At 44.6% G+C, this 144,179-nt stretch overlaps 6 protein-coding genes and 1 long non-coding RNA gene across 9 annotated transcripts in view; 3 read left to right on the forward strand and 4 right to left on the reverse strand.

The window, feature by feature from the left end:
* The first annotated feature begins 7,029 nt into the window (after positions 1 to 7,029).
* On the forward strand, positions 7,030 to 23,856 carry LOC143299602 (G-protein coupled receptor dmsr-1-like). The gene is made up of 5 exons (XM_076612890.1): positions 7,030 to 7,048; positions 11,400 to 12,560; positions 19,570 to 19,648; positions 20,082 to 20,145; positions 23,842 to 23,856. The coding sequence occupies exons 1-5, from the start codon at positions 7,030 to 7,032 to the stop codon at positions 23,854 to 23,856; spliced, it is 1,338 nt and encodes a 445-aa protein (XP_076469005.1).
* On the reverse strand, positions 22,492 to 48,514 carry LOC143299929 (OTU domain-containing protein 5-like). 2 transcript variants are annotated; one of them, XM_076613470.1, is made up of 10 exons: positions 47,819 to 48,514; positions 45,213 to 45,306; positions 44,523 to 44,587; positions 43,646 to 43,802; positions 43,135 to 43,283; positions 40,885 to 40,947; positions 35,990 to 36,121; positions 34,512 to 34,671; positions 27,192 to 27,335; positions 22,492 to 26,640 (listed from the first exon to the last, which is right to left on the reverse strand). In XM_076613470.1, the coding sequence occupies exons 1-10, from the start codon at positions 48,344 to 48,346 to the stop codon at positions 26,447 to 26,449; spliced, it is 1,686 nt and encodes a 561-aa protein (XP_076469585.1). In that variant the 5' UTR covers positions 48,347 to 48,514; the 3' UTR covers positions 22,492 to 26,446. The 2 variants fall into 2 exon arrangements, with proteins under 2 accessions (XP_076469585.1, XP_076469586.1); XM_076613471.1 differs by lacking the exon at positions 40,885 to 40,947.
* Positions 48,515 to 56,463: 7,949 nt separating this feature from the next.
* On the reverse strand, positions 56,464 to 68,371 carry LOC143299937 (ras-related protein Rab-7a-like). 2 transcript variants are annotated; one of them, XR_013057581.1, is made up of 6 exons: positions 68,269 to 68,371; positions 64,721 to 64,800; positions 64,207 to 64,333; positions 61,673 to 61,891; positions 57,687 to 59,281; positions 56,464 to 57,636 (listed from the first exon to the last, which is right to left on the reverse strand). XR_013057581.1 is itself a non-coding variant. In XM_076613480.1 (5 exons), the coding sequence occupies exons 2-5, from the start codon at positions 64,771 to 64,773 to the stop codon at positions 59,063 to 59,065; spliced, it is 618 nt and encodes a 205-aa protein (XP_076469595.1). In that variant the 5' UTR covers positions 64,774 to 64,800; positions 68,269 to 68,371; the 3' UTR covers positions 56,464 to 59,062. The 2 variants fall into 2 exon arrangements, 1 of the variants encoding a protein (XP_076469595.1); XM_076613480.1 differs by having other exon boundaries at positions 56,464 to 59,281.
* On the forward strand, positions 68,370 to 90,659 carry LOC143299935 (EEF1A lysine methyltransferase 2-like). Its single transcript, XM_076613477.1, has 6 exons — positions 68,370 to 68,468; positions 70,039 to 70,104; positions 71,847 to 71,964; positions 82,683 to 82,790; positions 85,399 to 85,636; positions 90,369 to 90,659. The coding sequence occupies exons 1-6, from the start codon at positions 68,410 to 68,412 to the stop codon at positions 90,461 to 90,463; spliced, it is 684 nt and encodes a 227-aa protein (XP_076469592.1). The 5' UTR covers positions 68,370 to 68,409; the 3' UTR covers positions 90,464 to 90,659.
* Positions 90,660 to 95,716: 5,057 nt separating this feature from the next.
* On the reverse strand, positions 95,717 to 101,339 carry LOC143299940 (uncharacterized). The gene is made up of 2 exons (XR_013057583.1): positions 98,834 to 101,339; positions 95,717 to 98,764 (listed from the first exon to the last, which is right to left on the reverse strand). It is a non-coding gene; the product is annotated as an uncharacterized LOC143299940 (long non-coding RNA).
* A 6,290-nt stretch (positions 101,340 to 107,629) lies between these two features.
* LOC143299928 (constitutive coactivator of PPAR-gamma-like protein 1 homolog) lies at positions 107,630 to 135,103 on the reverse strand. Its single transcript, XM_076613469.1, has 16 exons — positions 134,242 to 135,103; positions 132,404 to 132,474; positions 131,510 to 131,616; positions 130,837 to 130,955; positions 130,270 to 130,334; positions 129,172 to 129,199; positions 128,050 to 128,174; positions 127,312 to 127,468; positions 125,603 to 125,870; positions 124,103 to 124,211; positions 121,798 to 122,004; positions 119,913 to 120,150; positions 118,515 to 118,611; positions 114,098 to 114,173; positions 111,075 to 111,229; positions 107,630 to 107,802 (listed from the first exon to the last, which is right to left on the reverse strand). The coding sequence occupies exons 1-16, from the start codon at positions 134,960 to 134,962 to the stop codon at positions 107,673 to 107,675; spliced, it is 2,673 nt and encodes an 890-aa protein (XP_076469584.1). The 5' UTR covers positions 134,963 to 135,103; the 3' UTR covers positions 107,630 to 107,672.
* Positions 135,104 to 139,010: 3,907 nt separating this feature from the next.
* LOC143299930 (copine-8-like) overlaps positions 139,011 to 144,179 on the forward strand; it is a 44,654-nt gene continuing 39,485 nt past the window's right edge. The window contains exons 1-2 of the mRNA XM_076613472.1: positions 139,011 to 139,310; positions 142,790 to 142,830. Of these exons, the coding sequence (XP_076469587.1) occupies positions 139,234 to 139,310; positions 142,790 to 142,830 (118 nt within the window). The 5' untranslated portion in view covers positions 139,011 to 139,233. The remainder of the gene's footprint in view (positions 139,311 to 142,789; positions 142,831 to 144,179) is intronic.

The following is a 144,179-nucleotide window of genomic DNA, read 5'->3' on the forward strand; positions in this document are numbered from 1 at the left end:
TGTGTGTGTGTGTGTGTGTGTGTGTGTGTGTGTGTGTGTGTGTTTTGTGTTGTTTTGTGTGTGTGTTTATGCATGAATGACTGTGTATGCGTGTGTGTACCAACGTGTGTGTCTATGCGTGTGTGTGTGCGTTGATCAGTCAATAATTCAACGTCTATTCATTTAAGTGTGCGTGTGTGTACGCGAGCATGCATGCCTGTGTGCGTGTATGTTTCGCGATCGATATCCGCACTGTCAATTTACTGGGGTTAAAGGTTAAAGAAAAATAAAGGAATCTTTTTTAACGCTGCAGTTCCCAGCTGACTGACGTCCTGCAGATCTAATTATCACCTTCCATTGATCATCAACTGTCACACGTTCTCTGTCACTTGTCAAATGGCAGAAACAATACCATCACTGTTCCTCCGTTGCATCGAAGCAGGCAGGTATGAAGCCTTCAAAGAACAAATCCGCAAAATGAACTGGAAGATAACCAGCCTTCAAAGAACAAGTGCACCAAATGAACTGGAAGATAACAAACCACCCTTCAAAGAACAAGTGCACCAAATGAACTGGAAGATAACAAACCACCCTTCAAAGAACAAGTGCACCAAATGAACTGGAAGATAACAAACCACCCTTCAAAGAACAAATCCGCAAAATGAACTGGAAGATAACCACCCTTCAAAGAACAAGTGCACCAAATGGACTGGAAGATAACAACGAGCCTTCAAAGAACAAGTGCACCAAATGGACTGGAAGATAACAAACCAGCCTTCAAAGAACAAGTGCACCAAATGAACTGGAAGATAACAACCACCCTTCAAAGAACAAGTGCACCAAATGGACTGGAAGATAACAAACCACCCTTCAAAGAACAAGTGCACCAAATGGACTGGAAGATAACAACGAGCCTTCAAAGAACAAGTGCACCAAATGGACTGGAAGATAACAACGAGCCTTCAAAGAACAAGTGCACCAAATGGACTGGAAGATAACAAACCACCCTTCAAAGAACAAGTGCACCAAATGGACTGGAAGATAACAAACCACCCTTCAAAGAACAAGTGCACCAAATGGACTGGAAGATAACAACGAGCCTTCAAAGAACAAGTGCACCAAATGGACTGGAAGATAACCACCCTTCAAAGAACAAGTGCACCAAATGGACTGGAAGATAACAAACCAGCCTTCAAAGAACAAGTGCACCAAATGAACTGGAAGATAACAACCACCCTTCAAAGAACAAGTGCACCAAATGGACTGGAAGATAACAAACCACCCTTCAAAGAACAAGTGCACCAAATGGACTGGAAGATAACAAACCACCCTTCAAAGAACAAGTGCACCAAATGGACTGGAAGATAACAACCATCCTTCAAAGAACAAGTGCACCAATTGGACTGGAAGATAACAAACCACCCTTCAAAGAACAAGTGCACCAAATGGACTGGAAGATAACAACGAGCCTTCAAAGAACAAGTGCACCAAATGGACTGGAAGATAACAAACGAGCCTTCAAAGAACAAGTGCACCAAATGGACTGGAAGATAACAAACGAGCCTTCAAAGAACAGATGTACGAAAATGGCTGGAAAGATTACAACTAACGTAAACCATAAACGTCATTCTTGATTCAGAGCGTAAGCATCCTTCGTTGTCTTCAGTCGAGACAAAGCGCCGTTCTATATTTGTACAAGGAAACATCCTTCTTTGTTTTAACTGAACACACGGACATCAGCCCATTTCCATACACCAGAAGCGTCTGTTGTTGTTAGCAGAGGCACGAACGCAATTCATATTCGTAAAACGGTGTTTGCTATCAGAATCAGAATCAAATTTGATTGTCAATTTAATCTTATCAAGGTTTGCAGGACACAAATACACAGTCACACACACCACACGCATAGAACTACGAACAGATAAAACAAAACAAAACTAGAACAAAGAAATTGACGTAATTCTCCATGCGATGACGTTTCGGGCAGCAGCGAGAAACACATGTTCCAAACATTCCTACAAGTTTGTCTTCCAGCATCAGCTGATTGGCTTTAATTGTAGCTGGAAGGCATTTTTGTCGAATTTTGTCATAATGAATTTTTCACTAATTTATTTCTACAGTTCACAATATGGGTACTGTTGGGGATTAATTTCATTTTGTTTCAGAATGTCCCCAAAATACTGTAATACGAAATAAATTGATACCACATAAATATAAATCACATATGTCAATGTACGGTTTATGCAGTTTATTCAGAGCTGGGAAGAAAACACAACTTAATCTAAGTAAATTCATAAAACTTGGAAAGGTTGTGTAACTTTTGTCACATTTAAAACATACTTGTCAGTCAGTATGTTTAAGTTTGATTTGTTTTGTTGCAAATCATCATTAGCACGTGTGTGTGTTTGCTTGCGTGGGTGTGCGTTTTTGCGTGTTTCGGAGACATCGTTGGACTGAAGTTGTGATTCAGTGATTATGTATTGTTATTGAATCCTCCACACCCCAAAAGGATTAAATTTCTTTGAATCTTTGAATCGTTCCAACAGTTCCAACACGTCCCACAGTTCACAGTTATCTAAGATGAGATATTCATCCTCAGTTGTTTGACATAGAAGGCACAGTCTCGTTTCTTTAGGGATGTATTGTATGATTACGACACGATATTCTTAATGTTTTTGATTATGATTGAGAAGCGCCGTGTTGTTCCAAGACGCATCAGACGTCATTCCAAAGACAGAAACGTCATCGTCTGTGCAGCAGAAGTATTCATTCTATGTCGTTCCTGTTTTTGGACAAGCAGCCATCTTTGTTTTGTTGGATCACAAGTAAGTGTGCCATATTTTGTTTTTGTTGTGTAGACACACGTACAACAGTGTTCATTGCTAGTAGTAGTAGTAGTAGTGGTGGTGGTGGTGATGGTGGTAGTATTATCATTATCATTATTATTGTTGTTATTGAACATCTCGTTTGGGATTCAGAAACCGGCTTTTTGCAGATGACTGTATCGTGTACAGAGAGATCACATCCCAGGCTGACTGTATAAAGATCTCTGTCAGTTAGATGGCTGGGAGAAGACCTGGGGAGAGGGGGGGGGGGGGGTCCATACACAGAAATATATGATCCTCGGTATCAGCAGAGCTCGTTATCCCAGTGAGAAGCAATACAAAATGACACTCCTTGATCCAACAACATCAGCAGAGAGAACATCACACACACAGATTTTCGGGATATCATAGACAGAAAACAAGCACCTGCAAAATTCAAACTCCTGCAACGCTGCGTTATTCTTTAGGAAGACAATAATTTGTAGACACAGACTTGGTAATTTGTGAGATTTAATATATCTCAGAAAAGATCGATGAAGTAACAAAAACGTTACTCAAGACAACAACAAGAGAAGTAACTCCTAACCCTATCAACAGACAAGGAAGATAACTATCAAAGCAAACTCGAATGACGTAAGTTCCGCGAGTCGCTACACAACTCCCTTCCCAGCAGAGTACAACTACATAGCGAAATGCTTGACAATCTTGAAAACAACAAAACTGAATTCAGAGTCATTGAAATCTTGGTGGCAGGCGTGAAATGCGCCCTGAACGTGTTGAGACTGGAGGATGATCTCTGGTAGGAGATGATGATGGTTTGATGGATGGTTCTGCAGACTCTGCTGCAGAGGATGTTGTCTTTGGTGATGAGGGTGAAACGTCAGTACCAGGGGAAACCACAGTCTTGCGCTCTGAAGTGAAGGGTGACGTGACAAAAGCAGCTTTGAGACGGTCCACAGACACCTTCTCTTTACGGCCCTTGATGTCAAGGGTGTAGAACTTGTCATCAGTGTCTATGATGCGGTATGGGCCGTCATAGGGTCGTTGGAGTGGGTGGCAGTGGGCATCCTTGTCTGACATACACGAACCCAGTGGAGGCCAGGTTTGAAGGAACGTGGACAGGCTGCTTTCCATCGTACGTTGGAGCTGGTGGTAGCACAGTACGGTTTGTTGCAGATGTTTGACGAACATCGAGTCTGGTTCCATGGTGCGTGCATCCAATGGTTGAAGAAATTCACCTGGAAGGCGAAGAGTTGAGCCATAGACGAATTCAGCAGGGGAACATCCAGGGTCCACCTGCCATGAAGAACATATCCCCAAAAGGACCAAGGGCAGTTCATTAAACCAGTCAGGGGTGGTAGTACGTGCCTTGAGTGCTGCCTTCAGTTGACGGTGGAAACGTTCAACCATGCCATTTGCCTGTGGATGGTAGGCTGTGGTTGTGTGAACTTCAACGCCCAAAAGTTTGTTGCACTCAGCCCAGAGCACTGAGGTGAACTGCTTTCCTTGATCAGAGGTAATGTCCTCAGGAACACCAAACCTGGCAACCCAGGGGTGTACAAGAGCAGTAGCACAAGTAAAGGCATGGGCGTCAGGAAGAGGAATGGCTTCTGCCCACCTGGTGAAGTGGTCAATGATGGTGAACAAGTAGGTCATACCTTGACTGGCCGGCAGTGGTCCTACAAGGTCCACATGAAGACTGCAAAACCTGGCAGTTGGAGGTGGGCGTTCCACCAGTGGTGCCCGTGTGTGTCGATGAATCTTGGAGGACTGACAGGGATGGCATTCCTTGCACCATTTGCGGATGTCGCGCTTCATGCCATGCCACACAAAGCGTTGGGTGATGGCTTGTTTTTTGGGCGTGGAACTGCATGTGAGAGTCCATGGATTTGATCAAAAACTGGGCGAGTCCAGGAAGTTGGCAAAACTGGCCGTGTGACACCAGTGGATGTATCACACAGCACAGCTGATGTGCCAAACTGGATGTCTTGAAGTTTGAGGCCAGTGGTAGCTGCTCGATAGGAGTCCATCTCACCAGACTGGACTTGGTCTTGAGCAAGTTGACTGAAGCTGCTGATAGAGAAACAGCTCTGTTCCTCAGAGTTGGAGTTGATGCTGAAGCGTGAAGAGGCATCAGCCACGACATTGAACTTGCCAGTGATGTACTGGATGTCAGTGGTGAACTCAGCTGTGTAGGAGAGGTGTCTCGTTTGTCGAGGAGAGCGTTCAGTTTGACTCCTGAGTGCAGACACAAGTGGCTTGTGGTCAGTGTACAGTGAAAGGTTGTCCCTCCAGAAAGTGTCTGAAATGTTTGATCGCACTGTAGAAGTTCACGATAGAAGGCGTTGTATTTCTTCTCTGTTTCAGAAAGTTTTCAAGAGAAGAAAGTGAGAGGTACCCAGGACTGACCCTGTTTCTGTTCAAGCTGGGCACTCAAAGCTGTGTTGGAAGCGTCGACTGTGAGGCTTATTGGTGCATCTGGATGAGGATGATGTAGAAGCACAACTTCTTTCAGAGCTTCCTTGGCTTTTTCAAACACAGTTTGACAAGGCTCAAACCAATGAATAGTTTGTCCTTTACCACTTGCCTGAGCGTGGAGTGGGGCCAGAATGTCGGCAACATGTGGAATGAAACGATGATAGTAGTTCATCATTCCAAGGAACCTTTGAAGAGCTGAGCGATCAGTGGGGGGAGCGCAGTCTTGAAGAGCAGCCACTCGGTCTGGAAGTGGACGTATCCCCTGAGCAGTGACGCGGTGGCCAAGGAAATCCAGTTCACAAACACTGAAGATACACTTAACTTTGTTGATAACCAGTCCATTAGCAGAAAGTAGCTGGAAAAGTTGACTGAGGTGTTCAAGGTGTTCTTTGTGTGAGTGACTGGCCACAAAAATGTCATCAATGTAGACAAAGGTGAACGGTATGTCCCGAAGGATGCCATCCATCAGTCACTGGAATGCCTGAGCAGCATTCTTGAGGCCGATGGGCATGCAAATGAACTCCCAGTCTGAAAGGTGTGATGATGGCTGTTTTTGCAACAGAAGATGGCGCCACAGGAATTTGATGGTAGCCCCTGACCAAATCAATCTTGGAGAAGATTTTGCATCCTGTGAGGATATTGTTGAAATCTTGGAAATGAGGCAAGGGACAGTGATCATCTTTGGTAGCAGCATTCAGTTGTCTGTAGTCACCACAGGTCGCCATTGGCCCCCCGCTTTGAGAACCACATGGAGGGGTGAAGACCACGGTGAGTTTGACTGACGTATGATGCCCATCTGTTCCATCTTCAAGAATTCAGCTTTTGCAGTGGTCAGTTTTTCTGGACTCAGGCGTCGAGCACGAGCATGGACTGGCGGTCCATGTGTAATGATGTGATGTTCCACACCATGTTTATTGATGGTAGAGTCAAAACGTGGAGTGAGTAACTCTGGGAACTGATGGAGAAGGTCAGAGTACTCGTTGTGTGGATGAAGTGATAGACCTGCAAGGGTCATGGAGGAATCAGTGCTCTTGAGGAAAACAGAGGCATTGTCAAGGGACAGAAGGTGCTTGCCCTTAAGGTCGATGACAAGTTCATGAGCAATGAAGAAATCAGCACCAAGAATGGGGCGAGTAACATCAGCGAGATGAAACTCGTGTGTGTACACATGATTGGGCCTAATTTCCAAAGGGATGTTGCGTTTGCCCCAGGTTTTAATGGAAGTTCCAATAGCAGCAGAGAGTGGTATGGAAGGTGGATTGATAACTGTCAAAGCAAACTCGAATGACGTAAGTTCCGCGAGTCGCTACACTATCCCATTCCCAGCCTCTCTGTTGGGACTGATCCCGTCACCTGCAGTATCATTGATTTCGTTTCGCTCTGCACAAGTGTGTGCGTGAGTTCCACACCTTTGGTTTGCATTTTGGCTAGAATTTGACTAAATTCTATTTGTTATGTAAGCGACAATAAGGCTACAAAGGCATAATTCAGCCCTTCCAGTTTCATCTCTAAGGCTTTCTTCATGAGCATTATTCTACAGTGATATCTCCGACATGTCTTCGGGACTTCCGTTTCGATGTTTCATTTGCATTTTCCCCAGCCTTTCTGTCGTCTCAGTGCCAATCAAGTCATTCATGCCTCATGAATTCCATACACACAGCAACACCTAGCCCGCTTTTTACGCAGTCCCAGCGTCAGCAGTCTACAGCGGGCTGTCAACGCTAGGTTTCCAAGAATTGAGGCCGCCATGAGAGCAGGGCATGACAGTCAGATATTTTGTCAACATTTATCTGTATGTTTGTGATGATGCGGTAGAACTGATGATGTGGAAACTGTAGCAAGACACTCAAATGCACGTCAGTGAAGTGGATGACACTGAAAACTACAGTACCAATTTAGCTTTTAGACACAGCTTTTTGGGTAGGACTCTTTCGATTGTGCTTCTTTGATTCGGAAGATGAAATCATAAGGGTCCAAATCTATTGTCATGACACGTCTTAGGATCAGCACGTCCCACGTCCAGTACGTCCTACATCTGATACGTCCCTGGCCCAGTACATTCCACGTCCCACGTCCAATACGCTACACGTCCTGTATGTTCCACGTCCAATACATCCCACGTCCAGTATGCTCCACGTCCAATACGCTACACGTCCAGTATGTTCCACGTCCAATACATCCCACGTCCAGTATGTTCCACGTCCAATACATCCCACGTCCAGTATGTTCCACGTCCAATACGCTACACGTCCAGTATGTTCCACGTCCAATACATCCCACGTCCAGTATGTTCCACGTCCAATACATAACACGTCCAGTATGTTCCACGTCCAATACATAACACGTCCAGTATGTTCCACGTCCAATACATTCCACGTCCAGTATGTTCCACGTCCAATACATTCCACGTCCAGTATGTTCCACGTCCAATACATCCCACGTCCAGTATGTTCCACGTCCAATACATAACACGTCCAGTATGTTCCACGTCCAATACATCCCACGTCCAGTATGTTCCACGTCCAATACGCTACACGTCCAGTATGTTCCACGTCCAATACATCCCACGTCCAGTATGTTCCACGTCCAATACATAACACGTCCAGCATGTTCCACGTCCAATACGCTACACGTCCAGTATGTTCCACGTCCAGTACATCCCACGTCCAGTACATCCCACGTCCAGTATGTTCCACGTCCAATACGCCCCATATCCAGTATGTCCCACGTCCAGTATGTTCCACGTCCAATACGCCCCATGTCCAGTATGTTCCACGTCCAATACATCCCACGTCCAATACATCACACGACCCACACATCCCACGTCCAACACGTCCCACGTCCAGTACATCCCGTGTCCAAGACATCCTGCGTCCAATACTTCCCAGGGTCGAGAGGTTCTTTTGAGGGCAAATTGTGGACTCACTGTGTTACACACAAAGCAATATGTCTGTTGTGATTAGTAGGGGATTCTAATAAAAACGGTTAGCTTGAAAATACAGATATCGGTAGGCTACATCAAACAGAAAAATGTTTCCCTGGTTTAAATTGCTCGGTACGATAGAGCTGGAAAGCTAGCTGCCAATGCTCTGTCCAGCAACCAGCTGTACAGATACTATGTCCACCAATCAGCTGTACAGATACTATGTCCAACAATGTACTCTGTCCACCAATCAGCTGTACAGATACTATGTCTGTCCACCAACCAGCTGTACAGATATTATGTCTGTCCACCAACCAGCTGTACAGATACCCTGTTCACCAACCAGCTGTACAGATACTCTGTCCACCAATCAGCTGTACAGATACTATGTCCACCAACCAGCTGTACAGATACCCTGTCCACAAACCAGCTGTACAGATACTCTGTCCACAAACCAGCTGTACAGATACTCTGTCCACCAACCAGCTGTACAGATACCCTGTCCACCAACCAGCTGTACAGATACTCTGTCCACCAACCAGCTGTACAGATACCCTGTCCACCAACCAGCTGTACAGATACTCTGTCCACCAACCAGCTGTACAGATACCCTGTCCACCAACCAGCTGTACAGATACTCTGTCCACCAACCAGCTGTACAGATACTATGTCCACCAACCAGCTGTACAGATACCCTGTCCACCAACCAGCTGTACAGATACTATGTCCAGCAAACTACTCTGTCCACCAACCAGCTGTACAGATACTCTGTCCACCAACCAGCTGTACAGATACCCTGTCCACCAACCAGCTGTACAGATACTATGTCCACCAACCAGCTGTACAGATACTATGTCCACCAACCAGCTGTACAGATACTATGTCCACCAACCAGCTGTACAGATACTATGTCCAGCAAACTACTCTGTCCACCAACCAGCTGCACAGATATTATGTCTGTCCACCAACCAGCTCTACAGATATTATGTCTGTCCACCAACCAGCTGTACAGATACTATGTCCAACAATTTACAGCTGTACAGATTTTGTATTTGTATTTCTTTTTATCACAACAGATTTCTCTGTGTGAAATATCGGCTGCTCTTTCCAGGGAGAGCGCGTCGCTACACTACAGCCCCACCCTTTTTTTTCCTGCATGCAGTTTTATTTGTTTTTCTTATCGGAGTGGATTTGTCTACATAATTTTGCCAGGAACAACCCTTTTGTTGCCGTAGGTTCTTTTACGTGCGCTAAGTGCATGCTGCACACGGGACCTCGGTTTATCGTCTCATCCGAATGATTAGCGTCCATACCACCACTCAAGGTCTAGTGGAGCGGGAGAAAATACCGGCGGCTGAGCTGTGATTCGAACCAGCGCGCTCGGATTCTCTCACTTCCTAGGCGGACGCGTTACCTCCAGGCCATCACTCCACTATGTCCAACAATCTACTCTGTATCTCTCCTCTGTGCTGGAAACGTACGAACCATGTTGAACGCTAAGATCCAGTTCAGAACTGTTACTTAAAGTCCCAAGAACTAATTTAAAATGTGCAGGGAAAAGGTCTTTTAGGGCTCAAGTACCCCAAATTTGGAACCCTTTGCCATCGTCCCTCAGAAACGCTCCTGATCTCCAGACCTTCAAGTCAGATCTAAAAACGCACCTTTTCCGCAGACATTTCTGTACTCAGCACGATGGATAGTCCAAAGTCTGTTCGCCACATGGTGTTTTTTGCTAGAGATATTTATACTCACGGAGCCCTGTTTTAGTGCAGTTGATATATTTAATGTGTCTGGGCGCGCGTGCATGTGTGCGTGTGTGTTTGTGCGCGCGCGCGAGTGTGAGTGTGCGCGCGCATGTATGTGTGTGTCTAAAAAAATATGTCTTTTTAAGGAATGTATTTCTTTTTAATCTAAGCATTATGTACTTGATATTTTTATTGTTTGGTGGATTATGTTTTATTCATTCTGTGAACGCATTGGATTGAGCTGTTGTAATGTTTTATGTTATGTTCTTATCTGGCTCGATGATGTAAGGTGCTTTGAGCAGCATTAGTACTGGATATCGTGCAATAGAAAGGATATGAATTATTATCATTATTATTATTATTATCAACCAGCTGTACAGATACTCTGTCCACCAATCAGCTGTACAGATACTATGTCCAACAATCTACTCTGTCCACCAACCAGTTGTACAGATACTATGTCCAGCAACCAGTTGTACAGATACTATGTCCAGCAACCAGCTGTACAGATACTATGTCCACCAACCAGCTGTACAGATACTATGTCTACCAACCGGCTGTACAGATACTATGTCTACCAGTCAGCTGTACACATACTATGTATTACAATCTACTATGTCCACCAATCAGCTGTACAGATACTGTGTCTACCAACCGGCTGTACAGATACTATGTCCACCAACCAGCTGTACAGATACAATGTCTACCAGTCAGCTGTACACATACTATGTATTACAATCTACTATGTCCACCAATCAGCTGTACAGATACTGTGTCTACCAACCGGCTGTACAGATACTATGTCCACCAACCAGCTGTACAGATACAATGTCTACCAGTCAGCTGTACACATACTATGTATTACAATCTACTATGTCCACCAATCAACTGTACAGATACTATGTCTACCAACCGGCTGTACAGATACTATGTCCACCAACCAGCTGTACAGATACTATGTCCACCAACCAGCTGTACAGATACTATGTCCACCAGTCAGCTGTACAGATACTATGTATTACAATCTACTATGTCCACCAACCAGCTGTACAGATACTATGTCTACCAATCAGCTGTACAGATACTATGTCCACCAACCAGCTGTACAGATACTATGTCTACCAACCAACTGTACAGGTACTATGTCCAACAATCTACTCTGTCCACCAATCAGCTGTACAGTACTCTATCCAACAATCTACTCTGTCCACCAATCAGCTGTACAGATACTCTGTCCAACAATCTACTGTGTCCACCAATCAGCTGTACAGATACTCTGTCCAACAATCTACTGTGTCCACCAATCAGCTGTTCGGTACTCTGTCCAACAATCTACTCTGTCCACCAATCAGCTGTACAGATACTATGACAGATACTCTGTCCAACAATCTACTCTGTCCACCAATCAGCTGTACAGTACTCTGTCCACCAATCTACTCTATCCCACAGGATGTAGAGGACGGAGCAGCACCAAGCCAGCCCAAAGCATAGCCAACATCACAGCTCTGTACGCCACCCGCTCCGCCATGCACAGCGCCACCAGCTCCCTGGACAAGGACGCGATGCAGGCCGGGTTGACCACCGTCAGCACCACCAAGACGCTGTCCGCTATCGAGCAGTTCAGCCAGTCCTACCAGAAGATCCACGGCTACTTGTCTGTCTTCGTCTGCACCTTCGGCATGGTGTCCAACGTGTTCAATATCAGCGTGCTGACCAGCAGGCGCACGAAGAACCCCACCAACTTCATCCTGACCACTCTGGCCATCGCCGACTTGCTGACGTTGAGCACCTACCCCATCATGGCCATCTACCTGTACATCATCTCCAGCCCGGACTGTAACTCTACCCAGCACACACAGGGCTGGATGGTCTTCATCCTCATCCACTACTGCTTCCTCATCACCAGCCACACCTGGTCCATGTGGCTGACAGTGGTCTTGGCCGTCCACCGCTACATCTTTGTGTGCTGGCACAGCCTGGCGGCCCGGGTGTGCAATATGAAACACGCCAAGCTGATGGTGGCCGTCATGATGGTGTTGAACGTGCTGTCCTGTGTGCCCTATTACCTGGCCTACAGCGTGCACGACGTGGGGCCCGCGTTGGGGCGAAACGAGTCATGCTACTTTATCAGGGACAGCCAGCTGGCCCAGGACAACCCTGTCTTCCAGAAGACCGTCAGATATCTGTTCGGCATCATCATCAAGATCCTGCCCTGTGTGCTGATGGCCGTGCTGTCCACGCTGCTCATCTGGGCCATACAGAAGGCCAGGAGGCAACACATCTTCCTCATCAGCAGAATGCCCAGCACGGTGCACACCACGGACCACCACCACCACCACACGGAGCACACCCGGACCACCCTCATGCTGCTAGCCGTCGTCATCTGCTTCATCCTCACCGAGTTCCCACAGGGCGTGTTGGCCTGGATCTCCGCTCGGGACACGGACTTCTGGAACGACGTGTACATTCACCTGGGCGACCTGATGGATATCCTGGTGCTGGTCAACAGCGCCGTCAACTTCATGTTCTACTGCATCATGAGCCAGCAGTTCCGCAGCGACTTCAAGCACCTCGTCGTCTCCTCTTTCTTCACTACATCCTTCTCAAAATGTCCACTCCGTTATATCAGCAGGGTATTTTCCACGGTTACTACTACAGATTATAGCAACAAAAGAATAGGGGCATTGTAGGGGATTTGAGGGGACTTCAAATCACAAATTAGGGACAACGCACGTCACACTCATCAGAAAATAATTTGCCAGCTCATTTTCTCCTTGAGAGCCATTTCATTTCTCCCTCCATTGTAGCGCATTGTCCATTCCATTGCTGTTAACTGTTTTCAGTCTGCTTCACCTGAACGGAAAAAAATAGTGTAAGATTTCCTCTCCCTTCTTCTTGTGTAACATGTGACAATATGCAATGGGGGGAGTTTGTTTCACGATGGACATGTTGGTTTTGTGATTGTTCTTTATTCTGTATCTGTACAGTCATTTGTGGCTGAACAGGCCCATTCTAGAGTGGCAGCGGAGATTAGAAAAGAGAGATAAACCACTTGCAGAAATTGCTGAAGCCAGGCAGCCTGCGCCGCGAGACGCATTCATTATTCATGAGCTGCCTTTGCCCCGCCCAAACTAAGGGAAAGCGTCAGTCGAACGCTGTCTCCTGAGTGATTTTATAATTTGGATTACAACTTTTTTCCCTTTTCTGTTTGCTTCATCCCACGCAGATGTCAAACTCAATTTTGTTGTGAATAACATTCCTAAATATTTATATGTATTGGTTACTTTTATTTCCCTATCACCACAGCACCATTTTTCACGAGTCGAAAGATGACCTCCATTGCGGAAAACTATAATATTGGTCTTATCGAGATTCACTGTTTGTTGTAGTCTGTTTCTTGCTTAAGGGCACTTAATTGATTTTGTAACCCTATGGGTGTGTCAGACAAGAGAACATCATCATCAGCAAATAGCATTAAGAGCAAATCTGTTGCGCCAGGTATCATTTGTATTCCATGTCTCCCCTTCTTTGATAACTCCACTGCCAATTCACCGATGAAAAAGGAAAACAGCTGTGAGCTTAGCATACAACCTTGTTTAACCCCTCTTGGACACTGAAAAAAGTCTGAATAAATGGTGTGTCCATCGAGATCGATGATGACCATCGTTGTCATCCAGATGGGGGATGGGGGATGGGGGGAGGGTGGTGGTGGGTGGGGGGAAGGATGCTCATTAATCTATCTGTGAGTGCGTAGATGGCTGAACAGTCCAATCTGCGCACGAAATGTTCGCTGACAGTTGGGGCAGACAAGTCAGGGAGCTTGTTTGCCCGTGACTTTCTGGCCTGCCTCTTCTCAACAGCTGCAGCAGTCCTGTTGGCCTCGCACAACCTGGCGCCTTTGTGCACAGCAGCGCGCCATTTGTCACGGTCCACTGCAGATTCCTCCCAGGAGTCAGGGTTGATATCAAACGCTTTCAGAGAGACTTTCAGAGTATCTCTGAAGCGCTTCTTCTGACCTCCGTGTGATCTCTTCCCTTGTTGCAGCTCGCCATAGAAGAGCCTTTTGGGCAGCCGATGGTCTGGCATGCGCGCCACGTGTCCAGCCCAGCGAAGCTGGGACTGCATCAGGATGGTGAAGATGCTGGGAAGGGTGGCTTTTGCGAGCACCTCTGTGTCAGGGGTCTTGTCTTGCCACTTGATGTTCAGTAGCTTCCTGAGGCATGTTGTGTGGAAGTGGTTCAGCTTCTTGGCATGTCGTTGGTACACTGTCCAAGTTTCGCAGGCGTACAGTAGTGTGGGGAGAACTACTGCTCTGTAGACCTTTAGCTTGGTCTCAAGACTAATGCCTCTTCTGTTCCAGACATTTGCATTGAGTCTACCAAAAGCTGCGCTTGCTCTTGCAATCCTGACGTTCACTTCATCGTCGATTGTCACATTTCGTGACAGTGTGCTGCCAAGGTATGTGAACCGCTCCACCGCACTGAGTCTCTGACCGTTGACTGTGATGTTGGGCTCAACGTAGGGTTTCCCTGGGGCTGGCTGATGGAGAACTTCAGTTTTCCTCGTGCTGATGGTAAGGCCGAAGTTCCTGCTGGCAGTGGCAAACTTGTCGACGCTGAGTTGCATGTCAGCTTCAGATCCAGCGTTGAGGGCACAATCATCAGCAAACAAAAAGTCTCTGATGATGTCTGTCATGACCTTCGTTTTTGCTTGAAGCCTTCTGAGGTTAAACAGCTTGCCATCTGTTCGGTACTTTAGGCCGATTCCAACATCGCCATCTCTGAAGGCATCAGTAAGCATTGCAGAGAACATGAGGCTGAACAGCGTTGGAGCCAGGACGCAGCCTTGCTTGACACCATTTGTGACAGCAAAAGGAGCAGATGTTTCACCATTGTCCTGGACTCGAGCCTGCATGCCTTCATGGAATTGGCTGACCAAGGAAATAAATTTCCGAGGGCATCCGTACTTGGCCATGATCTTCCACAGTCCCTCTCTACTCACGGTGTCGAAGGCCTTAGTGAGGTCGACATAGGTGGAGAACAGATCAGCATTTTGCTCCTGACATTTCTCTTGCAGCTGCCTTGCAGCAAACACCATGTCAGTGGTTCCGCGCTCTTTCCGGAATCCACATTGGCTCTCAGGCAAATAACCTTGGTCAAGGTGTGCTGTGAGGCGGTTAAGTAGGATCCTGGCAAGTATCTTGCCTGCGATGGAGAGCAAGGAAATGCCCCGATGGTTATCACAGGCTTGCCGGTTCCCCTTTCGCTTGTACAAGTGAATGATAGATGCATCTTTGAAATCCTGGGGGATCGTCTCTTCTTTCCACATGAGTGAGTACAGCTGATGAAGCTTCTCAGTCAGCACAGTGCCTCCATCCTTGTAGACCTCTGCTGGTATGGAGTCTGAGCCAGGTGCTTTGCCACTGGATAGCAGACGGATTGCTTTCTGGGTCTCAAGAAGTGTTGGCGGATCATCCAGTGCTTCGTTGGTGGGGACTTGTGGGAGACGGTCTATGGCTTCATCATTTATGGAGGAAGGGCGATTTAAGACACTGTTGAAGTGCTCAGCCCATCGTTCAAGAATGTTCTCCTTCTCGGTGATCAAGGTATTCCCATCTGCACTGAGGAGGGGGGATGATCCTGAGGATGTGGGGCCGTAGACTTCTTTTAAGGCATCATAGAACCTCTTCATATCGTGCCTGTCAGCATATCCCTGGATCTCATCAGCTTTGTCACTCAGCCACTTATCTTGCATCTGGCGTAACTTTTGCTGAACAGTCCTGCGGATGTCATTGTATGCATCCTTTTTTGATGTGGACTTTGGGTTGCTCAGGTGGGCTTGATGCAGACGGCGTTTCTCATCCAGAAGCTGCTTGATTTCATCACAGTTTTCATCAAACCAGTCTTTGTGCTTTCTGGTCATGGGTCCCAGGGTCTCTGAAGCTGTACTATAGATCAGCTCACGCAGGGTCCTCCAGTCAGACTCCACATTCTGGTTGTCCAGAGAGGCGGATTCCAGACGATCTTCCAGCAGCTCCACAAATGACTGTTTGATGGTGATGCTTTTCAGCTTAGCGATGTTGAGCCGTTTTGGAGCCTTCTGGCCTTGGGGGCGTCTCTTGGGTTGGATTCGAATATTCAGCTTCGAGACTACAAGGCGATGGTCTGTCCAACACTCGGCGCCGCACATGGTCTTTGTTACACGTACATCTTGCCTATCCCTTTTCCTGACGATGACATAATCGATGAGATGCCAATGCTTTGAGCGAGGGTGCATCCATGACGTCCTGTTACGGGTAGGGAGGCAGAAAACTGTGTTGGTTATCAGCAGTTCGTGCTCTGCACAGGTCTGAAGCAAAAGCAATCCATTTGGGTTGCAGTGGCCCACACCGTGCTTTCCAATCACTCCATCCCAGGAGATGTAGTCAGAGCCAACTCTAGCATTGAAGTCCCCAAGAATGATGAGCTTGTCTGCTTTAGGGATGGCAGCAATGACAGAGTGAAGGTCCTCGTAGAACTTCGCCTTCACTTCATCCGGGTTGGTCATGGTTGGGGCGTAGGCACTGACAATGGTGAGGTGCTTCTGGCCAGATGCCAGTGGGAGTTTCATGGTCATAAGCCTATCGTTGACTCCCTTTGGGATTCCAGCTAGCTTGCTGACAAGTGCTGTTTTTACTGCAAAACCAACGCCAGCCTCACGTCGCTCTTCGCTTCCTCGTCCACTCCAGAAGAAGGTGTAACCAGATCCCCGTTCACAGAGCTCGCCTTCGCCTGCAAGCCGAGTCTCACTCAAGGCTGCGATGTCGATGTTGTATCTGGCGAGTTCGGATGCAACTAGTGCTGTTCTCCTTTGGGGTCTGTCCGTGTTATCTCTGTCCAGGAGAGTCCTTATGTTCCAAGCACCAATGGTGAGAGGAACGATCCTTGTTTTTTTCTTTTCTTTCTCTTTGTTTCGACCGCTGATGTAGGGTCCCCGCCAGCCGCGGTATGCTGGCCAGGGTGATATGGAGCAGGCAATTTTTAGGGCACCTTTTCTAGCCCCTTCCTCATGCCAGGGAGGTGAGCAGTGCATTCCTAAAGAGGGCTGCTCAGACGCTCAGACGGCTGCCGAGCTCCATCGCTGCTCCTGTCGACGAAGAACGACCCTATGGCCTGAGCCGCCTGCGTGCAGGTCTGCGGCTGCGACTGCCAGTGTACCCACACCTGTCGTTTCGTCGCTCGCCTGTCGCCACAGGACTTGGGGGTGATGAAATGATGAAGGATGAAAGGTCATTTTGGATGACTGATGACTTGCGCGATGAGTTTGTTTAAAGTGAAGAGGAGTTGCGCAACGTCGACCTCACTCTCTCGTCCGGGTCCACCAATTTCCAGTGGCAAGACTAAGTCGAGACGACTGGATGATGAGCACGGATGCAGTGGATGACCAAGATATCCTTTCAGTGTCTCATCTTGCTCTCTGCACTCCACAGTGCGTTGCTGTAACCGCCTTCCTCTCCGTTGAACCGATAGGTTTCTTCCGCAGATTCTGCCGGATCCAGATTTCGCATACATGGGTAGACACACCCCGGGGACCAACTGCGTGTGGCATGCACACAGCACAGTGGAGCTAGATGGCCGTCGGTGGCTCTCCTGAGCCGACGCCCTTTTATGGATCTCCATAAGGGTGTCTAGCCACCCGCCTCACCAGTCCCAGAAGGGAGCGGTGGAAGTGCCGGTTTAGTCGTCGGCAACCCGACCCTGAACAGGTTGTACTGGATTACAGGTTACCAGTAGCAGATCTAATGACCTGACCTGACATGAATAAATACCTTTGTCACGAACACATTCAAGTACAGAATCGTAGATGCTTTTAACAGCCATGTAAAACTCCAGAGAGAGAGAGAGAAAGAGACAGAGACAGAGACTTAGAGAGAGAGAAAGAGCACAATACAACGGTCTGCTCGGGCAACATGAAGCGTTCGTATATATATGAATTATATATATGATTATGTACATATAGATATAGATTTACATACTGATAGATCTATATGAAATTATGTATGTATGTATTCATGTATGTATGTATGTATGTATAGACAGATGTTAGAAGAGAGACAGAGCTGAATATGTGTTTTATGTTTTGATATATATATATATATATTTGTTGCTGAAGAAATGGTGATGTAAACCAGAAAGTGTGAAGAAAAAAGTAGCGTTACGAAAACGCAGTTCAATAATTTACAACTGTCTCTCTCATGTGCAACATTGCGCTGGGGGGCCCCAGGGGTGGGTGGGGGGGGGGGAGTTGGTGGTGGGGGGAGCTGCTTTATTTTCTTTTTATATTATCTACATTCAAGCAGATGCAAACGTGCTAAAAACCAAGCAAAAATGAATCGGTTTTCATTGTATACAGCGAATCTTACTACACGTGGGAAATTCCAGGCATAACTTAACTTTCGCTTTACTGCAGCTGAACCGTCAGAACCGACTAGTTTCCTTCGGGTGGGGAAGGAGAGGGTGATTTACCCCCACCCTTCCGCACTGCGTGTGTGTGCCCCAAAACGGCTTCAGCACTGTTATAGACAGTAAGAAGGGGCCTGCCGCGAGTGGTTTATCTCTCTTTTCTAATCTCCGGTGGCAGTCCAAGTCCGTTTGGCCACTGACTGTTGGGCAACTGTCTCTTCGAAGTTGGAGAGGTCTTTCTGCACTGTCTGCCTCCAGGATGATCGGTCGGAGCTTCCCAGGTGTCTGGGTTGATGCCCAGGGTCTTCAGGTCTTTTTTGCAGACGTTTTTTGTGGCGTAGTTGGGGTCTGCCTGTAGAGCGCTTTCCCTGAACTAAGTCTCCCTACAGAAGGTCCCTGGGTATTCGGCCGTCGTCCATTCGCACGTGTCCGAGCCAGTGCATGCGTCTCTGCTTCAGGAGGGTGTGCATGTTGGGGATCTCGGCCCTCTCGAGGCAGTGATATTGGAGACTTTTTTCAGATGTTTTGAATGCGACGGACGCAGGGTATGTGGAAGGCGCTGAGCTTTCATTCCTGTCTGGCATGCAGTGTCCAATGTTCACTGCCGTACAGAAGGGTGCTCACGATGCAAGCTGTGTTGACAAGGACCTTGGTGTGTTGTCAGTTTACTGCTGTTCTATACTCTCTTTGTCAGTCAGGACATGGTGGCAGCAACCTTGTCAATACGCTTGTCCAGCTCGGAGTCGAGAGAGAGGGAGTCTTGAGATCGTTGAACCCAATTGCACGTACATGTCCTAAACAATTTCCAGTTGGTGAGGAGAGTCTGATATTGGGAGGGCAGTCCACGTCCTATTCCACGAACTGTATTTTCTGGAGACTGATGGCGAGTCCGAAGTCGCGGCAAGTCTTGCTGAAGGAATTCATGAGCTGCTAAAGATCTTTGGCTGAGTGGTGGTAACTGCTGCGTCATCTGCAAATAGAAAATCGCACAGACATTTAATCTTAACAGTAGATCTTGCTCTTAGTCTGGAGAGTTTGAAGAGCTTTCCATCTGACCTTGTGCGAAAGTAAACACCATCTGTGGAAGATCAGAAGGCGTGCTTCATTAGAATTGTGAAGATCCCGAAGAGGGTGGGAGCGTGGACACAGCCTTGTTTTACTCCACTTGGATGTTGAAGGCGCCTGTTACTGGGCCATCAAAGACCACAGTGCCCTTCATGCCTTCAAGGAAGGACCTGATGATGCTAAGGAGCCTGGGTGGGCATCTCTTCTCTTCATTTCTGCAGAGTGCACTTCAAACCAATCTGCAGATTTGCTGCTCTTCTTGCCACGGGTGGACTTGGCAGCACTGTGGACACTAACTCTGAGCAGTGGACTTGGCAGCACTGTGGACACTATCTCTGAGCAGTGGACTTGGCAGCACTGTGGACACTATCTATGAGCAGTGGACTTGGCAGCACTGTGGACACTATCTCTGAGCAGTGGACTTGGCAGCACTGTGGACACTATCTCTGAGCAGTGGACTTGGCAGCACTGTGGACACTATCTCTGAGCAGTGGACTTGGCAGCACTGTGGACACTGTCTCTGAGCAGTGGACTTGGCAGCACTGTGGACACTATCTCTGAGCAGTGGACTTGGCAGCACTGTGGACACTATCTCTGAGCAGTGACGTCATCCTGTCTTTCACAGCCCCGAGGAGCGATTTCTCTATCACTACCTGACCTCACCATCCACACGTGGACCATTTACTCTGGTAACTCCACTTCACTTCACAAAATAGACTAGTATTCTGGAACGCTGGCACACAGAACGGAATACTATTTTCAAACAGCAATACAACAGCCAACAGGACACTGCCCCCCCATCACCACTCCCCCCACCAAAAACAATACAACAGCCAACAGGACACTGTCCCCCAATCATCACTCCCCCCCACCACCACTAACAGCAATACAACAGCCAACAGGACACTGCCCCCCCATCACCACTCCCCCCACCAAAAACAATACAACAGCCAACAGGACACTGTCCCCCAATCATCACTCCCCCCCACCACCACTAACAGCAATACAACAGCCAACAGGACACTGCCCCCCCATCATCACTCCCCACTACCACTAACAGCAATACAACAGCCAACAGGACACTGTCCCCCCATCAGCACTCCCCCCCCCCACCACCACTAACAGCAATACAACAGCCAACAGGACACTGCCCCCCCATCATCACTCCCCCACCACCACTAACAGCAATACAACAGCCAACAGGACACTGTCCCCCAATCACCATCACCCCCCACCACCACTAACAGCAATACAACAGCCAACAGGACACTGTCCCCCCATCATCACTCCCCCACCACCACTAACAGCAATACAACAGCCAACAGGACACTGTCCCCCCATCATCACTCCCCCACCATCACTAACAGCAATACAACAGCCAACAGGACACTGCCCCCCCATCATCACTCCCCCACCACCACTAACAGCAATACAACAGCCAACAGGACACTGTCCCCCCATCATCACTCCCCCACCATCACTAACAGCAATACAACAGCCAACAGGACACTGTCCCCCCATCATCACTCCCCCACCACCACTAACAGCAATACAACAGCCAACAGGACACTGTCCCCCCATCATCACTCCCCCACCACCACTAACAGCAATACAACAGCCAACAGGACACTGCCCCCCCATCATCACTCCCCCACCACCACTAACAGAAATACAACAGCCAACAGGACACTGTCCCCCCATCATCACTCCCCCACCACCACTAACAGCAATACAACAGCCAACAGGACACTGTCCCCCCATCATCACTCCCCACTACCACTAACAGCAATACAACAGCCAACAGGACACTGCCCCCCCCATCATCACTCCCCCACCACCACTAACAGCAATACAACAGCCAACAGGACACTGTCCCCCCATCATCACTCCCCCACCACCACTAACAGAAATACAACAGCCAACAGGACACTGTCCCCCCATCATCACTCCCCCACCACCACTAACAGCAATACAACAGCCAACAGGACACTGCCCCCCCATCATCACTCCCCCACCATCACTAACAGCAATACAACAGCCAACAGGACACTGTCCCCCCATCATCACTCCCCCCCACCACCACTAACAGCAATACAACAGCCAACAGGACACTGTCCCCCCATCATCACTCCCCACTACCACTAACAGCAATACAACAGCCAACAGGACACTGCCCCCCCATCATCACTCCCCCACCACCACTAACAGAAATACATCAGCCAACAGGACACTGTCCCCCCATCATCACTCCCCCACCATCACTAACAGCAGTACAACAGCCAACAGGACACTGCCCCCCCATCATCACTCCCCCACCACCACTAACAGCAATACAACAGCCAACAGGACACTGCCCCCCCATCATCACTCCCCCACCATCACTAACAGCAGTACAACAGCCAACAGGACACTGTCCCCCCATCATCACTCCCCCACCACCACTAACAGAAATACAACAGCCAACAGGACACTGTCCCCCCATCATCACTCCCCCACCACCACTAACAGCAATACAACAGCCAACAGGACACTGTCCCCCCATCATCACTCCCCCACCATCACTAACAGCAATACAACAGCCAACAGGACACTGTCCCCCCATCATCACTCCCCCACCACCACTAACAGCAATACAACAGCCAACAGGACACTGTCCCCCCATCACCACTCCCCACTACCACTAACAGCAATACAACAGCCAACAGGACACTCTAGCCACTGTCATAATAAATGAGGAAGTGTAACCCCCCCCCCCCCACCCACCCCTGCCTGGGGGTGCAGTGATAAATCTTTTTTTCTCCTAACATGCTGAAGCACTGATCGTTACTGTGCCGTTTTCTGCATTAATGTGTATGATCATCATCTGGGTGCTGGCTTGGCATGTCACCATAAATGATGTAAACTGTCATCAGCGTCATGTCAAAGCAACTGCTGCTGTCTGCAGTGTGGTCAATGCCAATGGGTTAAACAATGAGCATACACAAAAACGTTTATTTGTTTTCACTTTTCTTTTTTTAAAACAAGTAAGGGGTGGGTTGTTTTTTTTTATTGTCTGAAAAGAAGAGTTTCACAAATCAATCATATACTGAGTCTGCTTTTTATTCCAAACTTGTACAAATGGCTGATATCACACAGTCATTGTGGTCCTTCTGCACCACATTAAACCTGGACATCTATCCCTTTTTTCCCCTTTTTTTTTTTTTACAACATTCATTGTATCAAATATGGAAAGAACTTGTGATTCACTAATGCCAGAGTCTGCCAAATCCTTGCAGACTCCTAAATGTAAAAAAAATAATATATATATAAAAAAGCAACATCAGCAATAATGCTTCTTCCACTACTCTCGTGAAAAAACATTCTTTTTGTTTCGGGAAAAAAAGTGTGCCATGTCTCTCCACCAACGATACCTATATACACATTACATATTATATGGATCAGTTTGCATTAGCTTAGTGTATCAAAAACAAAACAGAAAAATATTCTTGATATTCTAATTTCTATTTATATAGAAATGATATTGATTCTTTAAAATGGATGAGTAACATCAGACACACTGTCATGACAGGGAGTGTGCATCTGTTCTGGTTCAGAAATGATGCACAGTTGACTCCCCCACCCCAGCACCAGTGTGCTAGATTATGCCAGCTGTGGACAGCACGTCATCTGTTGAAGTTCTTGTGTTGTGCAGTTTGAGACACACACACACACACACACACATCTATGTAATAAGGACAGCAAAGTATCATACCAGCACAAGCAACAAAATTAATCCTGCACACAAAGACCAGATTCAACAGAACACACACACACACACACACACATACACACACACATGATGCCATTCTGCACTTCTGCAACACAATGTTGATGATTTTATTCTGCAGTAAGACCAAGATAAAGGAAATAATTAGGGAGGATTTTCACATTCCAAGCAGACATGGTTCTTACACAGAAGGTGACTACATAGAGGAAGGGAAGTGATGGCTTCTGGCACAAAACGTTTTCTATGTTACAGTTTTTAACACTTTTTTTTACACAAGTTTACATCATCACATACAAGTTTTGAACCTTGGTTTCAATATATTTTAGGCTTCAGAATAATGGGTGTTATTTGTGGATTTTTTTTTTAACTCATCATTCACGCACTGATTGCACACTAACACATTCCCACTATAAAATGTAAGAGCCTCAAAACCATGTACACATGAATGTATGCCAGCAAGCATCTCCGATTTTCTCAAGTCTGGAAAAAAACCCAAAAAAACTCACTAATATTTGTGTTAATATTAGCTATTCATTTTAACTCTCCACCATTCTGCTATCCAGTTTACAGGAAATAAAGGATGCATTTCTGTGATGTCCCTTCCCCATTCTGATGACAGATGCTGATAGTGTGATCATTTTCTTCTCTGTTGTGGATTATCGTATCAGTATTTATTGTATTCTCTCTCTCTCTCTACAAACAAGTTATCATTAAGCATCTGACAAAATCATGTCAACTGGTCATTTACTGTATTTCTAACACTGATCCACTAAATATGTTTACATATTTCTTTTTGTAATGGTGATTGTACTGCCGACAATGATGCTCATCAGTTAGCAAACAAAATGCTGACCTGGTGTAGTTTACCCGTCTTTTGTTGACTAACATTTTTCGCTGTTTCTGTGTCAATGCATTCTTTATCTACTGTTGATCCCCCTTTGGCAAGAAAGCCAAATAGGCTACTGTCAATAACAAAACTTGTCACTGTCACTATCTCTCTCTCTCTCTACAACTGGTGATATAATATAAACTGCTTCATTTTATAAAAAAAAAAAAAAAAAGTAAAAAAGACGACAACAGAAGGTCAACTTCACCACACCACTGACTGTTCACATCCAATTCACACGGCATGATATCATTCACAAACATGACACACAGAAAAAGAAAGTAAAAGTAGATGGAGAAAACACCACCACCCTTAGTAAACAGATCCTTTTTTTTTCTTTTTCTTTTTCCCCCCCTTTGGTCACTTTGGGATCAGTGGTGAAGATGAGGGTATTACATTGTTCATGTCTGTAGACCTCTACCACAGGGTGTCTGATCCCACAGGATGTCTGGACATGGCTCACATCTTTGTCTTCCATAAAGTTAAAGGGTGGGGAAGGCTATTCCAAAAGGCAAAGGGTGATCAGCACCACCAACACTATGCAGACCCCACAGGACAGTCAGCATCACCAGCACACTGGGCAGACCCCAACCACAGTCAAACACCCACATGCTGCTCAACATAGATCCAGTGACCTCCTATTGTTGGGGCTCCAGGAACCAAGTTTTTTTTGGGGGGGAGAAACAAATCTGGCACATGGAAGAACCACCCCCTGGCCTGTCTACTTCCTCAGACAATAAGATTCCATGCCCCCTCCACCACCATCCCCCGCCCCACCAAAATGCTCTGGATATCCATGACAGTTTTAAAAAAAACCATCTAATAAAAAATGGCTCCTCTGATTTCAAACTTTAAAAAAAAGAAGAAATAATACAATTAAAATAATAAATAAATAAAACAAATAAGTAACACAATTCTTAGTAAAATCCAATGACCACAACAACCGATGCCAGGCAGCTAACAAAACAGATCCAGTGCAAGTTGATGAGGTGGGAGTCAGCACCCCAGTCCAGCAAAGGGTGGTCAATACTGATCCCTGGGCACTGCCAACCCCACACTGACCAACCATCTGCACCCCCCACCCCCACCCCCATCCCCATTCACTGGTTTCAGGGTCACACAATGGAACCCTTCAGTGGCTCACAAGCACTGCTGTCATTTTGTGAAAAATATGTGACCAGAAAAGACCTATCCATTAACAGATGAAAACTGCATGAAACTGCAATCTCCTGATTTTTTTCATGTGCCCAGAAAAGACCTATCCATTACCAGCTGAAAACTATCTGAAACCAGTATCTTTTTTTTTTCTTTTTGCTACACACACAAGCATACATACAAACACAGAAGAATACACAGGCACACAGACATTCAAGCACACTCACACATGTTTTAATCCCCCAATCGTTTCAATCCCTGTTCCCCTGATTCAATAAAACATCACACACACTCAAAAACACACATCAATTTAAAAGTTTCACATGAAAAGGTGCATGTAATTCAGAAAGAAAAAATATATCGTAAGCAGTTTTTTGCAATACCAATTCACTTTTAGCAGACTGAAATAAAATCCTTATCATTTTGAGTGGAAGCAATCATGTACACAACACCTAAAATGACAAATAAATGGCATTATTTTGCTGGGTATAAGACACTAAAGCCTCTGCCTGACTGTTGAATGCACTCAAAAAAGACCAGTCCCAGGCCTCACTCTGATGCTGCTCCTCTTTTCCTCAGGGTCTCAGACACCTATCACTGTGCTTTTCCTGCTGGGACAAACACTTCAGCTGGTCCACCAACACACATAACCAACACATGATCGTAGAACATGCTGAATGTGTTCACTTCAAATTTCACTTTAGTTTCCAACAGACATATGTTTGCTCTTTCTGTGGGCTGACCTCAGAAAGTGAGTGAGTTCAAGACATTTCTATTAAAACAAGCTGAGCACAATGCCAGCAGTCAAACAGGAAGGATGTCAGTTGAATCAATGTCCACAGAGCAGGCACACCACCAAGGACTTGATGTCAGTTGAATCAATGTCCACAGAGCAGGCACACCACCAAGGACTTGATGTCAGTTGAATCAATGTCCACAGAGCAGGCACACCACCAAGGACTTGATGTCAGTTGAATCAATGTCCACAGAGCAGGCACACCACCAAGGACTTGTTTTGGAGTGCACTCAACAAGTGGACACAGGCGCTGGGAACGTTGATAAAAACTGCACGTCATCATCACCAGTGTTCTCCACAGGAGTTGTGTATGGACAAACATGCACATCTATCTATACCATACCCCCCTCCCCAGCCCTGAAATGACGAGTCCAGCAGCACAGTGAACTAGCTGTCACAATAGGGAAACCCTGGGTCTGTGGTGCTGGTGCTGCAGCCAGCTTCCTCCAGCCTCGCATCACTGGTGGTGATGGTGGCTGAGGCTGAGGAGGAGGAGGGGGTGGCCTTGCGCTTCAGGCTGTCCAGGTACTCCTGGTGAGACAGCGCCATCACCTGGGCCATGATGTCATCCTCCTCCCAGTCTGCACACACACACACCCCATTCAGTGTCATTTCCTGTCACCCCTCTTGGGCTTTGGCGGCTACAAGCTAAACAACAAACATGAAAAATGTCTCATTATACTGACAACTAGCAACACTCATGTAGCTAATACAACATACAATCCTGAAAATCCATACACATGTTCAAAGCACAGCAAAACAAACTATAAGTGCTCATACACATGTGCACATACACCTCATCCTTAGCACTGCAGGGCCACTGTTCACAGGAAACAGTAAAACCAGCAGCCAGTGATAGTTTTTGTACACACTGGAACATTTGCCATACACAGTAATAAAAAACCAAGATACACCAAAACAGCTTACAAAACAAAAGGCACACCACCACAGTTAGAACACAGTGAAGAAGCCACTGTAACATACACACTATCACCTACAATCAAGGGCATTTCCCTTACACCTGTGCGGGCATTCAAAAAACAACACAAGGGAACATTAGCCATGGACAGCAGAAAGAATACAAGACACAATCAGAAGCAAAAGGGACACAGAAATCCAGCAGAGCACTCACCATACATAGGCAGGTGGTCCATGAGGGAGCTCGTTTCACTGAAGCCTCCCCCTACAGCCCCTATATCAGAGCTGCAAGCTGCCTGGGATGTGCTCTCGCTGGGGGGCTGCTGCTTGGGGCTGCACCGAGGGGACTTGGACGATCCTGCACACATGCACTGCTCTTCTTCATACACTGCCACTTCCACATGGCTGCAACCGTTATGAATGAAAGTCACATTTTGAAAGGCATCTGAAGGCCTCTCCTTCACGAAAACAACATGGTACTTGTTGAGTTTAATGAACTATCAACCGACGCACTTGTCAAACTGCTTGAGGGAGAACATGTGAAATTAAAGACTAATTATAGCATCTGAAATCTCCACTCTAAGATGTACACACAGTAATACACACAAACACACCCACACACACACCACTCAAACAAAGAATTAAGATCTGAATACAGCTTTATCTAATCTTCATGTTACACCAATTTCACACATTCCCCAAACACCAACTATAATATTGTGAAATCACACTTGCTGGATGGAGTTCAGGAACTTGCAGTGGACAGGTGACTGAAGGCATCATCTACTAGTACAGGTAAGTTTCATTTGACTGCAACGTTCTTGCAATATTTCAACCTGTTCAAAAACTGGCAGACTGGTGGAAGGTGACATCAACTAGTACAGTTCAGTTTTACTTGACAGCAGCATTCTTACAAGAAAGACTTACAAATCCCTGTTAAGTAAAATATCAGTCTAAGCAACTTATTCACACACAACCAGAACATAACGGAGTGAAAACACAGGCAGATGGAACATGACCAGGACACTGAACAGAGGCTCTTTCCACCCATTCTACACTCACACACTGCCCAGGTAAACCCTTTGACAGCTAAATTCACTATTCACTATTCATTTTACATGGACTTCACCATGATACATTTGTTCAATACATGTACGTGTGTAAGCAACAAGTGTGCATGCTTATTAGCATGCGTTAAGTGTGTGTTAGCATGAGTGTGTGTGTGTGTGCGCATGCGCACGTGTTCAAATAGTGGAAAGGTGTGGTTTTTACCAGGCTTGTGTTGATTTGACTCTGTGTGTGTGTGTGTGTGTGTGTGTGTGTGTGTGTGCTGGTTTTTTATGGATATGTCATATAGGAAATTTTCTTCCTAAAATTACATTTATGTAACATACTTACCATGACCCACTAGTGCAGACTCCAGCAGGGGTCTGATTCCTGTCCTGTGCAAACTACTACCCACCCATGTGGAGAAAACAAAAGTAGCTACGGCTGATAACCTCCCGAAGTAGGTTACCTCCCCTTTGCATCCCTGACTAGGCCCCGCTTTTGACGACAATTTGCCGCAACCAGCGTAGCGTGCAGGGAGAACGGAAAGCGGGGAGGAACAGGAGGGTCTTAAATGTGGGTCACGGTAAGTATGTTACTTAAACGTAATTTCAGGAAGAAAATTTCCTTTTAATTACACATACTTAACTGTGACCCACCAGCGCAGAATGGTACGACATGGTGGAGGGCTCACCTGTTCTATTGTATGTGTGCTGCGATGGCCTGTTGTGCTACCACCAGAGGGGATGCCTCTTGAGCCATCATCCCTAAAGCGATAGACGTCCCTCAAGTACAATTCAATGAAGGTACCAGGGTTTTTCCAGTAAGCAGCCCCCATGTCTTGTAGCCTTGGTGAGTGGGCAAAGACAAGGGAAGAAGACCATGCTCTGACTTCGTGAGCTCTGGCTGAGGGGGCATGTGCTAAGGGGTCCGAGTTTGAGTGGGTGAGTTGGCGACACCACTCGCCAGGGGCAACAGGGCTCGGAGATAGGGTGTACTGCGTCACCTAAGGATGTTGGTGCAGGCAAAGAAGACTGAGGCCCACAGCTGTATTTGTGGGAGAGGTCTGTGGACCACAGCTGTGCTGATAAATGTAGTGCAAAGAGAATCAGGTCAGTGTGTTGAAACCACACTTTATTGAGAGCCCTTCCAATCAAAGGAAGGGAAGGAAACACGTACCCTATGGGGTTGCCTCACTTGAGCGCGGTTGAGCCTCAATGCAAGGAGGTGCACATGTGGCTTGATCTGATGATTCCACATCGGTTGTGGGCCAATTGGGAAAGTGATAAATGTGTTTGAAGGAAACTGTGGCATCAGACAGAGGTAGCCCACCAGGATGGTGGGCTTGCCTTAGGCGTGACAGCCAGATCTGTAGAGCTCCTCCATGCCAGCTGACAGGTGATGGGCGCGCCCCACCCCCCAACTTTTTTGTTGCTGCCAAAAAACAGCACTGGCATGTTGCCTGTGCATAGAATGGCGGACATTTGGCAACAAGAGACTCGAAGTCCCTGGTGTCTCTGGGACAAGGCTGTGTAATTGCCCAGGCAGGTACCATCATGAAAGGGGCAGACAGAAGGCTTGGTGGCTTCTCTGCCTGAGTGTGGCATGTTGGAGCAACCTGCAGAATGTTGTCGGCAGTCAATGGCTGGGTTGGATCAGGCTGTGGGAGTGCACTTCATGGTGGAGTTCCTAATGGAAGAGGGTCTCCATGGGGAAAATTTTCACTGAAGGTACTTTAGTGAGAAAGGGGACCAGATCCATGACAGGCCTCTGGCTCTGTGTGGTGTGCACTAAGTCTGGTATGGAGCTGGGCGGGGCAGCGAGAAAAGTGGCTTTAGATGTGTTGTACTGGCAACTTTCATCAATGATCTGACATACGTTTACAGTAGGGCCAACAGCAAAGTGAGAGCTGTATTATCAGTGGTTTCTTAACTGCAATGGGAAATCGTTTGCAGCTTAGTCTTTCATGAAGGACTATGTCTCTCACACTAAAAGTCAAATTGCACTGGTACTTGGTGCTGTAGCCTTGGGGGCTAACTAGCCTTTGGGATCCTTCCCAATGGCGACAGTCTTTAAGGCCCTCTTGATCGAGAGTGGGTATGCAACTTGGGCAAAACACTCTACTATAATCAAATTCCAGCCCAGATAGTCAGGATAGCAGTCACCTCCTCTGCTGTTCTGATGGTCATTGTCGTACACGACTGATGATCAGATACTGGTCCTAGAAGGACACCAATCAGCATGGGTAAATCAGGAAACAGCTGCTGTGTACTTGGGAGATGAAGGTGTCCACCATGCAGGTTCTGCTGAAATGTAAGAAAGCCTGGTGGATGTGACGGGGTCTTGTGGGGCAACCGTGTGTCTGAAAGACATGGTGCTTGCTTCCAAAGTGACAACAAAGTCAGCCTCTGACAGGCCCTTGCTGAAGACTGGGGCTCCATGATGTGATAGCCTGTCTAGGCTAGAAACCCCTGAAAGTGTCTCACTGGAAAGACAGTGCTTAAGAAGGAATGCCCATCTGTAACCACAGCAGTGGTTGTGTGCTAAGGCTGAAAGGGTCAGGCACGTTGGGTAACAGCAGAGTCTAGTGGTGTGGTATAGGGAACTGCCACTGCCGAGGTTGGAGGAACCGTGTATGCACCCGTGGTGTGGGTGAGGGGCAATGCCAATGCAAGGGAGGTAACCACGGCTATCACTGATGAGGGTGCTGAAGCAGGAGTTGCCTCCCTTGAATCTGAAATTTGGAGCGAGGGGGAGGGTGCATGCGTGTGGGGGTGCGTGTCCCCTAGTGGGTCACCTTCCTCCCTACCTAGAGGGAGGGCTTCCCTGCCCGAAATGGTCGCTGCTGGACTCGAGACAGTTGGGGCATGCCGCGTGAGGTGCGTGCAATCTGTGGCCACGGCCGCCATTACGGACGTACGAGATATAGGAGCGAACCAAGGGTGTGAAGTGGAGGACCTTAAGTCCGCGCTGGATTCCCTGAGAGGGAATTTGTGGGCATGGGGAAAGGGACAGAGGAGGGCGACTCGCACACTGCTGACTGGAAGGGCCAAGAAAACACGGAGTGCGTTGAGACCGATCACGGATCGATTGAATTAAGAGAAACGACACCACTGACCTGAGTATCATGAAACAAACCCTGAGAAGCCGCCAGAGGAAGCGTAGGATGTGCTGGAGGTATGGAGTCAACCAGAGGTAGCAGAGGCAGTGGGGGGTTAATGTTGTAGACGGAGCCCAAGGTAGAGTGCCCAGTGTCATATCATATCATGTTAATATGAAGACCTTTAGGCCTGTAAGGCCTTTTACCCACTTGAAATGGGGGGAAGTGAGAGCCCCCATAATTGTATAGAGATTTTTATCATCCAATAGTGTGCAAGGCTTATTAATGAGTAATGAAAGGAGTTTTGTATTTTAAATTTTGAAAGTCAGTGCCAACACGATTTTTCAAAGTATTCACTGCGTCTGCCGATCAATTGTGATCACGCCTTAATATGAGCTCCATTGCCCAATCAGGCCAAGTAGTTTTGTCATATGCCATCTTTTACTGTTGTGCTTGTTATCTGTATGCATGCCTCACAGACTTCACCTCTCTACTTTCTCCAACTGAGGTAATGCAGTGATTCCAATGCCCACAGACCCAGACGACCCACACCAACCAGTGATTCCAATGACCCAGACGACCCACACCACCCAGTGATTCCAATGACCCAGACGACCCACACCACCCAGTGATTCCAATGACCCAGACGACCCACACCACCCAGTTATTCCAATGCCCACAGACCCAGAAGACCCACACCACCCAGTGATTCCAATGACCCAGACGACCCACACCACCCAGTGATTCCAATGACCCAGACGACCCACACTAACCAGTGATTCCAATGCCCACAGACCCAGACGACCCACACCACCCAGTGATTCCAATGCCCACAGACCCAGACGACCCACACCACCCAGTGATTCCAATGACCCAGACGACCCACACCACCCAGTGATTCCAATGCCCACAGACCCAGACGACCCACACCACCCAGTGATTCCAAAGACCCAGACGACCCACACCACCCAGTGATTCCAATGCCCACAGACCCAGACGACCCACACCACCCAGTGATTCCAATGACCCAGACGACCCACACCACCCAGTGATTCCAATGCCCACAGACCCAGACGACCCACACCACCCAGTGATTCCAATGCCCACAGACCCAGACGACCCACACCACCCAGTGATTCCAATGCCCACAGACCCAGACGACCCACACCACCCAGTGATTCCAATGCCCACAGACCCAGACGACCCACACCACCCAGTGATTCCAATGACCCAGACGACCCACACCACCCAGTGATTCCAATGCCCACAGACCCAGACGACCCACACCACCCAGTGATTCCAATGCCCACAGACCCAGACGACCCACACCACCCAGTGATTCCAATGACCCAGACGACCCACACCACCCAGTGATTCCAATGCCCACAGACCCAGACGACCCACACCAACCAGTGATTCCAATGCCCACAGACCCAGACGACCCACACCACCCTGTGATTCCAATGACCCAGACGACCCACACCACCCAGTGATTCCAATGACCCAGACGACCCACACCACCCAGTGATTCCAATGCCCACAGACCCAGACGACCCACACCACCCAGTGATTCCAATACCCACAGACCCAGATGACCCACACCAACCAGTGATTCCAATGCCCACAGACCCAGACAACCCACACCACCCAGTGATTCCAATGACCCAGACGACCCACACCAACCAGTGATTCCAATGACCCAGACGACCCACACCAACCAGTGATTCCAATGACCCAGACGACCCACACCAACCAGTGATTCCAATACCCACAGACCCAGACGACCCACACTAACCAGTGATTCCAATGCCCACAGACCCAGACGACCCACACCACCCAATGATTCCAATGCCCACAGACCCAGACGACCCACACCACCCAGTGATTCCAATGCCCACAGACCCAGACGACCCACACCACCCAGTGATTCCAATGACCCAGACGACCCACACCAACCAGTGATTCCAATGACCCAGACGACCCACACCAACCAGTGATTCCAATGACCCAGACGACCCACACCAACCAGTGATTCCAATACCCACAGACCCAGACGACCCACACTAACCAGTGATTCCAATGCCCACAGACCCAGACGACCCACACCACCCAGTGATTCCAATGCCCACAGACCCAGACGACCCACACCACCCAGTGATTCCAATGCCCACAGACCCAGACGACCCACACCACCCAGTGATTCCAATGACCCAGACGACCCACACCAACCAGTGATTCCAATGCCCACAGACCCAGACGACCCACACCACCCAGTGATTCCAATGCCCACAGACCCAGACGACCCACACCAACCAGTGATTCCAATGCCCACAGACCCAGACGACCCACACCACCCAGTGATTCCAATACCCACAGACCCAGACGACCCACACCACCCAGTGATTCCAATACCCACAGACCCAGATGACCCACACCAACCAGTGATTCCAATGCCCACAGACCCAGACAACCCACACCACCCAGTGATTCCAATACCCACAGACCCAGACGACCCACACTAACCAGTGATTCCAATGCCCACAGACCCAGACGACCCACACCAACCAGTGATTCCAATGCCCACAGACCCAGACGACCCACACCACCCAGTGATTCCAATGACCCAGACGACCCACACCACCCAGTGATTCCAATGCCCACAGACCCAGACGACCCACACCACCCAGTGATTCCAATGCCCACAGACCCAGACGACCCACACCACCCAGTGATTCCAATGCCCACAGACCCAGACGACCCACACCAACCAGTGATTCCAATGCCCACAGACCCAGACGACCCACACCACCCAGTGATTCCAATACCCACAGACCCAGACGACCCACACCACCCAGTGATTCCAATGCCCACAGACCCAGACGACCCACACCACCCATTGATTCCAATGACCCAGACGACCCACACCACCCAATGATTCCAATACCCACAGACCCAGACGACCCACACCACCCAGTGATTCCAATGCCCACAGACCCAGACGACCCACACCACCCAGTGATTCCAATGACCCAGACGACCCACACCACCCAGTGATTCCAATGACCCAGATGACCCACACCACCCAGTGATTCCAATGACCCAGATGACCCACACCACCCAGTGATTCCAATGACCCAGACGACCCACACCACCCAGTGATTCCAATGACCCAGACGACCCACACCACCCATTGATTCCAATGACCCAGACGACCCACACCACCCAGTGATTCCAATACCCACAGACCCAGACGACCCACACCACCCAGTGATTCCAATGCCCACAGACCCAGACGACCCACACCACCCAGTGATTCCAATGACCCAGACGACCCACACCACCCAGTGATTCCAATACCCACAGACCCAGACGACCCTCACCACCCACCTGGCACGGCGATGTCCACAGTGGCAGGGTGCTGTGGGGAGCTCTGCCCACTGCGGGTCCGGGGAGAGCGGCTGGTTCGAGCCTCAGGGGACCCACTGCCTCCCTCCATGTGACGGGAGTACTCACTAGCCGAGCTGCAGGTGGCACTGGCTGCTGGGTTCTGGGGGACACAACAACTGACCATGCCACGTCCTGCATCATACTGCTCAGTGTCAAATAATCATAATGATATAATGATGATACAGTGTTAGGTTCTGGTGGACACAACTGACCATGCCACGTCCTGCATCATACTGCTCAGTGTCAAATAATCATAATGATATAATGATGATGATACAGTGTTAGGTTCTGGGGGACATGCCACGTCCTGCATCATACTGCTCAGTGTCAAATAATTATAATGATATAATGATGATACAGTGTTAGGTTCTGGGGGACATGCCACATCCTGCATCATACTGCTCAGTGTCAAATAATCATAATGATATAATGATGATACAGTGTTAGGTTCTGGGGGACATGCCACGTCCTGCATCATACTGCTCAGTGTCAAATAATCATAATGTAATGATGATAAAGGTAATTCTGTAGCACTTTAATCTTGTCCAGAGACAAATGTAAGCACTTTGACATGGGTGCACATGCATTCACAGCTGTGATTCAGAGGGATTACGGTAAAACGTAAGACATCTAGAGGAGAAAACTGTAGACCAAGGAGAGGGGCATTTTGGAAAGAGGCAGAGTTTAAAGCCATACCTTAAAAGAGCTGATTGTTGAAATTTGGTGAAACAAAAAAGGGAGCTCCAAATTAAACATTATTTATGCTCCACAGGAAAAACAACTCCGTGAGGATTAATGGGTGTAATGTGAAGAAATCAAGCTAACTGCTACCAAATCTGAAGAGACAAAAACCCTCAGCTTATGCATCATTCCTCCCAATAGGAAATTTTCTATCTAAAATTACGTTTAAATAACATACTTACCGTGACCCAACTAGTACAGACTCCGGCAGGGGTCTGACATTCCTGTCCTGTTCAAACTACTATCCGCCTATGCAGAGAAAATGAGAGAACTACGGCCGATAACCTCCCGGAAGTAGGTAACGTCCCTTGCTCCTGAGGGCCAAACATAGTTCCCTGACCACCCTGGTGAAGACCCACGGGGCTGGAGCCAGGCCAAATAAAAGGGCTCTGAACTGGAAGGACTTATAATTTCAGAAAAAAAGAACAAAGGACCCACCCCATAAATAACGCAAGGGAAAAATGTCTGCACACGCACGTATGCGCATGCATGAGTGTGAGCGAGTTACAGTGTGAGTTTGCGTGAGTTTGTGTGAATCAATGTGTTTCTCTGTCTCGTGTTTCTGTGTGTGTCAGGGTGTCTATGTGTCTGCAAGTTGCATGTCTCCCACCCCCTACCCCCATGAACACTGTGACCGGCCGTGGTGTAAAAGAGGACTGTATGTAATCAGCACTGACCTGTGTTCGGGTCTTGCTGGTAGCCTCCTGCTCTGTCAGCCATTGCAGGTACGACTCACGGGCCACCTGCTCCTCTATACTCTCCTGGGTCAGCTCCCAGTCTGTCTCTCGCATCTTGTCCTCCAGCATCGTCTGCACAAACACACACACACAACTTACTTCTCAACAAAGATGACAGTCTCATTATTAATGATATGGCTATTATCTTCCATCAGAGACCAAGCTCCAAGCACTTTACTAACACAAGTCAACTGCACAACATGCTGCATGTCTAGGTAAAGCAGGCTGACAGCTGCTTTTTAGATGCTCATCCCTCTCTTCCTGTCTCAGTCTGGCTTCAGTCACACACACACACATACTTAAGTGATCAAACACAAAACTCAAAATCACCCTAAAATAAAAACCAAGAGAAATTAATAAAATCTTATACTTGTCATGTGAATACACAGACCTGTGTAAATTTGAATATGTGTGTTATGTGTGTTTTGGATGGGATTAAAAATGCAAGAGGCAAAGCTTTTAATATAATCTGCATTTTCTCTTCCACAAACTCTTTTGTGTGTGTGTGTGTGTGTGTGTGTGTGTGTGTGTGTGTGTGTGTGTGTGTGTGTGTGCATATGCATGCAAAAGTGAATGTGTGCGTTTTTCTTGCACTGTTTGGTAGGCTCTCAAGGCCTGAGGAGCACACTAAAGCTATAATGTGTGTGCGTTTTTCTTGCACTGTCTGGTAGGCTCTCAAGGCCTGAGGAGCACACTAAAGCTATAATGTGTGTGCGTTTTTCTTGCACTGTCTGGTAGGCTCTCAAGGCCTGAGGAGCACACTAAAGCTATAATGTGTGTGTGTTTTTCTTGCACTGTTTGGTAGGCTCTCAAGGCCTGAGGAGCACACTAAAGCTATAATGTGTGTGCGTTTTTCTTGCACTGTTTGGTAGGCTCTCAAGGCCTGAGGAGCACACTAATGCTATAATGTGTGTGCGTTTTTCTTGCACTGTTTGGTAGGCTCTCAAGGCCTGAGGAGCACACTAAAGCTATAATGTGTGTGTGTTTTTCTTGCACTGTTTGGTAGGCTCTCAAGGCCTGAGGAGCACACTAAAGCTATAATGTGTGTGCGTTTTTCTTGCACTGTTTGGTAGGCTCTCAAGGCCTGAGGAGCACACTAATGCTATAATGTGTGTGCGTTTTTCTTGCACTGTTTGGTAGGCACTCAAGGCCTGAGGAGCACACTAAAGCTATAATGTGTGTGCGTTTTTCTTGCACTGTTTGGTAGGCTCTCAAGGCCTGAGGAGCACACTAAAGCTATAATGTGTGTGCGTTTTTCTTGCACTGTTTGGTAGGCTCTCAAGGCCTGAGGAGCACACTAAAGCTATAATGTCAAGGCCTGAGGAGCACACTAAAGCTATAATGTGTGTGCGTTTTTCTTGCACTGTTTGGTAGGCTCTCAAGGCCTGAGGAGCACACTAAAGCTATAATGTGTGTGCGTTTTTCTTGCACTGTCTGGTAGGCTCTCAAGGCCTGAGGAGCACACTAAAGCTATAATGTGTGTGCGTTTTTCTTGCACTGTTTGGTAGGCTCTCAAGGCCTGAGGAGCACACTAAAGCTGTAATGTGTGTGCGTTTTTCTTGCACTGTTTGGTAGGCACTCAAGGCCTGAGGAGCACACTAAAGCTATAATGTGTGTGCGTTTTTCTTGCACTGTTTGGTAGGCTCTCAAGGCCTGAGGAGCACACTAAAGCTATAATGTGTGTGCGTTTTTCTTGCACTGTTTGGTAGGCTCTCAAGGCCTGAGGAGCACACTAAAGCTGTAATATGTGTGTGTTTTTCTTGCACTGTCTGGTAGGCTCTCAAGGCCTGAGGAGCACACTAAAGCTATAATGTGTGTGCGTTTTTCTTGCACTGTTTGGTAGGCACTCAAGGCCTGAGGAGCACACTAAAGCTATAATGTGTGTGCGTTTTTCTTGCACTGTTTGGTAGGCTCTCAAGGCCTGAGGAGCACACTAAAGCTATAATGTCAAGGCCTGAGGAGCACACTAAAGCTATAATGTGTGTGCGTTTTTCTTGCACTGTTTGGTAGGCTCTCAAGGCCTGAGGAGCACACTAAAGCTATAATGTGTGTGTGTTTTTCTTGCAGGTTGGTAGGCACTCAAGGCCTGAGGAGCACACTAAAGCTATGTTACATCAAGCACCTTCTTCCCTCATACCCTTTTCTTCCATTTTTTTTCCTTTCAAGCTGTGGTGTATAGTGTGTCTGGATAATTCCACACTTATGATAACTCCTTGAAACAAACTGTTGAATTTTTTTAATTATATCTGACAATGTCTGACTGTGACCATGCAATTTGATGCAAGACATTAAATTTCTGCAGTTCTAAAAAAAAAAAAAAAAAAAAAAAAGTTTCTGCAGTTCTAACATGTACAGGTAATAAACACAGAATCACCACTATGCCTCCCTTAAAAGGAAAAAAAAAAAACAGCAAAAGCTAGGGGGGTCTGACCATATACAGACACTGCCCTCAACCTGCTCATATTCTATTTTCAAAGCAGTGTTCCATCTTACCTTTTCCAGGTGATAGTTCTCAGTGTTTTAAAGCAGTGTTCCATCTTACCTTTTCCAGGTGATAGTTCTCACAGTGTTTTAAAGCAGTGTTCCATCTCACCTTTTCCAGGTGATAGTTCTCACAGTGTTTTAAAGCAGTGTTTCATCTCACCTTTTCCAGGTGATAGTTCTAAGAGTGTTTTAAAGCAGTGTTCCATCTCACCTTTTCCAGGTGATAGTTCTCACAGTGTTTTAAAGCAGTGTTCCATCTTACCTTTTCCAGGTGATAGTTCTCACAGTGTTTTAAAGCAGTGTTCCATCTTACCTTTTCCAGGTGATAGTTCTCACAGTGTTTTAAAGCAGTGTTCCATCTTACCTTTTCCAGGTGATAGTTCTCACAGTGTTTTAAAGCAGTGTTCCATCTCACCTTTTCCAGGTGATAGTTCTCACAGTGTTTTAAAGCAGTGTTCCATCTCACCTTTTCCAGGTGATAGTTCTCACAGTGTTTTAAAGCAGTGTTCCATCTTACCTTTTCCAGGTGATAGTTCTCACAGTGTTTTAAAGCAGTGTTCCATCTTACCTTTTCCAGGTGATAGTTCTAAGAGTGTTTTAAAGCAGTGTTCCATCTTACCTTTTCCAGGTGATAGTTCTAAGAGTGTTTTAAAGCAGTGTTCCATCTTACCTTTTCCAGGTGATAGTTCTCACAGTGTTTTAAAGCAGTGTTCCATCTTACCTTTTCCAGGTGATAGTTCTCACAGTGTTTTAAAGCAGTGTTCCATCTCACCTTTTCCATGTGATAGTTCTAAGAGTGTTTTAAAGCAGTGTTCCATCTTACCTTTTCCAGGTGATAGTTCTAAGAGTGTTTTAATGCAGTGTTCAATCTTACCTTTTCAAGGTGATAGTTCTCACAGTGTTTTAAAGCAGTGTTCCATCTCACCTTTTCCAGGTGATAGTTCTCACAGTGTTTTAAAGCAGTGTTCCATCTTACCTTTTCCAGGTGATAGTTCTCACAGTGTTTTAAAGCAGTGTTCCATCTTACCTTTTCCAGGTGATAGTTCTCAGTGTTTTAAAACAGTGTTCCATCTTACCTTTTCCAGGTGATAGTTCTCAGAGTGTTTTAAAGCAGTGTTCCATCTCACCTTTTCCAGGCGATAGTTCTCACAGTGTTTTAAAGCAGTGTTCCATCTCACCTTTTCCAGGTGATAGTTCTCACAGTGTTTTAAAGCAGTGTTCCATCTTACCTTTTCCAGGTGATAGTTCTCACAGTGTTTTAAAGCAGTGTTCCATCTCACCTTTTCCAGGTGATAGTTCTAAGAGTGTTTTAAAGCAGTGTTCCATCTTACCTTTTCCAGGTGATAGTTCTAAGAGTGTTTTAAAGCAGTGTTCCATCTTACCTTTTCCAGGTGATAGTTCTCACAGTGTTTTAAAGCAGTGTTCCATCTTACCTTTTCCAGGTGATAGTTCTCACAGTGTTTTAAAGCAGTGTTCCATCTCACCTTTACCATGTGATAGTTCTAAGAGTGTTTTAAAGCAGTGTTCCATCTTACCTTTTCCAGGTGATAGTTCTAAGAGTGTTTTAATGCAGTGTTCAATCTTACCTTTTCAAGGTGATAGTTCTCACAGTGTTTTAAAGCAGTGTTCCATCTCACCTTTTCCAGGTGATAGTTCTCACAGTGTTTTAAAGCAGTGTTCCATCTTACCTTTTCCAGGTGATAGTTCTCACAGTGTTTTAAAGCAGTGTTCCATCTTACCTTTTCCAGGTGATAGTTCTAAGAGTGTTTTAAAACAGTGTTCCATCTTACCTTTTCCAGGTGATAGTTCTCAGAGTGTTTTAAAGCAGTGTTCCATCTCACCTTTTCCAGGCGATAGTTCTCACAGTGTTTTAAAGCAGTGTTCCATCTCACCTTTTCCAGGTGATAGTTCTCACAGTGTTTTAAAGCAGTGTTCCATCTTACCTTTTCCAGGTGATAGTTCTCACAGTGTTTTAAAACAGTGTTCCATCTTACCTTTTCCAGGTGATAGTTCTCACAGTGTTTTAAAGCAGTGTTCCATCTTACCTTTTCCAGGTGATAGTTCTCACAGTGTTTTAAAGCAGTGTTCCATCTCACCTTTTCCAGGTGATAGTTCTCACAGTGTTTTAAAGCAGTGTTCCATCTTACCTTTTCCAGGTGATAGTTCTAAGAGTGTTTTAAAGCAGTGTTCCATCTCACCTTTTCCAGGTGATAGTTCTCACAGTGTTTTAAAGCAGTGTTCCATCTTACCTTTTCCAGGTGATAGTTCTCACAGTGTTTTAAAGCAGTGTTTCATCTTACCTTTTCCAGGTGATAGTTCTCACAGTGTTTTAAAACAGTGTTCCATCTCACCTTTTCCAGGTGATAGTTCTCAGAGTGTTTTAAAGCAGTGTCCATCAGGTTTCTGTCAGCAGCCTGCAAATCGACACAACAATTGAGCAAATTTCATATATTATAAACAAAAACAAAAACAACACACACACACACACTCAGAGCAGACTTTCTCTCACAAAGAATTTCTGTACAGCAACAGCTCATCGACTCAGATGTAGGGGATCAGATCATTAACTCATTCTACCCCACACCAACACACCTGCAACAACTCCCATGGATCAGCGCTACATGAGACCACTGCAGAAAAAAACGGTGCTTTACAAAAACGGCAAAAATCGATAGAGACTTGTTGAATAATTCGTCAAACAAAGATTTATTTTCATGCTTTCGGAATCCGTAAATGGTTCAGTTTAGAATGCCAATTGTACCAAGCAAGAATGAACAAAATTAGAACAGAGTGTTAGTACGAGAATACTCGTACCTGGTCCACAGGGGAAGTAATCATGGAACGAGTTAACTCATACCTGGAGTAGAAAGAGTTAATATCTTTTAAATTTTTTCACTGACACACATCCACACACACACAAATGAACACATGCTCTCATTCTCCTTGAGTGGCAGAGCTGGGGCTTTTATAATTCTGTCAAATTTAAATTTGCATTCACACCTATTTCATACTGTGAAACTCAATGCCTTTTTCGGGGCAATGTTCTCCCCATGAACCATATCCTTGCAAGCCAACAAATATTTGTGACACCAACATGAGCTGTAGTGGTGTGTTTGATCAAGACACTAAAACTGTGTAAGCACTCTAAAGCAGTAAAAGTACTGTCATTTCACAAACCAGTATCATAATTCATATCCATGATTGCTCCTGGGAAACATCTAATGTAATGAATAATGGATGATGAAGCTGCATGCAGCAAAATAAGGCCAAATGAACACGCTTAACAGCCAAAAAAAGCGCAAGACGCGACGAGAGGTGACCTACTTCCGGGAGGTTAACTGCCGTAGTTGCTTTCGTTTTCTCCGCATAGGCGGATAGTAGTTTGCACAGGACAGGAATGTCAGACCCCTGCCGGTGTCTGCACTAGTTGGGTCACGGTTAAGTATGTGTAATTAAACTTGAATTAAACAAGGGACCAACAGCTTCCCATGTCAGGGAAGCAAAAAGAGGTGCAATCCCTCAAAGTTGTTCCACAACCTCTCCAGGCATCGTGCACACTGCCATGTTATTTACTTTTTTTACCTCATTACACTGCCAAAACTAACCTCACATAGTGTGTGTGCATGCTAGCAACAGGGCCTTCAGTCTTGAACCATGTATATACTGGCTTTTTTTAAAATCCAACAGAATTCGAAGTTCGGTCTTTATTTGTCAAGACATAATGGTGGAATTATAATTTTTTTAGGGGCACCCTCTCACTGGATACAACTCCAATCAAGCTTCATCTCACAGGTATGACAGAAAATACGAAAAAAAATTAGCCGTATGCAGAGCACAGGAGCAGGAGTTGAGACGGCTGCCGGAAAAAGAGGGCGCTAGTCAGGGAAGCAAAGGGGAGGTAACCTACTTCGGGAGGTTATCGGCCGTAGCTACTTTCGTTTTCTCCGCATAGGCGGGTAGTAGTTTGCACAGGACAGGAATCAGACCCCTGCCGGAGTCTGCACTAGTGGGTCACGGTTAAGTATGTGTAATTAAAGTTATGTTTATTCTGTCAGATTTACCTTATGAGAAGGCGCAAACTCAGAATTACAATTCATATCTTAACCTCTGAAAGGTAGGAATACATCTCTTACATTTCTTTTATTGTGATACCTTTCATATCATTACATATGCATGATAAATCACCTTCATTTCAGTTTCTATGATACATTCCATAACAAAATAATGATCAAGAATTATGGCAAACTCTCAACCCTATGTACGATGTTGAAAACTGCCTAAACAAATTAGAAATAACAATAAAAATGTGGGCGTTTACTTTTTCTTTATTATTTCATTATCTTTACATGACTGTCTTTAAATTCTATGTCCCTTCTAGTTAATAAAGTTTTCTTTTCAACAGGACAGGAATGTCAGACCCCTGCCGGAGTCTGCACTAGTGGGTCACGGTTAAGTATGTGTAATTAAATACAGTTTTCTTTTCAGGTCTTTTCCAGTGTTCTTGGATTCTCTGCAAACTCTGCTGTAGTTTACACATATCTTTGGTGCGTGTTCTCAACAAGAACGATGCGAGCAGGAAAGCTAACAAAGCAGTGCCTTACCCCAGGCTGGTAGCCGGGCAGACCAAGGCCCACTCCAATGGTAGCTTTATAGGGATCAACCACAGAGTTGTAGTGAACCGCCCGGTGGTAGCTGATGCGGATGGGTTCATTGTCCGTTTTGTAAGTGCTCTGGAAGGTGTTGATAGGCTCTGGAACACAACAGCAACATGCTTTTGTGTCACAGCAAACTTCATCTCCCACATGTATATCAAACCAAATCATGTTAATAGCTAAACCAACAGCAAAGGGCTGAATACCCATCGCTTCTTAAAACTAGTGGAAGGAAATCACATAATAACGTTTAAAGGTTAATTAAAAGAAAAACAGAAAACCATACGGCAATGTTGTGAGAATATTTTGAAATGGTAAGGGGATACAGATTAGAGATTAAGTATACATAACCACTATCAAACTTTTCTTCTCTTTACCTGAAAAGTTGTCAGGTTTTCCTCAGGGCACAGTATAATCTAGCAATTGTACAGAAACCCCCATCCTCTCCAACCTAACTTACCAATGCTGTACTGATAGACATCAACAGGTCTGTTGAATAATTCTGCAATCGCTTGGATTTCCAAGTGGTTGCCATGGCAGTCATCCATGCGCTTCCGGTTCAAGTAGGTCTGGAAGTCTTCAGTCACATACTGAGAGAAGAACTCAGCATTCTTTGCCTGCAAACGCAAATCCAGTTCTTAATTCCCAAAGACTGGTGTAATCTACAGGGATTTAGAATATACTGCTGTTGGAGCTTTTCCAATAAGACAACAAAACTACTGCACACCTGAAAAAAACAACAACAAAACTACAAGAGAGAGATCTGCAAAACTTTATATATTAACAATAGTACGTGGAAATTTTGAACAAGTTTCATTGTTTTTTGGGGGGGGTTGTTCGTTTGGCTTTTTTAGCTCCGCCATATTCTGCACCATTTCAGAGGCATTACTACCACGCCGCTCATTCTGAGCACCCCCATACACAGCCACAACCAGGTTCATCTGTCAAGAGTCCCAGCATTGGCAGTCCACAGGGAACCATCGATGTTTGGTCCCCAGGAGGCCACATACCAGAGCACACCCTGCACTGCTGCCGAGTCACTTTGGTGGTATTCAGTGGTGCCTGTTCTGATTCAGACACCACCTACTAAGCCTCCAACTGATGACAATAATGGCTTAGTCGCAGAGCCAGAGTAAATATCCCTCCCAGAGTGGAGACCACCACCATGTCCCTCCAACAACAGCCCCAAAACAATTTTGAACAAGTTACTTCAATGGCGAACACTGACTATAATTTACACTTTAATTATATAACTTATTAAGATAAACATTTAACTTAATACTTCTAAACCAACTATCGCTATGTCTCACACAGCAACAGGATTCAGTGAAACATACCATGTAATCGATGCACATGTTCCGGACCACTGAATTCATCTCTTGATCTCCGTAGATCTGGTCCGCTGAACAAACAAATGGGGACTGAGTGAGGCTCTGTGTATACGTTATTATGTTTGTGTGTGCATGGATACTGAATGCAGTGATCTGTGCAAGTTTGTGTGAACTGGAATAACTGTATGCCTGCTTCAGTGTAATGAGATCTCTCTATCATAAGTATCAAATAAGACAGAGGGACCTAAAAAGGACGACCACTTGTACAGAGCATGACATACACTCAAAACAGCAAGAAGGCTTGTGCTTGTTCTTGTTATTAATCTTATGACTTGCACCAAAACAATATGTTTGCCTATCAAAACAACCGATCTAGCTGCCTGCTGTACACTAGAATTTGTCAATGACCATATTCAGGTTTAAACAGAAAGTGTTTCACTCAAGCAAACAATATGATTATGAAATTGCATGATGTGGGAAAGTACGTAACAGTTCCAAGCGTTTTGAAAGAAAAAACTTGTATAGCCTTATTCTTGTTTTGCTGTTTAAATTTTGTTTTTAGTTAAATGTTTTTCTTTCCTGCTACATGTCATATATAAATGAAGTAACCATAGAAATACAAACAGGACAGTCCTGTGTTACAATTAGAGTGCATGAATGTGTTCTATATAATAAACTTTTATAAAGGCTACTTACCAACAGCTCTGAATAGGCAGGCACCATCTTCTCCCATCTTCTTGATGATAAAGCCTTTCTTCTCTTTCAAAGCTTGCTCAAACCAACGCTCCAACTGAAAAGAAAGTGAAATCACACACAGATATACAATTTTCAACTTCCTTAATCTATTGAATGTTGTTTAAAGCTAATTAAATTCCATATTTTAGAATAATGTATATGCAAACAAAACCAAATATATTGTCCTGCACAAGAAACATGCACAGTTTATACTATAGTATTATACTCAGTCAGTACATAGTGCACCTTGAGCAAGGTCTCCTACCAGAGAGCCAGTGTGGCTTCCGGAAAGAACGCGGGACTATCGACATGGTGTTTGCTGCCAGGCAGCTCCAGGAGAAGTGTCAGGAACAGAACGCCGACCTTTACTCCACCTATGTCAATCTGACCAAGGTCTTCGATACTGTTAGCAGAGATGGCCTTTGGAGAATCATGGCGAAGTACGGATGTCCCAGAAAGTTCATCACCATCATACGGCAACTACACGATGGGATGCTGGCCCAAGTCCAAGACAACGGAGAGACTTCAGAACCATTCCCTGTCTCCAACGAGTCAAGCAAGGGTGTGTTCTTGCCCCCACCCTGTTCAGTCTCATGTTTTCAACCATGCTGACAGATGCCTTCAGGGATGCTGACGTAGGCATTGGCATCATGTACCGCACAGATGGCTCACTCTTCAACCTCAGGAGGCTTCAAGCAAAAACCAAGGTGAGGACAGACACCATCAACGACTTCCTGTTTGCTGATGACTGCGCTCTCAACGCTGCCTCCGAAGCTGACATGCAACACAGCGTCGACAAGTTCTCTGCTGCCTGTGACAACTTTGGCCTCACAATCAGCATAAAGAAGACTGAGGTGATGCACCAGCCAGCTCCAGGAAAGCCTTACGTTGAACCAAACATCTTCATCAATGGGCAACGACTGAACGCGGTGGACAAGTTCACATACCCGGGCAGTACACTCTCTCGCACAGTTGTCATTGACGATGAGGTGAATGCCAGACTCGCCAAAGCCAGCGCTGCCTTCGGCAGACTCCATAAGAATGTTTGGAACAGGAGAGGCATCACCCTGGAGACGAAGCTCAAAGTATACAAGGCCATAGTTCTCACCACACTGCTTTATGGATGTGAATCATGGACGGTCTACAAACGCCACGCCAAAAAGCTGAACCACTTCCACACCACCAGCCTCAGAAAACTTCTGGGCATAAAGTGGCAAGAGAAGATCCCTGACACAGAGGTGCTCACTCGTGCAAACTTGCCCAGCATCTACACCATCTTGATGCAGGCCCAGATGCGCTGGGCAGGCCATGTAGTTCGCATGCCAGACCACCGGCTCCCCAAAAAAATGCTGTACGGCGAACTCCAACATGGCAAACGCTCCCATGGAGGCCAAAAGAAGCGCTTCAAAGACACTCTGAAAGCTTCTCTGAAGGCCTTCAACATCAGCCACAACACATGGGAGCTGAATGCAATGGACAGACCAAAGTGGCGTTCAGCTGTCCACAATGGCGCCAAATCCTGTGAGGCCAACAAAATCGCTGCAGCAGAGCAACGCTGACAGGCCAGGAAAAGCAGTGCCAGGAAGTCCCCGACAGCCGCCACCATCCCCTGTCCACACTGCGTCAGAACCTTCCAGGCGCGAACTGACCTGACCAGTCATCTGTGCACCCACAGAGCCCAACCCACCCACCCCCAGGATCACTAGATGGTCCTCGTCGATCCCGACGGACAAACCACACTGATTATTTTCTGGCTTTTGTAGTTTCACTGTTCATAAAACTGAAATATGATTAAATGTTGTAAATTTAAGAACTACATCACATTCACATATTCTGAATATACTGACCTGAAAAAGGTGGCAAGATATCTTACCTTTAATTTTAATCCCACTTTAAATTCCACTTTGGTGACTGAATACCTCTAAACCATTATCATTTTCAGTCCATGTATACATCCTTTTGTGTACTGGTCATACTTTTAACTGCGACTAGTGAGAGCAATGTATCACGTGTAATACATGATTGTATGCGCAAGACTGGTTTTTGAAACACTTTAATCAGTTCTTTTCTGTTTGTTCAAAATATTAAATTATCAATGTTTTCAATCTTTTTAGAGAATCCTGTTGCCTGTTGAATCATCTTGGCACTGCAGCTTTAGATAGTGTACAACAGTCCTTCATTTCATAGTAGATTTCTATTTTGTAATATAGTTAACTATTACAGTATTAGTATTACGCAAAAAGATTGGGCATTTGATCTTAATATTCATTCGATATCATGTGTGAAACAAAAACCGTTTCAATAAAGACCCCTGCCGGAGTCTGCACTAGTGGGTCACAGTTAAGTATGTGTAATTAAAACCGTTTCAATAAATTTGCAGACTGTTCATTCTGAGACACAAATGGGACAAATACAACAATGATCAAATGAACAAGAAATTTCCACATATATTATTGTACTGTACACCATATATCACATGTGCAGCGCGGTGGCACACAATATAATTCTTGAGACATAACTGTATGCAAAACTGATATACACAACATAAACTTGTTCGGTTTGCACACCTCTTCTCTGTTCTCTGCAACAGGGCGCGGAGTTGTATGCTCGTCCTCACTGTTGTAACCGTCCTCTAGCTCGTAAGCACCACTTTGTCCTGGGGATGCCTGGCTGCTGCTTGAATGTCCTGAGTGGGCACCTCTGTGTTTCCGAACACTCCTGTGTGGTGGGGATCTGTGTCGCCTTTTATGATTGCAAGAAGAATCATGATTTTCGAAGTCCAAGTCAAACTCAAATGCTGGTGTGCTCGGGTGTAGTTTCTCTTCTCTAGAGGTTGAGGGGCCCCACCTGGCACTTGTGGGGGACGTTCTTCCCCGACCAGCTTTCTCCAGACGAGTGTCTGTAGCAGTCGTGTGGTGGTAGTGTCCGTGCGCATGTGGATGATTTAATGTGTGCCCGTGTGTGTGACTGTGCGTGTGAGTGTGATTGTGTTGGTGAGGGTGTGGATGCCCTACGCCCGAGTGTGCATGTTGATGTTCCGGATTTTCTGGATCATTCTTATCCTTTGTCGCTTTCTTCTTAGGCAGGATAGTCATGGTGGAAACCAAAACTTTTCAGCTGCTTCCTTCGGTGAACAAAGTACTTGATTATGTAAGTCACCAGTCAAAATTCATTTGCAGAGGAGAGTGAAACTCTGAAGTATTGAAGACGTCAGTTCAATGTTCTTGCGATATGGCGTCCGAGACCATGACGTAAACAATGAAGTTGCAAGCGCCCTCTGTCAACAAAAGGGGACTTCATTCAGAAAACTAGTCGATGGTTACACTCCACAATGGGCACGGAAGCGTAATTTCGTGAACAGCGCGTAGTTAAATCAGTTTCAGTTTCAGTTTCAGTAGCTCAAGGAGGCGTCACTGCGTTCGGACAAATCCATACACGCTACACCACATCTGACAAGCAGATGCCTGACCAGCAGCGTAACCCAACGCGCTTAGTCAGGCCTTGAGAAAAAAAAGATAAGATAAATCCATAAAAAAGAACTACTACTACTAATAATAATATGTGTAAGGCGCAAAAATTTGATGAAGTCAACTATAAGCGTACAAAATAAAAGAAAAATAAAATAAAAATAAATAAATAAATAGATAAATAAATAATAATATAATTGTTAAAAAATAAAATAAATAAATGAATAAATAATAATAATAATAACAATTATGATAATAATAATATTAAAATAAAAAAATAAAAAATAAAAAAAGACAACAATGATGATAAATAAGCTAATAAATGTAACTGAAAATGCAGACACACATTCACACATACACACACATATGCCGCATAACAGATATGCACCAAACATGCAGTTTCACACATATGAAAGCACACGGTCAAATACATATAAACGTACATGAGCCCCAATACACACGCACGCGCGCGCGCACGCACACACACACACACACACACACACACACACACACACACACACACACACACACACACACACACACACACACACACACACACACACACACACACACACATTACCCTGCACCCCGGCCCTCTATCCCCCTCCACACACCCGAGTCATTTCTAGGCAACGTATCGCAGCTTCCACGGCTCACACACACACACACACACACACACACACACACACACACACACACACACACACACACACACACAGAGAGAGGCACACTTACTTGTACAAGCACACACACATACGCCTATATCCCCCACCCCCAACCCCGCACACATATATACAAAGATATATATATATATATATATATATATATATATATATATATATATATATATATATATATGTGTGTGTGTGTGTGTGTGTGTGTGTGCGTGTGTGTGTGTGTGTGTGTGTGTGTGTGTGTATGCACACCCGCACGTTCCAATTGGAACGTAGTTAAATCACGACAATGAAACTAAAAATAAACTAATAACTCAGCTTTTTTTCTTCTTCTTCTTAGCACCCCAGCCCTCAGCCCGCTTTTTCATTGCACTTACGAGTCTGTTTTTCAAAACATCTGATTGCTGATGCAATACACATGACAGACAGTGAAAGAATATAAGGAATGGTGCATGCCTTAGTTTTATTTCCCAGCTTATATTTCTTCAGCACTCCTTCACTTCAGGACTGCTCGAGTGTGCTTCCTGTCTTAGGGAACTGCTTGGTTATGAAAGTTAATTCTGATCAGACAGAAAACTGTTCCAAAATTGTCAATGAAAAAAAAAAGATTTATATATTTCCTCCAATACTTGACTGACATTGATTCTCTCTGCAAGCGAGATTGTTAACCAGTGTGAGTTTGCGGATGACATGCACGGTCCAAACCACATGTCGTGTTGTAAATGGCACTTTAATTCATTTTAAAAGAGGCCAGCTTTATCTTACAGTTCGAAGGAAAATGTTAGCAGTAAAAACTGAATGAGAAACGCACGACGAAGATTCTTAGTGATCAGTGCAATAGGTTCGTCAAAATCGGTTTTTAACTTCAGTGAAAAATCGTCAGTGAAACGTCACCTGCATGGCAAATACCTGGGACATACAATCCCAGCAGAAGGCGTAAGCTGTGAGGAAAGCAAATTCAAAGTCGTCAAGGAATGACCGAATGATTCCAAAGTGCACGACAGAGCTCGGAAGCTTCTTGGGGCTTGCCAGCTACTACCGGCGGTTTATTGAGAACTTTGTGAGGTTTGCAGGGCCCCTGCACGACCTGGTAACCAAAGCCAGCAGCACGCGAAAGAAAAAGACGGTTGACATATGAAAGCTATGCCAGGACCATCACCACTAAGCTGCCATTGACACCTTGAAGACGGCACTGACCACAACACCAGTCCTGGGGTTCACTGACATTATGCCAGGACCATCACCACCAAGCTGCCATTGACACCTTGAAGACGGCCCTGACCACAACACCAGTCATGGGGCTCACTGACTTTATGCCAGGACCATCACCACCAAGCTGCCATTGACACCTTGAAGACGGCCCTCACCACAGCGCCAGTCCTGAGGTTCACTGACATTATGCCAGGACCATCACCACCAAGCTGCCATTGACACCTTGAAGACGGCCCTCACCACAGCACCAGTCATGGGGCTCACTGACTTTATGCCAGGACCATCACCACCAAGCTGCCATTGACACCTTGAAGACGGCCCTCACCACAGCGCCAGTCATGGGGCTCACTGACTTTATGCCAGGACCATCACCACCAAGCTGCCATTGACACCTTGAAGACGGCCCTCACCACGGCGCCAGTCATGGGGCTCACTGACTTTATGCCAGGACCATCACCACCAAGCTGCCATTGACACCTTGAAGACGGCCCTCACCACAGCGCCAGTCATGGGGCTCACTGACTTTATGCCAGGACCATCACCACCAAGCTGCCATTGACACCTTGAAGACAGCCCTCACCACAGCGCCAGTCCTGAGGCTCACTGACTGCAGCAAACCTTTCGTCCTAGAGACAAATGCCAGTCATGGTGGACTTAGTGCCATCCTCTCTCAAGATCAGGACGGGCAACGTCAGTCGGGTCCTGGCTTATGCAAGCCGCCGCCTTCGTCCCACAGCCGAAAAAAAACCAAAAAAAAACCCAAGGCCAACTACTCCAGTGTGAAATAGTTGAAATAGTTCCTGGCAATGAAGTGGGCCTTTTCTGAACAAATCAGGGACTATCTCCTTGGCGCCAAATTCACAGTCCTCAGTGACAGACAACCGCCCCCTTGTCTCAGTACCTCCATAGCACTGCCCTTGGCGGGGCACTAGAGCAAAGATGGGCTGTACAGCTGGCACAGTTCAACTTGGAAGCACGGTACTGATCAGGAAAGACCAACCCAGCAGATGCCCTCCCCAGACTCCCTTCGTGTCCACCAACCACACCAGTCTCCACATCCCCACCCCCACAGCTCGCGACTGGATGGCACAGGAAACCCTCTGCCAAAGACAGGCCCTGGCTGAACCTGACCCCATTGCCCCAGACGAAGTCCAACCCAAGGACCAGCCTGACCTTACCTATGCTTCCAAATCCCTTCCCAAAATTCATCACCTCCATTATTATGTTTGTACAATTCTCTTTCAGTCAGTGCTGAACCTGACCCCATTGCCCCAGACGAAGTCCAACCCAAGGACCAGCCTGACCTTACCTATGCTTCCAAATCCCTTCCCAAAATTCATCACCTCCATTATTATGTTTGTACAATTCTCTTTCAGTCAGTGTATAACATGTGCCAGTGTGTATACATTTCAGATTGTTGGGACTTATTTTGTTTATACTGGGACCATAATCTGTTCTGGTTTGGGCTTTGGGGTTTTGCTTTTAAAATTAATGCCCCCAAGAGCATTTAACTAAAGTAGTAGTAAATTAATGCCCCCAAGAGCATTTAACTAAAGTAGTAGTAAATTAATGCCCCCAAGAGCATTTAACTAAAGTAGTAGTAAATTAATGCCCCCAAGAGCATTTAACTAAAGTCCATCCACTGGATTGTTGTGTGCATCTTAAGTATGTATCTTTAAGGGTCTACATTTAAAATCAGTGATGTTCCTTAATTAAGAATTGTGAGCTAACAGTTTCGCCCCGACTCAAGTTGCTTTGTATATTTTGCAAAAATCTTACTTTGAGGGATCACTTTCAAGATAACGTTCCTCGGGGGTTATTCATCAATGTTGGAGTTTTTGATGGATTTTGTATTTTTCCGACTTTCGCAACTGCCTTGGGACTTGCGCTTAAGATAATGTTTTTGTGTGCTCGGTGGTTTGAACGGGTGCATTGGCGCATGCTTTAGGCCCCTTTTTCGTGTGGTTGGGGCAAGTGCCAGCGGGGACGCCGGTTCTAACAGAGTAGAAGGAATGCAGCCGGGTTGGCCACAATCTTCAGGTAAATCGGTCACAAGTGATTTACCTCCCCTAATCTTCAGGTAAATCGGTCACAAGTGATTTACCTCCCCTTAATCTTCAGGTAAATCGGTCACAGGTACCTCTCTTCTTCTTCTTCTTCCGGTGATGTCCCGCTGCCAACCTTGGCAATTACTGATATTTGGAGAAGCTGCGCACCGCTTTAGTATCAGACGAAGAGAGAGAGAGAGAGAGAGAGAGAGAGAGAGAGAGAGGTTGTTGGTAGAATGGAGAGGGTTGGGGGTGGGGGTAGGGGTTGTGCTAATTTGCAGTATACAGCTGTATGCAGAGCTGCACCAGGGATGAATAGTCTGCTGCTTGGACACCCTCCGGAGGAAGATGCCCAGGGTTGAGGACTGGACTGTTTCAGGGGGGAGGGTGTTCCAGTCACAGATTGTTCTTGGGGAGAAGGTGTTGTTTCTCCAATCCGTTCGGCATGGGATGTGTTGGAACAGCTGACTGTGTTGGCTTCTTCTGCCGCTTGGGGGGCAGAGGTTTGAGGGCTGTGCATTTCACACATGCTTCACCATGCTTTATTTTATATAGCATAGAAAGCCTGGCGATGCGTTGGTGCTCCTCAAGTGATGGCCACTAGAGCTGGTGGAGCATGTTACTCACACTAGAGGTATTCCTGTGTCAGTTTAAGACAAACCTGGCTGCTCTTCGCTGGACTTTTTTGATCCTGGAGGCTTGTGTGTCGGTGTAGGGTCCCAAACAGTGCTGGCCTACTCTACAGTTAGCCGAACTAGGGCCTTGTACGCCAGCTCCTTGGTCGTCTTGGAGCACACCTTCAGGTTTCGCCTCAGGAAGCCCAGAGCTCTGTTGGCTTTCTCACAGGTATTGTCAATATGCTTGTCCCAGGAAAGGTCGGTCTGCAGTGTGACCCCGAGGTACTTAGCAGAGGGAACTCGCTGGAGGGTGTGGCCGTGGAGAGAGTAGGTGGTACTGGCATTCATGGGCTTCCTGCTAGGGGTTTAGGGCAGCTGGTTGCACTTACCAGGGTGGAATGCCATGTCCCACTCTCCCACAGACAACAGAACATCTGCTGCAGTCCTGCCCACTCCACCAAGCGCTCCGAGAGAAAACATGGCCCGACCCAATCCCAGCAGCCCGGAAGCTCTACGGAGGACTGGAGGACCTGCGACGTACTGCCGCCTTTGTCAAGATGGGGGAATCCATCTGATAAATGACAAACGAGACAACAGTGCACTGCATGTCATTTCTGACAGCGATGAGGACTCCGCCACCATTCCTGTTGTGCTCCTTCCTGTAAACAGTATACGTCGATGGAAGGAATTCTGCACTGCTGATGTTGGGGTCTCGCCAGGTTTCTGTGCCGATTAGTATGTCCAGTTTCGTGCTAGCAAGCAGATTGATGATCTCCGCTCGTTTCCCTTGCGCTGATTGGAAATTGATGTTCAGCAAGCGAAGGGGGCGAAGAGTGGAGGGGTTTGAAGTCCGAGTCTTCCTCTGCAACTGATGTGATGCTGGAGTTGAAAGAACTCTCTTGACCATCTCCGCTTCACAGGGAGCAATATTTCTCATCATTTAAAAAAAAATCATGATCACTTCCCAGTACATGGGATTATAGTTTTTATTTTATTGAAATTCAGTAAGATTCAATTTTTAAAAATTATAACGATATCATTAGGTCAGAAAGCCTATAATTCTTTTAGATCATTATTTATGCGAAGAAATTTTAGCGCAACCTTTGAAGTCATTTATACAAAATACCTTGTGTCCACCTCGACACCATCCTAGCTCACACATGATCTCACTCCACCATCATACAATAATTTAGGATGCTGAAATAGAGCTATGCTTATATCTTAAGTTTCTGCTTACCTCTCCATTTCTCCACAACTCACAAGAGTTGGACGGGCGCAATAGCCAAGTAGTTTAAGCGTTGGACTTTCAATCTGAGGGTCCTGGGTTCGAATCATGGTAATGGCGCCTGGTGGGTAAAGGGTGGAGATTTTTCCGAAATGTGTAGACCTGCTAGTGCCTGAACCCCCTTCGTGTGTATACGCATGCAGAAGATCAGAATTTAATACACGCGTTTAAGATCCTGTAACCTATGTCAGTGTTCAGTGGGTTATAGAGACATGAAAATACCCAGCATGCATGAATGACGACAGAGCCATCAGCAAGTCGATGTTGGTCATGTAACAGAAAGAAGAAGAATTTACAGCCTTTGATAACTGTGACTGCACATGCACAGTAACTCAGTCTCAGACTGTACTGATCTGATCTAAAAGAAGGCAGACAATGTGTGAAAACAAAAAGCTATCATTGCAAAGTTCCAAACCATCTGCTAAACCTGTTCTACTCCCTGAACAAGTATTTTAGGAGTTAGCACCATGTCAAAGTACAATTTATTATTATTGATATATATTTAACAGTAACAGTTTGGCTGACTTCATTTTTATTGCCATTGCCACTAGAACAGGTGAATGCTGGGCTGAACCTGATGAGTAGGATGCTGTAAGTTCAGTTTTATAATTCATTACTTTTAAGTGTATATGAGGTTTGGCAACACATTTAATATTTACATTCATTTATTTTCTTGGTTTGAATCCGCTTTTACAAAAATCTATATACATAAGTATTCAGAAAGTTTGTGATTTTTCTTCTTCTAATCTAGCATTCATGGTTCATTCATTGTACAAACCAGTGTGTTAATGATATTTAAGAGCTGGAGAAAACGTCATTCATGGCTACTGAAAGCTAGTTTGATGTTGTAGCTGTGGACACCATGAAGACTATGAGAATTTAACAGTTGCTCATTTTCTATTCACAAAAAGTATGTAGTCATGTATATTTTCTTGCAGTAGTGGTCCATCAGCCTTTATTTTGTTCAAGTTCATCTTGAATACATTGTCTTTTTCTGGACATGAAAATTATGCATTTTTACTATGTTCTATTCTTTTTTGTGTGTGAGCTGCTCATTGCCAAGTTTTATCAATGATTTTGTGCATTGGTTTTCATATATAATTTTGTGTATCATAAATAATTATGTTTGTGTTGAGGTTTACGTTTTTGATTCTCTGGTAAAACAAAAACAAAGCAAACCAAACAAAAAAGACAAAATGAGAGGCATGTCCTCAGTTCATGTATTTGAATATGACTGTACTCATGCCAAATTTTCTTTACCAAATTTCTCTTTTCAGGCTCAACGTCATCAGTATTGACAATGTTTTCATCACTGATGTGGCCTGTGTGGTGTGCAAGCAACAATGATTCACTGGCAATGTTTTTATTCTGATTCTCAGGCTGCTAAGCATTCCACACATAGCCTTCTTACATCACAGGAAGACTTCACAAAATGTTAAGGACCTCTTCACAAAATCTGGTGTATTTTCAATGTTAAAAAATGAAGATGATTGAAGTTATGCAGGCCGCATACAGTCTACAACAGGCCTCTCACTGGATTCACAAATGGCTATTTCAGGCATATATGCACAATGAATAGCTTGAAAATAAGTTTGAAAAAAAGTGATGTTTCAGCCAAACTTCAAATATTCACTTGTTAATAAATGACAGCAGTGATTTTCCATTGTAAAAAAAAAAAAAAAAAAAAAAGCACGAAAACCCCTTTGGTTTTAACGGTGCTCAATGCATTAGCTGTGAGCACCACCGCTTGCCTGAAAGCAGCATCAATTCACCATGTTCCGGAGAAGAAAACCCAAAGTTCCCAAGCAGTCCTTAACTTTTTGTGAACCATGTATCCATGGAAAGGCTATTTTCTCATCAAGGATTATGCCAGTCAAGTTCTGCTTTCTAAAATCACACACACACACAATTTCTGAGCTATTATAAAAATTCAATAATTATTTTATTAAGTTGAACATTCTCAAACCAGTTACAACCTGACTGGGCTGAAAGACCTACAAAACAGACAGAACTCTCAAATTGTACACAAACTGATTTTATTTCTAGTCAGTGGGCTTGTACATGACCTGATAAAACCAGCATCAAGATGAAGCCAGAGCACAGCACAACTCAAGGTGGAGGGTGGAGGAGAGAGAAAAGGAAACAAATCTTCAGATTCCATGGAAACACAGGACACATGTACAGGCATTACTTCAAAATCATATCTACATTGGCATCAAGCAGGTGGGCAGGACAAATGCTCATGGATGATCTGTATGCAGTGCTGGTGATGAGAGAAATAATAAATGGATAATAAATGGAACTTCAGAAGTTTGCATTGAACCCCCCCCCCCCCCCCCCCCCCCCCCCCCCCCCCAAAAAAAAAACCACACACACAAAAAAAACCCCACAAACAATAGCTGAAAAGAAATCAAAATATAGAAAAGCATCACAGGTTTTGTCATAACCGAACCAAAACTGTTCACTGAAACAAACTCTTTCGCAGATTACACACTGGAAGAGAAGCGCCATGGCAATGACAAAAAGCCAAAAAGCCTGTTGCTGTCCACAGGGTTTGGCAACATCAAAGTATCACTGACAGGAGTAAGGATTTGTTCCACTTCCTGGAAAATGCTGGAAAGTGTTCAAATGTTGTTTGAAGCAGGCAAGACAGCACACACTGGGGAAGACTGACTCGTCTTCACAGGATAACTGGTTGGGGTCATGTTGCTAGGACTTGTGAGCCTGACAAAATTATCAACAGCACCCAATTCTTTTCACACACTGACTTCGGAAAAAAACCAACAAAAAAACCCACCATCCAAAATAATGGCACAAACATGAAGAATAAAAATGATCAGTATGCCATCATTTGAAATGAGAAGAGACATGAATGAAATAATCTGTGGTGGGAATCCCGACAATGATATACAGAGATGGAGGCTGAACTGAAGTGCACATCTCCGTGAGAAACTACACCAGCAAAACAAACCAGTACACTCACTGACAGACATTATGCAGTCACCACACCCACTCATGACATGTAAAAAGTCAATCATTCCATGCACACCAAGGCAACTTTCTTTTTTTGCCTATACATCACCTCAGTCAATGCACACCAAGGCAACTTTCTTTTTTTTGCCTATACATCACCTCAGTCACTCTCCCCATGAAAGCAACCAGCGAATAACTTTAATAAATATACAACCATCTGCCATCCAGTATGCTGGCCATTATTATACACATCTGTAATGTAAAGGTGAAGTCCATTCACAGTAGATATGTCAAAACCCAAATGACAACATATAAATAGAACACCCCCTCAGCATGTTTCCTTACTACTCAATTCCATTCAGAAGAGTGCATAACAATTCCAAAGGCCAATTACTATCACAACTTAAAAAACTGTATGGAAAATACACAACACAGCCTTCCCGAAATCATGTTTGACATATATGCAATGACAAAGTGAAAGGGTCTTGAACAACTTTTTTTGTCTTCTTTGGATACAACTGTATATTCCACATGCTTCCATGTCTGCGGTTCCTTTGTGGAACAGCTCAGAACGCCAGCAGACTGAAGTGAAATACAGTTATGCCATTCACCAGCATCAAGAAAATGAAGCATTCAACCATCTCCATTCTACCATACCCAGTTCACCCTACCCCCCCTCCCATGACCTGTAAGTAGAGGTGGCATCCATAATACAGACACAAAGCCCTTCTTCCCTGCCCACACACCCATCTGACTAAGTAACCACACATGCCAGCAGTGTTCTTCAATATTCATATCAAATGAACAAAAATGGGGATGTCAGTATCAACCTCATATAACTTCTACCCTAGTGCTGATGAAGCAACCTGTTGTCCAGACTGAACTACATCTTACAAGAGATGGGATCTCAACTGCCAAGAAAGGACAAAAAAAGAAAGAAAGAAAAAAGCAAACAACCCCCCACCCCCAAATCTTCTGAAGGATTGACCACTCTCAATTCAAGACTTTCTACTTGTGGAATGATGGTTATATGTTGGTTTTTTTACATTTCATCCACACACATCTTGTGTCAGGCCATGTGTGGGAGAGCCACCCTCATTGCACCCAAACCCAAGTCTCCACACACCAGACCCAAAACTTGTGACAGCCAGTATCATCAATTCTTCAGGTAAAAAGCAGTCATTCTGGACATCAAAATCCAGAAAGAACTTTCATGCCGGAGACAGAAAAAAAAGGTATCTTATCTATAATTGACCACACCCGTCTTTATGCCAACAGCCACACACAGCAAATACCACTCCATACAAAACACACAGTGTTCATCCAAACCCTTGCTGTTACTCAAATCCACAGTCGCTTCAAATCTACATGTCTGCAATCAAATCTACCTAAGGGCTCAAAAAATCCCAAACCCCTAGTATCACACACTTAAACCATTCCTACACACTTTTTTCTTTAACAAATAAATTGAAAAAAAAAAAAAGAGAATAAAAAAAAAAGAAAAAAAAAAGAAAGGAAAGACGTCTGCAAGCTAACTAACATCCACATCCTTCCTTGGGTTTGTTCTGGTCGTTGGACAGTTTGATCTGGTCGGGGAAGTCATTGTAGAAGTCAACGTCACTCTCCTGGGCCAGGGCGTTCTTGGCCACCGTCTGGAAGGCCTGCTCCACGTTGATGGCCTCCTTGGCACTCGTCTCAAAGTACGGGATCTCCCCCTTGCTGCTGCACCAACCCTGGGCACGCTTCGCTGTCACCTGGACACACAACACACCTCACAAGTCATCTTCCTGTACACACACCACACCATCCCCCAGTCCTACACGTCACCTGTACACACACCACACCATCCCCCAGTCCTACACGTCACCTGTACACACACCACACCATCCCCCAGTCCTACACGTCACCTGTACACACACCACACCATCCCCCAGTCCTCAACGTCACCTGTACACACACCACACCATCCCCCCCCCCAGTCCTACACGTCACCTGTACACACACCACACCATCCCCCAGTCCTACACGTCACCTGTACACACACCACACCATCCCCCAGTCCTACACATCACCTGTACACACACCACACCATCCCCCAGTCCTACACGTCACCTGTACACACACCACACCATCCCCCCCCCCAGTCCTCAACGTCACCTGTACACACACCACACCATCCCCCACTTACCTGTAAACACACCACACCATCCCCCCCTTACCTGTAAACACACCACACCATCCCCCCCTTACCTGTAAACACACCACACCATCCCCCCCTTAACACACCACACCATCCCCCCCTTAACACACCACACCATCACCATCCCCCCCTTAACACACCACACCATCCCCCCCTTACCTGTAAACACACCACACCATCCCCCCCTTACCTGTAAACACACCACACCATCCCCCCCTTACCTGTAAACACACCACACCATCCCCCCCTTACCTGTAAACACACCACACCATCCCCCCCTTACCTGTAAACACACCACACCATCCCCCCCCTTACCTGTAAACACACCACACCATCCCCCCCTTAACACACCACACCATCCCCCCCTTACCTGTAAACACACCACACCATCCCCCCCTTAACACACCACAACATCCCCCCCTTACCTGTAAACACACCACACCATCCCCCCCTTAACACACCACACCATCCCCCCCTAAACACACCACACCATCCCCCCCCTTACCTGTAAACACACCACACCATCCCCCCTTACCTGTAAACACACCACACCATCCCCCCCTAAACACACCACACCATCCCCCCCCTTACCTGTAAACACACCACACCAAGCCCCAGTCTCCAACATTACAGTCAAACATTTCTTCTGGTGCTATCCCCACATGAATCACTACTTTTCACATCATGTCCACCTCAAAATGTTATCATCAGGGACAGATGCTATAAAAATCATGAACAAACTGAAATTTTCTACAACTTTCACAGATACACCGTATTCTCTTCTTTTTAAGAAAATAATCAACACGACGACCACCATCACGGCAACAAAGACTGATGGAGAATTCCCATTTGCAAAGAGCGCACAAAGCTTTCCTTTTTCTGTCCATATAAACATCACCTACTGCATTCTTTCCTGAACATCTGGTGATGTCCATACTGTTGCTGGAATTATTTTTCTTTTCTTTTTCACACTTCTGACAAGGGTTTTTCTCTATTTTCAACATTTTCAATTTCAAATTGGTATCAAAGCATGAAGACAGACCCACATACTCTACATCACATCTGCTGGAAAAACAACAACAACCAGCAACAATGTCTAACCTTTGCATAAACCTAACACACTGATAAGGCCTTGAGATCCTATCCTAGGTTATGGAAAATATTAACATAAGAATGGAGCAAAGCAATAAGACAAAATAAACAAATAATCAAATACATTAGTTTGATTAAAATATAGAAAATGGATCAATAGCCAAAAGCTGAAGGCAAAGGATTGAAATAAAAACAAGAACGAAAATGTGCCATGTTCAGCAAACCTGGTGCATCCACACATGCGCACACTGTTCAAATCTCAACTTCACATCCCCCATAAGATAAGTCCACCCATGGAAAAAGGTGTCCCCACTGTTTCTGTTGTACTTTCCCCGTAACATGCAATCAGCATCTGTAACAGTCATCAATTTCTATCTGTTCCCCTAACAAATGTGGCTACTCCTGAATGGTAAACATGTTGTAACCCTTCTTGGGGCACAGACCTCTGGAGTCTTCTGCCTTGGACCATCACCTCATGCTGTCCTCAGGTCTGTCTCATCTGCTAAGTGTCAGTCTCTTGGTCACAATACTAACAGGAACACGGAAAGACAAACTGTGTGTTAAAGTACCCACAGCTGACACACAAATCTGAGTAGCAGTCCATCAGAGCTTGATATTCCCACAATATTCTTTAGGCTTCCATAATGGTCTCAACCCACCAGTCCCACACTTGTCAGTCCAAGCCACTAACTGCTAGGACAGGGTTAGGATTTTCTCCATCTCCTCTAGCTTAGCTATAACAAGACAATCTTTTAAACCAACACCTTTCTTTTTTCTTTTTTTAAATCTGTCCAAAACAAATTTCAAACTGAACACAGTGAAGGACAAAGTTATGGAACATTCCAACACTTACAGCCCGGTTTTCCAAGTCAATTTTGTTGCCGATGACAACAAAGGGGAAGTTCTCAGGGTCTCGGGGACTAGCCTGGATCAGGAACTCGTCCCGCCAGCTGTCCAGAGAGCTGAACGTGTTGGACATGGTCACGTCAAACACCAGCACGCAGCAGTCGGCCCCACGGTAAAATGCAACCCCCAGACTCTGAAATCTCTCCTGCCCCGCTGTGTCCCAGATCTGAAACAACATAGACAGCACTTTGTTTTGACCTATGTCACTGTACCTACAGACTGTTTTGATCTATGTACCTACAGACTGTTTTGATCTATGTTACTGTACGGTGTATCTACAGGCTGTTTTGATCTATGTACCTACAGACTGTTTTGATCTATGTCACTGTACCTACAGACTGTTTTCATCTATGTTACTGTACGGTGTACCTACAGACTGTTTTGATCTATGTCACTGTACCTACAGACTGTTTTGATCTATGTTACTGTACGGTGTACCTACAGACTGTTTTGATCTATGTACCTACAGACTGTTTTGATCTATGTCACTGTACCTACAGACTGTTTTGATCTATGTTACTGTACGGTGTACCTACAGACTGTTTTGATCTATGTTACTGTACGGTGTATCTACAGACTGTTTTGATCTATGTACCTACAGACTGTTTTGATCTATGTCACTGTACGGTGTACCTACAGACTGTTTTGATCTATGTACCTACAGACTGTTTTGATCTATGTCACTGTACGGTGTATCTACAGGCTGTTTTGATCTATGTTACTGTACGGTGTACCTACAGGCTGTTTTGATCTATGTACCTACAGACTGTTTTGATCTATGTCACTGTACCTACAGACTGTTTTGATCTATGTTACTGTACGGTGTACCTACAGACTGTTTTGATCTATGTCACTGTACCTACAGACTGTTTTGATCTATGTCACTGTACCTACAGACTGTTTTCATCTATATCACTGTACCTACAGACTGTTTTGATCTATATCACTGTACCTACAGACTGTTTTGATCTATGTCACTGTACGGTGTACCTACAGACTGTTTTGATCTATGTCACTGTACCTACAGACTGTTTTGATCTATGTCACTGTACCTACAGACTGTTTTGATCTATGTCACTGTACCTACAGACTGTTTTCATCTATGTTACTGTACGGTGTACCTACAGACTGTTTTGATCTATGTCACTGTACCTACAGACTGTTTTGATCTATGTCACTGTACGGTGTACCTACAGACTGTTTTGATCTATGTACCTACAGACTGTTTTGATCTATGTCACTGTACCTACAGACTGTTTTGATCTATGTCACTGTACCTACAGACTGTTTTGATCTATGTCACTGTACGGTGTACCTACAGACTGTTTTGATCTATGTACCTACAGACTGTTTTGATCTATGTCACTGTACCTACAGACTGTTTTGATCTATGTCACTGTACGGTGTACCTACAGACTGTTTTCATCTATGTCACTGTACCTACAGACTGTTTTGATCTATGTCACTGTACGGTGTACCTACAGACTGTTTTCATCTATGTCACTGTACGGTGTACCTACAGACCATTCTGTAGATTTTGATCTATGTCACTGTACCTACAGATCATTCTATAGAACAAAACAATCATGTCCCAGATCTGAAACAACACAGACAGCCCTTTGTTTTGATCTATGTTACTGTTTTGATCTATGTTACTGTATCTACAGACTATCTGTGGATCAAAACAATCATGTCCCAGATCTGAAACAACACAGTTCAATTTTCACAGTGACTGTTTGCAGGCTGTTCATGGTATCTGTAAATATTAAAGCTTTTCTGACTGTTGAAACATCAGAGCCCTCCCTAACACTACAACTGACTGTGAATGAGCAGCCATTATACTCATTTCAGTCTTCAGTTTCTCCCACACAAAACAAAAGATGCGGCAGAAAAATAAGTGCAAGTTCTCATTATATCATGCATATTTTATCCTGGGTGCTTATGACATATCACACATTTTCATCCACTCATTTTACCTTTTATTTTTTCCTACCACTGGTCAATATTGTAGACAGGCATGCTTTGTATGTTCTTGTTTCCATAACCCACCAAATGCTGACATAGATCACAGGATCTTTAGTGTGTGTATTTGATCTTCTGCTTGAGTATACCTATGAAGGGGGTTTAGGTACCTCGGGTCTGCACATGCTGACCTGGGAGATTGGAAAAATCTCCACCTTTTACCCACCAGGCGCAGTTACCAAGACTCGAACCCAGGACCCTCAGATTGAAAGTCCTACGCTTTAACCACTCGGTTATTGCGCCCATCTATATTTTCTTTTTAATTTACTTGTCCCCAGAACAATTAAAAACTACCTGGGGGTTTCTAATCCTGAGAGCCACACACTTAGAAGTCCACAACTGCAATTGTGTGCATAACAGGACTTGCAGCTCATGACTGAGGAAGAGAAAATGGAAGTGAATGGAGTCCAGCAATTTGTTCTTTTCTTCTTTGTTGGACTGGTTTGGTTGCTGACTCACCTGCATTGTAACTAGCCTGTCATCCACCATGACTTCTTTTGTGAGGAAATCTGCACCAATGGTTGCTTTGTACTGGTTGCTGAACTTCTTGTTGACATACTGGTTCATAAGTGATGTTTTCCCAACACTGAAAACAATACAACTTTCCTTTTTAAGGACGAGGCAGAAAGCAAAGAGGGAAAAACTCATACATATTTCCAGAGTTCATTCACAATCACTGAATCAAAAGCACAATTTAATCATGAAAATTATAATATATTATTACTTGTCACATGACAATCACCAGTGTCTTTTCTTTCATCATTGCCTTCAATATATTGCTGCAATTCCTAAATCAGCAGGACTTCTTGTTAGATGCCAGTCCATCTATCCAATAAAACTGAACGACTTGTTCAGTGAACCAATTTACAAAAGAATCACATTTGAAAAGCACAAAAGACCCCAGTCTTTTTCCTGACAGCAAAGAGATCAACAACTTGAACAAGTGAAAGCTGTACACAGTAAAGCAACATACCCACTGTCACCCAGTATAATCACTTTCAGCAGCACCTTCTTTCTTGAAGCCATTGTGCACAGCTCTGATTGGCTTCAAACCTGTAAAAACACACAGACAAAATAGGACATTTCACAATGAAGGCAATGAAAAGCTCTGAAGCACACCATTCTCAGTTTTCTGCTTCCTGTCATCTTGTTTCAATTTGTAATATGTATTTCACTATCTGTCCAAACACAATTATAGGAAAATATCATGACTTCACTGAAGTTGCAATTGCTCCTTTTGCAGAATACATAAATTCAATGTGTGTGTGTGTGTGTGTGTGTGTGTGTGTGTGTATCACTAGTGTTATACTATAGGTTTCTACAAATCATAATCAGTTTAACATTACCATATTATGTTATTATCAATGAAAATTTACATTTGCCTTATGTTAAGAGTGACTAAAACTCTGTCGTGTTATTTGCGAGTGTCTGCTGACTCGCTGCGTTCTTTGTAACCCACATAGTAAAACGAAGTCACAACCATGGACCACGTGCCTTTCCGTTATTTTTGTTCCTCACCTCTTCCCTACCAAATTTGTCATGCTGACACAAAATGAATTCCAGTTTGGCCTCAAAACACATCGGTACAAGTGTGTGTGAGAGAGAGAGAGAGAGAGAGAATGCATATGTGTAGGTAACTAGGTCTTTGCGAATCAGGCTATTTTTTCTATCTGCATAATAGATCCACAGCTTTTTGCTCTTAGATTTACTATAAATTCTAATTTGACAGTTTTACTTTCAGACTGGATAATGTGTAAAGTGACTGTGAAACTAACACTCTCACTCAACCAAAAAGAGGGACATGAGAAATTGAGGCGTGACAGAGGAAGAGAAAAGGGCAGTCACATTTTCTGTTCTGTGACCTTTCAAACTGCACTGGAATCCTCCTGACAGATACACCCTTTGATCCCCACTGTCACACAGCCATTGTGCTCAGCCAAAGATTTGCATTTCATCACATGAAGTACTGCTCACTCCATCCAAAGTGTCACTGTTGGTCATGTATCACTGAGAGAACAAGTGTGTGTAGGTGTGTGACCTTCCTATCAACATTCTTGTCACCCAACTGACTTGTAACTGATATACAGCCTTATCACCATTACACTTACAGTATTACTATTAGTGACCAGTGACGTTCCTTGAACTAATGAAAGTATGCACCTGATATACTAGTACTGCATGTGCACACACATACCGAGGGAGGGGGAAGAGGGAGAGAGAGTAAGAGAACAGATAAAGAGATAGAGACAGCGAGAAAGACAGGAACACATACTTTGTACATAATTTTATTCATTCATTCCCTCTCGACCGTCAATGTGTCATGAAGAGTCAATGACCAAAGCTTATCAACAGTACATTAATCATTTTAATGCTGACATTTGATTTTCTTCATCCAATAAAAGCCGTTCCATTGATCAAATCATCAAAAATACTCCAAGCCCTATTCACAACTTTAAGAACTTATAATGCAGTAAGGTCAAACCTGGCCTGAGGGATTCATTACAATATAAACTTAGTGATTCTTTCAAAAGAGACTGTCGACACTGTTTCTATGAATAACATTTAATTTCTGATGAACAGAAATAGAATGTAATATATATTATCAATTATGAATGTGTTTATTACCTAAAACTCTGTTGTACACCCATTAAATAAGTTTCCATAGTTTAATCAAACTGACAAATTCAAAGAACTGACAACAGATATTTCTCAAAAGTTATCATTTTGATTTCATGGTTAATCACTTAATGTATCATTTTGCAAATCAACACATAAAGCACACCGATTTCTTTGTTTTTCTCTTTCTCCCTCCAGAAGCATTTGTTTTCAATGGTTCCTATCAAATATATTCAAACTAAACAGTAAACTGCCTCTGTTAATAATGAAAAAGAAAAAGAAAAGAAAAACAAGCTGCCCCTGCATCTGTCAACCAAACTTGGTATTTTGCCGTTTTAACATTGACAGTTCACACCCATAAACAAGTAAGCTGACTTAAAGGACACATGGAATGACACACACAAACCAAGTTTAAAGCTGTCATTCATACTGTCAAGGTGTCAGCCACCAAAACCACCACTGATATAAAATATTTTCTAAAACAAATGAAATGTCACTAAAATACACTGCAAATAGAATGCAACTGCACTGTGTAAAAAAAAAGAAGAAAAAAAAGAAAGAAAAAAAAATAGAGAGAGAGAAAAAAAAGACAATAAAAACAACATGACCACTCCACCAACAATTATTATTGATAAACTACAGATCTATATGGATTGGGGAGTAAATTTTCATTATGAATTGAATGATCAATGGTGAATATTCACACTAAATTCACATGACACTTTTATTTTTCGTAACTGAGTGAAGAAGACTTTACATTTGATTTAGCTTCCATCACACAATTCTTCAAATCTGATTTACCTATCTTCCTGATGGAAACCAAAAAAAGTGAAGGTGAAAAGAAAATTCTGTCAGTAATTAAAATACACACACACCCCTGTTGAAAGCAAACTGAATCAATTGTACTTTAAACTTTATACTGTAAACTTTAACAGTTGACAGGTTAGCATACTGATCAAGTCTTGCAATGAGTCAATGTCATTAATTCAAAATAGCTTACACATTAAAAATAAACTAGTAAATGAGCATTCAGCTTTGACCAGCCAGCTCAAACAAGTGAAAATCATCTTAACCACCAGTCCTCAACACCAAACTAAAACTTTACAAAAGCACGCAATAACAGAAATCATATCTATAGGAATGATAATGCATGGGAAATCACCACAAAAGAAAACACTGCCTTGAAAGTTGGATCACGTGAAACAATTTTGTCTCATACAAGTTACAGTGGCTGACCAAGATGAGACTCAAGGGAGGCCCTGAAAATTAGCATTTAAGATTTGGAAAAAAAATAAAAATAAAAAAATAAAAATCTGTGTGTGTGTGTGACAAAACTAAAACCTAGCAACAGATCACTACCATGACCCCTTCTTTAGTGGACCTTGGCCCAGTGATATTTAGTATGTATAATCCAGCAAGTTTGTGTATGTTCGGACAAAATGTATGCCTCCATCAAGATAAAAATCTTCGTTTCATCTCGAAACTTTCAACGGCTTATGTTCCGCGATTTATCCGATGTTTTGGCAATGAAAGAAAGAACTAAAGTGTTACTACAGTACGCCCCGAACAATTATTTTTATCATCAGGTAAGCTGCTTTCTTTCGGCCAGTCACAGTTTACATTATATCCAGTTTCCTTTCCTTCCAGCTCCTGACTTGAACGAGACCCGCATTCCAGTTTTTCTGGGTTTTTTTATCTCGTCATCTAGTCTGTTTTCATACACAGTCATTCACTCTCAAAGCACTGTCTGCTATTTTTGTTGTTTCATTTTCTGCAGTGTCACACAAAATTGACACACAGAAAGGTTTAACGTAATGTAAAAGCACTCGGCAACACTGTACTGTACATGAACCACAGTACACTAAGTTACTCTTAACACAGAAAAAACAACAACGTTGCACTCACCGCTCTGATTTTCACTTCACTGCGATGTGATAAATCGAGTGTTTCCCAAACTCCCTCAATATGGCGCTAAATCCCGTGATCGCTGACGTCATGTTCCCATCATACTGAACAGGTGGAAAGTAAACTTCCGGAGAATCAGCAATGGAAAAAGCAGACGAAGCATGTGATTTTGAGTCATCAAAACTTGGAACAAAGAAGTTGTAAGCAATGTTTAAGTAATAAACACACCGACAGACGCAATCTATTTCCCAAACTCATGCATTGTACCATATACAACGGGGTAAAGTCCTATTTTAGCGTAAAACGATATATATATATTATGTCGTTGAACATTTGGCGTGATATAGGAAGTAATGTTTACGTGTATTTTCTACCACTGTACCTATTTATAGTTCGTAATAAAACTGAATTTGACAAAGACTTCCACTGCTCTGGGTAAATTTAAATATTGAGTTATTAAGTTCTTGTTCACGAATGAATATATTTTAAGTATACATATATACCACACACTATAGAATTGATCTTCCAACAGTTTCAGTACCACTGACTGAGCTTGGACACAATCTGTAGTCTCTGCACTGAGCAACACACAACATGAAGACCCAGTCTTCCCATCTGTTCCCATGTCACACTGGCTTCCAGACAGGGCTGGGCTGGCCAGGGGCTGAAAGATCCCACACTAATGTGCCCCTGAGAGGATAAAGACCTGGGGCTCTGGAAACGAATGAAGTACATAACAAATGCTACCCCACCTTATGTGTACATTTATCAGCACATCCCTTCATCAACATCAACATGATATATATATATATATATATATGTGTGTGTGTGTAATATGTATACATGTATAATATATATGTATATTTATATGGGTGTGTGTATATATATAGAGAGAGAGAGAGAGAGAGCAAGAGAAAGAAAGAGGGCCCGTTTGATGAGGCATTGGTAGAAGTCATCACCCTTCCCCCACCCCCTCAGCACCTTTTACCCTCATCCCACTCTCCGCACCAACACTTCCATCTCCCTACTACCCCCAAACAATTTTCTATAACTAAGATTCTAAATTATCCAGTGCGAGCACAGTCTCACTAAGTTGCTATATTAGCCAAGCTTTAGTCCAGCAAGATGATTTAGACTAGTAGAATTTGAAGACAAGAGAGAGAAAAGCTTAGAGACAAAGACTCATATGAGAATTTTGTAGCAAAAGTTTTAAGACTTATGAGCCACAAACACTGAAACAGGCATGACATTTTTTCAGACTGATGGAAATTTTGGAAAGTGTCAAATTTTATATGTAATGATGGATTTCAGACTGAAACAGAAAATCTCTACATTTACTGATTGATTTATATGGATACTTATATAGCGCATTTCCTCGGTCAGAGACCAAGCTCTATCAGTGACATTCGAATGTCCATTCCTGACGCCTATTCAGAAACATCTTTAAAATGTTTGGTGTTAAGTACATAAGCACATGAGTTTCAAAGAAACATCATTTGATGAATATGTAAGTTCAATGATGAATGGTGTACCATGTGTCAAGTAATCAAATGTCACGCAGAGATCAAGATGTGTTTGAAGCCTAAAATCAGTGGGCCCATTTTGCGTTTGTGCATATCAGGACTGCCACTGTAATTTGTGAACAGACCTGTGTGCTCTTTTTTTTTTCTGTCTCTTTTTATTGTTATGTTCGTATTGGAAGCTGAAGAATGATATTTCTAACTTCATGCCATACTCAAGGTTTACCTTTTAGTTTGTTGTTTGTTTCAGTTGGGAAGATACATACAACAGAGAGCTGAAATCTTTCAGAGACATTGGTGATGTTGGTGAAATATGGTAAATCTGTTTTGATTTTCTTTGCATTGTGATGTTATATCTTGATCTGTGCATTGCAACAGCAACAAAACTCCTGATTGTAGCAAATAGCAGGAAACATCAGAACATATAAGCTAAAAGTCAGAGACCCCCACCCACTACCCCCACAGAAAAAGTTTCCAGACTGTCTTGCACAAGAATCAAAATCTCCAGCAGTGTCTTGAAGTAAATTTTACCAGTTTCCAGCACTGAGGTGGGTCAAGTTGACATGTGGTGGATGAGAAATGTCACAACAATTTGCTGATGGATGACTGGTCTTCACGATTCTCCTTCACAATATTCCTTGTGACCCCGGTACACTTGGTAATAAAGACCTGTTCTGTTCAATTCTGTTCTATTCTACTGAGTATGACGTTGTTTTAGATGACTGTGTCATCAGGATGTTGAGCATGACATTGTTTATAGATGACTGTGTCATCAGGATACTGAGCATGACGTTGTTTTAGATGACTGTGTCTTCGCGATACTGAGCATGACGTTGTTTTAGATGACTGTGTCTTCGCGATACTGAGCATGACGTTGTTTTAGATGACTGTGTCTTCGCGATACTGAGCTTGACGTTGTTTTAGATGACTGTGTCTTCGCGATACTGAGCTTGACGTTTTCTCTGGATTTGTGGACTGACCATTTTTACCCCTCTGTTGAGGCATCTATACTCTGTTTTCAAGGGGCATGGATGCTGGTTTTGCTTGTGTCTCCGTGACCCAACCAAATTCTGACATACATTACAGGACCATTGATGGGGCATTGAAAGGAAGGCAAGCAGGATTGTGCAAACCATGGAATTAAACTCAGTGTTAATGGGAAAAGAAGCAGGTGGAAATGAACCCTTAAGATTTGCTGCAAGAGAAGCAAATGGTGACGCCTTTCTCATCACAGTCTTCTAAAGAATACTAAGCAGTGTTTCCATTTTTTCAAAAACAAAGGCCCATGTTCATGAGGAAAATGACAGTCAGTTGGTTGGGTGTAACATTCAAACCACATAATATAATGTTTTTACAAAAAATACTAGGGACTTGATTTATTGTTGCCAAGAAAAATTAAGGTATTGAAAAATGGGTCATTTTCCTCCAACCCAGATAACTGGAAGATAAGTGGAGTGATGGCCTAGAGGTAACGTATCCACCTAGAAAGCGAGAGAATCTGAGCACACTGGCACAGCTGCCGATATTTCTCCCCCTCCACAAGACCTTGAGTGGTGGTCTGGACGCTAGTCATTCGGATGAGACAATAAACCGAGGTCCTGTGTGCAGCATGCACTTAGCGCACATAAAAGAACCCACGGCAACAAAAGGGTTGTTCCTGGTAAAATTCTGTTCTCTTCATTCTTACATGTGTGTGATTTTTGTTGTGGATGTGGGTTAGGAAGGACAGATTTGAAGAATAGGGCATGCCTAAAATGTTCATCCTTGATTAAAAAAGTTGTGAGCTGTGAGTTCCCACCTAGATGATGTGAGAGAATGTCAGTACACCAAGAAAAGCACAGCCTGACCCATGTAAAGTAACCCCTGCTTCATTGACATCACTCAGAACAAAGAAGATAGCGCTAAAGCAGTGTACAGTTCTTTTCTTTCTTTTTTTTTTTCATCTGTAACTGATGGAAATACTTCTGCATGTAGATTATCTGGACGCCTGTGTTGTAGATTGCAGTGATTATTATTGTTACCGTTGTTAGACAATTAATAAGTTGAATGTGGCGTCAGGTTTGGGGAGGACAGCCAGGAACGTATGGTGGACTGGTTGGACGAGGAGGAGGACGTGAAGAAAGACCACGCCATTCTGGACCTGGGCTGTGGCAACGGAGCTCTTCTCCTGGAACTGGTTGGTACACTGAATACCAGGCCTTCTGCTTACATATACAGGATACCAGACCTTCTGCTTACATACAGAATACCAGGCTTTCTGCTTACTTATATACAGAATACCAGGCCTTCTGCTTACATATACAGAATACCAGGCCTGCTGCTTACATATACAGAATACCTGGCCTTCTCCTCACATAAAAAAAAAAAAATTATACAGAATACCAGACCTACGTATACAGAATACCAGGCCTGCTGCTTACATATACAGAATACCTGGCCTACTCCTCACATATACAGAATACCTGGCCTTCTGCTTACATGTACACAATATTAGGCCTTCTGTTTATGTACCCCAACTACCAGGCCTTCTGATAATGTATACACAATACCAGGTCTTCTGTTTTCGCCACATACACAGTTTAGTTTAAAGGAGCCTCAATACACCATGAACACAGTTTAGTTTAAAGGAGCCTCAATACACCATGAACACAGTTTAGTTTAAAGGAGCCTCAATACACCATGAACACAGTTTAGTTTTAAGGAGCCTCAATACACCATGAACAAAGTTTTGTTTAAAGGAGCCTCAATACACCATGAACACAGTTTAGTTTAAAGGAGCCTCAATACACCATGAACACAGTTTAGTTTTAAGGAGCCTCAATACACCATGAACACAGCTTAGTTTTAAGGAGCCTCAATACACCATGAACACGGTTTAGTTTAAAGGAGCATTAATACACCATGAACACGGTTTAGTTTAAAGGAGCATTAATACACCATGAACACGGTTTAGTTTAAAGGAGCATTAATACACCATGAACACAGTTTAGTTTTAAAAGAGCATTAATACACCATGATACAGTTTAGTTTAAAGGAGCCTCAATACACCATGAACACAGTTTAGTTTTAAAAGAGCAGTAATACACCATGATACAGTTTAGTTTAAAAGAGCATTAATACACGACGAAAGTTTGTTGAAGAAGACTACAAGACCACAATTATAGTGATAAGCAGACCAGTGTTGATTGCCTTGAAACCAGTGTGGACAGAGAAAAGAGTGACCGGTGTCATTGACCTTTGGTCTGTTTGTTGATACGCTGATGGTCAGCCTCTGAAGATAAAGACATTTGCCTCAGTCCATCAAACGTCTTGACATTGATTTCATTTTGTCACTGGTTTCAAATGGATGACTGAGAGAGGATTTGTGTGTGTGTGTGTGTGTGTGTGTGTGTGGTGTGTGTGTGTGTGTGTGTGTGATGTGATTCCTCTTTTTTTTAGGAATTTGTACAAAACTAAATAAATATTTTAGAATAAAACCTTTTTTTTCCTGATATGCAAGTCAATAAATCTGAGGAAAAGTCTACATCCTTTTTTATTCTCTTGTTTCCTGGTTTTGTTTTGTTGCTGTTTCATCAGCAGGAGGACCTATCTGTGTGAAACATTGGGAACAATACCACCACCACCACCACCCAGTTTATTCTGGTGATGACAGCAGTCAGGACAACACAAGGCTGTGTGTGCACAATACTAATAAGAATGATGATAATAAAACTCCGTTCTTCCCACGCTGGAAACTGGTGTTCCAAACCAACCCAGCGCTTTATGACCTGTATGCTAGCTGAGGTGGAAAATGGACTCCAAAAAGGTTATAAAGCTTTAAAGGTCAAACTGGGACAGGACATAAAAACTGGTGAGGACAAGCCTGAGGCACAGCAGTGTGTATTGGGGCGTGGAACAACTTTCTCCTTTCTGGGTCAATGAGTTAGCCTCCCTGCTGACAGTTTGTGGGTTGTTTGAGGGAATGTTTGAGGGCTGTTTGGGGACTGATTGAGGGCTGTTTAGGGGACTGATTGAGGGCTGTTTGGGGGACTTTTTGAGGGACTGTAGGGACTGATGAACAGACTATAAATAAATAAATGAACGGGACTGATTGAGGGCTGTTTGGGGGGTGTTTAGGGGACTGATTGAGGGCTGTTTGGGGGGTGTTTAGGGGACTGATTGAGGGCTGTTTGGGGGACTGTTTGAGGGCTGTTTGGGGGACTGATTGAGAGCTGTTTGGGGGACTGTTTGAGGGGTGTTTAGGGGACTGATTGAGGGCTGTTTAGGGGACTGATTGAGGGCTGTTTAGGGGACTGATTGAGGGCTGTTTGGGTGACTGTTTGAGGGCTGTTTGGGGGACTGTTTGAGGGGTGTTTAGGGGACTGATTGAGGGCTGTTTAGGGGGCTGTTTGGGGGACTGATTGAGGGCTGTTTGGGGGACTGATTGAGGGCTGTTTGGGGGACTGTTTGAGGGCTGTTTGGGGGACTGATTGGGGGACTGTTTGAGGGCTGTTTGGGGGACTGATTGAGGACTGTTTGAGGGCTGTTTGGGGGACTGATTGAGGGCTGTTTGGGGGACTGATTGAGGGGTGTTTAGGGGACTGATTGAGGGCTGTTTGGGGGACTGTTTGAGGGCTGTTTGGGGGACTGTTTGAGGGGTGTTTAGGGGACTGATTGAGGGCTGTTTAGGGGACTGATTGAGAGCTGTTTGGGGGACTTTTTGAGGGCTGTTTGGGGGACTTTTTGAGGGCTGTTTGGGGGACTGTTTGAGGGGTGTTTAGGGGACTGATTGAGGGACTGTTTGGGGGACTGGGGGGATGTTTGAGGGCTGTTTGGGGGACTGTTTGAGGGTGTGTTTGAAAGATGGTGGCTGTTACAAGGGCTGTTTGGGGAACTGTTTGAGGGACTTTAGGGGTTGTTTGAGGGACTTCAGGGGCTGTTTGAGAGCTGATGGGGGGCTGTTTGAGGGACTTCAGGGGCTGTTTGAGGGCTGATGGGGGGCTGTTTGAGGGACTTTAGGGGCTGTTTGAGGGCTGATGGGGGGGCTGTTTGAGGGACTTTAGGGGCTGTTTGAGGGCTGGTGGGGGGCTGTTTGAGGGACTTTAGGGGCTGTTTGAGGGCTGGTGGGGGGCTGTTTGAGGGACTTCAGGGGCTGTTTGAGGGCTGATGGGGGGCTGTTTGAGGGACTTCAGGGGCTGTTTGAGGGCTGATGGGGGGCTGTTTGAGGGACTTCAGGGGCTGTTTGAGGGACTTTAGGGGCTGTTTGAGGGACTTCAGGGGCTGTTTTGAGGGACTTTAGGGGCTGTTTGAGGGCTGGTGGGGGGCTGTTTGAGGGACTTTAGGGGCTGTTTGAGGGACTTTAGGGGCTGTTTGAGGGCTGTTGGGGGGCTGTTTGAGGGACTTTAGGGGCTGTTTGAGGGCTGTTGGGGGACTGAGGGACTTTAGGGGCTGTTGGGGGGCTGTTTGAGGGACTTTAGGGGCTGTTTGAGGGCTGGTGGGGGGGCTGTTTGAGGGACTTTAGGGGCTGTTTGAGGGCTGGTGGGGGGGCTGTTTGAGGGACTTTAGGGGCTGTTTGAGGGCTGGTGGGGGTGCTGTTTGAGGGATTGTTTGAGGGTTGTTTGAGGGGGAGCTTGATTACTTGATTATCACACAATGTTATTGTCATGTGAGTGTCTGCAAGATTGTTGTGTGTTTTGATTTGTAGAAAGTCTGGGGTTCAGCAGTGTGGTTGCTTGGATGTGAATGCACAATGGGTGGGTGTGACTCTGTGTGTGTGTGGGGGTGTGTTTGATGCGTGTGTGGACATGGGTGTGGATGTGTGTATTGACGTGTGTGTGGATATGTGGATGTGTGGTGTGTCTTGAGGGGGTTGTGAGTGAGATACAGTGTGCAGATTAATGTGTATGCATGTGTGTATTCATCTTGTCTTTCTTCCCGAGTTACTCTCTCTCCCTCTCTCCCCCCCTCCTCCTCCCGCTATCTCACTCTGCTTCTCTCCCTTCACACTTGCGTGTGTGTGTGTGTGTGTGTGTGTGTGTCACTGTGAGTGTCACTATGTGTGTGCAACTCTGTGTGTGTGTCACTTACTGACTGTGTGTTTATATGTGTCAATGTGTATACGTGTGCCTCTGTGAGTGTATGTATGTAACTGTGTGTGTGTCACTTTGTGAGTGTGTGTGTGTAACTTTGTGTGTGTATGTGTGTTACTGTGTGTGTGTGTGTGTGTGTGTGTGTGACCCAGTATGTTTGTGTGTGTTATTCAGTGTGGGGGTTGACAGTGGTGACAGGGATGATAGGAGGTTCATGAGGTAGCAGGTTATCATTCAGGGCTGCCCCTCCCCCTCCCCACCCCTTTCCATCTTCACCTCCCTCCCCCACACTATCTTTCTCCCCCCCCCCCTGCCCCCCTGACCTGTGGCCCCCTCCTTGCTATCTTTCTTTCCTCACAAAGAGAGGTGTGACTCAGTGGTTCAGCTGACTGGGTCAGGTGTTGTCTTGCCATGTGACCTGTCTGGAGTTAACCACTTGACTGCTGCTGACAAGGAGGTTGGTCAGCTGAAGGTCTGACCTCACTGAGATAAGGTCTACAGGGCTTACAGGTCAGGGCGTTAGTCACCCGTCTGTTTCCAAACTTTTTGTCTTCATGAGAAGGCATCCCTGCTTTGTTCAGCAAAACTGATGACATCAATCATTGAACAGTACACCAAAATATAGTGGAGGGGTTAACTAGCTCTGACTACACACACTGTGGTGCACTGCCTCCTGTAAGTGGAAAATCATGGAGAGAGGCACCTTTTATGTTGTCTTCTGTCTGGGTTTGTTTTTGTTTTTTTTCTCTCCCTCATCTCTAAAACAAATGTTGACCAGTCTTACAAAGGCAATGTGTAATGTTTGTAAAATTATGGCACTGCTTCTAAGCACTGACCTGTTTTAAGTGGAGTCTGCCTTGCTTTGTGGTTGTGTATGGAAGAAGATGACTTGTCATGTGGTTGTGTATGGAAGAAGATGACTTGTCATGTGGTTGTGTATGGAAGAAGATGACATGTCATGTGTCATGTGACATGGAATGTGATGTTCACACTCGTCTCGTTGTATAGATACAAAACAAACAAACAACTGACAACAACAGAAAACAAAGAAACCCTGGGTATCTGATGGAAAAAATGCTAATTGTGTTCATTTCGTTGGTAATGTATTATGGAAATGTTATGTATAACCAGGCTATGTATTATGGAAATATTATGTATCATAACATCTCTTTCCATCATTTACATGACCTGGCAATGTATTATGGAAATGTTGTGTATCATAACATCTCTTTCCATCATTCACACTGTCTCCTGCTTTGCCTCACTCACATATGTATGTTTTGTGTGTGTGTGTGTGTGTGTGTGTTACATGTGTATACACACACTGTAGGTGTACACAGGTATCCTGTGGCTATACACTGATGCTGTGCTCAGGTAAATTATTCACCCTCAGACAAGTTCACTGAGTTGTCATACATACATACATACATACATACATACACACCCAGATCCTCTTCGTGAGCCATCTGATAGAACTGGTGATCCATATCTGCCTCTTACATTACCAATTTTCTGAGGAATTTATACTGTCAATGCAGTGCTCATGTCCACACACCTTTCCAAGCTGAAATATAATGAATGAATGATATGGATACACAAACACATATATATGTGCATAACTGTGTGGAGAAAGATATTGGAAGATGAAGGGGGAGGGGGGGGGGCAGCATGTCAAAAAAGGCTAAAATCGTGTAGCTTGTTATATCCATCAGGACGGTGAAATCCTGTCCACTGTGTCAGGGTCTGGCTTTGGAAAGCAGGTCCCAGTCCTCTCCTCCCCCCCCAACCCAGGTCAGGTACCCACTGACACCTGGTGCCATGAGGAACATCAGAGTGAAGGGTCTTTTCCAAGGGCACAACACCCTGCTGGAATGAGGAACATCAGAGTGAAGGGTCTTTTCCAAGGGCACAACACCCTGCTGGAATGGAACCTGGAACCCTGATGACTGGTGAACACTGGGTGACACGTCCAACCCTGATGACTGGTGAACACTGGGTGACACGTCCAACCCTGATGACTGGTGAACACTGGGTCACACGTCCAACCCTGATGACTGGTGAACACTGGGTCACACGTCCAACCCTGATGACTGGTGAACACTGGGTCACACGTCCAACCCTGATGACTGGTGAACACTGGGTCACACGTCCAACCCTGATGACTGGTGAACACTGGGTGACATGTCCAACCCTGATGACTGGTGAACACTGGGTGACACGTCCAACCCTGATGACTGGTGAACACTGGGTCACACGTCCAACCCTGATGACTGGTGAACACTGGGTGACAAGTCCAACCCTGATGACTGGTGAACACTGGGTCACACGTCCAACCTGGAACCCTGATGACTGGTGAACACTGGGTCACACGTCCAACCCTGATGACTGGTGAACACTGGGTCACACGTCCAACCCTGATGACTGGTGAACACTGGGTGACACGTCCAACCCTGATGACTGGTGAACACTGGGTCACACGTCCAACCTGGAACCCTGATGACTGGTGAACACTGGGTCACACGTCCAACCCTGATGACTGGTGAACACTGGGTCACACGTCCAACCCTGATGACTGGTGAACACTGGGTGACACGTCCAACCCTGATGACTGGTGAACACTGGGTGACACGTCCAACCCTGATGACTGGTGAACACTGGGTCACACGTCCAACCCTGATGACTGGTGAACACTGGGTCACACGTCCAACCCTGATGACTGGTGAACACTGGGTCACACGTCCAACCCTGATGACTGGTGAACACTGGGTCACACGTCCAACCCTGATGACTGGTGAACACTGGATCACACGTCCAACCCTGATGACTGGTGAACACTGGGTCACACGTCCAACCCTGATGACTGGTGAACACTGGGTCACACGTCCAACCCTGATGACTGGTGAACACTGGGTGACACGTCCAACCCTGATGACTGGTGAACACTGGGTCACACGTCCAACCCTGATGACTGGTGAACACTGGGTCACACGTCCAACCCTGATGACTGGTGAACACTGGGTCACACGTCCAACCCTGATGACTGGTGAACACTGGGTCACACGTCCAGCACCACATCCAGTTCTGCCGTGACGTCTCCTCGTGGCATGTTTAGAGATGTTGAAACTGTCAGGGTTTTTGTAAACTTTGACCTCAGTAATAAGCTGACCCTGACAGCCTTGTACAAAATGAAGATTGAAAGTTGACAATGACATTTTATTCTCATATTTGTTTGATTGTATTTTCCACAAAAGTGGTGTTTTAAGAGTGATAGTGAAAGACCTACTCTCCTGGTGCTATGCCATGAGCTAACTGGTCAGCACGTCTGACACACACAGTATCAGTGAGGGATTGGTCTGTGGGTGATGGTAAAGGGATCACCATGAGCTAACTGGTCAGCACGTCTGACACACACAGTATCAGTGAGGGATTGGTCTCTGGGTGACGGTAAAGGGATCACCATGAGCTAACTGGTCAGCACGTCTGACACACACAGTATCAGTGAGGGATTGGTCTGTGGGTGACGGTAAAGGGATCACCATGAGCTAACTGGTCAGCATGTCTGACACACACAGTATCAGTGAGGGATTGGTCTGTGGGTGACGGTAAAGAGATCACCATGAGCTAACTGGTCAGCACGTCTGACACACACAGTATCAGTGAGGGATTGGTCTCTGGGTGACGGTAAAGGGATCACCATGAGCTAACTGGTCAGCATGTCTGACACACACAGTATCAGTGAGGGATTGGTCTGTGGGTGACGGTAAAGGGATCACCATGAGCTAACTGGTCAGCATGTCTGACACACACAGTATCAGTGAGGGATTGGTCTGTGGGTGACGGTAAAGGGATCACCATGAGCTAACTGGTCAGCACGTCTGACACACACAGTATCAGTGAGGGATTGGTCTGTGGGTGACGGTAAAGGGATCACCATGAGCTAACTGGTCAGCATGTCTGACACACACAGTATCAGTGAGGGATTGGTCTGTGGGTGACGGTAAAGGGATCACCATGAGCTAACTGGTCAGCACGTCTGACACACACAGTATCAGTGAGGGATTGGTCTGTGGGTGACGGTAAAGGGATCACCATGAGCTAACTGGTCAGCACGTCTGACACACACAGTATCAGTGAGGGATTTGTCTCTGGGTGACGGTAAAGGGATCACCATGAGCTAACTGGTCAGCACGTCTGACACACACAGTATCAGTGAGGGATTGGTCTCTGGGTGACGGTAAAGGGATCACCATGAGCTAACTGGTCAGCATGTCTGACACACACAGTATCAGTGAGGGATTGGTCTGTGGGTGACGGTAAAGGGATCACCATGAGCTAACTGGTCAGCACGTCTGACACACACAGTATCAGTGAGGGATTGGTCTGTGGGTGACGGTAAAGGGATCACCATGAGCTAACTGGTCAGCATGTCTGACACACACAGTATCAGTGAGGGATTGGTCTGTGGGTGACGGTAAAGGGATCACCATGAGCTAACTGGTCAGCATGTCTGACACACACAGTATCAGTGAGGGATTGGTCTGTGGGTGACGGTAAAGGGATCACCATGAGCTAACTGGTCAGCACGTCTGACACACACAGTATCAGTGAGGGATTGGTCTGTGGGTGACGGTAAAGGGATCACCATGAGCTAACTGGTCAGCATGTCTGACACACACAGTATCAGTGAGGGATTGGTCTCTGGGTGACGGTAAAGGGATCACCATGAACTAACTGGTCAGCACGTCTGACACACACAGTATCAGTGAGGGATTGGTCTGTGGGTGACGGTAAAGGGATCACCATGAGCTAACTGGTCAGCATGTCTGACACACACAGTATCAGTGAGGGATTGGTCTGTGGGTGACGGTAAAGGGATCACCATGAGCTAACTGGTCAGCATGTCTGACACACACAGTATCAGTGAGGGATTGGTCTGTGGGTGACGGTAAAGGGATCACCATGAGCTAACTGGTCAGCATGTCTGACACACACAGTATCAGTGAGGGATTGGTCTGTGGGTGACGGTAAAGGGATCACCATGAGCTAACTGGTCAGCACGTCTGACACACACAGTATCAGTGAGGGATTGGTCTGTGGGTGACGGTAAAGGGATCACCATGAGCTAACTGGTCAGCATGTCTGACACACACAGTATCAGTGAGGGATTGGTCTGTGGGTGACGGTAAAGGGATCACCATGAGCTAACTGGTCAGCACGTCTGACACACACAGTATCAGTGAGGGATTGGTCTGTGGGTGACGGTAAAGGGATCACCATGAACTAACTGGTCAGCACGTCTGACACACACAGTATCAGTGAGGGATTGGTCTGTGGGTGACGGTAAAGGGATCACCATGAGCTAACTGGTCAGCATGTCTGACACACACAGTATCAGTGAGGGATTGGTCTGTGGGTGACGGTAAAGGGATCACCATGAGCTAACTGGTCAGCATGTCTGACACACACAGTATCAGTGAGGGATTGGTCTGTGGGTGATGGTAAAGGGATCACCATGAGCTGCTTCCCTGAACACACAAAGTCCACTGGAAGTAGGTGAGCACTTTCAGGTGCCTGTGCCATCTCTATAGCCAGCTCATGTTGTTTTGTCATTTTGATAACGCTGGTTAACAGTTGTTCCTGGGGTGGTGAGGGTGTGTTTGTTCCTGTGATAAGCCCTGCAGATGGGTTTGTTCCCCAGTCATCACGTGAATGTATGGGGTCACTAACTGGGCCGCTTCTTCCTCATTGACCACTCCTCATCACTTAGTGCTGTCGCTGTCCTTTTCACACTCACACATGGATATACATGTGCATGTATAAACAGATAAATGAACGCATTCTCTCTCTATATATATAAATTCACAAAAAAACAAGCACACACACACACACACAGTAGGGTGACACACTTCACCACTGTGCACTGTGTGTCTTGACAGGAAGTAGCGTGACACACTTCACCACTGTGCACTGTGTCTTGACAGGAAGTAGGGTGACACACTTCACCACTGTGCACTGTGTGTCTTGACAGGAAGTAGCGTGACACACTTCACCACTGTGCACTGTGTTTTGACAGGAAGTAGGGTGACACACTTCACCACTGTGCACTGTGTCTTGACAGGAAGTAGGATGACACACTTCACCACTGTGCACTGTGTTTTGACAGGAAGTAGGGTGACACACTTCACCACTGTGCACTGTGTTTTGACAGGAAGTAGGGTGACACACTTCACCACTGTGCACTGTGTGTCTTGACAGGAAGTAGGGTGACACACTTCACCACTGTGCACTGTGTGTCTTGACAGGAAGTAGGGTGACACACTTCACCACTGTGCACTGTGTCTTGACAGGAAGTAGGGTGACACACTTCACCACTGTGCACTGTGTGTCATGACAGGAAGTAGGATGACACACTTCACCACTGTGCACTGTGTGTCTTGACAGGAAGTAGGGTGACACACTTCACCACTGTGCACTGTGTGTCTTGACAGGAAGTAGGGTGACACACTTCACCACTGTGCACTGTGTGTCTTGACAGGAAGTAGGGTGACACACTTCACCACTGTGCACTGTGTGTCTTGACAGGAAGTAGGGTGACAGGAAGTAGGGTGACACACTTCACCACTGTGCACTGTGTGTCATGACAGGAAGTAGGGTGACACACTTCACCACTGTGCACTGTGTCTTGACAGGAAGTAGGGTGACACACTTCACCACTGTGCACTGTGTGTCTTGACAGGAAGTAGGGTGACACACTTCACCACTGTGCACTGTGTCTTGACAGGAAGTAGGGTGACACACTTCACCACTGTGCACTGTGTGCTTTCAGAGGAAGCGAGGGTTCACCAACCTGACGGGAGTGGACTATACACAGGGAGCCATCGACCTCGCCCGTGCCATCCTCAGCCAGGAGGGAATCACTGACGTCCACTTACAGGTGACTGACCTCCCCTGACAGCACTGTTTCACGTTCAGTTTCTTAAGGGGCGTCACTGCATTCAGACAAATCCATATATGCTACACCACATGTGAGGCAGATGCCTGACAGCAGCATAACCCCGAGTGCTTGGTCAGGCCTGGAGTGCATGCAGTGTTTGTGGACCTATCGGAGTGGATTTCCGCCACAGTTCTGCCAGAAGATAACACTTTGGTGTCAGCATGAACAGTAGATATATTATTAACGCTCCACCCCCTCCCAAAACATGTGTGTGACCTGAAGGCGGATGTAAGCATGAACAGTAGATATATTATTAACGCGCCACCCCCTCCCAAAACATGTGTGTGATCTGAAGGCAGGTGTCAGCATGAACAGTAGATATATTATTAACGCTCCACCCCCTCCCAAAACATGTGTGTGATCTGAAGGCAGGTGTCAGCATGAACAGTAGATATATTATTAACGCTCCACCCCCTCCCAAAACATGTGTGTGATCTGAAGGCGGGTGTAAGCATGAACAGGAGATTATATTATCAACATCCCCACACCCCCTCCCAAAACAGGTGTGTGTGACCTGACAGGCAGGTGTAAGCATAAACAATATATTATCAACATCCCCACACCCCCTCCCAAAACAGGTGTGTGACATGACAGGCAGGTGTAAGCATGAACAATATATTATCAACATCCCCACACCCCCTCCCAAAACAGGTGTGTGACCTGACAGGCAGGTGTAAGCATGAACAATATATTATCAACATCCCCACACCCCCTCCCAAAACAGGTGTGTGACATGACAGGCAGGTGTAAGCATAAACAATATATTATCAACATCCCCACACCCCCTCCCAAAACAGGTGTGTGACCTGACAGGCAGGTGAAAGCATGAACAATATATTATCAACATCCTCACACCCCCTCCCAAAACAGGTGTGTGACATGACAGGCAGGTGTAAGCATAAACAATATATTATCAACATCCCCACACCCCCTCCCAAAACAGGTGTGTGACATGACAGGCAGGTGAAAGCATGAACAATATATTATCAACATCCCCACACCCCCTCCCAAAACAGGTGTGTGACCTGAAGGCAGGTGTAAGCATGAACAATATATTATCAACATCCCCACACCCCCTCCCAAAACATGTGTGTGACCTGAAGGCAGGTGAAAGCATGAACAATATATTATCAACATCCCCACACCCCCTCCCAAAACAGGTGTGTGACCTGACAGGCAGGTGTAAGCATGAACAATATATTATCAACATCCCCACACCCCCTCCCAAAACAGGTGTGTGACATGACAGGCAGGTGTAAGCATGAACAATATATTATCAACATCCCCACACCCCCTCCCAAAACAGGTGTGTGACCTGACAGGCAGGTGTAAGCATGAACAATATATTATCAACATCCCCACACCCCCTCCCAAAACAGGTGTGTGACCTGACAGGCAGGTGTAAGCATGAACAATATATTATCAACATCCCCACACCCCCTCCCAAAACAGGTGTGTGACCTGACAGGCAGGTGTAAGCATGAACAATATATTATCAACATCCCCACACCCCCTCCCAAAACAGGTGTGTGACCTGACAGGCAGGTGAAAGCATGAACAATATATTATCAACATCCCCACACCCCCTCCCAAAACAGGTGTGTGACATGACAGGCAGGTGAAAGCATGAACAATATATTATCAACATCCCCACACCCCCTCCCAAAACAGGTGTGTGACATGACAGGCAGGTGAAAGCATGAACAATATATTATCAACATCCCCACACCCCCTCCCAAAACAGGTGTGTGACATGACAGGCAGGTGAAAGCATGAACAATATATTATCAACATCCCCACACCCCCTCCCAAAACAGGTGTGTGACATGACAGGCAGGTGAAAGCATGAACAATATATTATCAACATCCCCACACCCCCTCCCAAAACAGGTGTGTGACCTGAAGGCAGGTGTAAGCATGAACAATATATTATCAACATCCCCACACCCCCTCCCAAAACAGGTGTGTGACCTGAAGGCAGGTGTAAGCATGAACAATATATTATCAACATCCCCACACCCCCTCCCAAAACATGTGTGTGACCTGAAGGCAGGTGTAAGCATGAACAATATATTATCAACATCCCCACACCCCCTCCCAAAACAGGTGTGTGACCTGAAGGCAGGTGTAAGCATGAACAATATATTATCAACATCCCCACACCCCCTCCCAAAACAGGTGTGTGACCTGACAGGCAGGTGTAAGCATAAACAATATATTATCAACATCCCCACACCCCCTCCCAAAACAGGTGTGTGACATGACAGGCAGGTGAAAGCATGAACATTAGATATATCATGAACACCCACACTCAAGATATGATATCATGAACACCCACACTCAAGATATGATATCCTGAACACCCACACTCAAGATATGGTATTATGAACACCCACACTCAAGATATGGTATTATGAACACCCACACTCAAGATATGGTATCATGAACACCCAAGATATGATATCATGAACACCCACACTCAAGATATGATATCATGAACACCCACACTCAAGATATGATATCATGAACACCCACACTCCCCAAACAGGTGGGTGATCTGACAGGTGACCCCAGCTCACTGCCTGCAGACAGCTGCATGTTGGGGAGTTACCAGGTGTGTGTGGACAAGGGCACGTACGACGCCATAAGCCTGATGCCGTCCTCAGCGGCCCAGGGTCGACAGGCTTACCGGCGTAACGTGCGGCGTGTGCTGTGTCCTGGGGGCCTCTTCTTCATCACCTCCTGCAACTGGACCAGGGAGGAGCTGGTGGACTTCTTCCACACAGGTCACTCACTCTTTGTTTGTTCTGTGGTAGGACTTCTTCCACACAGGTCACTCACTCTTTGTTTGTTTGTTCTGTGGTAGGACTTCTTCCACACAGGTCACTCACTCTTTGTCTGTTTGTTCTGTGGTAGGACTTCTTCCACACAGGTCACTCACTCTTTGTTTGTTCTGTGGTAGGACTTCTTCCACACAGGTCACTCACTCTTTGTTTGTTTGTTCTGTGGTAGGACTTCTTCCACACAGGTCACTCACTCTTTGTTTGTTTGTTCTGTGGTAGGACTTCTTCCACACAGGTCACTCACTCTTTGTCTGTTTGTTCTGTGGTAGGACTTCCACACAGGTCACTCACTCTTTGTCTGTTTGTTCTGTGGTAGGACTTCCACACAGGTCACTCACTCTTTGTTTGTTCTGTGGTAGGACTTCCACACAGGTCACTCACTCTTTGTTTGTTCTGTGGTAGGACTTCTTCCACACAGGTCACTCACTCTTTGTCTGTTTGTTCTGTGGTAGGACTTCTTCCAAACAGGTCACTCACTCTTTGTTTGTTTGTTCTGTGGTAGGACTTCTTCCACACAGGTCACTCACTCTTTGTCTGTTTGTTCTGTGGTAGGACTTCCACACAGGTCACTCACTCTTTGTCTGTTTGTTCTGTGGTAGGACTTCCACACAGGTCACTCACTCTTTGTTTGTTCTGTGGTAGGACTTCCACACAGGTCACTCACTCTTTGTTTGTTCTGTGGTAGGACTTCTTCCACACAGGTCACTCACTCTTTGTCTGTTTGTTCTGTGGTAGGACTTCTTCCAAACAGGTCACTCACTCTTTGTTTGTTTGTTCTGTGGTAGGACTTCTTCCACACAGGTCACTCACTCTTTGTCTGTTTGTTCTGTGGTAGGACTTCTTCCAAACAGGTCACTCACTCTTTGTTTGTTTGTTCTGTGGTAGGACTTCTTCCACACAGGTCACTCACTCTTTGTCTGTTTGTTCTGTGGTAGGACTTCTTCCACACAGGTCACTCACTCTTTGTCTGTTTGTTCTGTGGTAGGACTTCTTCCAAACAGGTCACTCACTCTTTGTTTGTTTGTTCTGTGGTAGGACTTCTTCCAAACAGGTCACTGTTGACTTTATTGACTTTATGTGTTTACACAAACCTAGGGTGGGCTCTCGAGGCACTGTCACACACATCCATCCCAAACGAATTTGACAGCCAACACCAATTTGCACCATCACACCCCCACCTCCCCTAGATCCCCCTTCCACAAACACACACATGTTGTATGCATCCAACAGACATAAAGGGCCCTCACTGCAGACACCCAGTTGTTTTCATCTCAAAAGCACATGAAAGCATCTGTTGACATTTGCACAGCCAGTCACTCCCAGGTCCTGAAACACACACACACACACACACACACACTCACACACACATACTCACTCATACACACACACTCTCGGTCTCACACACACACACTCTCAAGGTACACACACACATAGATCAGACATGATTCTTTGGTGCCTTCTTGAAAGAAAGAAGCTCAAAGTGAAACCTGGAAAGAAAATATTGTAGTCTCTCTCTCCCGATTTGTTTTTAGCAATAAACTTGTCCTTCAGTCATTTCAGCAATGAACCCTAAGCACTTGTCCTTCAGTCATTTCAACAATGAACCTTAAGCACTTGCCCTTCAGTCATTTCAACAATGAACCCTAAGCACTTGTCCTTCAGTCATTTCAACAATGAACCTTAAGCACTTGCCCTTCAGTCATTTCAACAATGAACCCTAAGCACTTGCCCTTCAGTCATTTCAACAATGAACCTCAAGCACTTGTCCTTCAGTCATTTCAACAATGAACCCTAAGCACTTGTCCTTCAGTCATTTCAACAATGAACCTCAAGCACTTGTCCTTCAGTCATTTCAACAATGAACCCTAAGCACTTGTCCTTCAGTCATTTCAACAATGAACCCTAAGCACTTGTCCTTCAGTCATTTCAACAATGAACCCTAAGCACTTGTCCTTCAGTCATTTCAACAATGAACCTCAAGCACTTGTCCTTCAGTCATTTCAACAATGAACCTCAAGCACTTGTCCTTCAGTCATTTCAACAATGAACCTCAAGCACTTGTCCTTCAGTCATTTCAACAATGAACCCTAAGCACTTGTCCTTCAGTCATTTCAACAATGAACCTCAAGCACTTGTCCTTCAGTCATTTCAACAATGAACCCTAAGTACCTGTCCTTCAGTCATTTCAACAATGAACCCTAAGCACTTGTCCTTCAGTCATTTCAACAATGAACCCTAAGCACTTGTCCTTCAGTCATTTCAACAATGAACCTCAAGCACTTGTCCTTCAGTCATTTCAACAATGAACCTCAAGCACTTGTCCTTCAGTCATTTCAACAATGAACCTCAAGCACTTGTCCTTCAGTCATTTCAACAATGAACCTCAAGCACTTGTCCTTCAGTCATTTCAACAATGAACCCTAAGCACTTGTCCTTCAGTCATTTCAACAATGAACCCTAAGTACTTGTCCTTCAGTCATTTCAACAATGAACCCTAAGCACTTGTCCTTCAGTCATTTCAACAATGAACCTCAAGCACTTGTCCTTCAGTCATTTCAACAATGAACCCTAAGCACTTGTCCTTCAGTCATTTCAACAATGAACCCTAAGCACTTGTCCTTCAGTCATTTCAACAATGAACCTCAAGCACTTGTCCTTCAGTCATTTCAACAATGAACCCTAAGCACTTGTCCTTCAGTCATTTCAACAATGAACCCTAAGCACTTGTCCTTCAGTCATTTCAACAATGAACCCTAAGCACTTGTCCTTCAGTCATTTCAACAATGAACCTCAAGCACTTGTCCTTCAGTCATTTCAACAATGAACCTCAAGCACTTGTCCTTCAGTCATTTCAACAATGAACCTCAAGCACTTGTCCTTCAGTCATTTCAACAATGAACCCTAAGCACTTGTCCTTCAGTCATTTCAACAATGAACCTCAAGCACTTGTCCTTCAGTCATTTCAACAATGAACCCTAAGTACCTGTCCTTCAGTCATTTCAACAATGAACCCTAAGCACTTGTCCTTCAGTCATTTCAACAATGAACCCTAAGCACTTGTCCTTCAGTCATTTCAACAATGAACCTCAAGCACTTGTCCTTCAGTCATTTCAACAATGAACCTCAAGCACTTGTCCTTCAGTCATTTCAACAATGAACCTCAAGCACTTGTCCTTCAGTCATTTCAACAATGAACCTCAAGCACTTGTCCTTCAGTCATTTCAACAATGAACCCTAAGCACTTGTCCTTCAGTCATTTCAACAATGAACCCTAAGTACTTGTCCTTCAGTCATTTCAACAATGAACCCTAAGCACTTGTCCTTCAGTCATTTCAACAATGAACCTCAAGCACTTGTCCTTCAGTCATTTCAACAATGAACCCTAAGCACTTGTCCTTCAGTCATTTCAACAATGAACCTCAAGCACTTGTCCTTCAGTCATTTCAACAATGAACCCTAAGCACTTGTCCTTCAGTCATTTCAACAATGAACCTCAAGCACTTGTCCTTCAGTCATTTCAACAATGAACCCTAAGTACCTGTCCTTCAGTCATTTCAACAATGAACCCGAAGCACTTGTCCTTCAGTCATTTCAACAATGAACCTCAAGCACTTGTCCTTCAGTCATTTCAACAATGAACCCTAAGCACTTGTCCTTCAGTCATTTCAACAATGAACCCCAAGCAGGAAGTGAACATTGAAGAGAAGGGATGTCATGTTTGGTCTTCTTTTTTGTTCTCGTTTTGTAAAATGATAGTTCCATTGCAGTTAAAGTAGCTGTAGCTTGGGTGGTTAGTGAAGTTTTATATTTCTTCTTTCCCATGTTTGTCCTGTCATGAGTTACCTCCCTCCCCCCTCCCCCATAATTTAGTTTTCATGTCTGAACGATCTGAGGCTTAATTTTGGCCTGATAGCCCAATAAGCGATATAATCCCATGTCCTGTTGAAAGCCATGACAGTATGCAGTAATAGAATCAGTCAATCAAGAGACAGAAAGGAAATGCAGAAAAAACAAAACAACACCCCCCTCCCCCAACTTAGCTGCTTGGATGCACAGTTTGCAAAAATGGAAGGTAACTGCTAGAATAGGGAGGTAACAAACTGTAGCTGCATTCAGTTTCTGTGCATGAGCAGGGCAGCAGTTTGCCCAGGACAGGAACCAGCCCCTGCCACAGTCTGCACCACTGGTGTGTTAGAAGATATGTCATTTTTGGATGGGGAAAAAATCCTTTTCAGATCATAAGGTTTATCTGATGTTTGTGTGTTTAGACTTCATAAGGTTTATCTGATGTTTGTGTGTTTAGACTTCATAAGGTTTATCTGATGTTTGTGTGTTCAGACTTCATATCATAAGGTTTATCTGATGTTTGTGTGTTTAGACTTCATAAGGTTTATCTGATGTTTGTGTGTTCAGACTTCATATCATAAGGTTTATCTGATGTTTGTGTGTTTAGACTTTATATCATAAGGTTTATCTGATGTTTGTGTGTTTAGACTTCATATCATAAGGTTTATCTGATGTTTGTGTGTTTAGACTTTATAAGGTTTATCTGATGTTTTTGTGTTTAGACTTCATAAGGTTTATCAGTTTGTGTGTTTAGACTTCATAAGGTTTATCTGATGTTTGTGTGTTTAGACTTCATATCATAAGGTTTATCTGATGTTTGTGTGTCTAGACTTCAAGCTGCACCATGAAATCCGTACGCCGTCCTTCCAGTTCGGGGGCAAGGTGGGCCGCACAGTGACATCGCTGGTGTTTGTGCCATCATGACGACCGGACAATGCTGCCATCAGTGACGCTGCTGGTGTTTGTGCTGTCATGACAACTGGACGATACTGCCAGCAGTGACCCCCCCCTCCCTTCACCCCTCCCGTCTGTCTGGTCAACTTTCTCTGCTGGGAGGCAACTACCATTTTATTTCAGATACCAGTTTAAAAAAAATAATAAAAAAGATTCCGGAATCTCATTGATTTGCCATCAGACATACTGTACCCACATACTTCTTACTTTGCCTGTCCTTCTAGATCTTTACTCTCAACTTCTGATCCTCGAGTGCTAACAGTTCTTGGAAGAAACAGAAAAATGCAAGGTAGCACTCTTTCTTTTATCTTGGCCCAGTAGCACAGAACACACTGAGCTCAGTCCATCACATGGATTCAACAGTTCAGTTTCACAAGTCTTTCATAACATGTCCAATCTGCCTGCCATCTGATCGACTGATGTGCTTCTGGACCTGCTGGTCATGCATGCCAGGGTATGTTTGTGTGTGGTGAACCTGATGCATGGGTTTATGTATGCATATCTTTTTGACTGTCATTGTCATGAGCTTGTGTGTAGCTATCTGCATCATTTAGAATGTGGTGCCATTGAACTGTACTACTACTAGACTTCTTTTGTACTTTGAGCTATTGAGGATTTTCATTCACATGGCTGGTGATCGACTTATCGGTCTTAGTACTTTGAGCCATTGAGGATTTTCATTCACATGGCTGGTGATCGACTCATTGGACTTTGCCTATCAGAGATTGTCGGAATCCTGTTATCAATGTTTAATTTTCACCACTTTATTTTTTAAATAATGCATTGAGCTCTTTGATGAGTGGTACTGGTCAAGTTTCATTAAAATTCAAAGAATTTTTCAGACCCTGACGGGCAAATCATATTTTTCTAAGACCTTGCATGTCTGCTTTCCACTTCACTGGACCAACATACCATTTTTCTTACCTCATCAGTGCTTACACTCCCTCAAGAACTCTGCAGTCTTCCTCTGTTGCGAAAATTCTTGATGTCAATACAACAGCCTATGGTGAACATTCTTTCCTGATTGCTGCTCTTCATATCTGGAACAACCTTCCACATCATTCCATTCATCTGTGACTCTGTCTCTGCCTTTTGCTCTTCACTGAAAACTCTTAATTTTCACAGCCTTTCTGTTAGAACTCTTGTGTTCCTACTTGTGCAGTACAGCCCCAGGCCTGCCAACTCACTGCATGAACGGGGAACAAGAGGAGGGGACGAGAGAAAGAGTGGTCATCGTGGTTCATGTTTTTTTTTTCATGCCAAGTGCCTTGAGCCCTGAAGAGAAGTTCCTGGTCTGTTGTGTTGGGCAGGAAGTCAGCATTCTCTGTCTGTAGTGTTGGGCAGGAAGTCTAGTGTTGGGCAGGAAGTCAGCATTGTTTGTAGTGTGGGGCAGGAAGTCAGCATTGTCTGTCTGTAGTGTTGGGCAGGAAGTCAGCATTGTCTGTCTGTAGTGTTGGGCAGGAAGTCAGCATTGTCTGTAGTGTGGGGCAGGAAGTCAGCATTGTCTGTAGTGTGGGGCAGGAAGTCAGCATTGTCTGTAGTGTTGGGCAGGAAGTCAGCATTGTCTGTAGTGTTGGGCAGGAAGTCAGCATTGTCTGTCTGTAGTGTTGGGCAGGAAGTCAGCATTGTCTGTAGTGTTGGGCAGGAAGTCAGCATTGTCTGTAGTGTTGGGCAGGAAGTCAGCATTGTCTGTCTGTAGTGTTGGGCAGGAAGTCAGCATTGTCTGTAGTGTTGGGCAGGAAGTCAGCATTGTCTGTAGTGTTGGGCAGGAAGTCAGCATTGTCTGTAGTGTGGGGCAGGAAGTCAGCATTGTCTGTCTGTAGTGTTGGGCAGGAAGTCAGCATTGTCTGTCTGTAGTGTTGGGCAGGAAGTCAGCATTGTCTGTCTGTAGTGATGGGCAGGAAGTCAGCATTGTCTGTAGTGTGGGGCAGGAAGTCAGCATTGTCTGTAGTGTTGGGCAGGAAGTCAGCATTGTCTGTCTGTAGTGTTGGGCAGGAAGTCAGCATTGTCTGTAGTGTGGGGCAGGAAGTCAGCATTCTCTGTCTGTAGTGTTGGGCAGGAAGTCAGCATTGTCTGTCTGTAGTGTTGGGCAGGAAGTCAGCATTGTCTGTCTGTAGTGATGGGCAGGAAGTCAGCATTGTCTGTAGTGTGGGGCAGGAAGTCAGCATTGTCTGTAGTGTTGGGCAGGAAGTCAGCATTGTCTGTCTGTAGTGTTGGGCAGGAAGTCAGCATTGTCTGTAGTGTTGGGCAGGAAGTCAGCATTGTCTGTCTGTAGTGTTGGGCAGGAAGTCAGCATTGTCTGTCTGTAGTGTTGGGCAGGAAGTCAGCATTGTCTGTAGTGTTGGGCAGGAAGTCAGCATTGTCTGTCTGTAGTGTTGGGCAGGAAGTCAGCATTGTCTGTAGTGTGGGGCAGGAAGTCAGCATTGTCTGTAGTGTTGGCAGGAAGTCAGCATTGTCTGTCTGTAGTGTTGGGCAGGAAGTCAGCATTGTCTGTAGTGATGGGCAGGAAGTCAGCATTGTCTGTAGTGTGGGGCAGGAAGTCAGCATTGTCTGTAGTGTTGGGCAGGAAGTCAGCATTGTCTGTAGTGTGGGGCAGTAAGTCAGCATTGTCTGTCTGTAGTGTTGGGCAGGAAGTCAGCATTGTCTGTAGTGTTGGGCAGGAAGTCAGCATTGTCTGTAGTGTTGGGCAGGAAGTCAGCATTGTCTGTAGTGTGGGGCAGGAAGTCAGCATTGTCTGTAGTGTTGGGCAGGAAGTCAGCATTGTCTGTAGTGTGGGGCAGGAAGTCAGCATTGTCTGTAGTGTTGGGCAGGAAGTCAGCATTGTCTGTAGTGTTGGGCAGGAAGTCAGCATTGTCTGTAGTGTGGGGCAGGAAGTCAGCATTGTCTGTAGTGTTGGGCAGGAAGTCAGCATTGTCTGTAGTGTTGGGCAGGAAGTCAGCATTGTCTGTAGTGTTGGGCAGGAAGTCAGCATTGTCTGTCTGTAGTGTTGGGCAGGAAGTCAGCATTGTCTGTAGTGTTGGGCAGGAAGTCAGCATTGTCTGTAGTGATGGGCAGGAAGTCAGCATTGTCTGTCTGTAGTGTTGGGCAGGAAGTCAGCATTGTCTGTAGTGTGGGGCAGGAAGTCAGCATTGTCTGTAGTGTTGGGCAGGAAGTCAGCATTGTCTGTCTGTAGTGTTGGGCAGGAAGTCAGCATTGTCTGTAGTGTTGGGCAGGAAGTCAGCATTGTCTGTAGTGTGGGGCAGGAAGTCAGCATTGTCTGTAGTGTTGGGCAGGAAGTCAGCATTGTCTGTCTGTAGTGTTGGGCAGGAAGTCAGCATTGTCTGTCTGTAGTGTTGGGCAGGAAGTCAGCATTGTCTGTAGTGTTGGGCAGGAAGTCAGCATTGTCTGTAGTGTTGGGCAGGAAGTCAGCATTGTCTGTAGTGTGGGGCAGGAAGTCAGCATTGTCTGTAGTGTGGGGCAGGAAGTCAGCATTGTCTGTCTGTAGTGTTGGGCAGGAAGTCAGCATTGTCTGTAGTGTGGGGCAGGAAGTCAGCATTGTCTGTAGTGTGGGGCAGGAAGTCAGCATTGTCTGTCTGTAGTGTTGGGCAGGAAGTCAGCATTGTCTGTAGTGTTGGGCAGGAAGTCAGCATTGTCTGTCTGTAGTGTTGGGCAGGAAGTCAGCATTGTCTGTAGTGTTGGGCAGGAAGTCAGCATTGTCTGTAGTGTTGGGCAGGAAGTCAGCATTGTCTGTAGTGTGGGGCAGGAAGTCAGCATTGTCTGTAGTGTTGGGCAGGAAGTCAGCATTGTCTGTAGTGTTGGGCAGGAAGTCAGCATTGTCTGTAGTGTGGGGCAGGAAGTCAGCATTGTCTGTAGTGTTGGGCAGGAAGTCAGCATTGTCTGTAGTGTGGGGCAGGAAGTCAGCATTGTCTGTAGTGTGGGGCAGGAAGTCAGCATTGTCTGTCTGTAGTGTTGGGCAGGAAGTCAGCATTGTCTGTAGTGTGGGGCAGGAAGTCAGCATTGTCTGTAGTGTTGGGCAGGAAGTCAGCATTGTCTGTAGTGTGGGGCAGGAAGTCAGCATTGTCTGTCTGTAGTGTTGGGCAGGAAGTCAGCATTGTCTGTAGTGTGGGGCAGGAAGTCAGCATTGTCTGTAGTGTTGGGCAGGAAGTCAGCATTGTCTGTAGTGTTGGGCAGGAAGTCAGCATTGTCTGTAGTGTGGGGCAGGAAGTCAGCATTGTCTGTAGTGTGGGGCAGGAAGTCAGCATTGTCTGTAGTGTTGGGCAGGAAGTCAGCATTGTCTGTAGTGTTGGGCAGGAAGTCAGCATTGTCTGTAGTGTTGGGCAGGAAGTCAGCATTGTCTGTAGTGTGGGGCAGGAAGTCAGCATTGTCTGTCTGTAGTGATGGGCAGGAAGTCAGCATTGTCTGTAGTGTGGGGCAGGAAGTCAGCATTGTCTGTAGTGTTGGGCAGGAAGTCAGCATTGTCTGTAGTGTTGGGCAGGAAGTCAGCATTGTCTGTAGTGTGGGGCAGGAAGTCAGCATTCTGTCTGTAGTGTTGGGCAGGAAGTCAGCATTCTGTCTGTAGTGTTGGGCAGGAAGTCAGCATTGTCTGTCTGTAGTGTTGGGCAGGAAGTCAGCATTGTCTGTAGTGTGGGGCAGGAAGTCAGCATTGTCTGTAGTGTTGGGCAGGAAGTCAGCATTGTCTGTCTGTAGTGTTGGGCAGGAAGTCAGCATTGTCTGTAGTGTTGGGCAGGAAGTCAGCATTGTCTGTAGTGTTGGGCAGGAAGTCAGCATTGTCTGTAGTGTTGGGCAGGAAGTCAGCATTGTCTGTAGTGTTGGGCAGGAAGTCAGCATTGTCTGTAGTGTTGGGCAGGAAGTCAGCATTGTCTGTAGTGTTGGGCAGGAAGTCAGCATTGTCTGTAGTGTTGGGCAGGAAGTCAGCATTGTCTGTCTGTAGTGTTGGGCAGGAAGTCAGCATTGTCTGTCTGTAGTGTTGGGCAGGAAGTCAGCATTGTCTGTAGTGTTGGGCAGGAAGTCAGCATTGTCTGCAGTGCAGAACATTCACACAGCGAGATCCATGCAAGTTATCTCCAGTCCAAACACAACTTCATGTCAGTGGTTGCTGAACATTTCAACACACCTCACCAAGATCCAAACACTATTTTCACACAGGTTTTACCCATGACTGGCACAAACCATCATTTCCAAACGTCCACCCACATCCATGCTCTGCATACAAACCAACACAAGTTATCTTTTCCACACAACATTTATTTCAAAATCCTTCTCACAAACACTGTTTCCTGGCTTGACTGTTCACTGAGAGCTGATGACACAAAACCATCCCACTGTTCAAGTCATGTTCTCGTGTTACAAAGGACACGATGGACTGATTCCATCAGGACTAAAATAGTACACCCCTTCCCATGTGAAGTAAAAGGTACAACTCCTGAACTCTTGTCCTGCTTCCTATTCACCCTTTATCAACACACCAGTCTGGCTCTGTTAGAGACAAAAAAAAAGAAAAAGAAAAAAAAAAGTTTAGAGCTGAACAGAACAGCAACCTTGTCTTTGTAACAGTAAGAAATGCTTTCAACCCCTTGGCGTCACACGTCAACAGGTGTGTCCCAACTCCAGAAACGATGTCAATATCTGTCCACCCCCCTCACCTCACCCAGGAACAACATAAACCAGTGCAAAACAACCTACGCAAGGTACAACTTATGTCTAAACTTGCTTTGAAATATCAAACACCTGGCATTAAAATGGTTAATTTCTGGCATTTCTATGGTTTAATGTGTTTACAGATAACATAGTTTTATATATATATGCAAGAGAAGTACCAACCACCACTTCCAAAAGCTAAGCTAAGAAAGGAGTAAAGAAATGAAACCACCTCCCTTAATACATTGAACAGTGCAGTAATTTCATTTCCTCCAGCATGCATTCAATCTGCTACCACAAATGTCTTCATCATTTTGCTAGGTAGACTTCACAGCTCATGAACTAATTCCCCCACTGTTGTTTCTTAGTTGTGTTGCATGTAACTCCTCCACAAGATGCATGGGAACCTGTCATTCCTAACTGACATCATCATCTGATAAAGAAATCTACAATGTGTAATGATATTAATTTTCATATATGATCACATCCCACTACCATAACAGATAACTGTTGAAACAAGCACGCTCAGAACAAAGCCAGTTAAAGAAAAATTCAAATGAACACACCAGAAAAAATGAAGACAATACAGTCATTACTGTTAAAATTCTGCAAAACTCAGTTATTTTAGGGCAGTTCAAGCCAAGTTCAGACAATCCTTTAAACCAAACTTCACAGTTACATACAGGCAATAGAAACAGATGACAACAGAAAGAAACCAATTCCTACTTGCTGAGGACTGCCAAGAGTCTCTCTGTTTCTCCTGCCCTGTTCCTTCAGCAGGTCAGGGTCTTCCTTCAAGTCAAGAACCAAACATACTCTCTACCAAGACAAAAGGAAAAAACACTGAACTTGACATGTCAAACGTCAGTTTTAATGTCCTTCACATACATGAAATGTCAGTTTTAATGTCCCTCACACAATGAACTTGACATATAAAACATCAGTTTTAATGCCCCTCACATACTGAACTTGACGCATGAAATGTCAGTTTTAATATCCCTCACATACTGAACTTGAAATGTCCTAATCTTCCCTCCCTCACGCAATTAACTGACATGTGAAACAACTTTTTTTTGTACCCTTGTACATTAAACTTACATCTGAAACATCAATTGTAACTTCTACAATCATCAATAAAACATGCCCACAATAAGCCAAGTGTACAATTTAACAAGTGTCTGAGGCGCCTGAGCCCTCCAATCTAGATACAAGAGAACCACACCACTGTTAGAATACAGACTGATACTTTGTACTTTGTCAAGTTAGAAGGGGAATTAACCGCTTGGTGCACCACCACAAACACAGAGAACTGTTCACTGTGTGGTTATCAAGGAAGAAGAGCTGTCCCACACACCCTCCCCTGGCAACCTGCACTGCCCAACACTTTCAGCACAGCACCGTCAGCATTCCAGCTCTTCTTCTGGTAACCAAGACAGCAGGAAATCATTTCTTCTGGCAAATAACTTGTTTTCCTTTCCCCATTCTTTTATTATATTGAATAATATGAACACCAAAATTATTTTACTCACACATTTATATTTATACACACAAGCACAAGGCAAAAAGTACTACTGCCTTTGTTTTATCAATCAAGAAAAATACAAACTGTCCTGTGTGCTTTACAGAAAGAAATGTGAAACCCATGTTTCTAGTTTCTCCTCACCCGAAAAGCAACACAGGAAAATGTTTCCTCATCTCCAATTTTGTTTTTCTTTTCCCACCTCCTCTGTTTACCCTTCTCTCATCTTTCTCCACCTTGCTCATGAAATAAAACAAACAGGATATCTAGTTTGTACTACATACACAAAAAAAGACAATGTAAAGTAGGAAGAAAAAATACACAACAGTATACCAGAGATAGTGGAAAAAAAAAAAAAAGTGCTTGTACGTTACATTGCACAATCAATCCAGGGTGGCTATCCACAGCAGTGGACAACCAGATGAATGTTTAGAACCGTTCAGTCCTACGTCAATTTGCCTTGGTTGCTTTTGTCCAGCTGACCACCACACACGGTCATAGCAGTAAAGATCAATCAAAAAGTGTTACAGATGTAACAGTAAAGATCAATGAACTCAATGTCCCAGTCCTAACGGCAAAGATCAAAGGACTGTGTTACAAGCTGACTGATCACTCTGCCAATCCCACCCACTGCCGGCTTGTCTCAGTTTGTATTCTGCGTAGGTTGTCTTGCTGGGTGTACACTTTAACACACCATCCACAGAACAGACCTACTATGTTACACTGTGGTGGTGTATGGTCAACACTCCTGTGTTTAACACATCATCCACAGAACAGACCTACTATGTTACACTGTGGTGGTGTACGGTCAACACTCCTGTGTTAACGCATCATCCACAGAACAGACCTACTATGTTACACTGTGGTGGTGTACGGTCAACACTCCTGTGTTAACGCATCATCCACAGAACAGACCTACTATGTTACACTGTGGTGGTGTACGGTCAACACTGTGTTTAACGCATCATCCACAGAACAGACCTACTATGTTACACTGTGGTGGTGTACGGTCAACACTGTGTTTAACACATCATCCACAGAACAGACCTACTATGTTACACTGTGGTGGTGTACGGTCAACACTCCTGTGTTAACGCATCATCCACAGAACAGACCTACTATGTTACACTGTGGTGGTGTACGGTCAACACTCCTGTGTTTAACACACCATCCACAGAACAGACCTACTATGTTACACTGTGGTGGTGTACGGTCAACACTGTGTTTAACGCATCATCCACAGAACAGACCTACTATGTTACACTGTGGTGGTGTACGGTCAACACTGTGTTTAACGCATCATCCACAGAACAGACCTACTATGTTACACTGTGGTGGTGTACGGTCAACACTCCTGTGTTAACGCATCATCCACAGAACAGACCTACTATGTTACACTGTGGTGGTGTACGGTCAACACTGTGTTTAACGCATCATCCACAGAACAGACCTACTATGTTACACTGTGGTGGTGTATGGTCAACACTCCTGTGTTTAACACATCATCCACAGAACAGACCTACTATGTTACACTGTGGTGGTGTACGGTCAACACTCCTGTGTTAACGCATCATCCACAGAACAGACCTACTATGTTACACTGTGGTGGTGTACGGTCAACACTGTGTTTAACGCATCATCCACAGAACAGACCTACTATGTTACACTGTGGTGGTGTACGGTCAACACTCCTGTGTTAACGCATCATCCACAGAACAGACCTACTATGTTACACTGTGGTGGTGTACGGTCAACACTGTGTTTAACACATCATCCACAGAACAGACCTACTATGTTACACTGTGGTGGTGTACGGTCAACACTCCTGTGTTTAACACATCATCCACAGAACAGACCTACTATGTTACACTGTGGTGGTGTACGGTCAACACTGTGTTTAACGCATCATCCACAGAACAGACCTACTATGTTACACTGTGGTGGTGTACGGTCAACACTCCTGTGTTTAACACATCATCCACAGAACAGACCTACTATGTTACACTGTGGTGGTGTATGGTCAACACTCCTGTGTTAACGCATCATCCACAGAACAGACCTACTATGTTACACTGTGGTGGTGTACGGTCAACACTCCTGTGTTAACGCATCATCCACAGAACAGACCTACTATGTTACACTGTGGTGGTGTACGGTCAACACTGTGTTTAACGCATCAACCACAGAACAGACCTACTATGTTACACTGTGGTGGTGTACAGTCAACACTGTGTTTAACGCATCATCCACAGAACAGACCTACTATGTTGCACGTGGTGGTGTATAGTCCGACTCCTGTGTTTAATGCATCATCCACAGAACAGACCTACTATGTTACACTGTGGTGGTGTACGGTCAACACTGTGTTTAACGCATCAACCACAGAACAGACCTACTATGTTGCACGTGGTGGTGTATAGTCCGACTCCTGTGTTTAATGCATCATCCACAGAACAGACCTACTATGTTACACCGTTGTGGTGTACGGTCAGACTGTTTCTGTCCTGTGCTGTGCTGTTTTGGATGGCCCAGTTGACGCCACCTCTTCTGGGCTCCTTGCAACATGTCTGTGTTGTGTAGAAATTGGTCTATCCATGGGAGGTAGGAATCATCACTCCTATTGAACAGGTGTGTTCTAACAACACTTCCTGCGGTATATCTGGGGTCACCTGACCTACCTACTTCAACATTCCCCAATAAGCTAGCTCACGAGAAAGTCCAGAAAAGCACAGTCCTGTAGTTCTTTGTGTGTTCCTCCAGTCAATCCTTGCCATTTGAAGAGGGGGTGGTGGTGGGGGGGGGGGATTCAAAGTTAAGTCAGTTTTCCTGTGCATCTACCATTTCCACACTGTCTTTGTGTCAAACAGTGGTGAACAACTATAGCTCCAGGTCATCACAAGTTTTCCTGTGTCCTGCAGCAAAACCTTCCCCTTTCACACCTGTCTACAAAGTGTTTCAGGGGATACCTGCTATCAGGAACTATGTGCCCAGTTTGATTCCAGAACTGTAGAACATGAGACAATTCTGTGCCCAGGTCCCAGAAGGTCATTTCATTCTGTGTTTCGGGTCATCCAAGGTTCACGTCACGTAAATAATTCATATCCATAAACAGCATGTAAAAACGATATTCCACAGCAACAATCATTCAAAAAATGAAAAGAAAACGGAACATGGAAGTAGATCAGCCTTAATACCACTGCAGAAGGAACCAAAAAAAATATCACACGTACAACACAGCCATGAAATGGAAGTGTAACCTACCCTTCAACCCAACAACAGTCCAAGATAGCAACTAAAAACAAAGACAAAAAGGTTTTTAAAAACAAAAACTCAATTTAAAAAAAAATCCAAAATAACATATAAAAACAAAAAGACAAAACAGTCTCAAATAACACCCATACAAAAAAAAAAAAAAAGGACAAAACAGTCCCCAATATCACCTGTAAAAACAAAACAAAGACAAAACAGTCCCAAATAACACCTGTAAAAACAAAACAAAGACAAAACAGTCCCAAATAACACCTATAAAAACAAAACAAAGACAAAACAGTCCCAAATAACACCTATAAAAACAAAACAAAGACAAAACAGTCCCAAATAACACCTGTAAAAACAAAACAAAGACAAAACAGTCCCAAATAACACCTATAAAAACAAAACAAAGACAAAACAGTCCCAAATAACACCTATAAAAACAAAACAAAGACAAAACAGTCCCCAATAACACCTATAAAAACAAAACAAAGACAAAACAGTCCCCAATAACACCTGTAAAAACAAAACAAAACAAAGACAAAACAGTCCCCAATAACACCTATAAAAACAAAACAAAGACAAAACAGTCCCCAATAACACCTGTAAAAACAAAACAAAGACAAAACAGTCCCCAATAACACCTGTAAAAACAAAACAAAGACAAAACAGTCCCCAATAACACCTGTAAAAACAAAACAAAGACAAAACAGTCCCAAATAACACCTATAAAAACAAAACAAAGACAAAACAGTCCCAAATAACACCTATAAAAACAAAACAAAGACAAAACAGTCCCCAATAACACCTATAAAAACAAAACAAAGACAAAACAGTCCCAAATAACACCTATAAAAACAAAACAAAGACAAAACAGTCCCAAATAACAGCTGTAAAAACAAAACAAAGACAAAACAGTCCCCAATAACACCTGTAAAAACAAAACAAAGACAAAACAGTCCCAAATAACACCTGTAAAAACAAAACAAAGACAAAACAGTCCCAAATAACACCTATAAAAACAAAACAAAGACAAAACAGTCCCAAATAACACCTATAAAAACAAAACAAAGACAAAACAGTCCCAAATAACACCTATAAAAACAAAACAAAGACAAAACAGTCCCAAATAACAGCTGTAAAAACAAAACAAAGACAAAACAGTCCCCAATATCACCTATAAAAACAAAACAAAGACAAAACAGTCCCAAATAACACCTATAAAAACAAAACAAAGACAAAACAGTCCCAAATAACAGCTGTAAAAACAAAACAAAGACAAAACAGTCCCCAATAACACCTGTAAAAACAAAACAAAGACAAAACAGTCCCAAATAACACCTGTAAAAACAAAACAAAGACAAAACAGTCCCCAATAACACCTATAAAAACAAAACAAAGACAAAACAGTCCCAAATAACACCTGTAAAAACAAAACAAAGACAAAACAGTCCCCAATATCACCTATAAAAACAAAACAAAGACAAAACAGTCCCAAATAACACCTGTAAAAACAAAACAAAGACAAAACAGTCCCAAATAACACCTATAAAAACAAAACAAAGACAAAACAGTCCCAAATAACAGCTGTAAAAACAAAACAAAGACAAAACAGTCCCAAATAACACCTATAAAAACAAAACAAAGACAAAACAGTCCCAAATAACACCTATAAAAACAAAACAAAGACAAAACAGTCCCAAATAACACCTATAAAAACAAAACAAAGACAAAACAGTCCCAAATAACACCTGTAAAAACAAAACAAAGACAAAACAGTCCCCAATAACACCTGTAAAAACAAAACAAAGACAAAACAGTCCCAAATAACACCTATAAAAACAAAACAAAGACAAAACAGTCCCAAATAACACCTATAAAAACAAAACAAAGACAAAACAGTCCCAAATAACACCTATAAAAACAAAACAAAGACAAAACAGTCCCAAATAACACCTATAAAAACAAAACAAAGACAAAACAGTCCAAGACCTTAATAAACCAAGACAGATGCCATGCCCCATCAGCCACTTCCTCTGCCCATTTGTTGCTTACTGCCCACATCACCACACAGGGCCCTATCACTGCCCATTTGTTGCTTACTGCCCAGATCACCACACAGGGCCCTCCCTATCACTGCCCATTTGTTGCTTACTGCCCACATCACCACAGGGCCCTATCACTTGTTTTTTAAACAAACCTGAACACATTTCACCAGAGGATTAAAAAACCCCAAATAAACCCACTAACTTGAACATGATCATGGAAAACACACATAAGTACATATAAAAAACAGACAAAAGTAGACATAACTGGCATATAAAACAAAATGCACTTCACATGCACACCCTTGGTGCAAAACGAAAACTGAGCAAACTGCCCCGAAAAGGGGCAACAAGTATTCAAGGCTTTCTCTCACACACCTGGAGGTGACTGGACCAGCATGGCATAAGACAGGAAAGGAAGGGACAACAGAAACAAACAGCCACAAACTAAGAGCCAAAGAAACGAGGACATTTCTCACACAAAATTCCCACTAGGTGACGAGACTGACTTTACTGAAAGAGCCCCTGGCATCCCCACTGGGCAGTTGTGAGGGGGTGGGGGGTGGTGGGCACAACACATTCCAATCCTCTGACCCAAGTCTTGGCACCGACGGGGCACATGGTGGTTGGGGGGTGCGGTGGGGGAAATCCATTCCATTTCTTGTCAGTCCAAAACTCCAATCCTCTGACAAACGCTGTGCACCAACATGGGCACAGGACACCAATGGCCAACTGTTCATCAGTCTGAGCACGACCTACGCACTTTACACAGTACCATCTACATTTCAGGATCATCAGGAAACAGGCTTAGATTTACTCCAACCCATGACAGTTCAGGCTGATATACATGTGAATATGTGACATCTTCATTCACAAATGTAAATTAGAAACATGGAATGAGCCCTATTTTGGCGAGAATAATGGACACATTGTAATTTCCTGGACGATATTTGTTTTGAGGCAATGTCAGAATTCATCCAAAATGACACGATACTCATCATTTAAGCATACTGGCATGCACACAATACTTGGTCAACACTGGTAAAAACAATGTGAAATGTAGACAAACTGTACACTTCACTTTAAAATGGCCACAATAAAAACATCAATGGTATGGTGACAGTCCAACACTCATGATGGCTTTCTGGAGCATTACTGCTGACACAGGGTGCACCCACTGGCACCACAGACATCACAGGTGTACTGTGCACCTGTCTTCAAGTCAACAGTCACTACTTCCTAAAGAAACAAGCAAAAAAGGACAGTCTCTAAAAAGTTAATTTTAAAAAACACAACAAATCACTGACATTATGTGTTTAAAAAAAGATGACAACAAAAAGTAAAGCACCTTATAGTACTGAGCTAGATTTTTTTTTTTTTTAACATTAAATAAAACAGAAATATATCAAACTAAAATCTGTCAACAAAAGTGGCTCAACAAAAGAACCAAAAAGAAAAGAAAACAGAATGAACATATCTGCATACAAACAAGCTACACGTTTTGTTCTTGTCCTTAAGTGTCCAGCTGTCAGCTATGAAATGCCCATCATGTCTGTCATCTGTCCCGTCATGTCTGTTGTCAGTCCTGTCATGTCTACCATCAGTCGCATCATGTCTACCATCATCTACCACACCATCTGACCATTCCTTCCATCACCACTGCTGTCTTCACACACACACCATCAGCCATCAAAGAACAATACTCACATTCACTGGCAACCTGCAAAACCTCTTCCCTTTACGTATCAGTCAGAAAGAGACTAAAACCAGTTTTTAACACACTTACTCCTGATCCTGAAACAGACAAGGTCTACCACTCTGGCCTGTGATATCAGCACTTCCCATCAGCCTGTACAGACGCCTGATCCTGAAACAGACAGGGTCTACCACTCTGGCCTGTGATATCAGCACTTCCCATCAGCCTGTACAGACACCTGATCCTGAAACAGACAGGGTCTACCACTCTGGCCTGTGATATCAGCACTTCCCATCAGCCTGTACAGACAAGAACCAATGCTACAGGTCGACATATCCAGGAACTTCATTTGCGCCTCTCAAAGACCCTTGTGCAACAAAGTCGTGGGGGACACAGGACACAGCACTACATGTCTTGGTCAGGCCATCAGACAGTCCTCTCACACAGCATGTCTTGGTCAGGCCATCAGACAGTCCTCTCAAAACACAGCACTACATGTCTTGGTCAGGCCATCAGACAGTCCTCTCACACAGCATGTCTTGGTCAGGCCATCAGACAGTCCTCTCAAAACACAGCACTACATGTCTTGGTCAGGCCATCAGACAGTCCTCTCAAAACACAGCATGTCTTGGTCAGGCCATCAGACAGTCCTCTCACACAGCATGTCTTGGTCAGGCCATCAGACAGTCCTCTCAAAACACAGCACTACATGTCTTGGTCAGGCCATCAGACAGTCCTCTCACACAGCATGTCTTGGTCAGGCCATCAGACAGTCCTCTCAAAACACAGCACTACATGTCTTGGTCAGGCCATCAGACAGTCCTCTCTAAACACAGCACTACATGTCTTGGTCAGGCCATCAGACAGTCCTCTCAAAACACAGCACTACATGTCTTGGTCAGGCCATCAGACAGTCCTCTCAAAACACAGCACTACATGCCTTGGTCAGGCCATCAGACAGTCCTCTCAAAACACAGCACTTATGTGAGCCTGATATACTCTGAAAGAACACTTCCAACACTCCTCCATTATGTGAGCCTCATATACTCTGAAAGAATTATGTGGATGAATGTGGGCAGAATGGCGGCGTTTCATGAGAGCTAGGACAGTCCTACCGAGACAAAAAAACGTGTGTGGAGCACAAATGAAGGTGTATGAGAGCAGCAGCACTGTACAACGTGATGAGATGTTATGGCACTGCGAAGGGACAGCGGGTCAAGGTCATCCAGTCTGCTGCCACTATCACCCCAACAGTCCTGTCGGTGAGGTCTTCACAGCTGCCCCTCCTCCCACTATCACCACATCCAAGCTGTGAAATAATGCCAACACACAAGCACACACACACTCAATCAGTCCACTGTTCATAATACTGATACTTTGTGTTCCAACATGTATCTTCTCCTGACTCCACCAGTCTTCAAACGCTTTCCAGCCAAAAAGCAGGGTCTACTTCAGCAGATTAACTTCAGGAAATGTAAACACAGTGCATCTCACCACACATTTCATGGTGAATCAAGCGTCAGGAAATGTATACAGGGTGCACCTTGTCCACACACTTCATGGCAAATCAACAACAGCATCCAGCTATTTTTGCAGGTACACAGAACATCCAGGTATTTCTGCAGGTACACAGAACACACATCAAAGGCAGGGTTCAGGTTGTACAGGCCAGGTGTCACAGGTCACATCTTGAGCAGGAGAGAAGTGTGACTGGGAGGCTGGAGAAATGAAAATACTTGTGGGGATGCTTTACACGTCCAGTTCCGTTTCCTTCACATCAGGTTCTGGTCACTGCAGGGGATTCTCACCGTCTGCTGGACATTCCCTTTAACTCTCAACCTGTCGAAACTTCTCTTTTTAGATGTAATTAAGTATTCTTGTACCTTGTATGGTAAGCATCAAATAGTCCTTTTCCAGTGTGACGGTCATCACATCTTCAGGTGTCAAGACAAGTTCAGGTGAACGCTGCAGTAGTTGTGGCCAGACTGGACAACAGTGTGAAGTGGCACAGCATCTGACCTGTCAGGTCATGTGACAGAGGTGACGTGTTTGTTAGTCTGCGCCACACACTGCGTTGTCCAGCTTGACAGTAAGCAAATCATGTATAAAATGTCCCATGTGGTGTCAAGAGATCTTCTGACATGCAGAGATCTTCCAACAGACAAGTCATGACTTTTTTAATCTAAAAAAAAACCAAGATGTATATTAACAAATTAAAACCAAACAAACAAACAAAAAAAGAGTTTTGCAGGAGTTTGATTCAAAGTTACCTGGACACAAAATACAGACTGCTGTTGATGAGAGAGGGGTGGGGCTTCCTCGTCATCAAGACTTGAACCATACACTCCAACCCACAACCCCCATCCATATTTCCAAGCTGTGTCCCGTTCACTGAAACCCACCCCAGTTCAATAAACGCAAAATACAAATTACAAAGAAAAAACGTCTTCACCGTTTACAAGAATAAGCGTCTTGTGACAGACACTTTACCTATACCCCCCCTCCCCTCCCCATGTTTCACAGGTGAGTGGTGGTTCCCTGCCCAGAGTCCAGGGTGATGCACACAGCAGGAACCCTGCCTTGTTCAGGGAAAACCAACAAACCATGAAATAAGCTGTTGCCCTCTATGCCCAACTTGTGTGTGTCAGCATCGTGAAGTATCTCTGTTGTCCTTATCCATGTGTGTGTGTGTGTCAGCATCATGAAGTATGTCTGTTGTCCCAATCCATGTGTGTGTGTGTGTGTGTGTGTGTGTGTAAGCACCATGAAGCCTCCCAGTACTGTGGACGTAAGGAAGAACAGCGCAATGTCCCATTCCCTGCATGCATGTGGTCTGGCTTTTGACACCCCCCCACCCTAATACCCCCCCTTCCCCTCCCTTCTCGCTGTGCAGATCAGAATGATTTTTTTTCATCTCACAAGTCAAACAGTCTTCCCAGCTGCCAGTGTCCCCTCCCACTCGAACCCACACAACCCCTCCCCCCAACCCCTTCCCTCCCCCCAACCCCTTCCAGTGAAGAGGAGCACAGTTCATTTGGTCTCCTCCTCCTCCTCCTCCTCCCCTTCGTCTTCATCCTCCGCATCCGCATAGTCATCCTCTGCGTCCTCATACACCTCCTCCTCTTCCTGCTCCACGTCCTTCTTCCCGTCACTGCTTGCTCTGGAAACGAACACTCCTGTGTCATCACATCATCACCATACTGCTTGCTCTGAAAAAGAACAGTACCTGTCATCACATCATCACCATACTGCTTGCTCTGAAAAAGAACAGTACCTGTCACCACATCATCACCATACTGCTTGCTCTGAAAAAGAACAGTACCTGTCACCACATCATCACCATACTGCTTGCTCTGAAAAAGAACAGTACCTGTCACCACATCATCACCATACTGCTTGCTCTGAAAAAGAACAGTACCTGTCATCACATCATCACCATACTGCTTGCTCTGAAAAAGAACAGTACCTGTCACCACATCATCACCATACTGCTTGCTCTGAAAAAGAACAGTACCTGTCATCACATCATCACCATACTGCTTGCTCTGAAAAAGAACAGTACCTGTCATCACATCATCACCATACTGCTTGCTCTGAAAAAGAACAGTACCTGTCATCACATCATCACCATACTGCTTGCTCTGAAAAAGAACAGTACCTGTCACCACATCATCACCATACTGCTTGCTCTGAAAAAGAACAGTACCTGTCATCACATCATCACCATACTGCTTGCTCTGAAAAAGAACAGTACCTGTCATCACATCATCACCATACTGCTTGCTCTGAAAAAGAACACTCTGTCATCACATCAATGGCCATGTTGTTCACTCTGAAAAAGAAAACTGTCATCACATCAATGGCCATGTTGTTCACTCTGAAAAAGAACACTACCTGTCATCACATCAATGGCCATGTTGTTCACTCTGAAAAAGAACACTGTCATCACATCAATGGCCATGTTGTCCACTCTGAAAAAGAACACTGTCTGTCATCACATCAATGGCCATGTTGTCCACTCTGGAAAAAGAACACTGTCATCACATCAATGGCCATGTTGTCCACTCTGAAAAAGAACACTACCTGTCATCACATCAATGGCCATGTTGTCCACTCTGAAAAAGAACACTGTCTGTCATCACATCAATGGCCATGTTGTCCACTCTGGAAAAAGAACACTGTCATCACATCAATGGCCATGTTGTCCACTCTGAAAAAGAACACTACCTGTCATCACATCAATGGCCATGTTGTCCACTCTGAAAAAGAACACTACCTGTCATCACATCAATGGCCATGTTGTTCACTCTGAAAAAGAACACTGTCACCACATCAATGGCCATGTTGTTCACTCTGAAAAAGAACACTGTCATCACATCAATGGCCATGTTGTCCACGCTGAATAAGAACACTGTCATCACATCAATGGCCATGTTGTTCACTCTGAAAAAGAACAGTCACCACATCAATGGCCATGTTGTCCACTCTGAAAAAGAACACTATCTGTCATCACATCAATGGCCATGTTGTTCACTCTGAAAAAGAACACTATCTGTCATCACATCAATGGCCATGTTGTCCACTCTGAAAAAGAATACTGTCATCACATCAATGGCCATGTTGTCCACTCTGAAAAAGAACACTACCTGTCATCACATCAATGGCCATGTTGTTCACTTTAAAAAAAAAAACACTGTCATCACATCAATGGCCATGTTGTTCACTCTGAAAAAGAACACTACCTGTCATCACATCAATGGCCATGTTGTTCACTTTAAAAAAAGAACACTGTCATCACATCAATGGCCATGATGTTCACTCTGAAAAAGAACACTATCTGTCATCACATCAATGGCCATGCTGTCCACTCTGAAAAAGAACACTGTCATCTCATCAATGGCCATGTTGTCCACTCTGAAAAAGAACACTATCTGTCATCTCATCAATGGCCATGCTGTCCACTCTGGAAAAAGAACACTACCTGTCATCACATCAATGGCCATGTTGTTCACTTTTAAAAAAAAAAGAACACTGTCATCACATCAATGGCCATGTTGTTCACTCTGAAAAAGAACACTACCTGTCATCACATCAATGGCCATGTTGTCCACTCACAAAGTGAAAAATGCAATGTTCCCACAGCTGTGACCAAACAATATTCCAGACCGTGTCCAAACCTTTTCCTCACCAGAGTGAACATTTTCCCTGCCAAACAATGCCAAACTGAATCCAAATTTGTTCGCTACTCTGCTAATGAAAGAGGTAACCAGCTGACAATGTTCAAATTCAATCACTTTTTATTCTTTTGATTCTTTTTATTCTTTAACACCTTAACCCTTTGAGCCCCTGACCACCGCTTTACCGGTGGTAGAGAAAAATGACATAATGCCCAGCCACCGGTTGAGCGGTGTGTAAACACTTGTGTCATGTTTTGCTACTGGTTGATTTATATTGAAGAGCCAATCAGAAAAACCGTAACATTCTGACGTCAGCGAACGTAGTACCAACATGGCCGCGCCTTTTCATTGTGTTTTGTGCATGTTCTTTGGATAAAAAAGATCGATTTCAATATAAGTCAACCAACAGCAAAACATGACAAGTGTTTACGCACCGCTCAACCGGTGGCTAGGCATTGTTGTCATTTTTCTCTACCACCGGTAAAGCGGTGGTCAGGGCACTCTCTTTATATCTACCGTGACACATTAAATACCAATTATTTGCAAATTTTGGCTCAGGAGCTCAGACAGAAGGGCTAAAATTGCTCAAGAACTCAGGGCTCAAAGGGTTAAAGCTGTGCTGAATGGTACTAGTCAAAGGTTTTATTCAAAATACCAAAGTTACCTAGACCCAGAAAGTAAAAACATATTTTTCCATGACTGTGTATGAACCCTGCCTGTGTCAATCAGATCATTCTTTACCAGCTGTTCCCAGCTCAGCCCCTAACCACAGACAAGCAATGTGGAAATAGTATGTCAACTGACAGGAGACAGATTCACAGAAACTGCAACAACAGTGACTGTCAAACACACACCACAAACACACGTCAACATGTCGCCACACACGCACACACACACACACCACATACACACGTCAACATGTCGCCACACGCACACCACATATACACATCAACATGTCGCGACACACACACACCACATACACACATCAACATGTCGCAACACGCACACACACATACCACAAACACACATCAACATGTAACAACACACACACACACACCACATACACACGTCAACATGTCGCCACACACACACCACATATACACATCAACATGTCGAGACACACACACCACATACACACATCAACATGTCGCAACACGCACACACCACATACACACGTTAACGTTGCCACACACACACAGAAACAGCACAGAGAAGAAGAAAGGCAGGTCCATAGAGCATGGAGACAACAACTCACACGGCGGACATGTCGACGGTAAGGCCCCTGCCTTTGGAAGCTGCTGCCTTGTTGCCCCGCCCCCTACCCGGCTTCACCGTCACCCGGGGTGGTCTCCGTGCCAACCGTGCCCCCCGCATCGCGCCTCGCATCCCGTACATGCCTCGCATGGGGGGCTGTGGGCAACACACATTCCTCTTCACTGCTTCTTTGTTTGGTTTGTTCTCCTTCTCCTCACTGCTTTCATGTTAGGGTTGTTTGTTCCTTTCTCTCTTCACAACTCACATGTTTGTTCCTTTCTCTCTTCACTACTTATGTTTGTTCTCTTCTCTCTTCACTACTTACATGTTTGTTCCTTTCTCTCTTCACTACTCACATGTTTGTTCCTTTCTCTCTTCACTACTCACATGTTTGTTCCTTTCTCTCTTCACTACTTACATGTTTGTTCCTTTCTCTCTTCACTACTTACATGTTTGTTCCTTTCTCTCTTCACTACTTACATGTTTGTTCCTTTCTCTCTTCACTACTCACATGTTTGTTCCTTTCTCTCTTCACAACTCACAGGTTTGTTCCTTTCTCTCTTCACAACTCACATGTTTGTTCCTTTCTCTCTTCACTACTCACATGTTTGTTCCTTTCTCTCTTCACTACTACGTTTGTTCCTTTCTCTCTTCACTACTCACATGTTTGTTCCTTTCTCTCTTCACTACTTATGTTTGTTCCTTTCTCTCTTCACTACTACGTTTGTTCCTTTCTCTCTTCACTACTCACATGTTTGTTCCTTTCTCTCTTCACTACTACGTTTGTTCCTTTCTCTCTTCACTACTAGTACTATGTTCTCTTCACTACTATGTTTGTTCCTTTCTCTCTTCACTACTTACATGTTTGTTCCTTTCTCTCTTCACTACTTATGTTTGTTCCTTTCTCTCTTCACTACTATGTTTGTTCCTTTCTCTCTTCACTACTTACATGTTTGTTCTCTTCTCTCTTCACTACTTACATGTATGTTTGTTCCTTTCTCTCTTCACTACTTATGTTTGTTCTCTTCTCTCTTCACTACTTACATGTATGTTTGTTCCTTTCTCTCTTCACTACTTATGTTTGTTCTCTTCTCTCTTCACTACTTACATGTATGTTTGTTCCTTTCTCTCTTCACTACTTACATGTTTGTTCCTTTCTCTCTTCACTACTTATGTTTGTTCTCTTCTCTCTTCACTACTTACATGTATGTTTGTTCCTTTCTCTCTTCACTACTTACATGTTTGTTCCTTTCTCTCTTCACTACTCACATGTTTGTTCCTTTCTCTCTTCACTACTCACATGTTTGTTCCTTTCTCTCTTCACTACTATGTTTGTTCCTTTCTCTCTTCACAACTTACATGTTTGTTCCTTTCTCTCTTCACTACTCACATGTTTGTTCCTTTCTCTCTTCACTACTATGTTTGTTCCTTTCTCTCTTCACTACTTACATGTTTGTTACTTTCTCTCTTCACTACTTACATGTTTGTTCCTTTCTCTCTTCACTACTATGTTTGTTCCTTTCTCTCTTCACTACTTACATGTTTGTTCTCCTCTCTTCACTACTTACATGTTTGTTCCTTTCTCTCTTCACTACTTACATGTTTGTTCTCCTCTCTTCACTACTTACATGTTTGTTCTCTTCTCTCTTCACTACTTACATGTTTGTTCTCTACTTACATGTTTGTTCTCTTCTCTCTTCACAACTTCTAACATGTTTGTTCTCTTCTCTCTTCACTACTTACATGTTTGTTCTCTTCTCGCTTCACTACTTACATGTTTGTTCTCTTCTCTCTTCACTACTTACATGTTTGTTCTCTTCTCTCTTCACTACTTACAACATGTTTGTTCTCTTCTCTCTTCACTACTTACATGTTTGTTCCTTTCTCTCTTCACTACTTACAACATGTTTGTTCTCTTCTCTCTTCACTACATACGTGTTTGTTCTCTCTCTTCACTACTTACATGTTTGTTCTCTCTCTTCAGATTACGTTACATCTCGCTCATCACTGCTTAACAGGTTTTACCTTGAATCACTACCTAACAACAGGTTTTACCTTGAATCACTACCTAACAACAGGTTTTACCTTGAATCACTACCTAACAGGTTTTTACTTTTAATCACTGCCTAATTTACCTTGAATCACTGCCTAACAACAGGTTTTACCTTGAATCACTACCTAACAACAGGTTTTACTTTGAATCACTACCCAACAACAGGTTTTACCTTGAATCACTACCTAACAACAGGTTTTACCTTGAATCACTACCTAACAACAGGTTTTACATTGAATCACTACCTAACAACAGGTTTTACCTTGAATCACTACCTAACAACAGGTTTTACCTTGAATCACTACCTAACAACAGGTATTACCTTGAATCACTACCTAACAACAGGTTTTACCTTGTATCACTACCTAACAACAGGTTTTTACTTTGAATCACTACCCAACAACAGGTTTTACCTTGAATCACTACCTAACAACAGGTTTTACCTTGAATCACTACTTAACAACAGGTTTTTACCTTGAATCACTACCTAACCACATATTTTGTTATATGTCTCATGATTACTTCACAGAGTTTATCTTTGATCACTACTCAATAAATTCTATCTCAAGTCACAACTTAATACCAGATTTGATCTCTGGTCACTAATTTCATTTATATCCAGTCACTGCTTAACCACAGATTTTGAAATCTCTCTCCTTACAACTGAACAAAAGAATTGATCTCTCATCTATATGAGATCATTTATTAGCTCGTCACAGCTTAAAAACATATTTTCTCTCTCATCACACACACAAACACCCATTCACTCTCTCTATAAAATCACACAATATGAATGGATGGAAAACTAAACTACACATCACACACACACACACACGACACACACACACTGTGTATCAGTTAGACAAGACACAGCAAAGCTTCTTCCAGTGTAGAAGACAGGACTCACACACACACACACACACACTGTATCAGAAAGACAAGACGATAAAAGCAGACAATGAGACACTCACAGCAAAGCCTCGTCCAGTGTAGTAGACAGGATTGTTGCGGGGTGGACCCATGACTGGACTGGCTCCCATGATCCCTCTGCAACACACACACAACACAGTCATCACACACACAACACAGTCAACACACACACAACACAGTCAGCACACACACAACACAGTCAGCACACACACACACAACACAGTCAGCACACACACACACAACACAGTCAGCACACACACAACACAGTCAACACACACACACACAACACAGTCAACACACACACACAACACCGTCAACACACACACACAACACAGTCAACACACACACACAACACAGTCATCACACACACAACACAGTCAACACACACACACACAACACAGTCAACACACACACACAACACCGTCAACACACACACACAACACAGTCAACACACACACACAACACAGTCATCACACACACAACACAGTCAACACACACACACACAACACAGTCAACACACACACAACACAGTCAGCACACACACAGCACAGTCAACACACACACAACACAGTCAGCACACACACAACACAGTCAACACACACACAACACAGTCAACACACACACACCACAGCCAACACACACACAACACAGTCAACACACACACAACACAGTCATCACACACACACAACACCATCAACACACACACACAACACAGTCATCACACACACACAACACAGTCAACACACACACACACAACACAGTCAACACACACACACAACACAGTCATCACACACACACAACACAGTCAACACACACACACACAACACCATCAACACACACACACAACACAGTCATCACACACACACAACACAGTCAGCACACACACAACACAGTCAACACACACACAACACAGTCAACACACACACACACAACACAGTGAGCATACACACACAACACAGTCAACACACACACACAACACAGTCAACACACACACACACAACACAGTGAGCATACACACACAACACAGTCAACACACACACACACAACACAGTCAACACACACACACAACACAGTCAACACACACACACACACAACACAGTCAACAGACACACACACAACACAGTGAGCATACACACACAACACAGTCAACACACACACACAACACAGTCAACACACACACAACACAGTCAGCACACACACAACACAGTCAACACACACACACAACACAGTCAACACACACACACAACACAGTCAACACACACACACAACACACACACAACACAGTCAACACACACACACACACAACACAGTCAACACACACACACAACACAGTCAACACACACACACAACACAGTCAACACACACACACACACAACACAGTCAACACACACACACACAACAGTCAACACACACACAACACAGTCAACACACACACAACACAGTCAAAACACACACACAACACAGTCATCACACACACAACACAGTCAACACACACACACACAACACAGTCAACACACACACACAACACAGTCAACACACACACACAACACAGTCATCACACACACAACACAGTCAACACACACACACACAACACAGTCAACACACACACAACACAGTCAGCACACACACAGCACAGTCAACACACACACAACACAGTCAGCACACACACAACACAGTCAACACACACACAACACAGTCACAACACAGTCAGCACACACACAACACAGTCAACACACACACAACACAGTCAACACACACACACCACAGCCAACACACACACAACACAGTCAACACACACACAACACAGTCATCACACACACACAACACCATCAACACACACACACAACACAGTCATCACACACACACAACACAGTCAACACACACACACACAACACAGTCAACACACACACACAACACAGTCATCACACACACACAACACAGTCAACACACACACACAACACAGTCATCACACACACACAACACCATCAACACACACACACAACACAGTCATCACACACACACAACACAGTCAACACACACACACAACACAGTCATCACACACACACAACACCATCAACACACACACACAACACAGTCATCACACACACACAACACAGTCAGCACACACACAACACAGTCAACACACACACAACACAGTCAACACACACACAACACAGTCAACACACACACACACAACACAGTGAGCATACACACACAACACAGTCAACACACACACACAACACAGTCAACACACACACACACAACACAGTGAGCATACACACACAACACAGTCAACACACACACACACACAACACAGTCAACAGACACACACACAACACAGTGAGCATACACACACAACACAGTCAACACACACACACACAACACAGTCAACACACACACAACACAGTCAGCACACACACAACACAGTCAACACACACACACAACACAGTCAACACACACACACAACACAGTCAACACACACACACAACACACACACAACACAGTCAACACACACACACACACAACACAGTCAACACACACACACAACACAGTCAACACACACACACACACAACACAGTCAACACACACACACACAACAGTCAACACACACACAACACAGTCAACACACACACAACACAGTCAACACACACACACAACACAGTCAACACACACACAACACAGTCAACAGTCAACACACACACACACAACACAGTCAACACACACACACACAACACAGTCAACACACACACACACACACAAAACAGTCAACACACACACACAAACACACACACACACAACACAGTCAACACACACACACACAACACAGTCAACACACACACACACAACACAGTCAACACACACACACACAACACAGTCAACACACACACACACAACACAGTCAACACACACACACAAACACACACGCACACAAACACACACAATCACTGGATTACAATGGCAGGACAATGGAGTGTGGGGAAGGGTAGGCAATAACTTTTAACCCCTCTTTCTTTTTCATCAGTTTTTATGTTCTTCCTAAGTGAGCACTGCCAGGTATGCTTCAGTTTCTCATGAACGATGCCATGACTTTTGATACCAATTTTTTTTTATGGATCCGGTTTCCCTATCAGTACCGACTAAAATGTACAGACCATAAAAGTCACTTTGAAGGCAGAAATAAACATGAAAGAGAAAAAGGGCTCTGCTGCACTATAGCAGCACGCTCTTCCTGGGGAAAGCAGCCTGAAATTCACAGTGAAATCTGTTGTGACAAAAAGAGTAATACAATATTCGCCCTTTCAATCATGTGCCTTCTGCTTATCTTTCCCGTCACTATATTTCAATGTAATATGTACTTACTTATTCATTTTGTCTTATTACTTCATTTTTATGTTAATTTCATACAGAAACCACGGGTAGGCTCTAAAGGCCTAATAAACACATTAGGTATGTGTAGTGAAATAGGTATATGTCAGGCAGTGCTGCTGCTTTCCATCAGGTATATGTGCTGCTTTCCATCAGGTATATGTCAGGCAGTGCTGGTGCTTTCCATCAGGTATATGTCAGGCAGTACTGCTGCTTTCCATCAGGTATATGTCAGGCAGTACTGGTGCTTTCCATCAGGTATATGTGCTGCTTTCCATCAGGTATATGTCAGGCAGTACTGCTGCTTTCCATCAGGTATATGTCAGGCAGTACTGCTGCTTTCCATCAGGTATATGTCAGGCAGTACTGCTGCTTTCCATCAGGTATATGTCAGGCAGTACTGCTGCTTTCCATCAGGTATATGTCAGGCAGTACTGGTGCTTTCCATCAGGTATATGTGCTGCTTTCCATCAGGTATATGTCAGGCAGTACTGCTGCTTTCCATCTTTTTTATACTCTTTTTATCTATCTATCAGACCTGTTCTATAGTAATTCACTGCACCCACCGTCTGTCCCAGGGCAATGAACACACACACACACACACACACTCACACACACACACACCCCTGTCCTATAGCAGTGAACACACACACACACACACACACCTGTCCTATAGCAGTGAACACACACACACACACAAACCATTTATTGTCAGATTAACTTTCTGGTGTACTAACACACAAACACACACCACCTGTCCTATAGCAGTGAAAACACACACACAAACACACACACACCTGTCCTATAGCAATGAACACACACACACACAAACACACACACCTGTCCTATAGCAGTGAACACATGCGCGCACACACACACACACACCCCTGTCCTACAGCAGTCAACACACACACACACACCCCCCTGTCCTACAGCAGTCAACACACACACACACACACACCCCTGTCCTACAGCAGTCAACACACACACACACCCCTGTCCTACAGCAGTCAACACACACACACACCCCTGTCCTACAGCAGTCAACACACACACACACCCCCCCCCTGTGCTACAGCAGTCTACACACACCTGCCGCGGGGTGAGGGTCCCTCCCGGCCCCTCCAGCTGCCCACCACAGTGCCCGCGACCTCCAGGTGACCTCCGCGGTTGTCAAGGGGACAGCTGCCTGCACACCCAATACACCACCACTGTCACTGTCAGAAAACTGACAGACAATGAATGTCAGAAATGTACCACAGCAGGGTTACTACACAGCGTGCATGTGTTGTGCCCCTGTGTGTGTGTGTGTGTTCTTGTGTGCTTTGTGTTGGAATGGCATGGTATTATAACATGCTCAGATGTGTGCTTTGTGTTGGAATGGCATGGTATTGTAACACGCTCAGATGTGTGCTTTGTGTTGGAATGGCATGGTATTGTAACACGCTCAGATGTGTGCTTTGTGTTGGAATGGCATGGTATTGTAACATGCTCAGATGTGTGCTTTGTGTTGGAATGGCATGGTATTGTAACACGCTCAGATGTGTGCTTTGTGTTGGAATGGCATGGTATTGTAACACGCTCAGATGTGTGCTTTGTGTTGGAATGGCATGGTATTGTAACATGCTCAGATGTGTGCTTTGTGTTGGAATGGCATGGTATTGTAACATGCTCAGATGTGCTTTGTGTTGGAATGGCATGGTATTGTAACATGCTCAGATGTGTGCTTTGTGTTGGAATGGCATGGTATTGTAACATGCTCAGATGTGTGCTTTGTGTTGGAATGGCATGGTATTGTAACACGCTCAGATGTGTGCTTTGTGTTGGAATGGCATGGTATTGTAACACGCTCAGATGTGTGCTTTGTGTTGGAATGGCATGGTATTGTAACACGCTCAGATGTGTGCTTTGTGTTGGAATGGCATGGTATTGTAACACGCTCAGATGTGTGCTTTGTGTTGGAATGGCATGGTATTGTAACACGCTCAGATGTGTGCTTTGTGTTGGAATGGCATGGTATTGTAACACGCTCAGATGTGTGCTTTGTGTTGGAATGGCATGGTATTGTAACACGCTCAGATGTGTGCTTTGTGTTGGAATGGCATGGTATTGTAACACGCTCAGATGTGTGCTTTGTGTTGGAATGGCATGGTATTGTAACACGCTCAGATGTGTGCTTTGTGTTGGAATGGCATGGTATTGTAACATGCTCAGAGGGGTTGGAAAGTGTTGAATAATTTATACTATGAAAGATGACGACATGGTTACTTTTACTGTAATGCTATTACCATTATATATCTCTATATATAATTCTACTTATATGTTTTTATTTTCCCCCAAGGCCTGACTAAGCAGGTTGGTTTTCGCTGCCTGTCAGGCATCTGCTTAGCAGATGTGGTGTAGCATGTATAGATTTGTCTGAAGGCAGTGACGCGTCCTTGACTAAGGCAAGTGAACTGAACAATGATCAGTGTAATGGCGATGACTCACCCAGAATGCCCCGGCCCCTTGCAGCGGCTCTGGGTCCCCCGGGGAGCAGAGCAGGCCCCATGGGTCCGTCCCCACGCCCGTCCCGGTACATGGGTCCGGGTCCTGGGGGGCCGTAGGGACCCGCCCTGTAGGGGTCGTGGTAGGGGAAGGGGAAGGGCAGGGGGGGGTGAGCAAAGTCCACATGAAGGTTCTCCAGCACAGCCTGTCTCAGTCGCTCCAGTCGCATCACCTGCTCCATCTGGGGACAGTCAGAAACACACACTGTGTACTGTGTTGTGTCATGTCGTGTCGTATCATACTGTAATGTATTGTACTGGAATGTATTGAATTGTCTCAGTCACTCCAGCCTCATCACCTGCTCCATCTAGGGGACAGCCACAGACATCATGTATTGTGTCATGACCGTGTCGTGTCGTGTTGTGTCATATGGTATTGTATAGTATTGTATTGTCTCAGTTGCTCAAGCCAAAATACAGAGCAACACTGACACACTACACAATGCAAACACATGAATACACCAACCCCTGTACTACTATGTCTCCAGTATAATACAACTTGATGCAACTGAATACAATGAACACAATACAAAAGATGTGAAAGCATCAACATCTGTACCACACACTGCAACATAAAAGATATGATGACATCAACACTGTGCTACACACAACACAAAAGATATAAAGACATCAACACTGCACTACACACAACACAAAAGATATAAAGACATCAACACTGCACTACACACAACACAAAAGATATAAAGACATCAACACTGCACTACACACAACACAAAAGATATAAAGACATCAACACTGTGCTACACACAACACAAAAGATATAAAGACATCAACACTGCACTACACACAACACAAAAAAACATGAAGACATCAACACTGCACTACACACAACAACACAAAAGACATAATGACAACACTGCACTACACACAACACAAAAGACATGAAGACATCAACACTGTACTACACACAACACAAAAAAACATGAAGACATCAACACTGCACTACACACAACAACACAAAAGACATAATGACAACATTGCACTACACACAACACAAAAGACATGAAGACATCAACACTGTACTACACACAACACAAAAGACATGAAGACATCAACACTGTACTACACACAACACAAAAGACATGAAGACATCAACACTGTACTACACACAACACGAAATACATGATGACAACACTGCACTACACACAACACAAAAGACATGAAGACATCAACACTACACTACACACAATACAAGACATAAACACCTGCACTTCATACATTACAAAAGAACTGAAAACATCCACACCTGCACTGTATTATATCCACACCTGCACTATATTACAAAAAACATGATGACATCCACACCTGCACTATAATACAACAGACATGATGACATCCACATCTGCACTATATTATCATCCACACCTGCACTATATTACAAAAGACATGATGACATCCACACCTGCACTATATTACCATCCACACCTGCACTATATTACAAAAGACATAATGACATCCACACCTGCACTACATTACATCCACACCTGCACTATATTACAAAAGACACAATGACATCCAAACCTGCACTATATTACAAAAGACATAATGACATCCACACCTGCACTATATTACATCCACACCTGCACTATAATACAACAGACATGGTGACATCCACACCTGCACTATAATACAACAGACATGATGACATCCACACCTGCACTATAATACAACAGACAAGATGATATCCACACCTGCACTATAATACAACAGACATGATGACATCAACACACGCACTGCCATGTCAACACCACACCACAACAGAACAGACAAGCCATATAGACGTGCCTCCATGCAGCCCAGTGCCTCACCTGTCCGTCACACAGGTCCACCAGACTGATGTTGCTGTTGGCTCTCAGCAGTTTGTGGTGGAACAGCTTGCCGTCAAAGAACAGCCAGGGGCTGCACACAGAGCCCGGCACCGGGGCCCCGCACACGTCGTTGGCCAGCAGGGCCGTCTCCACGCCTGACATGAACAGCGACGCCAGCTGTACTCCTCGTCCCATGATGGTCGGCAACTGGGTCACACACAGCGCCAGTCTCATGTCAAACAGGATTCTACCCCCATCATTGAAAACTTTTTTTTTTTTTAACAGCCCTGCTTCTAAGCACTGTGTGTCAAAGTCTGTTTCATTAAAATGGTGTAAATGTTCCTGCAAGCAAAGGGAGTTAACTTTTACACTATTTCTAGTTGTGTTCCTGTATTTCAATTTTTGGGGGAAATCCTCTCAATTTCAGCAAATTTTCTTCATTTTTCTGCATCAGTATGGCAAGGGAATCTACCCAGGCTGTCAACCCCCAAGGGATAAATGGGTTAAAACATGGCCAGTAACTTTGAATCAATGCATCAGGTAGTAATTAAACAAACACCAACAGAAGATGGGGAACACCTGTACACACCCACCTAGAGGTCCTTTTAGAACTAAAACACCAACAGAACATGGGGAACACCTGTACACACCCACCTTGAGGTCCTTTAGGAACTAAAACACCAACAGAAGATGGGGAACACCTGTACACACCCACCTTGAGGTCCTTTTAGAACTAAAACACCAACAGAACATGGGGAACACCTGTACACACCCACCTAGAGGTCCTTTTGGAACTAAAACACCAACAGAACATGGGGAACACCTGTACACACCCACCTTGAGGTCCTTTTGGAACTAAAACACCAACAGAACATGGGGAACACCTGTACACACCCACCTAGAGGTCCTTTTAGAACTAAAACACCAACAGAAGATGGGGAACACCTGTACACACCCACCTAGAGGTCCTTTAGGAACTAAAACACCAACAGAACATGGGGAACACCTGTACACACCCACCTTGAGGTCCTTTTGGAACTAAAACACCAACAGAACATGGGGAACACCTGTACACACCCACCTTGAGGTCCTTCAGGAACTAGAACACCAACAGAACATGGGGAAGACCTGAACACACCCACCTTGAGGTCCTTTTGGAACTAAAACACCAACAGAACATGGGGAACACCTGTACACACCCACCTAGAGGTCCTTTTAGAACTAAAACACCAACAGAACATGGGGAACACCTGTACACACCCACCTAGAGGTCCTTTTAGAACTAAAACACCAACAGAACATGGGGAACACCTGTACACACCCACCTTGAGGTCCTTTTAGAACTAAAACCCCAACAGAACATGGGGAACACCTGTACACACCCACCTTGAGGTCCTTTTGGAACTAAAACACCAACAGAACATGGGGAACACCTGTACACATCCACCTAGAGGTCCTTTAGGAACTAAAACACCAACAGAAGATGGGGAACACCTGTACACACCCACCTTGAGGTCCTTTAGGAACTAAAACACCAACAGAACATGGGGAACACCTGTACACATCCACCTAGAGGTCCTTAGGAACTAAAACACCAACAGAACATGGGGAACACCTGTACACACCCACCTAGAGGTCCTTTTGGAACTAAAACACCAACAGAACATGGGGAACACCTGTACACACCCACCTTGAGGTCCTTTAAGAACTAAAACACCAACAGAACATGGGGAACACCTGTACACACCCACCTTGAGGTCCTTTAAGAACTAAAACACCAACAGAACATCGTAATAAAGCTGTACACACCCACCTTGAGGTCCTTTAAGAACTAAAACACCAACAGAACATCGTAATAAAGCTGTGCACACCCACCTAGAGGTCCTTTTGGAACTAAAACACCAACAGAACATGGTAATAAAGCTGTGCACACCCACCTAGAGGTCCTTTTGGAACTAAAACACCAACAGAACATGGGGAACACCTGAACACACCCACCTTGAGGTCCTTTAAGAACTAAAACACCAACAGAACATGGGGAACACCTGTACACACCCACCTTGAGGTCCTTTAGGAACTAAAACACCAACAGAAGATGGGGAACACCTGTACACACCCACCTTGAGGTCCTTTTAGAACAAAAACACCAACAGAACATGGTAATAAACCTGTACACACCCACCTTGAGGTCCTTTAGGAACTAAAACACCAACAGAACATGGGGAACACCTGTACACACCCACCTAGAGGTCCTTTTGGAACTAAAACACCAACAGAACATGGTAATAAAGCTGTGCACACCCACCTTGAGGTCCTGCATTGTCTGTTCGTCACGCAGCAGGGGGGACACTGCCATGGCGATGAAGGCGTCCAGCTCATGGCGCTGTAACACCTGGCCGTACTGCATCATGTACCTGTCGTCAACAACAGTGCATCATGAACCTGTCATCATACACTTGTAAACAATAATGCATCATGTACCTGTTATCAACATGTACCTGTCATAAACAGCAGTGCATCATGTACCTGTCATTATATACCTGTCATCAACAACAGTGCATCATGTACCTGTCGTCAACAATTGTGCATCCTGTACCTGTCACCATGTACCTGTCCACAACAACAGTGAATCATGTACCTGTTGCCAACAGCTGTGCATCATGTACCTGTCATCATGTACCTGTCGTCAACAACAGTGCATCATGTACCTGTCATCAACAACAGTGTATCATGTACCTGTCCTCAACAACAGTTCCTCTTGTACCTGTTGTCGACAGTGCCTCGTGTACCTGTCATCAACAACAGTGTATCATGTACCTGTCCTCAACAACAGTTCCTCTTGTACCTGTTGTTGACAGTGCCTCGTGTACTTGTCATCAACAACAGTGTATCATATACCTCTTGTCAACAACTGTGCATCATGTACCTGTCATCATGCACCTGTCCTCAACAGTGCATCATGTACCTGTCCTCAACAACAGTCATCATGTACCTGTCCCCAACAACAGTTATCATGTACCTGTCTTCAACAAGTCATCATGTACCTGTCATCATGTACCTGTCCTCAACAAGTCACTGTGTAACTGTCAACAACATCATGTATCATGTACCTGTCTTCTTGTACCTGTTGTCAACAACAGTGCAACATGTACCTACAGTGCATCATGTACCTGTCCTCAATAACAGTGCATCATGTACCTGTCCTCAACTGTGTATCATGCACCTGTCCTCAACAACAGTGCACTACATACCTGTCCTCAAACCAACAGTGCATCATGTACCTACAGTGCATCAGGTACCTGTCATCAACAACAGTGCATCAGGTATCTGTTGTCAATAACAGTGCATCACATACCTGTCATCAACAACAGTACATCAAGTACCTGTCAGTAAAGACACAGGACAATATCCATCAACATTACATCAACACTGATGAAGCTTTTAATGATGGTAATGTGAATCAACTTATCATAAACAAAAATCCATAATGTTTCGTAAAATTGCTTGCTTTCATGCACACACACACCAACATATACTGCCACTGTCTGTACTGGCTGTCTGGTGCTACACAGTCGGCATAATTATTCTCCATGTGCACACACACACAGAGGCTGACGCACATACATGTCTGTATAACTATTCTCTATGCACACACACACACAGAGGCTGACACACATACATGTCTGTATAACTATTCTCTATGCACACACACACACACACAGACTGACATACATACATGTCTGTATAACTATTCTCTATGTGCACACACACACACACACATACACCTGTACACAGTCCTCCTCACCTGAGCACGCAGACCATGAGCAGCAGGTGTTGAGGGACGTACTGGGTGTTGAGGATGAGGTTGCTGTCGCTGTGCATGATGGTCAGGAATGCACGGAGACGTCGGTTCTTGTCCTCCTCATTCTTCCCCAGCCACATGCGCTCAATGCTGGGAACCTTCCACTCCACTGGCCGTGCCACCACCGTCTTGTATACAGGGCGACCGTTGGCCTTCATGGGCATGTACTCCTTCACCGACACCTCGAAGGACCGTGCAGGGGCCGTCTCACCTGTACACATGTCACAGGTGTGAAACGTTACCTCACTGATACACAACATTACACTACACTGCTCGAAGGCTCAGGGGCTGTCTCACCTGTACACATGTCACAGGTGTGAAACGTTACCTAACTGATACACAACATTACACTACACTGCTCGAAGGCTCAGGGGCTGTCTCACCTGTACACATGTCACAGGTGTGAAACGTTACCTCACTGATACACAACATTACACTACACTGCTCGAAGGCTGCTCAGGGGCTGTCTCACCTGTACACACGTCACAGGTGTGAAACGTTACCTCACTGATACACAACATTACACTACACTGCTCGAAGGCTCAGGGGCTGTCTCACCTGTACACACGTCACAGGTGTGAAACGTTACCTCACTGATACACAACATTACACTACACTGCTCGAAGGCTCAGGGGCTGTCTCACCTGTACACACGTCACAGGTGTGAAACGTTACCTAACTGATACACATTACACTACACTGCTCGAAGGACTGCTCAGGGGCCGTCTCACCTGTACACGCGTCACAGGTGTGAAACGTTACCTAACTGATACACAACGTTACACTACACTGCTCGAAGGCTCAGGGGCTGTCTCAGCTGTACACACGTCACAGGTGTGAAACGTTACCTCACTGATACACAACATTACACTACACTGCTCGAAGGACTGCTCAGGGACTGTCTCACCTGTACACACAACACAGGAACATTATCTGATACACAACATTACACTACACTGCTCAAAGGACCATGCTGGGGCTGTCTCACCTGTACACGCAACACAGGAACATTATCTGATACACAACATTACACTACACTGCCCAAAGGACCGTGCTGGGGCTGTCTCACCTGTACACGCAACACAGGAACATTATCTGATACACAACATTACACTACACTGCTCAAAGGACCGTGCTGGGGCCGTCTCACCTGTACACACAACACAGGTGTGGAACATTGTCTCATTGACACACTACATTAGATACAGAAAATCATGGTCACTTTTACCCACAGTGCTCAAAGAACCTATAAAGGGCTGTCTCACCTGTACACACAGGTACATTACATCAGTATCAGTATCAATAGCTGAAGGACACGTCGCTGCATTAAGACAAATCCATATACGCTTCACCACAACTGCCAAGCAGATGCCTGACCAGCAGCGTAACCCAACATGCTCAGTCAGTGAGAAAAAGTGCATCAAATCAGAAGAACTGAACACTGCACCACAGGTACACAACATTACCTACAACACTCAAAGAACCTGACAAGGGCTGTTTCACCTGTGCACATCATGGGTACATAACATAACATTACAGCACAAGTACAGGACATTACATCACAGGTGCACAACATTACCCACAGTGTTCAAAAGACTGGGGTGCTGCCATCAGATGCTGACAAAAAGACCAGGAAGAAATGAAGTGTTCACCTTTCTCTTTGTAGGTGTTCTCATGGACGATCTTCAGTTTGTTGAGGTTGAAGAGCACAGAGTAGATGGTCTGGCGGACAGGGCGGTACAGGTCTGTGTAGGACGGCAAGTCACGGCTGAACTCGTCTTCCAGGGTCACCGGCAGTTTCACTTCCGCCTACACATTTGTATCGCCAATGGGTTTTTTAAATCATTACCTGCCTACACATTTGCATCGCCACTGGGTTTTTTAATCATTACCTGCACACAAACTGTTGCATCGCCATTGGGTTTTTAATCCTTATCTGCCTACACACTGCCATCTCCATTGGGTTTTTTAATCATTACCTTCCTGTAATGCCTAGCTAAACCAATGTTGTGAGGCAGGTGACAGTGTTGTGACAGTGTTGTGAGGCAGGTGACAGTGTTGTGAGGCAGGTGACAGTGTTGTGACAGTGTTGTGAGGCAGGTGACAGTGTTGTGACAGTGTTGTGAGGCAGGTGACAGTGTTGTGAGGCAGGTGACAATGTTGTGACAATGTTGTGAGGCAGGTGACAGTGTTGTGAGGCAGGTGACAGTGTCATGACAGTGTTTTAAGGCAAGTGACAGTGTTGTGAGGCAGGTGACAATGTTGTGACAATGTTGTGAGGCAGGTGACAGTGTTGTGACAGTGTCATGAGACAGGTGTCAGTGTTGTGAGGCAGATGACAGTGTCGTGGGACAGGTGACAGTGTTGTGAGGCAGCTGACAGTGTCCTACCTGTGTCAGCAGCTGGTACACCATGGGGTGCATCAAGCCTTTCTGGTGTCGCTCACTGGCAATGTTGAGGATCTCTGTGGTCACTGTGGGCAGCTTGAAGTCCTTCTTGTTGGGGCTCCCCTCCCCTGTTCACAGCCACAACCATCTTCACTCATTTCTCACCCTCATCCCCTCATAACAGGAAAAAACAGTTAAAAAGACTGCAGCACTCGAGTCATATCATGCATGACACTGATATTGTCAGTTTGAAAGAACAGAGGCAATGTCTTAAAGACTCGCTTGTGATGTCTGTAAATTCAAACACCAAAAATCAGACAACCAAAGGAACTACAAAACAGAACACCACATCCTGACATGGAATCTCCTTCCAGGTCACCATGACCTCTCCCGTCTCTGGTACACTTTGCTGTGACTGACAGTTGACCTAACCCTTAATTTCACTGTGTTTCATGTTTGTGTAGCAGCCAGTTACGGTCCTAAGTTTGATGAATACTGGGTCAGATACAAAACTTGCTAAATCAAGTTGTGTTCCATATGCCTTGATCTTTTACCCAATTTTGAATTTGAACTCCACAACAAATAAAGGGCTGTAAAGATAATATCAATGTTTTCCATCTGGCCAAGACTGCTTCTCTATGGCTACCATTTGCAGTGGCTGAGGCAATGCAAAGATCAAACTTCACTTCGGACATACACAACCAAGACCAGCTTATCAGAACAAATGCTCTTTACAGCAAGTCTCAAATACACACTTACGTCAACAATTTCAGAGTGAAAGAAGAGTGACATAACAGTGTTAAAAATGACAGACAGTGAAAATACTTAGTGACAAATCGGTGAGAAAACTGACAGACAGACAGACAAAACTGACAGTGACAAAACTGACACACAGACACATAACTGACAGTGACAAAACTGACAGACACACTGAGACACAACTGACTGACAGAGAGACAGAAGTGACTAACAGAGACACAACTGACTGACAGAGAGACAGAAGTGACTAACAGAGACAAAACTGACAGACACACTGAGACACAACTGACTGACAGAGAGACAGAAGTGACTAACAGAGACATAACTGACAGACGGACAAAACTGACGTACAGAAAAGAAACTCACCTGACTGTTCAGCAGTTTGCTTTCCTTCCTGTTAAAAAACAACAATAATAAAGATGTTTAATAATGCAAATTATCAAATTCATCAGGCAGTAAACTCTGAAACCTACTTCTCTGCACTTCAAAACAGTTCAGATACCAATTTCATTAGATTGTCTATATCCACAGATATTAACATCAACACTATTTTACAAACCCTTCTTCCACCTCTTTGCGCAAGTGACAAAGTGTGCAAATTTATTCACTCTCTCTCAAACACATATATCTTCTTCACATTTGTGGGCTGCAACTCCCACGTTCACTCATATGTACACAAGTGGGCTTTTACGTGTATGACCGTTTTTACCCCGCCATGTAGGTAGCCATACTCCGCTTTCGGAGGTGTGCATGCTGGGTATATTCTTGTTTCTATAACCCACCAAACGCCGACATGGATTACAGAATCTTTAACGTGCGTATTTGATCTTCTGCGTGTGTATATACACGAAGGGGGTTCAGGCACTAGCAGGTCTGCACATGTTGACCTGGGAGATCGGAAAAATTTCCACCCTTTACCCACCAGGCGCCGTTACCGAGATTCGAACCCAGGACCTTCAGAAGTCCAATGCTTTAACCACTCGGCTATTGCGCCCGTCAAACACATTTATAAGCAGATGGAAGATAATGTCATAAATAATATTTCACAATTACTACATTCATGCTTGTCCCACATCTTTTCCAGACTAAACTGAATTTTTTCAAAACACAAAGCAAACTGGTTCAAAATTTGTCTGATAGACAACTAGCAAAAGAGATCCACAGATAGCCCTGTACCAATTTTCAATTCAAATCACGTTCTGTTTTTTTAACTGTTTGTCTCTTTCTTACATGCATCAACTTAAGCTTTGTGCAATGGTACTGCTGTACTTAAGCTTTGTGCAATGGTACACTGTTGTTGTTTTTTTAATTCTTTTTTTGTTTGTTTGTTGCTCTTTTCCTTTCTTAAATGCTCAAGGGTTTTATTAAAATTCTAAGACTTTTCCAGACTCTGGCATCTCCAGTCCTGGAAATGGTTCTCCAAGACTTGTCCAGATACCCATGAGGAATCCTGTTTTCACCCACCTGATTCTGTGCAGGTCGAGGGGCCTGGTCTGGCAGCACGGCACCTAACTTGGAGACTCCTGGCGCTGCAACACAAGGCACACTACATCACTGCCGTGTTTCACATCACTGCTCACCAAGAAACAGCTGTCAATAATCAAACTGTAAATTTACTGCCATGTTCACCAAGAAACAGCTGTCAATAATCAATTTGTAAATTTACTGCCATGCTCACCTCAACATTTACAGTCTTTTCTTTTAAATATCAAATGTTGATGTGCCGTGACAAACGCTGTATTTTTTTTGCTGTTGCATTCTTTTTCGCTCTTCATATAACGCCTTTCTCTCTCTCTCATTCCTCTCCACTTCTTTCTCCTTTGAGTTAATTTGTCTTTTCTTCGATACATGTCTAACACATAAAAAAACCACATAATGTGTGCAGAGGATCTAGGACAAAGATGTACACATATCACTTTAAAGTATGACAACTCTGGCAATCACTGAAGTGTACAAGAAGCTGAAAAAAATTCACAGACAGTTGTCACTCACACACACACACAACAGTGACAAACGAACAGGGAGGATTACTTTGGTTACTCCTGGGTCGAGGACGGTACTTGAGGAAACCACTTGCTGTGCCGCTCCGATAATACTGAACACTCTGCTTGAATTTGCTGATCAAGTCTTTGGTTGACTTCTTGTAGTTCCTGCTCAACACAAAGCATACAGAGGGAATCCAATGCTTAGTTCAACAACAAAGCATGATGTGTCAGTTATCTCTAAACATCTGCAACATGTGCAATGCTGTGATGAAGTACTGAACGAAATACCTAACACTGCATAAACACTGATGCCATGGAAAAAAAAGAAGAAATATTAGAATGAATACACTTTCTGCACAGACCACACACACAAATGTACACACACACAAAATTAAGTCTGCTGGTCTGGTCTAAAGTACTGCAGACACTCATTTTTTTTAACCAGAATTTTCTTTTTTTAATAATAAATTTAGGCAGTCTTCAGGCCCGTATTTTCCACAATACTGATTTCAGCACTCTGTATGTGTCAGCAAATACACACACACACAATAATCCCTTTGTTACTGGCTGTTTATCAGCCTCTACAACAGAATAACTATGTGGAAAAGCAAACAACATATATCCAAGAATATACAGATCTATTAGTTAATTTTATTTTTCCGAGAAAAAACAATCAATGAAACTCTTCAAGACAAGACCGTAAAAGAAAATGTGCTCACTTGAAGATCATTTCAGCAACCTGATCAAGGTCATCAACAGACTCCAGGTTTCGAACAAAATTAAGGGTCGTCTTCACCATTATTGGGTCCAGTTTGGTCACAGGTTTCTGAAAACAAAAAATGTAGCTCTTAAAATTCAATATAATTTCATATAATTGTAAAAAAACAAAAACAACAACATCATTTATGTTTTAACATAACAATGAACTTCTTACTAGTGACATAGTAATGTTGAACTTGCATTCAAAATTAATTCCACGTCCAACTGATTCAACTGTTGAATGGGCCAAGTCCCCACCACACGTCCCAAGAATCTTGAGAGGTCAGAATAATTTTGTCCTTCTGACAACTTTAAAACAAAAATCAAACGAAGATCTTATGTGCATCATACACATAGAAACTTAGCATACTAAAATGTGCAACAAGAGCAGTCCCAGGCAAAGTCCTGTAGGAAAATACTCTCTAGATAGTCGATTTTAAAAAGTTTGGTACAAACTGACAACAACAAAAATTGACGTCAAAGAAAACAGATGCCTTTGACAATAGGTGCATTCTCGCCTGGTGACAGCAGCCCAAATTTCATATCCATGTAAAAAGAGGTAATACAAATTTTATATTTCATAATCATGTTACATGGTAACAAGTTGTTAAACAACTGATGTAACACATTATTCACTAAACTGTATATATATTTTTTAAATATGTCTGATACACTGTAGGAGCACCATATAAGTTTGAACAAGGTGAATGTTCCCACAAAATTACTACTGGGGGGTACCAGTATGACGATTCACAAGTGAAATTTTCATGTGGCCAATACTAAACTGAAATTACACTTAAAAAGTGGAAGTAATCAAGTCAAAACTCAACACAGTACTGACAAATAACACTTACTTTCTTCTTTTTTGCATCCGGAAACTGAATGCGAAACTCATGAAGATCTGCGTCAGTCAGAATATGATTGCCTGTAACAAGAATAACCAGAATACAAAACAATGTGGTCCCATTCTGATTCAGGTAGTCTCCCTGTTCTAATTTTTAAAGCCACAAAAAGTGGGACAACCATTTCTTTTTAAAACATTAGGAAAACTTACTAAAAATGATGTGCAAAATGTCTAATGAATTCAAATCAAACTGAAGTATTGTCATGGTGAGATTTTTTTTTCCAATAATGTTCCAGTAACACTATACTCAGTATACTGGCTTAGAAGAGTCCCTTTACTGAAATCTGCACTTAGCAACAGGAAAAAAAAGGATGAGAAAACAAAAGCACTTGTCTGAATTTCTGACATATTATCATATGTCTAAAAGTAAAAGAAATCAACTATTATTTTAACCCATTTGTTCCTGACTATACTGTTGTACAAATCTACAACCTCCTTCCATTCTCCCCCACAAAGGCACTTCCCCCATACATCTATGATCTAGTCTAATGTGTGTGGTGTGTGGTTGTGTGTTTGGGATACTGGTCAATAGTGAATCATGTAATTCCTGTATGAAACTAATTAGTGCACATGTGCAAACTGCCTTGCCTAGCTCCCGCCCTTCTTCCATCAGCCCAGTACTTTATGAGGGTATTTCTCCAATAAATTAAACCTGCATCAAATTCTCAAGGCTTTTGAGGTTCTTTAAAAAATACTTTTGAGCTTCAATTTCTAATTCCAATTGAACTGTAGAGACCCCACCCCCCACCCCCACCCCCCCAATACAAATATGTGCCCCAGACTTTGGGGTATTTTGGTTTGCACAATATTTCAATGATGATAAATGATGATGGGAGTGATTCTGCTGCTGCTATGGAGGTTCATTTAGATTTGAAACAACTTGACAAGGCTGTACTCTTTATCAAAATATCCCTGGCAGTGACATTAACCAGGCTGAAATTGAAAGTGAAACCTGCATTGTCAGGATATTTGACCGAAGATGCATCAATGAAATGATAACCCTTAGCTGTGTGGTGCCAGCTGACCCAATAAAGCCCACAGCACACAACCCTGGGTAGGAGCAGCCAAGAGACAGAAAAAAAGCGCTGACAGGGACTGAACCCACATCCTCCCAGCCATCAGTCCATGACACTAACCACTTCACCACTTGTCCTGCTCTAAAACATGTCCCCTTTGTACTAATCACATGCTGGTGACATGCAGTTTATGGTCACTAAGCTGTTCATTTATTTATTAAAATAGATTTGCAACCCAAATTGTCTTTTCTAGTTGGGAACACAAGTCCCGTTTCTTGGCATATAAGCAATCACTTTTACAAACACATAAAAAAAACTAAAAAAAACATATGGCTTATGTGACAAGTAAAACAGTGTCTGAGTCAGAAACAATGATCAGATTTCCTCCCCTTATGCTAGTATAAATGTAGTGAACCCAGCCTGATTCTGTTTAGGCTGCTTTGCATATATAGTCACTGTGTTAAACTTCTAAGGTGTTACATTTTGTAAACATTAAAAATATGCAACTGAATAAATAAGAATTTCTACTGTTACAGAATTTTTAGTAGAATTACCATTTCACAAATCAATCTTTAATTTGATAAAAAATAATTCTAAGCAACTAATGGTCAAAACCTGTCAATAATTACAAAGTTCAAACAGCCATGAATTGATTAGTGACTTTTAAAGCATCTAAAAATAATTGTGTACAACAGCTACATTTTCTTTATGTGTATATTCTTTTCTTAAAACTTTAAACAAATGCTGACTGAAGTCTATCAATACAACATACCAAGCAGTGTTGCAAGGATGCTGAAGCGGTTGGGATTGAGATTCAAACATTTTGCTATCTCATCCATGATGTACTCCTTGGTCTCCAGTGAACCTTTGTATGTCAGCTTGAGATTGTGTGAGGAAAAGTAGCGAGGAGGTTCAAATATGATGTATGAGGGATTTTGTGCAACGATTCCTTGTAAATTGTGTTCGCGACAAAAGCCAATGACTTCTTGATTGTGGTCATCAATGGAGGAAGCAATGGTCACTCCCAAGTGTGACAAAGCCATTCGAAGCGCGCCCTGAACGAAGACTGGTGGACTCCACCACACTTTTGGAGGAGGGGTGCCTCTGTTTGCAATGTGACGGAACACATTGCGGACTTTCTCCTTCTGCTCAAGCTGACTTGCGAGCCACTGCCCAATCTTTTCTTTCTCTAAGGCTCCGTTGAACATCACCACCAATTCCATGTTGGCAGCTTGACCTGCTTGGGTGAAGTTGGACAGGAATGCTGTCATGCGGTTAAACTGACCGCCACATACCCAGTCTGAAAAGTAACCTCCATAGAGTCTGTCCAAGCAGCACTCGCCATCAACGACAAGACAAAATCGTCCGTTTCCGCCAATTCCAACACCCCTCTTCGGCGGCACAAATCCCCTCGCTATTTTCAGCAAGTCGACAGAAACGCATGCACTACTGCATTCGTTTTCTAAGTATTCTCCCAAATCTGCAATCCCCATTTTGCTGTCTGCAGCGTTAACTACACATAAACACTTAGTTCTCAAACACAACCAATGACGGACAATCAAACAAGAACAAAAGATGATCACAACACAACGTCGGCTTTTCCTCGGCTCGTGTCATCCATGTGTGCCTTGTGTATGCCGGTGATGATCATGTGACCAGAAAGCCCGGATGTAAACCCCACAGGTACTTGGAGTCATCGGCAGACAGGAATGAAACGGGGTTTTTCATTTTATTTTATTTTTTATATATTATTATTATACCAGTTGGTACCCGCTTTTTTATGCGTACATGTTATATAACAGCATGAGTAACATATGGGAATTGTTATATCAGACAATGACACATTTATAATAAAGCCATTAACTCATCGCACACGGCATAAACTTATCTTTATGTGATGGAGTCTCCGGTCGGACTAATGTAGGCAGGCAGGCTTATTTGTCGGTGTGTGTCCTCATATGAGAGAAGAGGCCAATTCTGGATGCGCAGCACTTCCCATAGGTGTTGCAAGGGAAAACGTCTCCAGAAGTTGAGCCCTGCTTCCTTCGCTCACGCTTCTCCTTAATGGCCAGAGTTCTCTTGTTTTCAAACGTCTTTATGCCACTAGAGCACAGCGTCCTTCAGCGAGAGTGGTCAAGGGCATCAGTTTCCCAGGAAGCGATGTCAGTATGTCACAGGCTTTGAGGTTTGTCTTCAAGGTGTCCTTGGAGCGCTTGAAGGGTCTTCCAAGTCAAGTTCGCGGTGGTCTTCCCTCAGCTGGCCATACAGTAGCATCTTCGCCGCGATCCTGCTGTCTGTCATGCGGACAACGTGTCCTGTCCAGCGTAGCTGGCACTGGACCAGCAGGCTTTCGATGCTGCCGGGGCAGGCCGCTCCTCTAGTACAGTAGGACCTCAGTAGAGGTTGGAGACCCTGTCTTACCACTTTCGGCCGAGGATCTTTCGTAGGCATTTCTGGTGAAACTGCTCAAGTTGTTGAATGTGACGGCGATACGTCGTCCATGTTTCCGACAGCAGTACAACAAGGTGGTCAGCACAACAGCTCTGTAGGTTTTGATTTTCGTGCTGAGCCTGATGCCTTTGTTGCTCAACAGCCTGTTCGGTTGAATCTGCCAAAGGCAGAGCTGGCCTTATGCGCAGCGTCACTTCTGCATCAAGGGCTCCGTTGCTGCATAGGGTGCTGCCCAGATAGCAAAACATGTCCACTAACTTGATCTCTGTGTCATCGATCTTGATTGCAGGTGGGGGGAGGCACTGGCGTTCTGTGAGCTAGCTGGTTGGTACATGGACTCGGTCTTGCTGAGACTGATGGTGAGTCCAAAGCGCCTGCAGGAGGTTGAGAACCTGTCCATAATTAACTGTATGTCCTCATGGGTGTGTGCACCAAGCGCACAGTCATCAGTCAGCGAAGAGGAACCCTCTCAACAGTGTCTCAAACACCCTGGACCTAGCGTGGAGTCGCCGCAAGTTGCCGAAAAGTTTACCATCTGTGCGAAACTGAATGTAGATGCCCCGGTCACAGTCTTGGAAGGCGTCAATCAGCATGGTAGAGAAGAGAATGGAGAACAGTGTGGGTGCCAGGACGCAGCCCTGCTTCACTCCATTTACCACAGGGAACGGATCTGACATGTCATTATTTTCCTGTGCTCTCGCCTGCATGCCATCGTGGAATGACGCAGTCAGCTGGGTTAGGCTCTCTGGGCAGCCGAACTTTAGGAGGATCTTCCACAGACCACGGCGGTTCACCGTGTCGAAGGCCTTAGTCAGGTCTACAAAGACCACGTGGAGCTCCTTGTTCTGCTCACGGCACTTCTCAGTCTTGCATCTGGCGTACGGCAAACACCATGTCACATGTTCCCCTGCCTGAGTGGAAGCCGCACTGTGCTTCACGGATGACTGTGTTGGAGACATGGCCAACCAGTCTGTTCAGCCGTATGATGTGGGCGAAGATCTTGTACTAGAGATATAAACACTGAAGCCACATAAGATCCCGGCAGTGCGTGAAGCGCTTTCACGACAACTGAATAGTAGGTGAGGAATTTGGGATCACGGCGCACCTGTGAACTCGAGGTCTATGTATGGTTTGGTATTATATAACAAAGACTCAGCGTGCTCTCATTCCTATTTCAGTCCGGCATCCAGCGGTGAGTTTTGTATATTCCCGGTGTAATGTGCCGAAATAACTCCCTCTTCCAAAACCACTCCCCGGGGAGGTGATTATGGGCTCATGCATAAACGCACCCCCAGGGAATTCAAGGTGGTCAGAACGGTCTAGAACCATTCCGACCACCCCTGTTCAACTGAGAATCACCCCACCCCACCCCACCCCCCGCCCGATTACGTGTGGACTCCCTTGATTAATCTTGAATCCCCATCGGATGGGAATGAATCTGATCTTATGTCCACATCAAGTTGAACCCCCACCCCCTCAATGACTAATTCTACAGAAGAGGAGGGGAGTTATTCTGGACCAGTTTGGTGCCCATACACACACCCAACTGTCCGCCAATTACTTAAGCTAATAGCAGACATTGAATGAAACTGGCCCGTGAATACAGTCATAACAGAGGCGGGGAGAGTGATTCTGACAAACTCGGCCTTTTTACACACACACCCCCTCCCCAACCCCTCCCCCATGCCTCCAATTCATCTGTTTCCAGATTCAGAGACGAGAAGTGAAGAAATTGTTCTAAAACCCATATACAATCTCAACCCAATGTTCATTTCTCATAAAGAGCGGTGGAGGGGGAGGGGGGGAATCAGTTCTGGCCTTACGCCCATTTTGACCCCCACCCCAGCCCCCCACCCCCACTTCTTCTTTCAAGGTCAGAGAAGAGAAGTGCAATAATTCTGGCCTTGTACCCATATACAATCTCCACCCAATGTTCAGTTCTCATAGATGGGGGTGGGGTGGGGGAGGGAGACTGAGTTATACTGGCCTTACGTCCATCTTAACCCCCCTCCCCCTCCACGCCTCCAATTCTTCTGTTGCCAAAATCAGAGACTGAGGAGGAACCGAATGTTCAGTTCTCATTAGACACCCGGGCGGGGAGGGGGGTGGGCTGGGGGGAGGGGGATGTGATTCTGGCCCTATGCCTGTTTAAAAACCCCCACCCCACCCCACCCCCATCCAATCTTCTCAGACAATGCCGAAAAGCGAGGGGAATAATCCATGACCTTATACCCATATAGTCTCCCCCCCAATGTTAAGTTTAAATGATGGGGGCTGGGGGGAGGGAGTGATTCTGGCCTTATGCCCGCTTTGACCCCACCCCACCCCCATTCTTCTTTTAAGGTCAGAGAAAAGAAGTGAAGAAATTCTAGCCTTGTACCTACATGGTCCAGGATCTCTCCCCCCCCCCACCCCCACCCCCCCAAATCAGTTAGGTTGCAACTGATGCATTTGAAACTGGTGTGTATTGTTGTTTGGGACAATTTCAGAACTTTGAGAGGGGGATTTGGGGGGTGGGGGGATTTGGGGCTATAGGGGGAGTTGGTCTGGATTCACTCGCTGGTGGCTGCGTTTTGGAACGTGCCCATAACGATGACCCGCCGGAGAGTGATTGCGGGAGGGGAGTGGTTATGGATCATTGAACCGGCACTGATGATTCCCTGCGGATTGCTGACACTAGGGCACTGTGCCTTGGTGTGGCTGTATTTTGGGGGAGGGGGTGGGGGTGACTCAGGGTGAGAGGGGTAACTGATGCTTTTCACTGAGTCAAAACGGCGTCCAGACACACGGCACACAGTCACACACACACACACACGCACACAGATACACAGACACTGGTCACACACACACATACACAGACCTGCACACACCCACATTCACCCTCCAGTATGTGAGTACGGCCCAGGATATATAAAAATTGCAGACGAGTGTCGGACGGTGAAGCACAATGACACGTACCCAATGAAACCGAAATAAATATACAGTTTACAGCTCAGTTTAACTTTGCTTCCGGGCATGAAATTAGTGCTACATCGCGGCCCGCATTTCACCGCTTGTGGCGGCTACCACTGATATGTATAATATTTATACATATGTATATATTTTCTATTTTTAGATCAGTGGGCGGCAACACACTCCCTCCGCTCAGTCTTCGCTGCGTTGAAATACAACAACCCACCCTTCACTGACGTTCGTCGGTCAACAGTAGCGAAAATACTCGGTCAACCACGGGAAATACATTGCAAGGCGCTGGCTGCAGGCTGGCTCACTAGTCGGCTACTTCGTGTTGAGCGGTTTGTGTTGCTTCAGTATCATGGCAGACGGAGCTGTGTTTCAACCAGGCACTGGTGTTGCCCCTGCCACTCTGGTGGAACTGTCAGTATCATGTCGGTACGTTGGTATTTGTTCAATCTGCTTCAAACCTTCTGTTGCTGTGCTACACATTTGGGAATTGGGATGTGGGTGACCGAGGGTGGGTTTGGTTTGACCATTCACATTATGCGAGAGGTTGTTTGTCAAATCCACGCTGGCTGCTACGGATGCAGGCTTGTAGTTCCCTGGTCCCATTTTTATCTTGTTGTGTTGTGATATTTGACATTTATTAGTAAAATGGCAGAGTGAACAACAGTGAAATTCAGATCAATGTGGACAATGTTAACGTGTAAGCTTACTGATGAGTTAGGGACTTGTTTTCCTGGCCCTATGCTGTGCTTCTGTTGACCAACTTCCGGTTGTGGCTGGGTTGGCTTGTCGTGATGTTGCTACTTTCTGTTTTTCCATTCCCCTCTCCGTTCTGTTCCAATCTGTCTGTAGCTGTCAGTCTCCTTGTAACCTACTCTCCTACAACTCTTCACAAGCACATTCTTTTCTTTGTAGCACATATATTGTTTTGAATGTGATCTTTTGATTGATCAAAATGTCCCCAGCATTAAGTTTACCTTTGCCATTCGTGACTTCTTGAATAACTGCCCGCCTTCAACTAGCTGAAGATTCTGGCATAATAATTTGGGGGAGAGGGGGGGGGGATGGGGGGGGGGGGGGTCCGGTTTGCTGCCCTGTAGGGAATGTAGTCCGTGCTAGCCTATCAGGGGTGGGGGTCTGGTTTGCTGGTCTGTAGGGAATGTAGTCCGTGCTAGCCTATCAGGGTGGAGGAGGGGGGGGGGGGGGGGAGGGAGTAGGGGCCACCACACTCACTATTTCAGGCCTCTAGGCAGGCAGAGGTAGGCCCTAGTTTGTAGTGGGTGGGAAGGGCAGGGAAAATGTAGGGATGGGGATTGGATGGGTGGGGGGGGAGGGGGGTGGTGGCAGGGAACTGGAGATGGGGGGTGGGGGGACATCATCCATGTTTCCTCCCAGTCAGCAAGCTTGTCCAGGTCACTTTGCAGATAGTGTTGGTCGGCGGCTTTGTTAATTGTCTTGTGACATGCCGTGTCATCAGCAAAGAGTCGTATGGTGGAGGTCAGGCTCTTGGGGAGGTCGTTGATGTACAGCAGGAAGAGGCAGGGGCTGAAGACAGAGCCTTGAGGGACTCCTGACTCCACAGGCACGAAATCCAAAGTGGCACCATCCACAACAACTGCTTGCTTTCTGTCACTTAGGAAGCTCTGGATCCAGTTGTTGATGTTGCCAGTGATTCCACAGGATTGTGATTTGTGGGTCAGGAGTAAGTCCATGATTAGCATGTCTGTCTGCTTGCGTTTTCCCTGCTGTTTGTGATCTCATCCACAAGGCCCAACAGCTGGCTGACACAGGATTGCTTCTTCCTGAATCCATGCTGCACTCTGCAGGTACTGTTGTTTTTCTCTGCACAGTCCATGATGGTGTGGACGATGATGTGCTCCAGCAGCTTGCCAGGTACACTTGTCAGCGAGATAGGGTGGTAGTTTTCTGGACAGCAGCGTTCAACCTTAAAGATAGGTGACATGTAGCTGTCCTCCAGTCTTGTGGAACAACCCCCGAGTTGATCGAAGACTGGAACAGTAGCGTGAGGGCAGGCGTGATGTCGTCGGGCATCTCTTTGAGGATTTTGGGGCTGATGCTGTCAGGGCTGGGGGCCTTCGTGGTCTTCAGGTTCCTCAGTAGCTTGGAAGAAGAGAAAGAATTCTGAATTCTGAATGGTTTAATGTGCTTTGGCCATAGGCACAGATACATAGAAGAGAGAGAGAGAGAGAGAGAGAGAGAGAGAGAGAGAGAGTAAATATAAGCCTAAGCACGAATGTGTGTGTGCATGTTTGTAAACAGCATTGTGTGTGTTGTATATAATTATGTGTGTTAAAGGCACATGTGTTTGGTTGTCTGCATTGTGTTTAGTGTGTGTGTGCAAGTTTGCATATATGTGCATTGTATGTGTGTGAGTGATGTGTGCACATGTATTTGGATGTACATGTGTGTGTGTGCACTGTGTGTGTGTATGTGCGTGCATGTGTGTGTGTGTGTGTGTGTCTCTCTCTTTCTCTCTCTCACACACAGACATCAGAGAAGTTATACTTTCTTTCTTCCCCTTTCTTTTTCTCTATCTGGTCACTTTCAAAAAGTGAGAAAAAGACCAAGATTTTGTTAGAGAAGTAATGCTATGATCAATACTGACTGTAGTGCAGCACATGCAGTCCTACAAATATACTGATCTGTTCTCACATGCTTTGCTCCCTCCACAGGAAAAGGAGCACTTTGTTTAATACTAGTTCTCTGTAGTTTGATATAACAATTGAAAATTGTGTGTGTGTGTGTGTGTGTGTGTGTGTGTGTGTGTGTGTGTGTGTGTTATAATTATGTGTATGTGTTTGTTGGTTTGAGTAGGTGGTCTCTTTAAAGTCTAACAAGTGTACACTTTGATTGATAACTTAGCAATTTTTACCTGAATCAGTGAATTTTAATATTTTGTGAAGTGTATTAAAATAAAAAAGAATTAATAAAAAACCACCAACAACAAACACACCCCAACTTTTTAACTTATTATATTTTGATACATGTATTTTGAAAATTACTTGTCTCTTAGTCAGTTGGCTGTTGTTTTAACAAACAGTATTCTGATCAGATGGATTGTACTCTATATAACTCTAAGTATCAGTGATGATAATGAATTAATCTGATGGATTGTACTCTATATAACTCTAATTATCAGTGATGATAATGAATTAATCTGATGGATTGTACTCTATATAACTCAGTATCAGCGATGACGATGAATTAATCTGATGGATTGTACTCTATATAACTCAGTATCAGCGATGATAATGAATTAATCTGATGGATTGTACTCTATATAACTCTAAGTATCAGTGATGATAATGAATTAATCTGATGGATTGTACTCTATATAACTCAGTATCAGCGATGACGATGAATTAATCTGATGGATTGTACTCTATATAACTCAGTATCAGCGATGATAATGAATTAATCTGATGGACTGTACTCTGTATAACTTTAAGTATCAGTGATGATAATGAATTAATCTGATGGACTGTACTCTGTATAACTTTAAGTATCAGTGATGATAATGAATTAATCTGATGGACTGTACTCTGTATAACTCTAAGTATCAGTGATGATAATGAATTAATCTGATGGATTGTACTCTATATAACTCTAAGTATCAGTGATGACGATGAATTAATCTGATGGATTGTACTCTATATAACTCAGTATCAGCGATGACGATGAATTAATCTGATGGATTGTACTCTATATAACTCAGTATCAGCGATGACGATGAATTAATCTGATGGATTGTACTCTATATAACTCAGTATCAGCGATGATAATGAATTAATCTGATGGATTGTACTCTATATAACTCAGTATCAGCGATGACGATGAATTAATCTGATTATTGTCAGTTCATGCTTCCTGTCTTTTGACTTGTCCAGGAATCTGGTGGATGCTGATGTCTTCTCTAAATCAGATCCCAGTAAGTATGAACACAAAATGTATACACAGTTGATATTGGACTGTTTCTAGCTGTCAAACAATGTGTGTGTTAGTGTGTGTGTTAGTGTGTGTGTGTTAGTGTGTGTTAGTGTGTGTGTGTGTGTGTGTGTGTGTGTGTGTGTAAGAATCACCTGATTGTATCAGTGAGAGAGAGTCATGTTATGTCGTATACATACATGAGTGTGTCCAACAGGATTGAAATAACAAACCAAATTTTGAGGGGTAAAGCAATTGGAAAAGTTGGTGTGAATTTTGAGTTCCTTATTGTAATGCTGCTGCAGCTATCATTGCTTTTATTACTGCTGCTGTTGATACTGTTGCTGCTGTTACCCCCCCCCCCCCCTCCTCTTCCTCCTCCTCCTATACAACTGCTGCTAATGATAACTAGTGATAGTACTATCTCTGATACTGTTGCTGCTGTTACCCCCCCCCCCCCCCTCCTCTTCCTCCTCCTCCTATACAACTGCTGCTAATGATAACTAGTGATAGTACTATCTCTGATACTGTTGCTGCTGTTACCCCCCCCCCCCCTCCTCTTCCTCCTCCTCCTATACAACTGCTGCTAATGATAACTAGTGATAGTACTATCTCTGATACTGTTGCTGCTGTTACCCCCCCCCCCTCCTCTTCCTCCTCCTCCTATACAACTGCTGCTAATGATAACTAGTGATAGTACTATCTCTGATAATGTTGCTGCTGTTACCCCCCCCCCCCCCTCTTCCTCCTCCTCCTATACAACTGCTGCTAATGATAACTAGTGATAGTACTATCTCTGATAATGTTGCTGCTGTTACCCCCCCCCCCTCCTCTTCCTCCTCCTCCTATACAACTGCTGCTAATGATAACTAGTGATAGTACTATCTCTGATACTGTTGCTGCTGTTACCCCCCCCCCTCCTCTTCCTCCTCCTCCTATACAACTGCTGCTAATGATAACTAGTGATAGTACTATCTCTGATACTGTTGCTGTTCTAACCTTTCTACTATCATTGTATTGTGTTGTGATGTATTGTATTATTGTATTGTCACAACATATTTCTTTCTGTGAAATTTGGGAACATTGCCGTAGTGCAGTGCCGTCTTTTTTTCTTTTTTCTTTTTATCTGTCTGCAAGTACGTTTGTTTGCCTGTCAAGTGGGGTTTCTACAGAGTTTTGCAAGGGACAACCTTTATGTTGCCGAAGGTTCTTTTATGTGTGCAAAGTGCATGCTGCACATGGGACCTTACTTTATTGACTCATTTGAAAGACTAACTACCAGACATAGGACCTTGCTTTATCATCTCATTTGAAAGACTAACTACCAGACCATCACCCAAGGTCTAGTGGAGG

The sequence above is a fragment of the Babylonia areolata genome, chromosome 25, assembly GCF_041734735.1.
Source record: "Babylonia areolata isolate BAREFJ2019XMU chromosome 25, ASM4173473v1, whole genome shotgun sequence".
Classification (NCBI taxonomy): domain Eukaryota; kingdom Metazoa; phylum Mollusca; class Gastropoda; order Neogastropoda; family Buccinidae; genus Babylonia; species Babylonia areolata.

What these genes read in the sequence shown, in the direction of transcription:
- LOC143299602 (XM_076612890.1), top strand. An exon ending in CACTACATCCTTCTCAAAAT is followed by an intron (nt 12,561 to 19,569) that starts GTCCACTCCGTT and finishes TGGATGTTGAAG; the next exon opens with GCGCCTGTTACTGGGCCATC. An exon ending in GATGATGCTAAGGAGCCTGG is followed by an intron (nt 19,649 to 20,081) that starts GTGGGCATCTCT and finishes TGTCTTTCACAG; the next exon opens with CCCCGAGGAGCGATTTCTCT.
- LOC143299929 (XM_076613470.1), bottom strand. Translation starts at nt 48,346, where the DNA reads ATGACTATCCTGCCTAAGAAGAAAGCGACAAAGGATAAGAATGATCCA. An exon ending in TTGCAGAGAACAGAGAAGAG is followed by an intron (nt 45,307 to 47,818) that starts GTGTGCAAACCG and finishes CTTTCTTTTCAG; the next exon opens with TTGGAGCGTTGGTTTGAGCA. An exon ending in CTGCCTATTCAGAGCTGTTG is followed by an intron (nt 44,588 to 45,212) that starts GTAAGTAGCCTT and finishes TTGTTTGTTCAG; the next exon opens with CGGACCAGATCTACGGAGAT.
- LOC143299937 (XM_076613480.1), bottom strand. Translation starts at nt 64,773, where the DNA reads ATGGCTTCAAGAAAGAAGGTGCTGCTGAAAGTGATTATACTGGGTGAC. An exon ending in ATTATACTGGGTGACAGTGG is followed by an intron (nt 64,334 to 64,720) that starts GTATGTTGCTTT and finishes TATTGTTTTCAG; the next exon opens with TGTTGGGAAAACATCACTTA. An exon ending in TTGACTTGGAAAACCGGGCT is followed by an intron (nt 59,282 to 61,672) that starts GTAAGTGTTGGA and finishes TTGTGTGTCCAG; the next exon opens with GTGACAGCGAAGCGTGCCCA.
- LOC143299935 (XM_076613477.1), top strand. Translation starts at nt 68,410, where the DNA reads ATGGAAAAAGCAGACGAAGCATGTGATTTTGAGTCATCAAAACTTGGA. An exon ending in AAACTTGGAACAAAGAAGTT is followed by an intron (nt 68,469 to 70,038) that starts GTAAGCAATGTT and finishes TGTTTGTTTCAG; the next exon opens with TTGGGAAGATACATACAACA. An exon ending in TCACTGACGTCCACTTACAG is followed by an intron (nt 82,791 to 85,398) that starts GTGACTGACCTC and finishes CTCCCCAAACAG; the next exon opens with GTGGGTGATCTGACAGGTGA.
- LOC143299928 (XM_076613469.1), bottom strand. Translation starts at nt 134,962, where the DNA reads ATGGGGATTGCAGATTTGGGAGAATACTTAGAAAACGAATGCAGTAGT. An exon ending in TCGACCCAGGAGTAACCAAA is followed by an intron (nt 130,335 to 130,836) that starts GTAATCCTCCCT and finishes CTTGTGTTGCAG; the next exon opens with CGCCAGGAGTCTCCAAGTTA. An exon ending in AAGGGGCCGGGGCATTCTGG is followed by an intron (nt 118,612 to 119,912) that starts GTGAGTCATCGC and finishes TTGGGTGTGCAG; the next exon opens with GCAGCTGTCCCCTTGACAAC.